At 43.9% G+C, this 138693-nt stretch overlaps 13 protein-coding genes across 26 annotated transcripts; 7 read left to right on the forward strand and 6 right to left on the reverse strand.

The window, feature by feature from the left end:
* On the forward strand, window positions 513-2305 carry LOC8068029. Its single transcript, XM_021455643.1, has 2 exons — window positions 513-1005; window positions 1111-2305. The coding sequence occupies exons 1-2, from the start codon at window positions 528-530 to the stop codon at window positions 1974-1976; spliced, it is 1344 nt and encodes a 447-aa protein (XP_021311318.1). The 5' UTR covers window positions 513-527; the 3' UTR covers window positions 1977-2305.
* LOC8068030 (DNA ligase 6) lies at window positions 11301-26664 on the reverse strand. Of its 6 annotated transcripts, none has more exons than XR_002451285.1 (21): window positions 24281-26664; window positions 24084-24201; window positions 23874-23955; window positions 21800-21902; window positions 21486-21582; window positions 20460-20562; window positions 19913-20053; window positions 17183-17230; window positions 16443-16540; window positions 16308-16373; window positions 15995-16154; window positions 15807-15914; window positions 15120-15169; window positions 13840-13874; window positions 13658-13716; window positions 12995-13156; window positions 12808-12896; window positions 12618-12717; window positions 12325-12510; window positions 11999-12116; window positions 11763-11786 (listed from the first exon to the last, which is right to left on the reverse strand). XR_002451285.1 is itself a non-coding variant. In XM_021456809.1 (20 exons), the coding sequence occupies exons 1-20, from the start codon at window positions 26562-26564 to the stop codon at window positions 11590-11592; spliced, it is 4212 nt and encodes a 1403-aa protein (XP_021312484.1). In that variant the 5' UTR covers window positions 26565-26663; the 3' UTR covers window positions 11301-11589. The 6 variants fall into 6 exon arrangements, 3 of the variants coding, with proteins under 3 accessions (XP_021312484.1, XP_021312485.1, XP_021312483.1); XR_002451287.1 differs by having other exon boundaries at window positions 12325-12407; window positions 24281-26663; XM_021456809.1 differs by lacking the exon at window positions 12325-12510 and having other exon boundaries at window positions 11301-11786; window positions 12005-12116; window positions 24281-26663.
* LOC8068032 (ATP synthase subunit beta, mitochondrial) lies at window positions 35180-39694 on the forward strand. Its single transcript, XM_021456956.1, has 9 exons — window positions 35180-35745; window positions 36615-36690; window positions 36790-36878; window positions 36976-37093; window positions 37179-37282; window positions 37361-37519; window positions 37681-37905; window positions 37992-38303; window positions 39245-39694. The coding sequence occupies exons 1-9, from the start codon at window positions 35278-35280 to the stop codon at window positions 39356-39358; spliced, it is 1665 nt and encodes a 554-aa protein (XP_021312631.1). The 5' UTR covers window positions 35180-35277; the 3' UTR covers window positions 39359-39694.
* On the forward strand, window positions 42382-46801 carry LOC8063074 (65-kDa microtubule-associated protein 3). 2 transcript variants are annotated; one of them, XM_021455439.1, is made up of 13 exons: window positions 42382-42586; window positions 42814-42914; window positions 43028-43234; window positions 43655-43903; window positions 44019-44228; window positions 44404-44559; window positions 44659-44818; window positions 44928-45079; window positions 45168-45255; window positions 45365-45438; window positions 45534-45608; window positions 45755-45989; window positions 46085-46801. In XM_021455439.1, the coding sequence occupies exons 2-13, from the start codon at window positions 42843-42845 to the stop codon at window positions 46477-46479; spliced, it is 2073 nt and encodes a 690-aa protein (XP_021311114.1). In that variant the 5' UTR covers window positions 42382-42586; window positions 42814-42842; the 3' UTR covers window positions 46480-46801. The 2 variants fall into 2 exon arrangements, with proteins under 2 accessions (XP_021311114.1, XP_002456163.1); XM_002456118.2 differs by having other exon boundaries at window positions 42383-42586; window positions 46094-46801.
* Window positions 49455-50664, forward strand: LOC8063075. Its single transcript, XM_021455635.1, has one exon. It carries the CDS (start codon window positions 49746-49748, stop codon window positions 50391-50393), a length of 648 nt encoding a protein of 215 aa, XP_021311310.1. The 5' UTR covers window positions 49455-49745; the 3' UTR covers window positions 50394-50664.
* Window positions 57122-63098, forward strand: LOC8063076 (EEF1A lysine methyltransferase 2). The gene is made up of 7 exons (XM_002456120.2): window positions 57122-57523; window positions 58337-58465; window positions 58993-59181; window positions 59957-60053; window positions 61576-61679; window positions 62358-62409; window positions 62541-63098. Exons 1-7 carry the CDS (start codon window positions 57249-57251, stop codon window positions 62751-62753), a joined length of 1059 nt encoding a protein of 352 aa, XP_002456165.1. The 5' UTR covers window positions 57122-57248; the 3' UTR covers window positions 62754-63098.
* Window positions 66825-69464, reverse strand: LOC8063077. 3 transcript variants are annotated; one of them, XM_021457695.1, is made up of 8 exons: window positions 69237-69464; window positions 68604-68991; window positions 68209-68280; window positions 67886-67947; window positions 67653-67773; window positions 67469-67549; window positions 67259-67366; window positions 66825-67122 (listed from the first exon to the last, which is right to left on the reverse strand). In XM_021457695.1, exons 2-8 carry the CDS (start codon window positions 68874-68876, stop codon window positions 67051-67053), a joined length of 789 nt encoding a protein of 262 aa, XP_021313370.1. In that variant the 5' UTR covers window positions 68877-68991; window positions 69237-69464; the 3' UTR covers window positions 66825-67050. The 3 variants fall into 3 exon arrangements, with proteins under 3 accessions (XP_021313370.1, XP_021313368.1, XP_021313369.1); XM_021457693.1 differs by having other exon boundaries at window positions 67638-67773; window positions 69237-69463; XM_021457694.1 differs by lacking the exon at window positions 69237-69464 and having other exon boundaries at window positions 67638-67773; window positions 68604-69229.
* Window positions 71460-73712, forward strand: LOC8068033 (guanine nucleotide-binding protein subunit beta-like protein A). Its single transcript, XM_002456121.2, has 2 exons — window positions 71460-72512; window positions 73340-73712. Exons 1-2 carry the CDS (start codon window positions 71622-71624, stop codon window positions 73445-73447), a joined length of 999 nt encoding a protein of 332 aa, XP_002456166.1. The 5' UTR covers window positions 71460-71621; the 3' UTR covers window positions 73448-73712.
* Window positions 87459-92353, forward strand: LOC8063078 (methionyl-tRNA formyltransferase). The gene is made up of 11 exons (XM_002456122.2): window positions 87459-87635; window positions 87729-87926; window positions 88019-88121; window positions 88741-88811; window positions 88890-88994; window positions 89547-89580; window positions 89840-89940; window positions 91422-91481; window positions 91538-91735; window positions 91820-91961; window positions 92093-92353. Exons 1-10 carry the CDS (start codon window positions 87516-87518, stop codon window positions 91910-91912), a joined length of 1083 nt encoding a protein of 360 aa, XP_002456167.1. The 5' UTR covers window positions 87459-87515; the 3' UTR covers window positions 91913-91961; window positions 92093-92353.
* Window positions 93812-97145, reverse strand: LOC8063079 (serine/arginine repetitive matrix protein 2). Its single transcript, XM_002458288.2, has 6 exons — window positions 96503-97145; window positions 96340-96391; window positions 95799-95897; window positions 94531-94595; window positions 94255-94428; window positions 93812-94174 (listed from the first exon to the last, which is right to left on the reverse strand). The coding sequence occupies exons 1-6, from the start codon at window positions 97103-97105 to the stop codon at window positions 94106-94108; spliced, it is 1062 nt and encodes a 353-aa protein (XP_002458333.1). The 5' UTR covers window positions 97106-97145; the 3' UTR covers window positions 93812-94105.
* LOC110434093 (IST1-like protein) lies at window positions 99400-103402 on the reverse strand. Of its 2 annotated transcripts, none has more exons than XM_021457788.1 (7): window positions 103086-103402; window positions 102869-102978; window positions 102096-102228; window positions 101310-101413; window positions 101028-101199; window positions 100704-100844; window positions 99400-100023 (listed from the first exon to the last, which is right to left on the reverse strand). In XM_021457788.1, exons 2-7 carry the CDS (start codon window positions 102916-102918, stop codon window positions 99658-99660), a joined length of 966 nt encoding a protein of 321 aa, XP_021313463.1. In that variant the 5' UTR covers window positions 102919-102978; window positions 103086-103402; the 3' UTR covers window positions 99400-99657. The 2 variants fall into 2 exon arrangements, with proteins under 2 accessions (XP_021313463.1, XP_021313464.1); XM_021457789.1 differs by having other exon boundaries at window positions 102869-103010.
* On the reverse strand, window positions 106328-109681 carry LOC110434113 (caffeoylshikimate esterase-like). Its single transcript, XM_021457836.1, has 8 exons — window positions 109253-109681; window positions 108741-108770; window positions 108424-108553; window positions 108184-108330; window positions 107967-108097; window positions 107321-107458; window positions 106925-107023; window positions 106328-106737 (listed from the first exon to the last, which is right to left on the reverse strand). The coding sequence occupies exons 1-8, from the start codon at window positions 109511-109513 to the stop codon at window positions 106528-106530; spliced, it is 1146 nt and encodes a 381-aa protein (XP_021313511.1). The 5' UTR covers window positions 109514-109681; the 3' UTR covers window positions 106328-106527.
* Window positions 115762-131377, reverse strand: LOC8063080 (prostaglandin reductase-3). Of its 5 annotated transcripts, none has more exons than XM_021457105.1 (7): window positions 131089-131365; window positions 130436-130533; window positions 130208-130330; window positions 129884-129980; window positions 128851-128979; window positions 128222-128308; window positions 115762-116363 (listed from the first exon to the last, which is right to left on the reverse strand). In XM_021457105.1, the coding sequence occupies exons 3-7, from the start codon at window positions 130327-130329 to the stop codon at window positions 116313-116315; spliced, it is 486 nt and encodes a 161-aa protein (XP_021312780.1). In that variant the 5' UTR covers window position 130330; window positions 130436-130533; window positions 131089-131365; the 3' UTR covers window positions 115762-116312. The 5 variants fall into 5 exon arrangements, with proteins under 5 accessions (XP_021312780.1, XP_021312778.1, XP_021312781.1 ...); XM_021457103.1 differs by having other exon boundaries at window positions 115765-116278; window positions 131089-131377; XM_021457106.1 differs by lacking the exon at window positions 115762-116363 and adding an exon at window positions 117773-118184 and having other exon boundaries at window positions 131089-131363.

The following is a 138693-nucleotide window of genomic DNA, read 5'->3' on the forward strand; positions in this document are numbered from 1 at the left end:
TGATCAAGTTCGTTCGATCCGGTCTCTGAAACTGAGCCCAATCGGTGTAAAGGAAAAGGTGAAGGAAGTTTATATATGCAGTAGTAGCCACACGGTTTCAAAGGATCCTACGTAAGTACAACCGGGAAACAAAACGCATTTGGCACGAAACGCACGTCCGGGACCGGAGACGAGCTGCCTGCACCGCACCTTCCCAGACCATTTTTTTTTTCTAGTCTATCTACTAGTGCGGGGGAAAACACATAAAATTGACGCTCGTCACCGCGTGCCTGCAGACTGAAGAGGGGGTAGTACAAAACTAAGCGCAACTTGTACACCTGTGCCCAAGTACAACCAGACGGATTGACTAAAAACTCACGAGTAGTAAAACATACAGTGCTGGTCAACACAGGAGTATTATAGAAGCAAAAAAAAAACATATGTTTTTTTTTTCAAAACAAACGGCCACGGCGCCATACGTACGCGCGACAGGGACGAACAACAATAATACGGTCGGACGGGGCCCGGGACGGCTCCCGCAGCGCAAAATGGTCGCACCTGGCCCACGCCCACTATCCCCCCCAGGCCCCAGGCCCCGAACGCACCTGGACCTGGTGGTGCTGGTGGCCTTCAAGGTCAAGGCTGCCGCTATAAAACGCGCTGCGCTCCCCGCAGCTGCAGCCTCGATCGCTTGCTGGCCTTGTTGCGATCGAGTAATTGCCTGCCCATCTTCTTCTGCCAGAAGAAACACACGCCCGGCCGCCCCCACGGTCCGGCCGGCCGGCTGCTGCCGCACAGAAACTCACACCGCCGCCGCCTGCCACCACCCAGTTCGACCGGAGTCAGAGCGGGAACATACACAGACTGAGAATTCTGTTGGATCGAGCAGCATGGGTCGGGCGCCGTGCTGCGACAAGACGAGTGTGAAGCGGGGGCCGTGGTCGCCAGAGGAGGACGAGCTGCTGCGGAGCTACGTCCACAACCACGGCACCGGCGGCAACTGGATCGCGCTACCGCACAAAGCAGGTGCGTATTATATATACATCATCGGCAACTGGATCGATATGCTTGTTGTGTGCATGATGGTTTTCTCACGGTGTAATTCTGATGGATGTGCATGTGCTCGCGCAGGGCTGAACCGGTGCGGCAAGAGCTGCCGGCTGCGGTGGCTCAACTACCTGCGCCCGGACATCAAGCACGGCGGCTACACGGAGCAGGAGGACAGGATCATCTGCTCCCTCTACAACTCCATCGGGAGCAGGTGGTCCATCATCGCGTCCAAGCTGCCGGGCCGGACGGACAACGACGTCAAGAACTACTGGAACACCAAGCTCAAGAAGAAGGCAATCGCCAATATGCAGCAGCAGCAGGAGGAGTACTACCACCACCACCAGCAGCACAGCTCAGGCGGCGGGCGCGGCCGCCGCGGCGGTGCCGCCGCCGCCGTCACGCCGCGCGCCGCTCCGCGGAGCCAGCAATGCGCATCATCCATGCAGCCGTCTCCCGCGTCCGCCTCGTCCGCGGTCACCACCGCGAGCGCCAGCGACGCGTGCAGCTTCGGCGCCATGTACCCTTCCCCGTCGACGACGACGCTGCAGGCTGCTGCTCCGGTGCTCGCGCGCTACGACGGCACGGCGCCAGCGCCGCCACTGCCGCCGCCGCCGCCGCAGCAGCAGCAGCAGCAGCAAGCGTCTGCGCTCGCCGAGTTCTCCCCCGCGCCGGCACCGGCCACCGCCATCAGCGGCACCTGGGCCGCCGGGCTGCCCCTCGACGACATGTTCCTGCCCGAGCTCCTCGGGGACAGCGAGTTCCCGCCCGGCGGCGACTTCTTCGGCACCGGGTTCGCCCCGCTGCTGCTGCAAGACAGGGCGGCGTCGGCGTCCCTGCAGGAGCTCTCCGCGTGCTACTTTCCCAACGCGCAGGCCGAGATGTGGGCGGCCGCGGATCATCACGTTCATGTCAAGCCGCCGGCCGGCCTCTGCCACAGCCTGACATGACCGCGAGGAGACTACACTAAACGAAGCTTCGATCGGCAATGACTACTCATGCAGGGCTAGCGTGTCTCTTAATTGCTAGTGGTTCTTGGCGCTCTCTCCCCTGTCCATGGATATGCATGATCTCTCTCTATGACTATGAGCGAGGTCATCACATGTACATTATTATCTCTCTCTCCATATGGTCTGTGACTAGCCAGCACCATATCATAGAGAAATTATTAGAGATAGATGTGGATCGCCATTGCTTTGTTTGGCTTCGATCTCTTCTGCGTACCAACCAACCAGTCAGTCAGTCAGTCACGCTGTTCAAAACTATTCTTCAGTTGCCATTGTTTCTCACTGTGATAATGACATGGTAGGGCGCTCTCTCCCTCTTCTCTCTTCCTAGCTAGCTGCCTGCCCCTATCTAGTAGCTAAGAGTTCAGTAGCTAATTGCAATTTGGAGAGATGAAGTCGTAGCTTCCGAGCAAACAAGTCGCCCCAAGTCTAACCACCTAATTAATTCACGTAGAATTATAGTACTATAGTACTACTGATAGTAGCAGCAGCAGCAGCAGCCGCCTCGACCTGTCACTTGGGAGACTGTCAAATCGATGTCGCCACCTGGGTATAATAATATCTGGCGCGCCGCCTCGCCTAGCTAGCTTGCTTGCTTCAATCTGTGACCTGATCGAGGACGACGAGAGCACTTGTGTTCTCGGTGCGCTGTGCTTGCGTCCGATCCGCGCGCGCGTTTCGTCGTCATGATCATGATGCTGACGACGACGCGGCCGGCGAGCTGAGGCGGCGACGGGCCGACGGACGAAGCCGGCCGGCCGGGGCCGCGCGTGGGGTTGGTGCGGTGCCGTGTGCGCTCGCGGCATCCATGGGCGCGCGGCATGGACCAGCTGCGCATGAGGCTCGCGTACGGGGCAAATTAAGGGTAACAGTAGTGCCCCGCGCGCGCGGACTCGGTCCTCGATCGCTCGCTCGCCGACCCCGCGTTCATGCCGATCCGTTCCATGCGATGACGAAACGCCGCGATCGAGATGCATGGGCGGGCGGCGCCAATCACCGGTCGATCGCTGCGCGGCGCGGCGCGGCCAGGAAAAAAAACGTAAAACGAGGCGTGTGCACGGAAGCAAACTCTCTATTGAGTTGAGATTGAGAAGAACGGATGATTGGGGTGGACTGGATTCTCTTGCTCTGATGAGGAGAGTACACCAAACAACCATGCATATGTTATTGGGCATTTGATTAAATAATGGTACTTTTCCATCTGGTTCCAGTGTTTGATCTTTGTCATGTCTCGGTGCATGTGTCAGCTCTTGGGAGCACATGGCCGTTGGGATTAGCGTGCGTTGGATAAACTAGCTAGCTACTAGCTAGCTGGGGTAGCCACATTTAGGCATGCCCCTCCGGCCCATTGTTTTATCACAGGAGTGTTTTGACACTTGTGGTGCGAGAGAAAGGTGGCACCGTCTAGTATAGCTAATTAAGGTCTGTCTACTTTTCTACTAGTACTATATAGCACGCACCTAGATGACCCATGTGTTATGTTAACTATAATCAGCTTCGAAGAAGCTTCTTTGCCATGAACGTATATATCCATTCACGCTACCCCCCTTTGAGCGCCAACAATTGCAGGCGCAATAATTCTCACTCGATCTCGTCGTCAAAAAGATCGATTCAATACCGTGCATTAGCCTTTTTCGTAATCGACACCGAGTCACCGAGTACGAAGAAGGAGCCTTTTCTTCATCCATCTCTTTTGTCATGGATCGGTCACAAGAAACCGGCATACACACACCTTTCACGCCAACACGTACAGTGACGACGACGGCACGCGTATAGAGTATGCATGCTAATCTCGATCGCAATAGAAAAACACTATCGGATGGAGCACCGAGCACTACTTGTATGACATCCTTGGTGACACACGCACAAACACATGCATGACACCACCAATCATCGTCCCATTATTATAATAAATACTGCATGCGCCCCCCATATCTTTTACTGCATCGGGACTCGGAATAATAAGGCCAGACGAGATGTTGCATGGCATGGATGGAGTCGGATGGATATGGGCCGCTCCAATATTTTTCTCTCCCGGATCGTGTCAAAGTGCACCTGTCACCGGTCGGTCAGCGGCGCGCCGCAGAGGTCTGCTGACGACGCTGCACCGTACCGCGCGCGCGGCCGGGGAGGGGCCCTCGATCGGCCCTCTGGCTGAACAAGGCTGAAGGGAAGGTTCGAGAACTGGTCTGGCCGTGGCCAGCCTCTTGCCCGGTCTCCGCCCGTTCGTCCGTGCCGCCCATGACGCACGACGCACCAGGCACCAGCACCATGCCAGTGGCCAGTGCAGTGGCCATGGTTACAGCCATCTATCTCATCGATCAGTCACACACAGTGTCACACACCGCGCCCACGCACGGTCCAGACGTCCGCCAGTTGCAATGTGCCGCCCTCTGATGTATCATGGATGAGGTGTGGGATGCATTGGCGCCCGTCGGAGCGTCACGTCGCACGTCACGGGCAACGGACATGGGCCAAAAAAGCACGTACTAAAGCTAGCTAGGACGAATGTACTATATACTAGTAAATCAGCTATCCATCCTTATCTGCTCCATCATCGATCGGGAGATGTTTAATTAAAGAAAGGTGCAGGCATTGAGGCCTAACTTGTGTGCGGAACTTGTGCCGGTTGGGTTCTTCTATCTATCTACTAGTAGTATGTGCTACTATTATTCTTCAATCAACAGTTAGCTTATTAATTCCTGTCCCCACATGGTCAAAACAACGGATAGAGACTGTAGTAACACGCCAATTCTCGCAGGAAGACGAAGTGGTAACGAAGTTGCCGGCACCGCACTGCCAACAACTAGTCCAGTAACATGACTGTCTCTCGATCGTACGTTTTCGCACCTGTTAGCTCAGATCAACGTTGTTTGTAACGTTGCGCTGTAGCTTTCCTTCAGGCTCTGCCTCATCGATCAGTTGATCCTCGAACAACTTTCACACACACACAAGAGAGCAACTGCAAGAGACAGACAGGCGATCGAGGAAATCTGGGCAAACGACTCGATCGCTACACGTGTGTCGTCGATCCACTGCTTGGTTACTTGGCAAAGCCACATGCGTGCATGCCGGCGGTTCCAAGTAAAGTGCATGCACGAGCTGATGAGCACACCGTGTGCCTGCTGCGTGACCGTACGTGGTGGTGGGTGCCTCCACGGCGTACCGCTGCCGCTGCTACCTCTAGGGTCTAGGCTCACTGAGAGTGCAAATCATCCGTGCAGTGCAGTGTCTCTCCTAGCTACATGATGTGCGTCGCTTTCCCTACCAACCTAAAAGGGATAAAAAGGAACAAAAGGCTAACATCTTAGCTGCAACCCCAAGTGTTTATGAAGCTGTCTGAAAAGGACTTGCACTTTCTCAAAACGCATGGGCGCAACGCGCAGGCGCAGCAACCACACACCGGCCTCCTGCAAACTGCACATCACACCGGGCTCAGGTGTGCCTAGCAAGATTATAGGCACATTAATTATTTTTTGTTTCGCTCTTTTTTTTAGATCAGTAAGGTGTTTCTAGCAAACCGAAATGCATTTTATATGTTCCTTAAAAAAAACATGCATGTTATGCATGACATTACCGGTATTTGACAGTGGTAAGTATTCTAAATTACTCCCATCCTAAAAAGAAAGTGTTAGGTCGACCTCCTTCGACGCTTGATACAAGCACATTGTTTGTTTGTCTAAACTATTCTACTTAATTATACGCAAAGTTTTTGCTATTAGGGGGGAGGGGCATCCAAAAAGAATGCAATTATAGGCACACCAGGGCTCAGGTATATGTCTAGCAAGATATTATAGGCACTTTTAATTTTCTTTCTTTCACTACAGTATTCGCAGCAAAATTAAAGGCATTCTATACAAGACATTACTGGTATTTGGCACCGGTAAGTATTCAGAACTAGCAAACTATAGCGTGTGGGTAGCTAGTTTTTTCATTTGAACATTTTTCTATTTTTAGTTATCAATAAATATTGTGAACCGATTTCGTTTGTTAGTTTAATCGTAATTGTTGTCCTCTCCTCCATGCATCTTTACTGAATCGATCGGTACAAACAACACATATAGCTATTGTTGACCATATCCTTGACTTAGACCTATTGCCATCTTCCCCTCATCTTCCTTTTATTTCCACCCTCCTATTCTGTGGCTCTACAATCTCTATCGAGGCCACCAAATCAACATGTAGTTTTTTATTGGTGAGCTTCATTACTCGGTAAAACCATTGTCCAAGTCTCTCATATACCGTTCCATTTCTTGATCATCTTGTAAAATTTTTTTGGATCATCTTTGTATCTTTTCTTGTGATCCTATAGTCCCTTTTTGCCCTAAATATTGCTAGGTCATCACAATGTTGACCATTTATTTTTCTTCTCCAGCGTCTTTTTATAGGGTCAATGTGGTAGTTTTAAACCCTTGTGAGTGGCAGAGATGACATTTTAAATTTCCATTGCAACCATGGGAGGTGGCACGATTGTGCAAGGAGAATATAGATCAATTCCAGTTGGCCAATAGACCAAACGTGGAAGCTCAACATTAGTTTCTGCGAGCCTCTGTGCTTTTTTTGTTTGTTTGAGTGGTTGGCTCTGGTAGTTTTGAGCCTTAAGTGGGAGTTGTAAAAATTATGTATTTCTTTTTTTTTGCCGCCTTTCGAAAAAATATAGTAACATACTAAATTTTTCTCTAGTTGTTTTCAAAATATATGGAAATCAAACTTATTTTTTGTTTTGTAATTTTCAATTTAGCTATTTGATACTTATAAATTGTATATGCTATTTATTAGTTAGGTTTCTTTGCTTCCAAATTTTTGCCTTCACTAATTGTACATGTGTTTTACATGACTCTTTATTTATTTATTTATTTATTTATTTTTGTTTCCAACCCATGTGGAAATCAAATTGGTATTATTCCATTATTTATTATTCTAAATTAATTATGTTAGACATCATGTCTTCGATCTAGTTGAGACCATAAAATTATCTTATATTTCTGAGTTCTCTTGGTGAATGTGGCTTATTCTTCTAACACTATTGTAGTAAGATAATAGTTAGATAGATTTTCAATTGAATTTTATAGATGGTACTCCCTCTGCTCCATTTGAATTTATCTATTGTACTATATATTTAAAACATATTATTATATCTAGATACATAATAAAATGGATATACCAAACAAAAAATCAAATCAATTTATAATTTATAACCGAGGAGTAGGTTTCTTTATCCTTCATAAATAAATAAATAAATAAATAAATAAATAAATAAATAAATAAATAAAACACTGTAAAACGATTCTTGATGATAACGAAAGAAAATGAAAGCTGCTTGAGCAAGCGAATGAGCTGTGGTTCGAGGCTGGACTGGATCTGACTTAGGCTTGAAACTAGCCAAAATTTGTTCGCGGAAACGTGTAAACAGCGGAGACGAGAAAGTGAAAGTGGTGGTGGCCTCGCTTGCTGCGATCATCATCCTGTCTGCTGCGGCGTCGCTCTCGGATCGCCGGGCGTCAACCCGGCTGATCTCCCCTTCGCCCGCCGAGCACCGAAAATAATAATCCCCCCCGCGCTCGCGCCGCTTGCCGTTGTCGCCTAGCAGGCCGTGAATATTCCCGCGCCGCTTTGGAGCATCTGACCCTCCTGACGAGAAAGAAAAGCAAAGAGGATGATGGACGGAGGAGGCCCAGGGCAGCCCTCCCTCCTCTCTTATCCTGAAGGAAAACTACTGGCTCGCGACAGCGTCACCGTCAGGCCGACTACTGTACAGTACTTGTCACTACTGTCACTGGAAGGAACTCATCTGATGCAGCCAGTACTAGGTAATGATCCGCCTGCGTTTTGGAGCCTGCTAGCCGGCTTTGGCATGCATATATGGAGTACCCTATCACCCTATGTCCCTGCTATGACGAGTGATGAGTCGTTTCTTGGTCTTCGGGGAGATGGATGGTACGTAGTATAACTCCGTAATTAAGCAGCAATGCAGCAGTGATATCTTCCCGATCATCTCGCTCTAGGAGTAGTAGAGTACAACATCGATCTCTCTCGCCCGGCAGGCCGCTAGCGTTTGTCAGTACGTGTGCGGCTGCATGCCATGTAGTAGCGCATGCATGCATATTCTATTCCCCGCCGGGTGGTGTTTGATGATGTGCTAACCATCGGCCTCACCTAACGTACTAGGCCGGACCTCCAAAGGGCAAGGTCAACCCTTCTTCTGTTCTGCTCGCACATCATCGATCGACCCATCGACTGGTCTGGTATTCATCAGCCGTGTCTTTCTGGGACGGCACACGGCAAGGCGCCAAGGCATGGCCCTGCCCCTGATCCAGCAGATTCTCCCCCTCTGGCGTCGTCTGGTCCTCTGGGCTTCTGCTGTAAAATCACGCACGTCGTACTTGCTATTCACGCGTGCGTCTGATGATCTGATCTGGTCTCACTCGTCTGATGGTACTCTCGTCTCGTGTCCAGAGGCCAGAGCATATATTCCAAATAATCCTGCAGCGTGTGCCAGAGGACAGTTACAAGACGGCAAACTAGGAGCCTGAAAACTTTTCACGGACGACGCAAAGCAAAGGCCAGTCGACGAAACAGATCTTCTATCCGGCGCCTGCGGCAATCCGTCCCCAGCCATACCTTACCCGGTGACTGAGAGGACGTATAGGAAAGACCGATCTTGTGGCTGAAGCAGCTCGCCACTGATCTCGCGACACGAACGTGCAGATTATTCGTTCTAAAGTGCATCCATGCGGTCAAAGTTTTTCTGCCAACAGCAAAGCAAGCAACTGTTTTTCCAAAGGTTTTCTTCGGGAACCAATGCATAAACCAACAGCTACCTGTCCTTGTTGCAAAGCTCACCTAGCCTAGGCTATCGCTATGGCTATGGCTATGGCAAAAGGCTAGTCCAATACCATTACCACCTCGCGCTTCCTCTTCGCCAGCCGTAGTACGTACGCCTTCTCCGTACCACTACCGGTACGTGCAACACCGACGTATCCATCCATCCACGGGACTACACGGCCCGTACGCCGTCGATCGACGCATCGTCGACTATGGTTCACAGCATCGTGCAGCAGCCACTGCCAGCAGGGGGCAGAATGGAGATGGAACGGGAACTGAATAGACCGGCCGCGACTGACCACTCATCGTTCATCACTACTCACTCACGCTCGCCCGACGCAAGGAAGAAAGGTGGCAGCGACGACGAAAGCTACCCTAGCTGTGTGGCCAGCTGCTGCTTTATTATTAGCACAAGAGGGGCACAGTACGTATTGCCGGAAAGGCAGCTCCATGATTGTCAGTTGTCACCCTGGCGGCGGGGTCCTGTAAAACAACGGGAGCGATCGACGACGACGACGAAACGAGGAGCGCGATCCATCGGCGATCGGACGGGGCACGCAGCAGCCACGCCGGCCGACGGCCGGGGTCGCGGACGACATCAGCTAGTGCCTGCGGGCGGGCTGCTGCTGAGAGAGATAGAGACCCAGTCCGGCCGGCCGATCTGGGGCTGTCAGCTTTATTATCTGCAGGCTTAAAAGCTAGGAACGGGCCGGGTTGACAATTCCCTGGCTGCGATCATGCCGCCGCCTGACTGGCTGCCTGCCCGATCGGAGCATTTCCTTTCGGCAGTTCGCAAAAATTTTCAAGATTCTCCGTCAAATCGAATCTTTGGTCGCATGCATGGAGCATGAAATAAAGATAAAAATAAAAACTAATTACACAGTTTACCTGAAATTTATGAGATGAATCTTTTGAGCCTAGTTACTCCGTGATTGGACAATGTTTGTCAAATAAAAACGAAAGTGCTACAGTAGCCAAAAAACCAAAATTTTGCGAACTAAACAAGGCCTTCCTTTGCTTTGCTTTGCTGTGCTGGAAGATGGAGGATGGAGATGGAGATGCAAGCCCGGCCGACTGATGACCTGCCTGCCTGTCGTGTCAACTTTTTTTTTCTTGTTCTTTCCAAACGATTGGTCGGAGGGGGTGGAGTGGAGGAGTGTACCAGCTTCTCTTCGTTCATTGCCCAAACTGGGGTCGTAGATCAGATCAGCGGCTAAACGGTGGGTTAGTTTTACAGCCATTGTTGGACTCTGTATAGCTAGCTAGCTATAGGTAACGTGTACCAGATGAGATTGAGAGATAGGATGGTCCTGAAGCCTGCCTTGTTGAAACAGGGAAGGAAGAAAGAGGGCGGCTAGGGGGAACTAGTATTGGCTCGTGTACCTAGTCCGTCCCTAGCTTAGCTTTGGAACTCTTGTGTATGTACCGTGTCACATTGTGGCATCATTCGCGCGTCACCAGTCGGTTTTCTTGAAAAGAGTATGGCCGACTTGTCACCTTCGGGATTGGAGTGCCTAGCGCTGAGTCAATGGTACTTTTTGTCATGACATATTGACATATCACACATTCACATATGTGTGTAGTATAATATAAGTCATGTATAGTAGTCTAAAGACCGAAGGGTGTGTGTGCATATAAAAGAAGAGCTGTTGCACATCTAAGAAGCTTGTGCTTTCACACCTCGAATTATGGCATTCGATTATGCTAAAGCCGAGTGTAAACACGCCTCACAAGGTTATGGAAGCTGGTGTGAGCTAGCTAGTCTAGTACTAGTACCATTTTGTATATGACATGCTTTGAAAAAATCAGGCACGTAAAGGAACACAGGACGGCTAAAAAAAAAACTATGGCATTTGGCATGGCACTCTTCCTCCAATTGGAGAGTCCTTGTTGCTTTGACTTGTCCTTCCTTCCTCTAAAATACCTTTTACCCTGCCCTAGACAAGTTGAACTAGTTGATGCCGCACGGTTGCTGTCTGGGCAACAGACTCTTTCCTGTGCTCGTTGACCTAGCATCGCTGATGAGAAGCTGTCAAGTCTCTTAAAACTGAGTTGGAAAACTGGCGCCCTTTTTATGCTTTCATGTGAAGCAAGCAAAGCAACCGAATCGGTCGTTGTCTGGGCCAGGCTAACCTGGAGCACGAGTATAACTGATGCTTGTGCAGGCAACAGACTCATTCTAGAACTTCTAATCATGCTCATTATTGAAATCGAGATTATTAAATACGTAAGCGCGTCATATAGCTCATAAGATATTGAAGCAGCAAGGCATGACTATTGCTATAGGCGTCATGCACAATGTCCTCGTTTTTTTTTCTAAGGCACCTACCACACGATTCCCCGGGCAATCTTTCCGGGGAGGATTTGCAGTGCTAGACAGGACCAAACAAACAAAAATTATAATCAAACCCTGACGATCGATCAGGATCGGCTGGACATCGCTACAGTACAAAGCTGCTATCTGATGTATTTATGCATTTTTTTTAGACAACGTGCAATTCATGCGCTTGCTTCCGTGTTCCAACTGCATTCAGATTCTTTATGTACAAAGAAAAACTGGAAGCCAGTTGGATCAGTGTTGACTGTCCTACCCTATTCAGTTTTCACCATTTCACCAGTGGGATCAGTGGTTCACCCTGGTTCGTTCTGTACACAAAACTGGTAAACATAAGAAAAGCTACGAAGGATGAGGCAATGGGCCGACCTGCTCAACCTCGCTTGCATTGCATCTCTACTCCTGGCCCTCGCTGCTGACATCCATCTTCCGGGTCTGAGCTTTGAACATGCTAGCAATATCGGTGGCAGTGCCGCAATCCTCTGGGCTCCGGTCTGGAACTGAACGGATGTACCTGGGCATCCTCACCGAGATGCCGCGCGATGGATGGACAAGCCCAATGGCCGCATGGTGAACAGGGGACAACGTCAGGTCTGCATGGAAAAACAAAGGCAGATAAACAAACGTGTCACCACTGAAGTTGCATCAGCATATGTGGTACAAGTATTGGAAACATGTGTCAGGCCTTGCCCGATATACTTATATCCATCTCAATCCACGCGTGTTGGATTGGAACTTTAGTTTAATTTCAACCCTATCCCTGTCCAAACAAGCCCTGGAAATGCTAATAGGAGGGTCTAGTTACCTGCACCTCGGATCTCCCAAATTTGTTCTGCGGTGAACCACAGCTCTGGTTGCTCATCTGTTTTGTAGTAAACAGGCTTCTTGGGCAGTATCCTTTCCCCGGAATAAAACTCCTTCATCTGTAGATTAAATTCTGAATATCAAAGCCATAACCATTGAAGGTGTTTCTGCAGAAGCATAGAGATCTGACACTGTTTGAAATTGCCTTGAGCTTTAAGTATAAAATGACAAACCATATGTCTCATAGAAAATATCTCAGCTACCACTGAGTAGAGAATTAGAGATCTATAATAAATAATAGGTAGGCACATAAAACTACGCACTCACTTTGTGAGGAAATTGCATCATGAAGGATCATACAATCATGCACCAATTTCCATTGTTGATCATATGAATTCTTAACCTTCAAGCTTTATGACCAATCACTCATGAATGATACACATATATATTAACCTCCACCTTTTTATAATAGCAAAACCATTCGAAAGAAAAGGAACCACTTGGACGGATCAGCTGACCACATTCAAGCATGTAAGCGAATTCTGACCATCTTCTTAAAGATATAATGCTACTAGGAACAAGCGTTCCACTGAAACATCCAGGCAGCAGTTTATTCATACCTCTTTATAAAAATCATCTGAGAAACCAGACATAACACGGCATACACTTTGGAACTCTTCAGTTTCAGGGTTGTAGCATGCCATGAGAAAAGGGCTGTACCTGTACAGATAATTTTGGGCACACTAGGTTGGGATTGTTTCGTAAAATAATAAAAAAATCGAAACTAGAGCTGATTGGGACTAAACCTACCACCCAGCTTTACGTCCATTTCCATACCATGCACCAATTGGAACTAAGTCAAGGCTATCACCTAAGCCTTCCACATAGTCACGCTTGACCTGAAAATAATGATAAAGGCATTCGACTTCAGGAGCTTTGGAGCTTCAGGAAATACAAAAACATCAAGCACCTCTTCGGTACAGAAATATGCTTGCACCTTTAACCATGAATCACAGCGTTTGGAAGCAGAGTATCCAGCATCGACATCCAAAGTCTTTAACATTATACCCTCACAAGAAGACTGGCATGCATTTTTGAAAAATGTGTTCATCCTAGCCAAAGTGCTAGAATTGTCTGGTGAAGCTTCACAGGCTTCTACCTACATGGTCGAAATTGATTGATTCATGCGAAACTACATCCATGAACAAATCTTATCATAAACAAAACAAATAACGAAGGTTCTGAACTTGTGCAAGTTCATGGCAATGACAATTAGAAGGTGCAAGTCATTCTAAATCACATATACTTTAAACTTCAGGTTGGAGATGTGAATGCTCATGCAGTCATATTAAAGGTTTTAACAATGTACTGTAGCATTTGATTTCTAGGATATGATCCCTAATTCACAAAGCCGTATTGTTTTTAGGCTGCACAGCATAGATGTTAATTTAGAGTAGTGCAAACAACAGGAAAAAATAAACAAAAGAAAAGGAGAGGTCAGGTACCTAGCATCGACAATGTCTCAATGAATGGAAAAGAAGGAAGTGCCACATTAAGATTTAGAAGAAGGTGACTCCATAGTGTTGCAGTACCAAAATAATGTTGAAAATAACAACGCGTGCATGAAAAGGGAAGTGCTTCATTCTGGGATAAAACTTACAGTTAGTTGCTGAGCTAACTCAAAATATCCTGGCTTTTCCTGGAACAAGTCATGAATGTCTGAAATGAAAGAAAATTCACAGGAAGAAGTTTAATGGGCACCCAATGAGACGTGTACTCAACAAAGCAGTAAATTCTCCTGATAGAACTTTGCAAGTGCTTCTAGATAATACTGAAACATACACTTTCTTCTTTGCCGAAGAGGGCAATCCAGTAGCCTGCAGGAGCGGAAAAATGTAAAACCCCTGATGTTTTGAATAAGACCATAAAGTTATATACAGAAAGGAAATAATATCCAGCTGTTTTTATAGCATTTAATGGATATTGCCATGGTAGTGTACCAGGTGCAATTACGAAGTTACCTTCCATTCTAAACACCGAATCAATATAAGTATTCTAAAGGAAGTTGAGGGTCTAGACCATAAACTATTGAGTATTGTAACCACCATTAAAGTTTCAACCTCATACTTCAATATCTAAGAATAAACAAAAACAATAAGATTGCTCCGAGTGGTAGCATTTGTCTTTAAATTCCTTAATAAAAAATGATAAGTTTGTGTTCCTGTTAACACGATCAATTTCAGTTTTAATACTTAATAGTAAGTAAAGTAAGAAATAGTCTGGAAGTGTTTGCCATGATTTGGTGTCATGTGTGGCATCCCCTACACCAGAAGGCAGCGCGCCCGCGATGTGCGCAAGGCAGCCGAGCAAGCCGAGGCCAGGGCCCATCTGGCGCAGGAGGAGGATGCCCAACCGACTAGTGGCTAAATTGTTATGGCCGACGTATGATTAATGGGCTGATAGTCCGGCCCAGTTATCTTTATAAGTTTAGTTATCTTTGTATTTGCAATTTATATTAGTCCTAGATAGGTTATTTAGCAAAATAGGTGAAGTAGAAGGGACATAAATATCTATAGACTCTGTTGATATAATCAAGCAACAACGATTATCTAAACTCTATCTCTCTCTCTCCTTCAACTGAAGCCCAGGCGGCTGTGAGGGGCAAAACCTCCGCGAATGGAAGACATGGCAGGAGACTACGAGCTCCGTAGTCGAGGGCCGCCTACCCTAGATCACCACGCCCCTGACATTTGGTGCCCAACCAAAGGTGACGGCAGCCTCAGTAGAGAGACGGAGATTGCACTTCATATCTCCCCGATTTCCATTAGGCACCTCATGCGACATGAATTTGAATCATTCATATTCTATGAACTGGAAATAGAATAAGCTACTGTACATCACCATCAAACTAAATATGTCAGAACTTAGTAATTGAAATGTGATACAGTTAAATGAAATCCAGCTAACAACAGTACCTCCATAGAGTAAAGCGAATGAGCAATGGATGCTCTCTACTTAGTTTTTTCTAAGAGAAGGTTTGCTTCTTACAATTATAAATAAGTCCTTTCCGAGATTTCCCCGAAATCAAGGACTCAAAACTCAAAAGTGTACAATATTCTTACCTCTCTCCACCGTGGAACATGATGTCAAAAACAAACACACAAATGTCAACCTGCAGAGTGGACGGCACATTACCAGGTGGATAATAAGATTGTGTTAGAATATGAGTAATGCAGGCCCATGAGGCCCATGTATGGCAACGATATGCCACCATGTTTAGGGTTGGCCCAAAATCAATGAAACCCTAATTCTAACAGATTGAATAAGGGGAAAAGCATGGACTCAGTTTTCAGTTAAAAATATATGAAAAATGAGTGCCCATACTCAGGAAAATGCTCCATATGCTTACTAGGCACTCATTTGTTACGTGCAATGCATTTGGTTTGAACACAAGAACTATTATAAGTTCTGTGCTAAGGACAATTGAGATACATTATCTATATCTACCATAAAGGTGGATGAGTTATTGAGCTCTGGCAATATCTACTGTTGAAATGCATAATCTGCTGCATGTATATTTGATGATTGGTAGTGACAAATAACCATTACTGAAGGTCACTAGGGACTTGGGATGGGACTAAGTTGTTCAGTTAAAGCTGTGAACTATAATGAATCAATTAGAGAAATGAATGAACAACTACAATAATTCCTCAAAGTTCTAAAACTCATTGGCATTAGTCACATAAAAGTACAACCCAAAACAACACTTATAGTCCAAAGTGGTAATGCTTAGTAAATCGCATACTCACCTTTATGTTCTCTATTGAAATTGAGGAATGCTTGTTCCCTCTTTCTCTTGAAGATAGCTCTTGGAACGACATCAACTTGTTTCCTTTCTTCCTGTCAATTCCCACCACCTAGATTTGCAAAACCATAACAAAAATAGTTTGAGGGCAAACAAGTGTAGAGATGGCAAATCCTTCAGAATTAAACTGACCTCAGCATCCAGTATAAAGCTGGACACTTCAGGCTTGCACAGCTCCTTAATCATGTTCACAAGATCAGGAAATCTGGAAGTTGATTCTTTCATTTGCCTTGAAAATATTCGCACAGATCCATCAGGTAGTTTGTGAATCTGGGCTCGCTGACCATCATACCTAGAAGTGACATTAATGAGAAAATTTCAGTGTTTTCGTATCTGGAGAGTTTCTAATAAACTGGGGATCCAAGCATGGGCCACTTGGTGAATGGTTATTTAAGTAGCCCTAGTCAGAAAAATAACTTAGAGAGGCAGTGAGCAATGGACATACTTGTACTCACAAGTAAATGATCTGCCATGGAAAGCTTTCAGCGACTGAGTCAACCCATTAGTAATTCTGAAAAACAATAAAAAAATTATAATAGAAACAGCATCACATTTTGCTCAGTTCAGGCATGTACAATACCTAGCAAGCATAGGTGGAATAGGTGTGCCAGGCACCATTGCCAAGGATGAAGCTGAAAATGCAGTGCCTTCTCTCAAAAGAGAAGGAATGAGCAGATCCTGACAAATATTGTATTATTGTCAGCACAAGTAACCTCTCTTGAAGCATCCTATTTCAATTTTGAGCTAAGTATAACTGACACTATTTTGCCAGTTGCACTTACACAAAGTTAATAATTTAATATTTATATCACCTTCAAAGCATCATAGCTACCATCTGTACTTATATCATACAAATAGACTAATGGTCATCCTTACTGTTGGCTAGAGCAAACTATTCTCTATTGTCAAGGGACACAATGCCTTTTGATATATATATAAAATGCCATGCATTTACCTTTTAAAAAGGTGAATGTACAATGATAGTGTAGAGTTGAGGCTTGAGTAATTACTCCAAATTAAAGATACAGTTTGCCTTCAACCTTATGGAGTAGAGAATTAGAGATAGTAGTGCATCTACTCAGTCCAGAAAAGTTCACATAATTTAGCCTATTAGTCTTTAGTTACTACAAATTTTGCTTTTAAAATGAAAAGTTAACCAATTACAAGAGACACAGCACAGCCTTTGGACGGATCCTAGATCCGCCCCTGATGCAGTTTGCAGGCTTACAGCTTGGGTAAATGCACAAATTTCATGTAAGCAAAGATTGGAAATTGTGTAGCATGATAAATGTACACAAGTGATAGGTTTCAGTCACTTACTAGATTAGGAATGACATTGTATGCCTCGGCAACTTCAGTTGAAAGACTCTGCGCAAAAAAGGAAGATCAAAAGATAAAAAAAATTGGTTCAGAACAATCTGTGTACTTTGGAAGTCAAATATAGGGGGATCTAATTTGGTGGTCCAAATCCTCTTTCTATCTAGAAAGAAATTTTCTAGTAAGGGAGATATCAAGACAACTTCCCAAAGAATTATCAACAAGAGAATGGTACAGGAAGTGTTGGATAACAGGTGTCGGGTGAACGATACTAAAGGACCTCTCTGAGCAGTGCCCTAGCGGAATATCTCCACTAGACCAAACTAGCCAAGTACAGCGACCTTACAAACAAACACGACTACCGCCTGCCCCTCACCTCGTGTGCCAGTGCCACCACAATGTTGTGATGGCTAATGAAAAGCTTGAAAAGCAGGTGTTCTGTTTGAAGGTAAGTAAGGGTGTGTTTGGATTGAACCCTGATAGAAAGTGTCTCGCCTGTAGCCTGCTGGAGAGCTGCCTGCACCTTATTCGGTTGCAGCCCTGGTGACCTGCCTGTCCGAGGCTTCTCAGGCACAGGCCTCCAACCAAACGGATGTCTTGCATTGCATTGCCTGACCAGGCAAAAATCATAAACTTTTCAGGCAAGTCCCAGGCTTCCAACCAAACAGGCCCTAAATGTGCTATTCTCTTGCTGCTTGAATTGCCAGTTTAAACTGTTAGAGTAAATAGCACATTGTGTACCCACATGAGGTCTATGTACCCTATATAATCAGCCCATGAGGCCCCATGCAATATATCCAATATTCCACCAATTATATTCTCCTTCATAAACAATTCACCACATTGTCTTGCCGCTCAAATTGCAAATTTAAACTATGTACCAATATGCCATTATAATCTGGTCTATACTCAGTCTGCTTTGATCATGATTCATGATATGTTAATTAAATTAAAGTGCAAGATAGTGATTCGGTAAAAATAGCGGTGAATTAAATTGTCAACTGTCATCAGAAGTCCATTCTATTTTGTGACAACAACTGTTAGATATGTGTCGAATGTGTGTACAGTTTGGTTACGTACGACTTGAGTTGTATTAGGGGCTAAGGTAAGAGTTGGAGTTGAACTCTGTATCCTAGGGAACCACAAATACGAGGCAACTGTTGTAACCATGAGTTGACTTGGCAGTTGGTCTGGGCAGTGGCGAGGCCGCGGGAGCACCTAAATGCCAGTGTAGCTACTAGTTTATGGGGAGGAGCACCTGTAGTCATGCCCCGAGGATATAGGCACATCACGGAACCTCATTAAAAAATATTGTGCCTCGGTGCCGTTCTCGCTTGCGTATTTTCTTCTATGGTAGTTATGCTTCCACGTTCTTCGGTAAGTAGATCCGTTTGGGTCTAGATCTAACCGTGCACTCTAACAGCAACTTGCCCAGCAAAGGTTAGTCATGCCACATGCCACACTTTCTTAGAACCCTGTCCCTCCCGTCAGAGTCATTTTCGTGCCAAACTTTGCCACAAGTGTAGCTTCGATTTTGCTTGCCACATTTTCTGTGGCAACCAAAGTTTGCCAAAGGTTAGGACGTTAGGTGTGGCAAACTATGGCACACAGAGTGAGACCACGAATCCTTCACACACTTGACCGGTGGCGCCGATAAGGTCTCAAGTTCAGGAGCCTCCTCAAATTGAATGACAATCTTGCGCACCTGCACCAGCGACACCAATGGACAAGAGACAGCGGTGATAGCAACGAAAGTCTGTGAAAAGATATCCCCTACACTCCTCCATCTCCCTCGATTGTGGAATGACAATTTACACCTCGCGCAATTGACCAGAAGTCTCAGTCATGGGTGGACAGAGATGAAGATGCAGCTCCAACTGAACTGAAGATGGAGGGGAAGACACTGACTGCATCCCCACCATCAGGGTGGAACAACTGCTGGCACAACTGAGCACTCATCCGCGGACCTCCAAGGGGCCAGGGCTGCTTGCACTGGACAGCTTTATGACCTTCCTGCTTACAACAGAAGCAGCGAGATGCGGTCCCACAGTTTGCCACAATGTGCTCAAAAGAAAAACAGTTGAAGCACTGAGCCACCAACCAATCAAATTATTAGGCACTTGGCGTGCACCATGACAGGAGAAGCATGTTGTAGTGGCGACTCATGAGAAAAGGCTGACTGGGAGTAGGAGAGCAGCAGTGCAGAACTAGAGCGAGATGGTTGTTTCACGACCCCAATCCATGAGGTTCCCACCTCGCCTTCCCATATGCCCTTTCCCTGAACATTCCCTTCAACTGGATGTTCAGGATCAGCATATTTAGAGGCTTTCTAGCTGTAGAACCTACACTCGCAAATCTGCCTACAATGCATTTTTGTTGGGATTATGTGTGTGTGGATGGTGGTAGTGGTGGACTGGTGAGGTTGGGGGAGGGTTGTGCATTATACGCAGGTCTCTTGCATTTGTTCGAGAAAAGAATAAGAGAAGAGACCGCGTCCTTCAGCAATCTAGTAAACAAGAGATGGAGCCTTCATGTTAGGCCTATGGGAGGAACTGCTTGTAAAGATAGATAATAAAGGCAAAAGGCTACCCAATTGACTGGTACGAGTGATTTTTTAAGAAAAAAACTTTCTGCCTCTCTCTGCTAAATCCAAGCTCTCGCCTTATGGATTCACCAGGCTCATGAACAAACTCAAGGCTTCCCAACATATAATTTGCACAAAAGAAAACTCACGTTCATACAAACCTGTAGTTGTGATTTTATGCCTTCCAAGGACACAACAGGATCTGCTGCACAGTTTCTATCAAAAACAACAGCATGTGCAAGCGCAGGTAATATCGTCTTCATCATAGCCCCAATACGCAAGTTACGAACCTGAAATTAAACAAAGCCACACACAAAACAGAGACGTGGTGGGGCTTATTAGAAGTTACACAGTAAAAGGCAACATGAATAAGCTATTATATACACTAAATTGTAGCTTAATTTAACAGACATAGAAACATGGCAGGAGTAACAAGAAAAGTGAGATGCACCATAAAGTTGATACCAACACAGAAGAGCAACACGTACAAGAATTTCATTTCTTTTTTTGTGAATGCAAGGAAGTTTTGTATTAATAAACCAATACTTGAAAACTTCAAATTGAGAGAGATAAATATAAGCAATTGAATCAAGACAAAAAAAACAAGGAACCAAAGTACAATCAGCAATGATTACATGCAATGTCGCCTCAAATAGAAATTGCAAAGTACACAGCAGAAAGGAATGGATGGCTCACCAGTGTTCTGACAAGAAATTTCATTTCTGTTTCTCTACAAGACCGAATAAGATGCAAGACAAGAATTTTTCTCCTCCCAGCACTTCCACTACCTGATATTGCACTGATATGAAAAAAATGATGATGTAAAGAGGAATCAGAGATAATCCTTTGTTAGAGAAATAAACATCATCATGCAAATATGACTTATTATTATCATCGAAGCAAAGGGTTGAGTTTACCTCATCAACCAAGAAAACATAATACCTTAAGGATAAATTTTCTTAGTATGAAGTGTCATGTAAGGATTCCACTACAACCAGCAAAAAACAGAAGGAGAAGAAGCCGAGGCAGGAAAAGAGTCCCTAGCTATCAAGCATTAGTTTGTTAGCAAATCAAGTTCAGTTGGTTTAGATTTTGGTGGCTGGGCTCATGCATATAAGCAGAGACCGAGCCGAGTGTTAGGCAGGCATTAGATTGATTCATTGTGTATCCCACCGTGCCCTGCCTTGCTGGGGCGACATCAAGCTGCCATTACAGCTCCATCACGCCAACAAAGTTACTTTATTCAAGTATAATCCAAGCCGCAATCCTCTCTATTATCTCTCTACTTCCCCTACGCATAACATCTAGCACAAGAAAAAAATGTTAAAAAAGTATTATGTCAAACCTAAGCAGATTCTACTGGCGAGATGTGTTTTTTGTCATATCCGCTCTCTACTAACATATCAGAAGATGGTTTTCCCTGTGATCATATGAGATTCCACATCATGTTACAAAATTGGGAGTACAAAATAATCAGAAATTATTGTTGCATTAAATGATAACAAAATGAGAAGTACAAAATAATCAGAAATTATTGTTGCAGTACATGCTATCTGGGCTAGTTAGTAATTATCACATAACAAGATTGGATATAATTCAATGTAGCCACAATTGAAATTTAGCCATTCATATAAAAAAGCAATCTTCACTGCATGAAATGCTGGGCAAGATTCATGGATTCCATTACAAAGGGGGGCAATAGTTTTTCTTTGTAAGTAATACCTTAGTTTCCGAAGTGTGGAATATACATCACGAATCGAGAGAGGACGGGGAGGAGCAAGCAGTGTTTGGTTCTGACGACATTCTTGGGCAACCGTACCTACAAATTACAATTCATCCATTGTCAATACTTGTTACTACAAATGGCAACTCAATCAGGAACAACCAATGAATGAAACTACACAATGATGTTGGATCTTGCCATAAGCCTAGCAAATGAATCCATGTCTTCACTTTTGCAAAGAAAACAGCGAAAGATTACACTAGAAGCCTTTTTCTTCTATACTACCAATATGAGATAACAAGTTGGTACTTACCAAGATCACCATAAGTTTTGTACATTTCATGTATTTTAGATCTGCTGGTTCCTAATGATTCCTCCAGAGTAGTTACAACTAGACTCCCACCAATGTTCAGTTCCTAGCTTCAATAACAAACATGGGGTTAATGTATTCGCATGTCCTATGACAAGGCATAGCAAAACTATATTAAAAGAGAAAAGATGAACAAGGAAAGAATGTATGACACTATGACTTAGAGCATCATACTGTAAACTACTCCTGCCAGTCCGGTTTATAAGAAGCACACACACATGATGTATGTTTTCTGTTTTGCGGGCGCGATTATAATCTCTAAGTGTGGGGTTTGTGTTTGGTGTGTGTTGTAGGGCTCTAGCCCCTTTATTTCTTCTTAATATAATGAAGCGCAGCTCTCCTGCGTTTTCGAGAAAAAAATTGATGTATGTTTTCATTAACACTGATCAAAAGGAAAAATAGAATCAATTTTTCCTTTACTGAAATGCAGATTGCTCATAATAAAATTAAATTGTGATCTGGAACATACTCCCTCCAGCCAAAAATATGTGATGTTTTGGACATCATGGGGTCTCAGAAACATAACTTTGACTAGTACCTTTCACTGCAACATATATATTTATAAGGCGTAAAATATAGCAAATGTATACTTTTATGGAAATTACATTTTGAGACAAATCTACTAGTATCATTTTTAAGTATCCCAACTCAATACTATAAGGTACTCCCTCCATTCTAAGGGGCTGTTTGGGACTGCTCCATTCCAGGTTTTCCGGCTCTGCTCCCAAGTTGTCTAGCCAAACAGGTCCAGCTCCAAGATAAAGGTGGAGTTGGAGGTCAACTCCACGTTTTTTGTGGAACACCTCAAGGGGTACTCCAGAACCTGTACTTACTTCCTCATGGAGTTGGGGTGGGAAATTACCCACACTGCCACCCATTACACAAATACCTATTTGTTTCTTTCTCCTTTCTCCATGTGACTGCTTCTGTGCACCTGGCCCTTCCAAGACGTTTCTCTCGCGCGGCTCCAGAAACCATAGCGCCACCGCCCACTATTCCGGCCACCACAGCCAGCACTCCTGCGAGGTGATCGATGGAACGGATAGATCCAACCATGCTCTACTGGATGACCTCGTTTTTGGCCCCCAAATCTTCTCCGGCGCCGGTCGTCCAAGCATGCCCAGGGTTGGGCTGGGCTGCCCCAGCCCCCTCAGCCGCCGCTGGCAGAAGCCTCCTCTGCAGGGCTGCTCCCAGCTTGGCCATCAGGGGTGTGCCGCATGCGGCCAGCAGCCAGGCCCTAAATAGTTTTGCCCTAAGTCAAATCTCTCTAACTTTGACCAAGTTTATATAAAAATGCACTGGCACAACCTCAAATCTCTCTAACTTTGACCAAGTTTATATAAAAATGCACTGGCACAACCAAGTTTCATTAATCCACCATGAAATATGTCTTGACAGTGCATTTATTTGGTATTAGATGTTAATATTTTTTCCTAAAAGCTTGCTCAGTCGGTTAGAGAACCTCAGTAGCCCCCCCCCCCCCCCCCTTCCTGAGTTCGACTCCCCATGGGAGCGAATTTTCAGGCTGGGGGCAGAAAAAAAATCCCCTCGTTCATTCCCAAAACCAAAGCGCAGGTCTAAGGCCCAGCCTGGTTCTCACAGGGTAACAGTTCCACTGTGTATGGGTGGGGGCTGAGGTTCGGGGGGTTTCTCGGCCTGTGTGAGAAGGTCTTTTTAACAAAATTACCCGGGGGCTGTCATAACTCATAACCCCCTGCAGGTCGAGTTTTTTTTCTAAAAGCTTGATCAAAGTTAAATAAGTTTAACTTAGGACAGAACTAGAATGCCTATAATTCAGAATGGAGGGAATAATTGGCAATCAAAGTTTCAAATTGACTGCACTTGACCCCAAAAGTCACCTGTCTGTGACTGGGGTGTAGTTATACAGCATTCCCACATGAATTTCTTAGTGATGGTGGATTCCTATCCTCCAAAATTGCTACCAGATTTCCACATTCCAAAGAGAGCCTTGAAAAGAAGTGGGTAAACGGAGAGTAACTGTAGGTTAAGTACTTACCATATTTTCATGGTCAGGAGAAATTTTATTAGTACACAGATAAACAGCAGGTAGAACATCATCAGGGGATAAAGCAAGCAAACTGCATTCCAGAAGATCAGATGTTAAGCATTTCCCCCAGTAATGAACATATTGGGTGGACGATCAACATGTATAGAACCCTAAACCCTGAACATGTTGCAAAATTCAAAGAGGCAAACATTCAGAAACCTCCTGAACATGTTGCAAAATATTGCGGTAGTTTTGATCTTTCCTTTTTCCTTTTCAACCAAATCAAATGTGCGAGCCAAATGCAAGTATGGTGCAGGCTGTCCTGCTGTCCAGCAAGCTGCAGAAATGCAGATACATATGGCATGACTGACTATTACAAATAAGATGCTAAAGAATATCAGGAATAAGCAGCTAACCATGTTCAATAGGTAGATACTTTTCAATTGGCAGTGATGTATTGGCAGAATCTCCATGTGCTAAAGAAGTTCCATGTAAGTTTGTCATCTTTGGAGTAGCCTGAGAAAAATCACTAGCCATGTCTGTTTTACTACATTTATCTACAGTTTCACTTTGTGCATTCTGCAGCACAATGTTCTTATCAACGTCAATTACATTGTTACTCTCACTTGAACTGTAAAATATGTCAACTGCTACAGCCACATCTCCATTTGCCTTCTCAAGCAAAGAAACTGCATATTCTCTAGACATGCTACCATCTACAATCTGGAGAAGCTGGTCTACACTCTGATCTTGTGTTTTTGCAGTATAAGCTAACTGATCACCATTTTCCACATTATTTTGATGTGCCTCCTCAGTTACTTTTTCAGTCCTACCCCTTTTAAAAGCAGCTTCTGTGGTTTCTGTAGCTCTAATGAAATAATTTGTAATTGTGGACTGCTTGCGCCCACCAGATTCTGTCGAGGAAGTTAATCGTCCTTTCTTTTTTGGCTTGTTTGTAGTGCTGGAACCCCTCTTTTTTACCTTTTTGGGAGTATTTAGTTTCATTATCATAGGAGACAAATTTACCAGTTTTGCAGAGTATTCCACTGGCTTCTGCGAAAATAAAGGAGATTCTTGCTGACTACTTACATCAGCAGAAGACGCACAATCAGAAGAATGCTTTTTCTCTGACTTGGGTGTGTCATTACAAGAAACATTTGCTTCTTCAAAGAAATCTCTTTCCCGCTCAAAAAATTCAGATGCTGCTTTAACAACATCACCACCTGAACTCATCAGCAGGTCTGTGATCTGTTCCTGGCTGACCCACGATGGTAGGAAATCTGATAGTTCTTTAATCATTTCCTGCGTAATATTCTCCCTCAGAGTCAGAGTATCCTGTTGTTCAGAAGCAGAAGTGATTGCTGGTAACAAAGCAGCATCCTCCCCGTCATGCTGGCTCGAGCACTTAGCAACCACATCTTTGCAGCTATGAGTAGCATCTATCAACCTACGATGGAATGCCATCAAGAACTCCTGTTTGTTTGCTGTCTCATCCACCAACCCAGCAAAATGCTTCTGCAGAGCAACTGCCTCCTTACTATCGAGCCTCCCAGCATCCACTCCAACAGTAGGGATCACCTTCTTTGGGTGCAAAAACTTAATATAGTCACGCAACTCATTGTAGCTTGAGTGCTCACTGTAAGGAACAAGATGGATTTCGAGTGAATCTTTCACCCTAACAGCAAAACCTTCCTTCTTGGTTTCATACATCCACCCAGTTGGTACAAACCCGACAGCCTTCGCATACCCTCTCTCAATCATGATCTCCTTCATCTTCACAAAATTCGGCTGGAAGTAGGGCCAAGTCTCCCCTAAGATATTCCACCCAATAACATGCACATCCGTCCCTGTTGCATCCTCAGTAAAAACGCCATTCTCCCCACCGAACCCCAACACTGTCAAAATTTTCATCTTCCTACTGTCCACATGGATTGAACACCCGCAGCGCCGTGCAACCTCCAGCAAAATCCTCTCTTTGCCGACCGCATAGGTCGTGATCAGACACAGCACACGCTCTCCTGATACTGAACTCTCCTCTTTCACACGTTTGATTGCATTCACTACGTAATCCACAGAATCCTCTTGCGAAGGGAATGTAAACTTGGGGTTACAGTATGTGGTGTCCAGAAACACCGCATCAGCACGGACGAACTCCAGCAGGTTAGGATCGCGCGTCATAGACTCTGTGTAACGGAAGTCACCGGTGTGTACATACCTCTCGGCGCTCGGCCCAGGGGAGGCGAATAGGAACTGGACGGCACCGGGGCAGTGATTGGCGTCCACCGCGGTGACGCTCCACCCATCAACGGTGATACGGACACCGACATCGAGGGAGACGACAAGCTGCGGCGGGACAGAGAGCACGGATGAGACGAGGCGTGCGGTTGGCGCGGAGCAGAAGACAAGGCCGCGGCGCCAGGAAGGGCCGAGGCCACTGTAGTGGTCGGAGTGGAAGTGCGAGAGAAAGTAGGCGACAGAGAAGTCCCCAGCATGGCGGAAGGCATCGACGAGGAAGCGGGAGCCCGGGATGAGCGCGGTGGGAGGCACAGAGGCCGGGACGGGCGGGAGAGGCGTGGAGGCGGAGGTGGGGATGGAGAAGGCGTGGGGAGAGGGGAGCGAGGCGATGGTGGAAAGGAAAAGCGATGATGTGGTGACGGACAGCGATTTGGAATCTTCGGGGGAGGAGAGGAGGGACGCCATTGATTGCGTTGGCGGGTTTAGGGTTTGGAGGCGCCGGCGGCGGTGGCGGTAAACGGCATGGCGCGGTGGTGGTGGCGCGCGCCGAGAGGCAATGGACAGGGAAAGGGTAATGACCTCGTTTAGTTAAAAAAAAAATTTGCAAAATTTTTTCAGATTCTCCGCCAAATCAAATATGTAGACATATATATGAAATATTAAATATAGATAAAGATAAAAATTAATTGTACAGTAAGACAAATCTTTTAAGCCTAGTTAAATTATAATTGAACAATATTTGTTAAATACAAACAAAGTATCGACTTCTCAAAATTTTTTGGAACTAAACAAGGCTGTATGTAGTGCCAAATTCGGCAGAGCAGAGCTCTTCCTACTTCGGATTTTGTCTATAAAAAAATTGATTCTCGAAGTGATTTCTCACTATTCTCCAAGATAAACTCAGTGCATACTGTGGATTCTACGGGTAAAGTGAATCAGAATAAACTATTTTTTGTTTAGCTCCTAGCCACGGAAATTGCTGTGTTGTAGAAGAGCTATTATGAGTTATGTGTTGTTAGAAAAGGTTGTACCCAATCTAGAAATTATTATAGTTTCTATAAATATTAATTGTAGTGACATCTAAGTATTTTGCTGATGTGAGTGAAACTCCAATAATTTTGTATTTTTTGTTTGGCAAAACATGGAGTTTGTCAATTCACAAAATAAAAATGGTAAAGTAAAAAAGAGTTCATCTCCACCGTTTCTCATATTTTTTGTAAAAAATAGAATTATGGACCCACTCGTTGCCCGTGCTTTTTTTCCTCGCACGCCGCTGCCAGTTCACGCGGTTTTTGTTTTCCTTCACTAGTTCGCCTAGTCACCGGCGATTGCATCCAGCCGACCAGCAAATTCCTCCCAGGAAGGCACGTCTAGGCTAGCTAGTAGTCATGACACCGATAGATTCCAAGTCGCTGAAGACTCCACCAAGTCGGCAACTGAAACTCCGATGAAAGATGGCGACATCACGGAGCAATCGCGCGGGGACTCCGACAGCGATGCGCGTGAGAAGGAGTAGGCATGTGGGATAATGATACGCGCGTGGGAGGAGTCTCCCTGTCATGCAAAAACACTAATGCCAAGCCTCGCGGACTTTTGCATATATGCACAGTTTGACCATCCATTTGTCAAGTTGCCAAATTTGCCAAAGCCAATTGTCAAACCGTTGGAGAGTGACTTTTGGCTTTTCTCAAAAAAAAAAAAAAAGAATGCCTAACTCGATTGCAAACCCGTTAGAGTTGCTCTGACAAGGTAATTATTGAAGAGAGAAACCCGGTCTAAGTTAGAAACCACGAGATTCAATATATGAAGTGATGTGGTTGGTTGAGAATAAAGAGAATGAATGTGATTGGATAATGTATAAACTATTCATTGAAATCATAGTTTCTATATATAATATCTATTATATAAACTATATTGAGACTGCCCTTAGCTAATTGCTTCAAACAACTATAAAAGCTATCTCCTTCCCCTATAGTGCTATTTCTCATGCAACAATTGCGACCGCGACACATGTCTCTATTTCCGTCCATTTAGAGAAAATACAAATGTGAAAGCAGCTGTTTAAAAAAACAACTTTAGGGTCAACCTATTTGGCTGACGTTCTACTTTTTGACAGTAGAAGCGTCTTTCAAAAGTTGAACCAAACATATTCTTAAAGCTTTTTAGTAGAGTTTCACTTTTCTAAAAAAAACAGTAAAGTTACAACAAGCCATGTTTTGGTGGCTTCTTCCTCTTCTTGATAAAACGGCTTTAGCTCCATCGTTCTTATATTGGTTTGATTTCATAAGCCGATATTGCGTCTGCTTATTTTTTAGAGCTTTTAATTGAGCCATTTGAAAAGACACAACAAGAATCATGCTTAAGGTCAGTCTCAATGCATGTTTCATGAGAGTGTCATGCACATTAAATAGGGTGCCACGTAAGTAAAATTGCTGACTTGGCAGAGTCATTAAATGAAGAGGTTTCATCAGATGAGAGAGGAGTTTCATCCCATAAAACTCCTGTGGCTCGGTTACCTACTTTATAGTCTTGGTAACTGTGTCATGAAACTATGCATTGAGACTGGCCTAAGAGAACCTTAACCACGGGAGCTAAAATTCATCATGAGAGTTCAATATTATTTGAGAATATCTGTAAACCAATTTAAAAATCGAGGTTTCATGTCTATGTATAGCTATATGGCCTTACATTCAATATTTACTTTAAAGATAGCACATGAGAAGATATGTTTGGATCCTCGACCAAACCTCGCCTCGCCTTGCATGGTGAGAAGCTATAGAAGAGTTGATCGCTTGGTTGACAAGTAAGCTTCCCAGCAAGCAAAATCCTTGCCAGAATTGAGACACAATTTGGTTTGATTAGAGGGTGTTTGGTTTGGATGTTAAAGTTTAATAGGTATTATAGCAGTTTCATCTTATTTGACAATTATTATCCAATCATGGACATAATTAGACTTAAAAGATCCGTCTCTCAAATTACTCTTGAGGTGTATTTTTAATTTCATAAATACTCCATATTTAGTACTCTATACATTGTCAAAACATTCGATGTGACGAATAATAAACTTTAACAGAAAACCAAACGAGCCTATATATACTAATGAGTTTCTTTGGAATCCGTGCTGGTGAGGCAGCAAAGTATGCCTAGGACACCTCCGACGATCCAATGATTAGGCTAGCAAACCACTCCCTCCGTCCCAAAATAAATGTCGTTTTCGCTTCCCGAGAAATAACTTTAACTAAATATATAATAAAAAAATATTAGTATTTATAGTACATAATTAGTATCATTGGAAAGATCTTTAAGTCTAGTTTTTTAACAAATTTATTTAGAGATATAAATATTACATATATTTTTGTACAAATTAAGTCAAACTTGTGGCACAAAAACCTAAAACGACACTCTTTTTGGGACGGAGGGAGTAGCTCATATTTCATCACATCACTTAAAAGGACATTACACTGGATGATCTATCTAAATCTAACTCCAAACATTTCACCATGGGGTTCATGTCACTTTCTTTCCCTTACATTACATCTTATTGCATAGTGGCCGCTAATAACATCATCGTAGTTTCTTTAATCCTAACAGGTGCTCTTTCTATCTACAAAAGAAGTAATTATCACTTTTCAGAGGAGTCAAACATTAGCGTGTTTGGGTTAGGGAATAATTCTGCGCGGTTGATCAGGCATGACACCACTACTAGTAGGGCAATTATTTGCGGAATGAGTTTATCTGACGGTTTTGGGGAGTGACTCAGGGGGTGTTTAGTTTCCCATTTAGTTTCCCATAAAACCCAAAATGCAAAATGTCTACTCGATCGACATGTTTAGTTTTATCTAAAATGCATAATTTATTGCCATCTTGGGCCTTGTTTAGTTCCAAAAAAATTTTGTAAAATTTTTCAGATTCCCCGTCACATCGAATCTTTAGACGCATGCATAGAGTATTAAATATAGATGAAAATAAAAACTAATTGCACAGTTTGGTCGAAATTGACGAGACGAATCTTTTGAGCCTAGATAGTCCATGGTTGGATAATTTTTGTCAAATACAAACGAAAGTGCTACATTGTCGATTTTGCAAAATATTTTGGAACTAAACAAGGCCTTGAGGCCAAAATCCAAAATAAAAAATAACTACTACTTTTATCAATTATTTGTATAATGTTTAGTTTTATTTTACAAAATGATGGACTACAACTCAAAAAAATTGAAGAAAAAGGAAACTAAACACCCCCTCGGATAACTTGACAATGGACGGGCTGCACATGTGATGGGAACCAAAGGCCGCAAGGCTCAGATCAGCTTCCACGTCGATGCATTTCGTGAACCAAACACGTCGGTTTGATCAGAATCTCTACTATAATTGAAATCTTCTCTAGGCAAATTCCATCTGCAAGATCAACGACTCACAACACATGTCTTACAGATTTAACGGCCCAGATTAGAAGTATGATCACGACCTTACACACCCTCAGCCCCGCGTCAAATCAAACCTCCGTCACCTCCCTCGCTTCACCCCGACCCTTTCTCCCGGCTTCCCTCGTAGCGCGTCCGAGACAAAGAAAAAAAACCGACTCCGCCCATCTCCGTCTCCAGTGCGGCCATCGTCGCCTCCGCACCAGGTGCTCCCCTCCATCCTCCCCCACCGCCGCCGCCCCTGGAGTATCTCCCATTCTCCCCTCCCCTCCCCTCCCACGACCCCTCCAACGATGCCTCCTATGCAGGACGCCGGATTCGCCCGCGCGGCACCGCCCCGCGGCGGGTCACGGCCCGTCAGTGTTTCCCTTCGGCCGGTCAATCCCTCCTCCAGGCCCCGCCGTGATCCCACCCGGCGGCTAGCGCGCGTCTCCTTGCCAAACCCTAGATCGGTGGAAGGAGGAGATGATGATGGAGCCGAGGATCCCACGGCTGGCAGCGCCAAAAAACTGTACAGGCGGACTTTGGTGGGGCAGTCTCACTCGGCTTAACCAGGCAGCAGCACGGTCAAGGTGTAGGAGGCACGAGCCGTCACTCTAGCTAGCCACCAGCAAGGTGGAGGCGGCGCCGGCCCGGCACGGCTGTGGCTCCTATCCTAGCGCATAGGTCACGGGGTAGCCTCCCTGGATCAGAAGGATTGTGGGCGGCGTGTTCTGCGATCTGGATGAGGATTGAGTTTTCTTGCACTACTTATTTCTGATATTTGCCATGCTTTTTTGTGGTGACCCAGTTCAATTGGCTACATTATCCAAAAGCTTGGGAAGACAAGAGTGCCCCCACCGACTTCCACTTTACTGCTCAGCTGCTCAGGTATGAAGATGGTAGTGTTGTTCGGTGATTGAGGGATAGATATGAGTACTTGTATAATTCAGATGTTCAATTGTGGAGAACACTAGATGATTGGTTGTGACACCAGATCAATTGTGTTCAACTAAGCTATTTGATATTTTTATTTATCTTAACTGTAGATCTGGACCATGATTGTTGCAAAGTTATTATATAGTTTGAATATATTACTTTATTTTCTCTTCACATAGTATACAAATAAAAGAAAGAAATAAGTTGAGTTGGATGACACATTTATTGTTTGAGAATTTTGGTTTTAATAAAAATGGTAGTTGAAGATAGCTCTTTCTGACCTGCCTTTGCATTATGAACCTAATAAGAATGATAGTATTGTTTTAGACTCAGTTTGCACTTGCAGCAGGTGTTAAGCGGCCTTGTTTAGTTCAAATTGTTTTTTTACAAAATCGACATTATAGCACTTTCATTTGTATTTGACAAATATTATCCAATCATAGACTAACTAGGCGCAAAAGGTTCGTCTAGCAAATTATAGACAAACTGTGCAATTAGTTATTATTTTTATCTATATTTAATGCTCCATACATACGCCGCAAGATTTGATGTGATGGAAAATATACATTTTTTTAAAGATTTTTAGAAACTAAACTTGGCCGAGACACACTTCTTTTTTCTTGCTGCAGTCGAAGCTACTCTTGCCGCTTTTGATGATAGAATAGGAGCCACTCGGTCATAAATGTTCTTATGCAATTTGGTGCACTTTTTTTTGATTGAATTTGATATACTTGAGCTCCCTGTGAGATTGGATCCTTAGACAAACCTGATGGAACGAAAGTATCAAGAACAAGGCTCTTAGGACGCCTTTTGTAGAGGTCAGTCGTCTTTGTGCTACCACAGAACAGTAGTTATTAATGTCCATAACAATACAATCAAGTGATAGCTCTACTCTGATAATTGAGATAGATGATCCTGCAATTCAAGCTACTAAGTTTCTGATGGCCATTCCCTTGTCAGTGTGCTGCAACAACAATTTTTTGGTATGCTTTTACGGTATGTGAATTCATAGGCATTTCTGGTGTTAGGAGTTTGGAACTCTATTACTTTGGTTTGGTTGCTAAGTACTCCCTCTGTCCCAAAATAAGTGATGTTTTAGGTTTATGCTAAATCAAACTATTTCAAGTTTGACGCCTAAGATGCTATAATGACTTTGTGAGAAGAGTGAGAACTACAATGCCAAAAGAAAAGATGTATTTTTCTTGCAATTATATCTTTGCTATCATCGTTTGGTCATGCCTAAGTGTCTTTGATAGAATGCGAGAGTATCTTTCTATTCAGAATGTAGAAGTCATTCAGACACCTTTTCATAGATAAATTGTAAATATATGTGCCTTATGTCAGTTGTGCTCATGCCAAAGTTTTTGTGGCTTCAGTTAGTTGTCAAACAACATTTTAAAAATCAACCGTTGTGACTTCATGGTTGATGCTCCATTTCTGACTTATATATCAGGTTTCTTTTGCCTCTTTACTGAGCATGACTAGGGCAACAGGTGGTAGTGACTTTGACTTTTTTTTTTTGCTTACAACAGGAATTGAACTATCTTAAAGGCTTCATCAGCTAGCATAAAACTTGAAAATGGTGTCACGCTTCAAGGGCGACACGATGAGGACGAGCTTAGTGAAGGTTGCCCGACTGTCACACAAGCGGGCACATAGGCGGCCAATGTGGATCCCTGGAGTTCCACGACACAGGCTCCATGTCGGTGGGGTTGGAATGGATCGGTTTTTAAGGGTGATAGAGACTATGCACATCCCCTTTCAGTTTCTACTTGTTATTTTGGTTATGTATGGTCAAAGAATTATTTTTTTCTTCTAACGTTGGTCTTTTACCCCTTTACTTGGCTTAAAGGATGCATGTGGATTTTTATTTTTAGCAAAAAATATTGCCGTTTGGTATTTTTATGTGCGTCCCTGAATAAAACCGTGGCGTTAGCACAGGCACTATACTAGTTATAAAAAAACATTAACATTTGTGATACAAGATAAATACCACTAAATTAATTATGAAATATATTTTTAGAATATAAAATTAATTGGAGACATAAATATCAATATTAACTATATTAAATTGAATGAAAATCAACGATTTGCACAAACTTTTACTACTTTTATTCTAAATTATAAGACATTTATTTTTTTTAGATACATTATTTTTTATGCAATTAGTCGGTTTGACAAAAATATTTAAAGAATCATGTTGGAGCTGCCCTTGGAAGGCCCCGTTTGGTTACATAGCCTAAAGTTTAGTCTCTATGATATCGAATGTTTAGACATATACATGAAGTATTAAATATAGATTATTTACGAAACTAAAAACACATATCAAAATTAATTTACGAGATGAATTTTTTAAGTCTAATTAGTTCATATTCAATGATAGATTAATCCATGATTGCTACAATAAATTATGTTAATGATGGATTAACTAGGCTTAATAATTTCATCTCATAGATTACTGACAGAGTATATAATTTATTTTTTACTAGGAGGGTTCCCCGCGTATTGCCGCGGGTATGAAGAAGAAATATAAATAGGTTAGAATGTGAATTTGTCTAATTGGACAACTTGTATGTTCAGAAAAATATGTGACTTGTTGACGTGGATATTACAGTTACATGAACTAATAGGTTTTAATTGTATGTATTAGTGATAGTGAATTGACTAGTTGGATAGTTTCCATGTTGCGAGAAATAAGTAGTGGGATGTGTAGTGGATTGCTTAGTTGAATAACTTACATTTTGAAAGAAATAGATAGTGCGGTTTTGCGGAGCTTGGGCGCTCTGGACAGGACACAATGGGCGACGCCATGGAAGGAAAATTTGGGAACCAGGTGGAGCTGCGCGATATGTTTCTAGCCTGCTGGAGGAACTAGCTTCTTTGCAGCCGGTGCAGGAACCCAAGCGACCACTGGCAGGGCGGGTGCGCTGGGAGAAGCCGAAGTCGGGCTGGAGTAAGGTCAATACCGATGCAGGGTTTGATTACCAGGCCTTCTCAGGACGTACTGGTGTGGTCATTCGTGATCATACTGAGGTGGTGTCTGGTGCAGCCGCACGTTAGTTTGACGACGTGGAGTCAGCCCTCTCCGCGGAGGCGTTGGCTGCTCGAGAAGGTCTGGAACTGGAGATCGAGCTCGGCCTCGACAAGGTGATTCTGGAGGTGGACTGCCAAGGCCTAGCACGCTTTCTCCAGCTCCAGGATCCGAATTCGGTCTACTTCACCATTGGCAGTTTATGTCTTGATATCATAGAGCTAGGGAAATGTTTTTCTGATTTTCGGGTGCGTTGGGTGAGCAGAGATGCAAACTCGGTTACTCATATGTGTGCATCCACGATCTCTGCCACCGAACGTCCTCTTTTTTGCTTGATGTAATACCGGATTGGCTAGCTGATCTAGCAATCGCGGACTCTACTCCCTCTGATATTGAATGAAAAGCTCTATGGTTCCCTTAAAAAAAACTTACATTTTGAAAGAAATAGATGGTGCGGTTTTGCTTTATAAAAAATATAAGAATAAAAATATAAGATTAATATTTGAACACCATATAAATCGCCCATACCACATCCAACATGACACTGTTAAACTTTAGACAACACCCCCCTGAACCAAACTCGCCCTTAAAACTGACAGATCAGCAAGCACGCTCCACTCTTATCGGTCCACTGAGGACCAGGTCCAGCCGCGAATCCCTCCCCTCCCCACCCTTCTGGCCTTCTCCATATTCCCCACCCCCAACCCCGATCCCCAAACCCCTACCACCCTTCCCCGCAGAGTGGAGCCGCCACTGCCACCCGCACCATTCTGAGGAAAACCTAGATCCGGACCCCTCGCCGCCGGCCATGGCCACGCGCCGGGCCCTCTCATCTATCCTCCGCTCCGCCTCTCGCCTCCGCTCCGCCTCACCGTCCCCGTGCCCGCGCGCGCCGCTCCACCACCGCCCGTCCCCCGCGGGCTTCATACTCAACCGCGCAGCCGCCTACGCATCCTCCGCCGCGGCCCAGGCCGCGCCCGCTCCGCCGCCTCCTTCCACCGGCAAGAAAACCGGTGGCGGCAAGATCACCGATGAGTTCACCGGCGCCGGTGCCATCGGCCAGGTGTGCCAGGTCATCGGCGCTGTCGTGGACGTGCGCTTCGACGAGGGGCTGCCCCCGATCCTGACGGCGCTCGAGGTGCTCGACAACAACATTCGCCTCGTGCTCGAGGTGGCGCAACATCTCGGTGAGAACATGGTCCGTACCATCGCCATGGACGGGACAGAGGGGCTCGTCCGCGGCCAGCGTGTTCTCAACACCGGCTCTCCCATCACTGTAAGCCCATTTCCTCATTTCCCGTTCATTTTTTGTGTTTTGAGCTGATATATGCGGATGTCTACCTGACGATTCGGCGGACCTGGCGGGTTTTAGGTTTGATCTAGACGTACGGGTCCATCTGTTGTTCAGTCAGTGCTTTCTAGATCTACGACTGTTTTTATTGATTGTATGCGTACTGATTTGTTTGATAATCCACACGCCTGTAGCATTATCATCATGGTTTAGTGAAATTCAAAAATGCTGATCTATTCCATACACGTTTTTATATCAACTGGGCCTGTTTGGTTCCCCTTGCTAAATTTTAGTCAGCTAAACTTTAGTCACTTTAGTAGCTAAACTTCCAAACACACTGACTAAAAAGGAGCTAAAATAGTTTAGTTCCACTAGTCATCTATGAGTAGCTAAAATAATTTTAGCTGGCTAAAATTTAGCAAGGGTAACCAAACAGGGCTTGTCTCATCACGAGTCAAGATTATTTACCATTCGTTAGTTTGATAAAGTTACTAAGGAAACTTCATATATCCATAATAAAGTATAAACATTTGGAAATCTTTGAAAGTTTTCCCCATCTCTCTTTGTCATCTACTCAGTGTATCATGGTCACATGCAACTTTGGTGACTTGCTTATTATGTGTTCTATGATTTAGCTACTAAACTCATACTAAGTCGTTGATACACACAAAATGACTTGTTAGTTGTTACACCTGCCGTATATAAGCTTTCTACCTATATATTGGGTATGTAGGCTCTAGATGCTTACAGTATCTGAACCTAGTTGTTGCTACTCGTAATTACCGTGCTACACCATCTTCCAAACCATGTCTCAGTTGTGCTTTTGCATTTGTGACTTGTATATCTGTTTCTAGGTCCCTGTTGGTAGGGCAACGCTTGGACGCATTATCAATGTTATCGGTGAGCCTATTGATGAGAGGGGAGATATAAGTAAGTCTTCGTGACATTGATTTACTTTTAACATTTACATATACACTACTAAAAAGTCACGCTTATATTCTTGTTTTGTTGATTGTTCCTTGCTTTTAGCAACAAATCACTTCCTTCCTATCCATCGTGAAGCCCCAGCCTTTGTCGAGCAAGCTACAGAGCAGCAAATTCTTGTTACTGGAATCAAGGTGCATCTCTTTGGAAGTGTGTGCCTGTCTAGTTTGCTAGGTTCTTTTCATCAGGCTTATTGTCCATAGTTTAATACAATGCTTCTATTTCTACCAGGTCGTGGATCTTCTTGCACCTTACCAAAGAGGTGGTAAAATTGGTCTCTTTGGTGGTGCAGGGGTGGGGAAAACTGTCCTTATCATGGAGCTGATTAACAATGTTGCCAAGGCCCATGGTTTGTTTTTCTACAGAGATGGATGGGCATGCAGCGAAATTGTCATGTGTTTATGTTGGCTTATTTATTTCATTTCTTCATCTAGGTGGTTTCTCTGTCTTTGCTGGTGTTGGAGAACGTACTCGCGAGGGTAATGACTTGTACAGAGAAATGATTGAGAGTGGTGTCATTAAGCTTGGTGATAAGCAGGTAATATCAGGATTTTGAATGTGTTGTTGGGTCTCATATCTGTTAGGTGAGTTTTCCTTACATTGTACTTTGCGGCAGAGTGAGAGCAAGTGCGCTCTTGTCTACGGTCAAATGAATGAGCCTCCTGGTGCTCGTGCTCGAGTTGGGCTGACTGGTTTGACTGTTGCTGAGCATTTCCGTGATGCTGAAGGACAGGATGTGCTTCTCTTCATCGATAACATTTTCCGTTTCACCCAGGTAGATTCATGTCCTGTTATATGTCCAGAAAGTACCTGCAATGGTATGCTTGTTATTGGATATGCAGATGACATTAGTCAATCAGTCTCATGTATTTTCTGCCTTGATTCAGCATACATTAAAGCTGAAAACTTGTACATTTGGTATCTACTATCTGTCAGGCGAACTCTGAGGTGTCTGCTCTGCTTGGGCGTATTCCATCTGCTGTGGGATACCAACCCACCCTTGCTACTGATCTTGGAGGACTGCAGGAGCGGATTACCACCACAAAGAAGGGTTCTATTACATCTGTTCAAGCTATTTATGTGCCTGCTGATGACTTGACAGATCCTGCTCCTGCAACCACCTTTGCCCATCTTGATGCTACTACTGTGTTGTCACGTCAGGTATTCCTGCCTCATGTCTAGTTAGAATTTCTGCGGATTGATGCTGTTGCTATTATGAGTATGATGTTAGCGTTGTCTCTTTGCAGATTTCTGAGCTTGGTATTTACCCTGCCGTCGATCCTCTCGACTCCACATCCAGAATGTTGTCCCCCCATGTTCTGGGTGAGGATCACTACAACACTGCTCGTGGTGTTCAGAAGGTTCTTCAGAATTACAAGAATCTCCAAGATATTATTGCCATTCTGGGAATGGATGAGCTCAGTGAAGATGACAAGTTGACGGTCGCTCGTGCTAGGAAGATTCAGCGGTTCCTTAGCCAGCCATTCCATGTTGCTGAAGTTTTCACGGGTGCACCTGGAAAGTATGTTGAGCTGAAGGAGAGTGTCAAAAGTTTCCAGGTATATGTCATGACTGTAACCTATCTCCTGGCCCATTGTGAACTGTACTATTGCAACAGTTTCTCCCCCTCCAATTATCATTGTTTGGCTAAACAATCCAGTTGGTGTTCTTTGCCTTGCTGCTTGGTGCTCAATGCATGATTAAATTGTGTCAAATTTAATGATTTATTTGATGTGTTCATTAGGTACTAGAGTCTATGGAAATGTGTCTTTTGACAAAAGTATAGTTTTTTTTTTGATAATGGTAGTTTTTTCTTGATTTTACTTCTAACATGAACCACAGGTTGGCTAATGGACATTTGGCTTGTCATATGATGTTTTTCATTGTTGTGTTTTATCAGAGTTTTCAACAACATATTGTTGCAGGAGTTATTAAAAGTTACCTCTTGTAGACTGTCCCATGTCCAAAGTGATGTATACACATGAGTACTTTGTTCTGAACAAATGGGGGCAAAAAAAAAAAAGTGTACATTTTGTCATTTTCTCGTGCAATGATAGTTATGATTTTTTTATGAAGGTAAACCCTGAGTACTTTGTTCTGAACAAATGGGGGCAAAAAAAAAGTGTACATTTTGTCATTTTCTTATGCAATGATAGTTATGATTTTTTTATGAAGGTAAACCCTGAGTACTTTGTTCTGAACAAATGGGGGCAAAAAAAAAAGTGTACATTTTGTCATTTTCTTATGCAATGATAGTTATGATTTTTTATGAAGGTAAACCCTGCTTATATAGAAAGCAAACACAAGTTTCACATGATGGTTTGTTATGATATGATATGATATGGTTATTATGTACGCACTTAAAAAGTGCCTTGCAAATTCTATTAGCTGCTTTAAGAGGTCATCTTAGGATTTTTATCGTGTTTATGTATGAGTATTTTTGTCTCATTACTTTTCCGTTTAGTGTTAACTATTTGAACCTTATCTTTGTATCGAATAGGGTGTTTTGGATGGCAAGTATGATGACCTTCCAGAACAGTCATTCTACATGGTTGGAGGAATAGAGGAGGTCATCGCCAAGGCAGAGAAGATTGCCAAGGAAAATGCATCATAAACAGTCTCCACAGGCAATGCAAATTTAACTTTGGAGGTCAACATGTTGTGCCTTTTATTCTGCGTTATCAAGAACATGTATTTACGTGAGCAGGAGGCCCTGCCCTGCCAATGGATGTGTTTTCCCTCCGTTTCCCCCCATAATAAGGATTCACTATGACATTTTCATTTGGCTTACTGCCCTTTGAGGAAGAATTATCCTTTTTGATGACGGCGAAACTATGAACTTGTTAATTCTCAAAGAAATACTGTAGTCTCACATGTTCATAGCTGTTTTGAGGTTACCTGTTCAATTTTTTTCTGAACCGATTCCACAGTTTGTTAACTGTGCAGTCTATTTTTTGTGATCTGTTTCCAACTCCAGTGTTTGGTTCATGGGACGATAAGGGATGAGATGTGTTTGATTCATTAGACGAAGGGGTGGAATGTGTTTGGTTCATGGGATGATAATGGGATGGGTCGATTGCAATTTTGATGTCTTTGTTTAAGGGACAAGGAATATGGAGATCTTGTCGCTAGGGAGGCCTTGTTTAGTTTCTTCCCCTAGAGTATACCTTTTATCCCATTGGATGTTTAGACACATGCTTATAGAGTATTAAATATAGACTAAAAAAATAACTAATTGTACAGATTGTATCTATTTTATGAGATGAATCTTTTAAGCCTAATTAGTCTATGATTGAACAATATGGTGCTACAATAAACATGTGCTAATGATGGATTAATTAGGCTTAATAAATTTGTCTTCTGTACTTTGTTTTATTATTTCTATCTGAATATTTTTCATGTGACACTCGTCACTCTAAAATTGTATATTTTGAATTTAAACAACTCCCGAGATGGATTGATTGCATTTTTTATGTGTTTGGTAAAGGGACAGGGAGTATATGGAGCTTGTTGCTTCCAAACGACCGTATGGGACCTTTTCGCTTGGAAACGACTGTATGGCCTATCTCACTTTGTGACACGTGGGTAGAGAAGAGTCTGTGCACTCTAAGCAGTCCTTAAGCCCATCAAGCTAACCAATTACTTATATCAAGGTAAATAAACGAACATCTAAGTTTATCAAGAGCTTCACACAATATTTGCAGTGGCGGAGCCTGATGTAAAATGAAAAGGGGGCTAAACATAAGCTATGTGATTGATTATGGATGAGTTCATGTTTAAGGTCTTATGCTAAAGAAACTGATTATATCAAACTTGAGAAATTTATTTAGAGTAGGGGGGGCAGCAGCCCAGCTTCGCCTCCAAGAGGCTCCGCCAATCACTGGCGGAGCCACCCTAGGGGCGGGGTGGGGCGGCCGCCCCAGCTTCCGGCGAGCTCGCCCTAGACTCCGGAACCCTTCTTCCCTAGCACCGGCAGTGAGGTGAGCACGAGCAGGATGCAGCGACTTGTGGCGCTCGAGCGTGGAAAAAGAAAAGCAGAGGTGAAGAGAAGAAACGAGCACGGGATGGGCCTTTTCTTCACTTTGTTGAGGACGACAGAGGTGAGACCGTGAGGGGGGCCTTGAAAGCCCACCATTGCACACAGGCACGCTCCTTCCCCAACCAGTGGATTCGTTCCCAAATTCCTAATCCCCATCGCAGCTTGCGAGGTCCCGCTCGCCGCCTAGGTGCCCACCGGCCACCGCGGCTCGGCCTCTGCGCTGAGTGCCGAGTGCCGACCGTCGCGCAGTCACCAGATCGCCTGACGCCGTGCGTCGCTCGACATTGGCTGTTGGCGTCCCCGCATCAACCGTCGCTGGCTCGCCCCCGGGCCAACCTCTGTGGTCCCCGCATGGCCTCAGCCTCGCCCGCCTCCCACGGGTCGGCCAAGACTATAGGATGCAGGAGCTGCTCAACTGCTACTGCTTTGGTAGCTCTGTTGCGAGCCTGTGCTTGCCAGTCTGCGATGGAGGGAGGAAAGGAACAGGTTCACTAGGAAACCCTGCTTTCGGTAAGCGTGATTGGTTGTGTGATACTAATTTTGTGTTTAGCATGTAGTTTGTGCATAGAGTTCGCCCCAGGTAAAAAAAAATTCTGGCTCCGTCATTGCCGCCAATGAATGTTTAATCATCCTACAAGATAAATAACTAGTGGGACTGTGCCCTCTTAGGTGAGTTTGTGGGGGCTTCAACTTTTGCACCGTAGCACTATAGGTGCAGCGCAAGGCAGTGAACCGTGTGTATTTAATTTCAAATTATTTCACTTCTAAAATCTATTTGAATAAGTCATCGTTTTCCTTTCTCTTGATTTATTACTTACTCTCTCTGTCCTTTTAAGAGTGTCGTTTTTGACTTTTTAGTATCGTATTTGACCATCCATTTTATTTAATTTTTTTTATAAATTATAAAATAAATTATGATTAAACTATTTCTAATGATAAAATAAGTTATCACAAATTATATAATATTTATATAAAAAATTTGAATAAGACGAACAACAAATAAGATGACACAAAGTCCAAAATGTCATTTTCAATGGGACGGAGGGAGTACAAGGTTTGCACCGTGTGTTTGATTGCCGTGACAATTTGAAGTCAATCATGCTATGTAAAGTGGATTTGATTTTTTTTTTTAGCAATTTGTAAAATTCCATTTTTCATCTCAATGATCTTTTACCTTTAGTATGTTATTTTTTTTATCCTTTTTGTGCTTGCATCACACAATCGGATCTCAACGTTACCCAAATCCACAAAAGTAATCATAAACCTCTTCAGAATGCTATGCATCAGTGTTCTTTTACCTCGAAAGTTTTCATAAAGAATTTTCGAAAAAAAGGAAAGTTATCATAAAGAAAGTTCGCTTGCTCCGCTTCTGACACGCAGGCACCGACATGCTGACCCCACCCGTCAGCACCAGGTTGATGCATCCACTTGGCCGCGTGCCCTCAAACGAGTCAATGTGCCATCCGGGCCGTTTAATTCAAAACGGAGGGCTCAGGATGGGATCCGGCGCTAACGGCTCTCTGCCGCTGTCCCCGTCCTGAACCAACCAAACGGATTTCCAAACCCCAAATCTTCTCCGCCATTCTTGCCTCTCCCGACTCCCCCCTAGCCTATTTCAAAACATTTCAAACCACTGTACGCCTCCTTCCTCTCCTCTCCTCTCCCCCAGTCCCCCCTCCACTCTCTCGTGGTCTCGCTCCTGAAGCGTCTGATCGCATCACCTCGTCCCGGCGACAGTCCGCCGCCCGTCCCCGCCCCGCCCAGCCCCGCCCGCTCGACGAGGCCGCGCCGGGTGGTGAAGAGGTGAGTATCCTACTTGCGATTCGCCCGGGGATTTTGGATCCGGTCGCCCGCGGCGCAGCGTGCATCCTCCGCTGAGGGGGAAACCCTAGGCTGGGGTGGGGTTCTGCCTCATCCTCCTGCTCAGCGCGGTGGAACTGTTTTGCTCTGGGGTTCGTGGTGCGCGCGCTGGGGTATGTGTGTGTGTGTTGCGGCGAAGTTGCGTTTGATCTGTGGAATCGCGTCTGCAGGGTGCTGCTGCGGTGTCCCCCCTCTCGCTATGAGTAGCGCCGTGAAGGACCAGCTGCAGCAGATGTCGACGACGTGCGATTCACTCCTGTTGGAGCTCAACGTAAGCCCTCCTCTCTAATTTCACAGTTTTTCCCCGGCTTTTTTTTGTTGGTTCCGCCGTTCGGCGCGCCCGGTCCGCGAGGAATTCAGGTTTTTTTTCCTGGGTTGTGTCAGGTGATTTGGGATGAGGTCGGTGAGCCAGACATGGCGAGGGACCGGATGCTGCTGGAGCTCGAGCAGGAGTGCCTCGACGTCTACAGGAGGAAGGTCGACCAGGCCAATCGGTGCAGGGCCCAGTTGCGGCAGGCCATTGCGGAGGCAGAGGCTGAACTCGCTGGCATCTGCTCGGCCATGGGCGAGCCACCGATACATGTTAGACAGGTTAGTTTCTGTGCTTTGAAGTACCATATACCATGAAAGAAACAAATAACATCTAAGTAGGCTTCAAAATAAAAAAAACATCTGAGTACTACTGCTGTACTGCAGAAGGATATTCTACAGAATTTTCTCTCATGGTCTCTTTTACTGCCATTGCAACTTTAGGGCTGTGATAGTGTGATAGCAATTGGCTAGATGTGCAGGTCACTCGTACTCTGCTATACAAAAATAACTCTAGTGGCTCTATTGGTAATTCTTACCTTTTTTGATGAAAATGTTAGTAGAATAAGATCTTGAATGGTTTAAGGGAGTAGCAGAACTATATTGTCCCATATTGAAGTCAGAAACTGCATGCATTCTGCTATGAAAACTGAATGTTTCAGTAGTGATCCCATCAATAATTTGTTTTCTTTTAAATGACAGTCAAATAAGAAGTTACATGGTTTACGAGAGGAATTGAATGCGATTGTCCCATACTTGGAGGAGATGAGAAAGAAGAAAGTTGAAAGATGGGACCAATTTCTTGATGTCATAGAGCAAATTAAGAAGGTTGCATCTGAAATCAGGCCTGCAGATTTTGTACCCTTTAGAATTCCTGTGGATCAGTCTGATCTGTCATTAAGAAAGCTGGAGGAGCTAACGAAAGAGCTACAATCCCTTCAGAAGGAGAAGGTCTGTGGATCAGTCTGCTTTATTTGTCCAATGAGCATTACTCCCCATGTCTATTATTTTCCTTCACTGCTCATGCAAGTCTATAAATCTCATTGTTTGTGCCTGTTTTTCACAGAGTGATCGGCTGAAACAAGTGATGGAACATCTTAACACTTTGCATTCGTTATGCGAGGTGCTTGGTGTAGACTTCAAACAAACAGTATATGAGGTGCACCCTAGCCTGGGTGAGACTGATGGATCAAAGAACCTAAGCAACAGTACAATTGAGAGTCTTGCATCTGCTGTAAACAGATTGCGTGAATTGAAAGTCCAGAGGATGCAAAAGGTTAGCACTCTTCACACCACTTCAGAAATTTCAATCATTCAGCACAGTGAACTGTTTTTTTTATTCAGCACATTCACTAGTGTCAAATTTTGATCGTTCAGCACAGACCACCCTCAACAATTTTCAATTATTCAGTGCCTTTAACATTGTTAATTTCAAATTCTGAATGTCACAGCTTCAAGATTTGGCATCTAGCATGCTTGAACTTTGGAATCTCATGGATACACCACTTGAAGAGCAGCAGATGTTCCAGAATGTAACATGCAATATTGCTGCTTCAGAACATGAAATAACTGAGCCTAACACCCTCTCTACCGACTTCCTCAGCTATGTGAGTTTATTGTTCTTTAGATAGTGCACATGCTTGCTATGTTTTTTTCTTTGTTTGAGCTAGCAATGATCTGAGATTATATCATGATCTAAAATGTAGGTGGAATCTGAAGTTTTAAGGCTTGAACAACTTAAAGCGAGCAAGATGAAAGACCTTGTTCTGAAAAAGAAGACAGAACTGGAAGAGCATAGGAGACGTGCTCATTTGATTGGCGAGGAGGGTTATGCAGCCGAATTTAGTGATGAGGCTATTGAGGCAGGTAAAGATCATATCCTGGGTTGTTAACTTGTGTCCATCGAAATGTATTGCAGACCTGAAAAATATGGGAACATGAGAACGATCTTATCCACCTTTGCCTTTTCCTACAGGAGCTGTTGATCCTGCGCTGGTGCTGGAACAAATTGAGGCTCACATTGCCACAGTGAAAGAGGAAGCTTTTAGCCGGAAGGATATCCTCGAGAAGGTTGAAAGGTGGCTGAATGCATGTGAGGAGGAAGCTTGGCTGGAAGATTACAACAAAGTAGCAATGCTGGTCAACTTTATGTGCAAATCTCTGTTCTGTTTTTGTTTACTGGATAGTAATAGTTCGCTGAACATGACATGTATAGGATGACAATCGTTATAATGCTGGGAGAGGGGCCCACTTGACACTCAAAAGGGCTGAGAAAGCTCGTATTTTGGTTAACAAGATCCCAGGTAATATTGCTGTGCTAATTTCATTAGAGCTTTCACTGATTATGTTCTGTTCATAGAATGTTATTCTATCATAGTTGCAACAAATTTACCATTACCATGCCTGAAACAGGACTGGTAGATGTTTTGACCACAAAAATTGTAGCTTGGGAGACAGAAAGAGGAAAAGAGTTCACATATGATGGTGTAAGTTTTCTTATTCCTGTATTTTTTTTCTTGGATGTTTAAATCCTTTGGGTATTTAATATTTTGCTAAAATGTATTTCATGCATATTTTTCAGGTCCGCCTTCTGTCAATGCTTGAAGAGTACATGATTGTTCGCCAGGAGAAAGAGCTAGAGAAGAAGAGGCAGAGGGTAATATTTCCGTGCAAAATATTTCTACATTGCCTAGCATGTTCGCTTGTCTAAAAAGGCATGACTGAAAGTACTGTTCGCTGATTTGTTGTGACAAAAAAAACACAAACAAGAATTTTAACTGGGTTTAATATGTTGATTTGCAGGACCAGAAGAAGATCCAGGATCAACTCAAAGCTGAGCAGGAAGCGCTGTATGGATCAAAACCAAGTCCATCTAAGCCACAAAGCACGAAGAAGGCACCTAGGCACTCCATGGGTGGTGCGAACCGAAGGCTGTCTCTTGGTGGACCCACAACGCATGCCCCCAAAACAGACATAATGCACTCCAAGACAGCTCGTGCTGCCAAGAAGGCTGAAGATTTGGGCGCTTTATCTCCTAGTAAGCTTCCTTTTCCATTCATCTACTGCAATTTCTTTTCCATTCATCTCCTAGTAAACTTCCTCTGACTTGCATACAATTCTGATCGAACCTAGCACTTTCAGGTAGTAGAGGCTTGGACATTGCCGGTCTTCCCGTTAAGAAGTTATGTTTCAACGCAAGCACTCTGCGAGAGGCAGAAACACCACGCAAGCCTTTTGCCCAGATCATGCCAGGAAACAATGTCTCATCGATTCCTGCGCGGCCTATCTCCAATGACACAGAGGAAGAGAACAAAACCCCCAAGACATTTGCAGGGCTCAATCCAAAAACACCGGCGACAGTGACGGCTCCTATGCAGATGGCGGCGACACCAGCTGTGGCTAACAAGGTCGTAGCCACTCCTGAAACCCTTTTCCAGAAGGCAGAGTTACCAGCACTGCCAGCAGACATCGAGTACTCGTTCGAAGAGAGGCGGCTCGCCCTTTACGTGGCCAGGCAAGTGGCTTAACTCGGTCATTCACCTTCGCTCAGGTGTCCTAAGACCCAGTTATTACGTAGTTAACAGCTGAACTGACCCATTTCTCGTCAGAGGCCAATGTTACCTGTTGGTCGATACTCGATAGTAGTCGGCCTCGTTCGTATTTTGCAGTACTATTCTGATTCAAAGCCATATTTGCTACAGCTAGTAAAGGGAGTATTTAGACTTGAGCTTGTGCTCCGTATCCTAAGTTGTATAGCTTCATCTGGTCGCATTGCATCGGCGATGACCTGTTATTGTTATTATTGTTTATTACTGTTATCCAAATATCTCGTCGCATGTTATGTTGTGATCTCAAATCTTTGGGATAATCTGGTTTCATCACCAGGAATCGTCATCCTGGAATCTGTCGTAGTGTGTGAGTGTGCTCAATCTTTCAGAGTTGCAGTGTGTGTTGTGTGCCCCATATCAATCACCATCCCAGCACCTTTTGTATAAGGTTAATGCCAGTGGCCAGAACAGCACAGAAGTACAAATCATAATGTGGGTTGTCAGTGTGGTCCAAGTCGGGTTTAAAAAGCTAAAAGATAATGGCATTGACCTATGCTTCCGTATAAACAGCTACCCATGCACGAATGAGCTCGGTGTCAAACTACTTGCCACAGATTAGTACAGTAGTTGTGATTTTGACGGTTGGCACACAGCACCTTGTGGAACTACCAAACCATGACACCCACCCCCTGAGCTCACTGGATCACTGGTCGTGGTCGTTACCGGGTGCGGTGGCCACCAAGGACTTGCTAGCCATTGTTGTCTCCTGATTTGCCCGGCCCAAATATTGTCCACCGCCGTGTCATAACGCAATTACGCAACAGATGGGCGATGGTTACACCCATTGTCTGTTGACTCCCCCACCTCGAAACACTAGCAGTGGTGAGTAGTGAGCAGAGATGAAGATGACAGACCAGTGACCAGTCATTAGTGCGCTGTATCTTTCGGTAACATCCCAACGTCGACGGGCCGATGCATCTCTTGTGCAAGTCGCTTCGGGTCAAGGCAAGGGAAGCCAGCCGAGCCAACAGCCTCAAGTCGGAACTCGGAAGGTGTCCTGCTGACGAGCGACGACGGTGCCGGCTGGGGCCGGCGGTTGCCGGAGCGAACCGCACGCACCGACCGACCGCCGTGCACACCGCGCGCGGTGCGCACCCCATGAGAGGCACAACTCAGCCACGCCGGGGCTCCGGCGTCCCTCCCCCCGTGGAGTCCACACGCGCATAGGTGCATATAATTCAGACGCGCGCAGTTACGCCCGCTCATGTGCTCGGCCCGGTTTATTCATCAATTATTCGCTAGCTCGCAACTTGCCGCCCCCGGCACTGACGCACAGAGAGGTGCGAGCCCGCGCGCGCAGCTTCGCGGCAGCTTCGCCTGCGACATTCTCGTTACATTGCGGTTGGATCACGTCACGTCATGTTCAGATGCTCCGATACGCAGGGGGCAGGAGCCGAGTCAAGATGCGGTTCACGAGTCGAGTCATGCGACCTGCATAGCTCGCAGCTGGTTCCACACTTGACTGTCACTGTCCGTGTGCCCTTTCTATTTACAGTACGACGTGCAAGCTAGCTCTGCTTGGAATGTGAAGGGAAACATTTGAGTCCTCGCACGTACCACCGCTGTGCTGGAGACGAGATGAATGGCCAGCTCGTGCGTGCTGCTTACTCAAAGATGACTGACTCAACCGTGGAAGGGACTCCGGGTCCACCGTCCGTCCGTTCGCCCAAATCTAGCGCGTAAGGCGAGTTTCCATGAGGAGATTAGATATTTCAGTTGGAAATAAACACCCGATCTGATCGCGAAATGAAACAATGCTAGGGATATAATATAACTTATATAAGGAATTGCTATCTCTACACCTACAAATCCTGTTTAGTATAACTTAGAAATTGTCTTTGCCCACAATAAGCTAAAAAGAAGAGCAAACGATATAATTTTTTTAGTTTTCTTGTAGCCACGCTTCTCTCGACAGCACCAATTTGCAGTAAAACATAGAAGCTAGGTCACACCAGGGGTAGATCTTAAAATTATTAATAGGAGCCAAATGGTAGAGAAACAGATCAGTATTTTTCTCTACATAATTATATAGCAAAAAAATAATGTAGGTAAGATAGCCGGGGGCTCCTCCGCTCCCTCTTTCCGCCCTTGAGCTATACCAACTTATTTTAATCTTGCTTTTTTTTATTTGTGTAGCTTCTCAGGGAAGTGTCTTTTTCTAACTGCTCTACTAAACAAAATCTATAATATTGTTCTCCATCATGTGATATTCTAATCCAATAGTGGCTAGTTATCTTTTTAGCCAGATAGCACATCCAAACAACAAGCTCACCCTCGTAACATCCCACCAGCGTGTGGAGAGCGGCGCTTGAGATCGATTTCAGCAGCAATATGCAACGATTGTGAATTGTGACGAAGCCATCTGTCTCTAGTCTAGCCTATGGTGAAGTGGGCCGATGGGCCGATACAAACGCCCATAGCTGTCCATCTAATCTTTGCGTTTTCCTCAAAAAAAAAAAAAATCTAACGTTTGCGTGGCTACAGAGTATAGACAGGTAGTAGGTAGGTTCCATCCAGGCTTTGAGCTTTCAGGTGCCCGGACCCGGCTGGTGGACACGAGAAAGGAAAAGGAACAATTCTGAACACACCTCGTCCTCCGGAAGTCCACCCACGCTGCGTCGTCGCGCCACCGGCGGCGGAAGCAGCCATGCCCATTGGATTTCTACTAGTGCCAACCCCAAAGCGACTAGCCCAACCTGACCCGGACCGGACCGGACCCCCGGCGGCACCCGGCACCCTTGGTCGGTCGGTCCCACACTCCCACGCGCAATTCCACCTCGACGGCGACCTGAACCCACCCGACCTGGCCACCACCACCGGCACCCCCTTTCCCCTCGACTCCACTCCAACCTTTTTTGGTTGCCCGTCCCGGTCCCTCTCGCAAGTCGCACGCAGGGCACCAACACAATCACCACCGCCGTCACCGTCCCCCCCGCACACTTCCATCGCACGCGTTCCCGCAAGCAAAGCCCAGGCAGGCAGGCAGGCAGGCGAGAGCACCATCCGCCATCCGCTCGCAACCGCCCTCTCCCTCGTTGGCCCCCCCGACGACACACACACTCCACCTATATAAAAAATCGCCCACCGTAACGCAGCCAAACCCAAACGCACGCAATCTCGCAGCAAACCGCCGGGGGCACCCCCGTCTCCCTCACACACACACACTCCCCTCGTCCTCGAGCTCCATGGGCAACTTCGCGTCGTGCACCATGGCGGGGGCGGCCGGGGCCGGCGGGAGGGCCAGCAGCGGCGCGAGGGTCGTGCTCCCGGACGGGCGGGTGCGGCAGGTGACACTCCCGGCCACGGCGGCCGAGCTGATGCTGGACGCGCCGGGCCACTTCCTGGCGGACGCGCGGGCGCTGCGGGCGGGGCGGAGGATCGAGGCGCTCGGGGCGGACGAGGCGCTCGTCCGCGGCGCGCTCTACGCCGCGCTCCCCATGAAGCGCCTGGGCGCCCCCGTGGCGACCGCCGACGTGGCGCGCCTGGCCGCCGCGGTGGTCGCCAGCGGGGAGAAGCAGGCGCGGGCGGGGAGGAGCCGGAGGAGGATGATGAGGACCGCGTCGTGTCCCGCCGCCACCGCCAAGGTCGCCGCCGTCGTCGCGCCGCCCGAGCTGCTCGAGGCCGCCGCCGCCGGGTCCCTTGGGCTCCAGGAGATGGACGCGGCGGCGCCCAAGCCGAGGGCGCCGAAGCTGGAGGAGATGGCCGTCGACGACGCGGCGGCCGCGGCGGAGATCGAGGAGCTCAAGCAGCGGATCAGCGGCGGCGGGCGGCGGTCCAGGCGGCCCACGCTGGAGACCATCCAGGAGGAGAGCTACGTGCCAGCGAGATGCTGACGGTGCCAGTCAATAATGGCCAAGGCCAGCCAAACAGAGAGATGGCAAAGGCTGTTTCTCTCATAGCCTCATAGTTTCGTAGGTGTTTTTTTTTCCTCGTTCTCTATAACTCTATTCATGACCTTGTGTAAAATAGCAGTACTCCCTTTTTTTTGGTGCTGTCTCTTTTTCCATTTATTTTGGAGAGAGGAAATGGGTTGGATGATGGATCAATAGAATTTTGAGAAGCGATATATAAATAGAAACGAAGGGAATTTCACAGTTTCAGTTACCATGACCAATGCATTTGCGATCCATTTGGTGTTTCAGCAACTGTGTTTCCAAAAACACATACTCGAGATTGCTGTTTTCATGCATAGAGAATCGGTGAAGACTACAAACTTGGCATCCAGTACAACAAGCAGCCTAGAACATGTACAGTAACTTTTTTTTTTTGGTTTTAAAAAAATCATCGTGTTTATCTTTGGGAAATTCTTTGACTACAACTCAAGTACAGCTATATATTTATCTAACCTTCAGTACACATTTGAGTTTTCCATCCATGTGATCTTAACCATCGCATTTAAACAATACTCTACTTGAGCAGTGCAAGTTGTCCTCAAATAGTTGTATTTGTAGCAATGTTCCTTAATTAGCATCCATTTTTTCGTCCTTAAAAGCAATGGTATTTAGTGACTCTTTTGAAAGGTGGTATTGACCAATCGCCAACCCACGACTTCACATGAATACATTGCAAAACGAAGGAACACAAAACCTGTGGGGATAATGTTGACAACAAAATATTAACGGGGGAGTCAAAGATGGACCAGAAGATCAAGTGCAATTGAAAATGATCAAAATTTGGTCAAGTTTGCAAAAGTTAGGAAAACCTGACCTGGCCCGATTTAGGGCTTCCCGGCGAAACAACAACATTTTTGTATAGATTTGCGGGGCAATGTTGAAACCAGTCTTGGTTGTTTTTTGGCAATTCGAGGGAGTTTTAAGTTTTTTTTTTTGAAAACTCGTCCATCTCTCATGGAAAACTTATAAATTGTGGGTGGAATAGGTTTTCTATTGCTACCGCGATAATACCACTCTTTTTTATATGAGAGGACCACGGTTGATTGAAAGATACATCTATCCAATTGATCAAAACTAATCTACTACACTTTTTTACCCTTCAACCTCAAGTTCTTTGAACCCTTGCTTTCCAGCTCATCTCTCTCTGAGATTTGCCAATGTTCTAGGTGCCCTTGTCAATCTAGGACATCTTTTTTGTGTGCCTCTCCCCACTGGGTCTTTCTAGGAGGCATTAGTGGATATTTCGTGTGAAAAATGAGTGTTGTGTGCTTTGTGTGCTATCTTGCACTTGCTGATACATGACTAATTTTTGAGGTCAACAAATTACTATTTACATTGAGAGCAGAAAACTACAACATCGGCTAGAGATAAATGCACAAAGAAATGTTTCCACGAAACCAAAGCTCAGCATCTTATATAACTATACAAGTTCATTTAAATTTCCTATTAACTTTAGGCATTCATAAACATTCAAACTCCAAAACAGCAAGAATTATAAACATTAAATATAAGTATGAAAGTTTTTTATAACATTCAAATCATGCTCTCTCTCAATTAACACAGTAAGACATACCCTACAGATAAGACGAGGACTCCATCTTCGCTCTCGCTGTATGGGAGTTGTGGAAGGAAAGGATCACGAGATGTTTCCGAGGCGCTGCCATCCATGTACCGGCACTTCTAGCGCTCATCAACTAGAGTAATAGGCTAGCAAGCTAGTGTTGAGGGAGGGTCAGATCTTAATTCCTAGTCTAATGGCTCTCGCCTAAGACGCCAAATGGCACACTGTAATCAAACCGCTTCTCTCTAATACAAAACATGCAAGTGTTTTGCGTGTTTGAGAAAAAATATACTCTCTTCATCCTAAAAAATACAATTTCAGTCATAGAGCATAGTCAACTCATGTTCTTAAGAAAACACAATTCCGGTTGTAGAGCATAGTCAACCTATCTTCGGTTTGACTATTTTTATATAAAATACTAATATTTGATATTAGATCTATTATACTTTCTCCATCCCAAATTGTATGTCATTCCAAGAATGTTGAAGAGTCAAAACATCTTAACTTTGACCAAAATTATAGAGAGAATTAAAAAGATTTATAACATCAAATAGGTATAATATGAAAATATAATTAATGAACAATGTAATGATACTAAGTTGACACCATAAATATTATTATTTTATTATATAAATTTGTTCAATTTTGAGATAGTTTGACTCTCCAAGATTCCTGGAATGACTTATAATTTGGGATGGAGGGAGTAGAATATTTTTTCTTAATATACTTATTTGAAATCATAACTAATAATACTATTTTCTAAATATTTAATTAAATTAAAATAAGTTCACATAGGGTCTATTTGGTTCCACCAACCAATCTTTATTAGTCAGTTAAATTTAGCTGCTAGGGATCTAAATGGCTCAGATAAAGGACTAGCTAAAATTTAGGTGAGTTTAACTACTTCAATCTAGTGAAACTTAGCTAAAGTTTGGCTAAGTATATTAGCCGGAGGATCCAAACACTTAAAAAAACTTTTAGCTGGTTTACATTTAGGTTTAAAATTTTAGCTAGCTTAATTTTAGTCGGATGAATTCGAACATGGCCTTATATTAGATCTAGAATTGCATTCTTTTTAGAATTAAGGTTAGTAAAATAAATATGTAAAGAACCAAGCATATTCCGTTGAGAAGTGATTGCTCGTTCTAGCGATTGAACATTTGGTGCGGTAAATTGCCATGAAGTGTCATATACGCGTTAGACTTTTCATCATGACATATATGGACCAAGATGGAGCTGAAATATATGTATCAGATGAAAGACGCTTTTTTGGGGCACCCATCAAGGATTGTCAAGTGGGCCTTGTTTACTTCCCAGAAAATTTTGCAAAATTTTTCAGATTTACCGTCACATCGAATCTTTAGACGCATGCATGAAATATTAAATATAGACGAAAACAAAAACTAATTACACAGTTTGGTCGAAATTGACGAGACGAATCTTTTGACCCTAGTTAGTCCATGATTAGACAATATTTGTCAAATACAAACAAAAGTGTCACTATTCATATTTTACAAAAAATTTTGGAAGTAAACAAGGCCAAGTGTTCTCCTTTTGTACAAAATATATAATGGCTGCCGCTCTCAGGGAAAATTGTACGAAAAACTAGTGTCGTTGCGTGGCCTACTGACCTCCGGTGGCGTTCTCGTCTTTTAACCGACAGTACGTCGAAAAGGCGTACATCATGAGAGAAAAAAAGAAGAAGAAGAAGAAGAATTAGCAACAGTGCAAAAGTTAAGTGTAACAAAGAAACGTCAAGCGCGTCATATTCTGGTCAGAAGGCATTGCTTCTAAGTTTTCCCGATCAGTGACAGCAAAGGCAAGTACGACATCAACACAAAAGCTAACAAAACACTAAATGGCTGTACTAATTCACTCATTACTATATATATGTCTTTTAATTAAAGCATCAATACTTTTTTTTACAAATGGGGAAGAACTAATAGGATGTTGTTTTTTTCCTTTTTTTTAAAAAAATACGTTGTCTTCCAATTTATTTTTGTATAGAATTTATCGCGCGACAGCTTTTTTACTTCCACGTCTTCAGAAGAAAGCAAAGCGTCAGCAGCACGTATGAAAGAACAAATTTAAAGGTGCAGACTGATGAGCAGACATCAGCCCTGGAGTACTCTTCAAATCAAAAAAAAGATAAACACACAGCAGGCAACATGGATCAAAGCTACGGAAAAGATGCTTGGGAATATCATGGAGCATCCCACTAGTGTGTTCCTGTGTCTGTGTGCTGTAGACTAGTACCAGCGAGGCCACAATGGCCCCCCACTATCTTTATGCAACGCAACCGCAAGCGAGTGAGACCGGTAAACGCATCGAATCATGCACACAAATGATGGCATGTGACACCGATTAGTCTTATCTGCGACTGAATCATGTTATCTTTTTTCCCCCCTCTCGACTTGCAGTCTGTGGAATTTAGAATGTCGTGTCCAAGTCAGAAGTCTCTGCTGGGCGTCGATCAATGGAGCTTGCTTGATGATGGCACTAATTTCAAGAGATCTGCATCCTTGTGAGAGCTACTCTGCAATTCCATATGTTTTTTTTATTTGCATTCCTGTGTATGTTAGAAGCGCGTCAACTTGAGGATTAAGGCTTTGTTTAGTCCCAAAAATTTTCAACCGTCACATTAAATCTTGCGACACATGCATGAAGCATTGAATATAGATAAAAAAGATAATAATTGCACAACTTACATTTAATTTGTGAGATGAATCTTTTAAATTTAATTAGTATATAATTAAAAAATAATTATTAAATAAAAATAAAAATATTATAATAGCGAAATCTAAAATTTTTCGCGAACTAAACAAGGCCTAAGCCAGGGTTACTGGACTCAGACAAGGACAAAGCCAGAAATGGTCGTGTGGGCTACTGGGCTTGTGTTCCTCATCACAATCAGAACATCGGGAGGTCAGGCCCGCGTGCCGCATAGGTTTTGGGCTGTGAGCATCAAAGCCTACCGCGCCGCCGCACAGAAATCTACGGCCTTTGGCCCAGCAACGTGGCCTTTTTGCTGCACGACGAATTTTTTTCGTTTCTTTCATAAATAAAAATGCTTGCATAAATTTGTTTGCAAATCTAACCTTGTGCAGCCAATCGGAAAGACGAGTTTTAAATATCGTCAGATCACATGGAGCATATATCTAACATTAAAGAGCCAGAATTTCTTCTCTCTCTTTTTTCTAGCCCCTGTAACTACTCGAAATCACTCACAATAGTCATCAGATTCAAATTGAATCGTTCTCTAGTTAATTTCCAACGGAGAAGACATATAGACGAAATAAGTCTTAGAATTAAATTAAAGCATGTTGGGCAGAGCCCAAACTAATATCTCACGTCGCAATTCGTTTCAACGTCCATACATTTATTCCGTCTTCATGTCTTCTCCGTCGGAGTCCTTTTCCGTGGTTGCGCTCCGCTGTGGGCTTTGTCTTTTCTTTTTTTTTTCAAAATGTTTTCGCATGTTGGTTCTATTTTTTTTCTTTTCCACCCATCTGTTTTTTTCTTTCTTGCCTCCATTTTTTCATGGGCGCCCTTTCCAACTATTCTTTTTTCTGTTTTTTTAGTATTTCTTGTTTTTTCTTGTATTTTTACAATAAGTTTATTTCTAAAAGAAAAGGCTTAGTCAAACTTAAGACATTTTACCGCACACACCATATGCGGCTTTCTTTTTAGGATCTAGGAAGTAGCATGCATGCTAAGGCCTTGTTTAGTTCACCCCAAAATCCAAAAAGTTTTCAAGATTTCCTGTCATATCGAATCTTGCATCACATGCATGAAACATTAAATATAGATAAAAACAAAAACTAATCACACAGTTTGCAAACTGTAAATCACGAGACGAATCTTTTGACCCTAGTTAGTTTATGATTGGACAATATTTACCACAAACAAATGAAAGTGCTACAATAGTGAAATCCAAAAAAAATTTCACATCTAAACAAGGCCTAACAACTACCATCCAAGTGAATTTGTGGTGTTAGGTCTCTCAACTTTCAAAATACCAAATTCTAGATCCACAAACTTAGCTTTGGGTGTCATCCAGGTCCAAACGGGTCTTAACCCGCCCTAGATGCTGACATGGCGCACTGGCGTGGCTCCTGCATGTGGGGTCCATATGTCAGCTCGTTATATTTTTGCTGAGTTTTACTTTTTTCTGATGTTGCACGGTGGGGTTTTCAAAAAATAATTCATAACTTTTTCATATGAGCTGGGATGAAGGGAAACTTTATATTAAAATTTTAGCCCTCGACAGGATCTATACTTTTGTAGTTGAAAAGTTTTTGCATTCAAATTGTTTAGGGCCCCAAAATACTGTTTTAAGTTTATAAATTTTAATTATAAAAAACTTGGACATTGACATGGTCTATGTGAAAGCTATAGCTCTTAGTATAATCTACAACTTTATAGTTGAAATGAACTTGTTTAGTATTCTAAATATGTTTTCTAAGTTTCTTTTTAAAAATTTGTAAACTTAGAACACATACTTGGGACACTAAAGGAGTTTAAATAAAAAAAATTCAACTACAAAGTTCTAGATTATACTAAGAATTATAACTCTCGTATATATTATGTCAACATCAACTTTTGATAATTTTAAAATTTAAAATTTAAAATCTATAAACTTAAAATAGTATTTTGGGACTCTACGCAGTTTCAATTCAAAAACTTTTCACTTACACAGTTATAGATCCCAGTAAAATAACGCCACGTCAACATCTAGGACAGTTTTGAAGCCATTTGGACCTAGATGGCACTTGAAGCCAGTTTATGGACCCAGAAATGATAATCTAGACGACACCCCCTTACCAATTTGAAGGACCGCCACTAAATTTTTATCTTTTTTTATTCTATGTACCTGGTACATAATGAACCTAGTAGAATGCAAAATTCAATTGCACTACATAGAAAAAATCTACTGAAAATATAACCTCATTCTGTATTAAAACGGGAAATCTAAATATAATTTATGTATGTTTTTATAAGCGGTTTTTAGTTTGGTTTTAAACAATATCTCTTTCCATATCTCTTTCCACATAGATGTGAGCTCCAGCTAGTTGAAATCCAACACGTGTGATGAGAATGCTGACAGCACCAGCACGCGTCTGGCCGGTAAACAAGCAAACAGGCCCCGGTCCCGGCCTCAAGAGGCCCTCTCCCAGCATCAGCCGCCGCGCGCTGCCCTCGTCCCGATCTCCGACCCAAATACCCGATCCGCCATGGCCGGAATAAGGCTTACGCCCGAGGAGCCCGAGATGCCCGTTGGCACGCCACCCCGCCCCCAGCTCCCACCCTCCGTCGCCGGGGCAGGCGGTGGCAGCGGAGGGCTGGAAATGGCGTCGGACGACGAGCGGTCCATTGCGGCGGACTCATGGTCAGTGCGGAGCGAGTACGGGAGCACGCTCGACGACGACCAGCGCTACGCCGACGCCGCCGAGGTGCTCGCCGCTTCCGCGGCCTCCGCCAACTTCCCCTCCGCCGCCTCCGATTACTGGTACGAGACCATTTTCTGCCGAATGGCCTCATTCGTGCGCGAACTGGATGCTATTGACCTCGAGATATAGATCTAGCGAATTGCGGGGGACCCGGTAATGCTTGATTTCGCAGAGAGATTGTTCCTTTAGCTACTGTACGGGTTGTGGTCTCTTGTGGCTGCTGTCAGCACCTTTTGCTTTGTGCACAATGTTTTGTTATGTTTAGTATTGAATCTGTGCAAAAAGGAGGGAATATGATGGATGCCTTTTGGCAACTTGCGGATTAGTATCATCCAAGACAGATGCATGCCCGATATACTGTTGCTCTTAATGTTCCGTGTTTATCAAGTAGAGTTGATTAGTACAGAATTATAAAAGATGGATGATGTCAACTAACAAATGAAAAAATATTAAGCATATCTTTCCTTCAACTAACAGATAACCCCCCAGGAAAAAAATTTAAAATAGAGTCCCTTGAATACAGATGACAACTTGACAGCTAGTATTATCACAAGGGGGACTGAGGCAGTGAGGCTGAGGTGTACCACTCCATGACACTTAATCTAAGTGGCATATGTCTGGTCTCTTTAATAGACACACCAAATTTCTAGAGTACAGATAATGGATAGGTACAATCTCTTGTTAGAGATCAGATGAACCTCCTAGATCTGGCATACTCTGAATTTGTGATTGTGTGCAGATGGCACGAATGGAAAACCTGGTCTTTTGCCTGCTTATTTATATCCTTCAATGTCTTTGACATGTATATTTAAATAGTTAAACACATATTTTCCTTTTTTAGTGTGTTCTAAAATGCCTTTCTATTGAGGCAGCTCTGATAAGGATGATGAAGATCCTGGTGATGTTGAAGGATCAATGCTGGGTCTCCAAAGTTATTGGGATGCTTCTTATTTGGAAGATCTTGCAAATTTTCAGGAACATGGGCATACTGGAGAAATATGGTAACCACATCATATCCTTGTTGATATCAACTGTCAAAATATTCACTTTAAGAAAAAATGTGGCATATTATTGTTCATTGCTGCAATGAAGCCCAAGTTGTTTATGCTAACTAGTTTCTTGCTATTACTAGGGACATTACTTGAACTTTGAGCTGTCCAAGTATGGAATGGTCAGCTTAAAATTTTTGGAGATGATGTATCATTATTCTTGTTCATTATGTTTACTATTAGCTACTATTTTGTTAAGTTTGTTCAATCAATTTCTTTTGGTGCAATGTGCCCATGTATATGCTCAAGAAAATGCAACTGAGTCACTGGGCATGGTACTTGCATTCCCATTTTTGGCACACTGAACACAGAATTCACATGACAAAATATTATATCCTCCACTTATTAAGGCGGACTCTTTGTTTCTAAGCAATTATGATATACCACATTTTTCTTTACCTGTTGGCATTTTCCCTAGAATACTGAGAGTGCAAGGGGATTTTCTATTTTAGGTTGTTGACAGAACCTCCTGTTTGTAGGTTTGGTGCAGATGTAATGGACACAGTTGCTGTTTGGACGAAAAGTTTGTGTAGTATTATTGAAGGCAGGATTCCATCTGGTCAAGACAGCATCGAAAGTGAAGTAGATGAAAATTTATTCTCCAACTACCCTGTTCTTGATGTTGGAACTGGAAATGGCCTTCTTTTGCAAGCACTTGCTAAGCAGGGGTACTACCCAAATTTTCTCAATGATGTTTAATTAGCTTCCTGTTGGAATGTGGATTACTGAGCAGGTAGTAGCTGAATGAGGTGGGAGGCTGGGGTTTTGGTTCCCGGCCATGGCGAGGCTGGGACGCCATGCTGTTGCCCGGCATCTCTAGGGCTGGCTTGCGCGAGTAACAGAGAGAGCAGGAGAGATCTAATCAGTCTCCAGCTTAACCTTACTCAAAGAGTGCAGGCTTTGTACCCAAATCCTAACAACTTGTGACTAATCAAAAGAAATCCACTAACTGAAATCCTAAAGACTAGGATGACCGATGTAGGTGGGTGCGGTGACCGCGCGACTCTCGGGCCAGCATTCACTCATCCACAGCTGCACTTCCTGTGCTGGTATACCTGGCCCACCGTAACACTTGCCTATAAATAATGTATTGTGGTCAAGTAATCCACAAAATAGTGGGCTTCTGAAGATTGATTTCTTCAGCTGATTGTGCCAATTGATCTGGAACCTTGTCTATATAAGGGTTTTTTTTTGTGTTAAAGACATTTCTGTGACTGTCCTTTACTCTTAAAATGGTTCTGACAGAAATCCTTAATGTTAAGGGACCATCATACCTTAACCACCTATGTGATACTTCCATTAGGCACTTTTAGTTTAAAAGTTGTACGAAGAGGAAATGTTAGAGATTTTGATTATACACCTCTGATCAGAGCATCTTTTTATTGAAAAAAACTCCCTTCAGTTGCAGAAGACACCATTTAATGGCATTGGCTGGTTTTCCAGGTTTACAGACTTAACCGGAACAGATTACAGTAAAGGAGCTGTTGAACTTGCAAGAAACCTAGCTGCTCGTGATGGCTTCTCTTCAATAAACTTTTTGGTTAGCACACATGCTCATATCAAACTCTTTCTCTCCATGCATGCTACAAATATGTGAACTGAACTTGTCTGACTGTGTTTTTTACTTGAAATCTTGTGCTTTGTTGTTAGTGGTATCATATGTGACTTACAATTATCTACTGCCCAATAACACCAAGGGGCAAGCTTATCTGAGAACAATATAGCTATTTTTAACAGTCTGATTCTTTCTTTCTTTGTTTTAAAAGTGATTTTGCATCTCTGTTTAAAACTATGTTAATGAACATCTATATAATTGTGTTATACAAATTGGATTTATTATTTATTTTTGCTAACGTGTCTATAAGAAAAGAAGGTAGATAACTAAGGATTATTTTGCTGCATTTAGGATATTGAATATTAGTGATTGTCAAATTCAAACTTGGACCTTCCATTGTTTGTGGAAGAAAAATATCAAACCAAAACAGCAGATTCCCAAGAAAAAAAAGGTACTTTAGCCTAGAGACCATTATTTAAGTGTTAAGCAAGAGCAGACGCGTTGATGGCGCAGTGGTTGAGCACCCAAGGTGTGGAGCTCCTCACCAAGGTTTGATCCTGGTGCTGCATGGTTGTGTGCCCACCTCCCTGGTTGAGACAGCGGCACAGCGCAGATGCCAGATGGTTCTGTGGTCGCCAAAGAAGTGTGCACGCGTGAGGTTCCTGCCTGTTCCTCGGTTTGGTGGGTCCCTTCTTTAGGACCAAAGTCAAGGGGACATCTCTCCCCTTGATCAAGTCCTTTAAGTGTTAAGCAAGCGTAATTATCAGGAATGAGTCGATGTCTGTAGAAGTCAACAATGTAGAATACTTACTTACATGTCTTTTTTTTTTTGAAATAGTACAGCAGGGGAAGTCCCCACTGTAAGAATTTATTTTAAAAAGCATAGAAGCTGCACAAGGCCCACAAAGCTGTACAAGCAAACAACAAAAAGCAAAAACTAGAAGCCTGAGAGAGGCAAGGAAACTAGGCTAGGGAATCTATACAGAATAAGAAAGCAGGACGCTTAGCATGACGGATCCTATGGGCCTGAAGTCGAGCTTCCTCACAAAAGTTGAACTTCCAAGAATCTAGGAAGGGCGCCCCCTATCAAAGATGAAGTTATTTCTTTGTTTCCAAATCTGCCAAGCAGCAATGATGAAGATCTCCATAAAGTAGGGATCCGGAAATTGTTGCTTGGCTTGTATCACACTTACATGCTATTGAAGCATTACCTTGTACATTTGTAATGATATCTAACTTTGCATTTGTCAAATTATACATTACAAATTCTCAGCTCAGTATACTTTCCGTTAATTTAAAATAGCTATCATTTCGATAGTTTCAAAGAACTAGACTTGCACAACCAGTTAAAATCAACTGAGTACTATTAATGCTTTAGGACAGCTGTTGTTTCAATAATATATATTTCTTTTACCTCACATACATTGTGGTTCATCTCTGTCTTTAGTATTTTGATAATGGGGCGCTTTCATCTCTGTAATCCCTTGTATTTTTCTGTTTTTGTCAGGTTGATGATATACTTGAGACAAAGTTAGATAGGAAATTCAAAATTATTACAGACAAAGGGACATTGGATGCCATTGGATTGCATCCAGATGGTCGTGCGAAAAGGTACAACTGTGACCTGGATACTCAAAAGAGAGTTTTTAGTACATTTAGTTGTCAGTGTTGCTAGTACTGGAATAACTAGACGCTTTAGCAATCCGACAGTATGTGAAATGTTACAACTGTGACCTGGTAACCCAATAGAGAACTTTTAGCACATTTACTTGTCAACCACACACACACACACACACACACACACACACACACACACACACACAAAAGAGGGAGCAAACTCAAATTCCATTACCTAGACGCAACAAAATCACAGCATCAGCATTCCACCAGTTTAAGAGTTCACCACAACAGCAACCACCATACCAAACTCTGCAACAACCACAAAAGCACCCAGGGGTTTGTGATAAGCTTTGAAACATCGCATGGGCTTGAAACGAATGTTACACCCAGTAACAAATAGGCTTAACCGCTTAAGCAACCAAAAGCAGTTGCACAAAGCTTCTTTTTCTAAGCTATCTTAACAAGCAAGGTTATGTGGTCATTTTTTACTTTCAGTTGGCATTGTAGTTCCTGATTTACTGAAATACAGAACTACATAGCACATAGATAGATGAGGCTTTGCATGTTGGATCTTTTACTTATATTCGGAAGCAATTTTACATTTGAACAGGCAGTTCAGTAATATATGCTGTTGGTTTAACATTTTTCCTGTACACCTACTTTATTCAGAATAATATATTGGGAATCTGTATCGAACTTGGTTGAACCTGGTGGCATTGTGGTCAGTACTTTCTCCTATAGGCTTTTTAAATTATATCAAGATTCCTTCATCAGTGATTGAAGTTTATCTTTATGCTTGTATCCTCATCATCTGTAAATTGGCATGAAACTTTCCATCGCATCTCTCTTCAGGTCATAACATCATGTAATCACACAAAGGATGAGCTCCTGCAAGAAGTAGAAGATTTCACCAAGAGAAAATTTGGCAAGGAGAACGTGGATGAAGGTGCAGGAGATGTGTCTGAGATCTTCCGGTACATAGACCATGTCCGAACATATCCTACCATAATGTTTGGAGGAATTGAGGGCTCTCAAGTCTGCACTGTGGCCTTTCAGCGGGTGTGAGTGAAAACTGAGGCACACATAGTTCTTGGCCAAATGTGTCGCGTTGGATCCAGAAGAAGTGGATAAAAATTTTGTGCTTCACCTGTGGGACTGTTCCTACTGTATTGAGAAACAGTTCAAACTGGGTCTTCTGTCGTTAGGTCATCTATCCAGGACGGTCGTGTAATTTTAGACGGACCAGACGATGAGACGAGTCAGTCCTGTATTGTCACCGTGGACGTTTCCTCGTATTGCCATTCCTCTTATACATACGCTAGTCAATTTATTATTACTCTTTCTTGTAAGGAAGAAGTTTCAACTTGTTAACAGTGGATTATTTTAAGTGATCGTCGTCTATTTATGCAATTGGGCTCAGTACCCTCACAGGTTTTGTTTCCGATAAAGTGTGGTATCATGAACAATGGAGCGCAGACTAGTAGCGCTATGTATCATGAACTATCTATGTATCCATGTAGAGACTTTCATATTGGCTAGAGCAGAAGGACCGGACGAGTTCTGTTGTCTCGGATCCCAGGACTGCGGTGCTGGGCGGCCGTCAGCCCTGGCTCCGTTGCCACTTGCCTCATTCCCTCTCCCTCCTCTCTCTTCCCTTAGAAGAGTGTCTCCAAGAGTCTTTCTTAATAAGCTGAGTCATCTCCAAGAGTCTTTCTTAATAAGTTGATGGCTCATGATCGGATTTGCTCAATAGAGCACATGTGACCTGTGTTTGAGCCCTGCTCGATGCTGGTTCTCATGGTTCTTTTTCATTTCCTTTGCAGCCTCAAGCGCGGATATTTCATAATGGTCAAGGTGATGTATCCGTTGCGGTTGGAGTTTGATGATCTTCAAGTATAGCCGTGTTTGTGTCTTCAGGTATATATATGTATAGGTCTAACTTGAGCATAGTGTGTATGTGGCGTGAATTTGCGTGTAAGTTTAGATACTACAACTTATACTTGAATATTGAGGCATAAAAAACTCTTCAAATTCTCATCTGTAGAGCTTTTTTTTAATAAAAATAGTTTTTCCATCCTCAAACAACTTCTATATATTCATATGCATTTTAGAGAGCTAACTCAGCCCTTCATCTTTAGCTAGCAAAAACCAAGAATAGAATGTACCAATATTTGGAGATCTAACTGAATAAGCTGTGCAGAGCTTTTTTTTCAACTATATAAAATATCTATTCACATCAATACCTATCAATGTGAAAAAAATATAAAGAGTCTCTTGGAGTTGCTGTAATTGGCACCCACGCATCAGCACTATTGCAAGATGCTCGGTTTGTTTACAAAGTGAAAGCAATTTAAAAAGAGGTTTGTTACCGTGCTTGAGAGGAACTAACAGTTCCTCCCTGCATGATACTAAGGGTATTTTAGTACTTTGATTTCTATCATTAACTCTAACGAAACAGTTGTTTTCATCTCATCAAACAAACGATCTGCGGTTCGTGCTTTTGCTCCGATCACCGGTCACTGCTTGACTACCTGCTGCCGGACATGTGCTCAGATCTCTGTTGCCCAGCTGCAGCGACGAAGCCAGCAGTGGGGGGCTCCAGCCCCCCACCCCCTACCGCTGCTGGTCCAGTGGAACTTTTAGTGCTCTCCTTCTAATTTTAGACATAAATTTATAAAATAGGATGAGCTGAGAACTTTATTTTTTAGATATATTTTTCTGAATTTCATCATTAATCTATATTTACGAGGGGTAATAGTAGAGCTAAGTTGATGTAGAATTGTTATTCAACCCTACCTAAATTTTTTCATGGCTTCGTCCCTGCCCAGCTGCAAGGTCTTGTCTTCCCCATGCTTGGCAACATGGGCTCGATCGGTGCCACTGTGAGGAGCAACGCGGTTTCATTTGGTCACGGGCACCTGGAGCTAAAGTTGCTTTAGGTAGTCAATGGCATCATCAAGCTTGGAGGCTTTGTTCGTCTGCACATGCGAAACCATTCGCCAAAAGCAGCATAACATCAAAGTTAGCTTCCAAATTCCAATAGAACGCAGAACTAGCTCACACATGGAACCAAGCAAGATGACACAAATGGAGAGTCCCTGTAGCTGACCATGCTCTATTTGGGTGTGGGAGTCTCTGCAGTCTCATCGATTTTAGAATCGTACGTTCTTATCAATACCAAATAGGCCAACCATGGAAAGAGCGCCGATAGACAAATAGGCCTCCTCTTGTCGTGCGGGGTGCACCGGCCGAACATGAGACAACGATAGATCATCATTCGCTGGCGTCTAATCGTCTCAGCCACCACCGCTGCTGCCTAATGGAAGGCATGGATTCTGAAATGTCGACATCGGTGTATGCATTTGTGGTTGTGGGATTGAATAGACCGAGATAAGCAGGAAGAAAACTCTCACAAGTGAAAGTATTATTCTACCCTTAAAAATTAATTAAGAGCTAGTTCCTGGCCCACTAAATTTTAGTTCCGGTCCGCAACTTAAGTTCTTCTCAATTGGTTTCTCCTAATTTTTAACCATTCGATCTAGCCAAACGAAGGGTTCTCATTAATTCCAAGCACTGTAAAATTTCTCATTTAAAAAAGCTTCAACATCCTGGCATGCTTACAATATAAATTAGTGAGCATAACTGATGTCAACACAATCTTTTTAGGAGAGGTTTGAGAGAACTTCACTCTATGAAATATAGCTCCACTCCACCAACTCCAAGCCAAATGTCTTAGCTCTACAAAAAGAATGAGGATTCTGGGATTAAATCTAGGGGTTTTGTAGAGCTCTTTAAGGGGTGCTTCATAAAACTATGGTTTTAGCATGAAGTTGGTGAATTACCCACCATGCCACTAGTCACACACTCTAATCCCTCACCCCTATCTCACACCACCCTGTTTGCTCCTGAAAGAAGATGCCACCAGACCGCCGCACAGTTGTCTCTATCTGTCTCCCCTTTCAATCGCGGGAACCTCCCAAGCACGAGGACAACTTTGGATCGAGGTTGTCTCGATGCATAGGCGATTCAAATATTATGCTGCCACCGCTGGGACCAAGAAACAAAATTCTTGTTTTTACAACATCAAAATTCTTGACTTCTAAACCAAAGTTGATTAGTTGCGGCTCGTCTAAGATTGCTACTCAGATTAGTTGCCAATACTCTCATCGATTAGTTGTTGTCTACTACAATAATGTGCAAAACCAAAAAAGATGCAGTTTGGATCACCATGCAAGGGCCGAGAAAATTCTATAAATGTTCTTGTGGACATGGTTAGTTATCTATTCCATGCATTGCCAAAAATATGTTGCCATGATTATATTTTGTTATGTCAATGTTGGATGCACACGAGCACTTAATTTTGGCATGAAAAATGTACAAACATTGCAATTGAAGTTTTCATTTCAATGATAATCCAAAACGGTTAATTATGAAATTATTTTAAACTAATATCAACCACTCACCTATGCTAGATATGTCAAATGTCAAAACATCTATAGTGCAACCTTCTATAGTGTATCAACTCTAAGGTGTAGAGGCAGATCTAGCCTAGGATTCTAGAAGGGGCTTCCTTCTTTTTCTTTCTTCTTCCTTCCTCCTTCGCTTCTTCCTTCTTCTTCCACAAAATGAAGGACAGGCTCCAGAGAGGCTCCATTGTGCTGGTGACAGTAGGGGGCTCGAGCCCCTCTAGCCATACTGTTGGATCCACTTCTGCCACGGCGGGAGGCTAACTCCAGAGTTAAACTGCTCCATATAAGAGCTGGTGCTGTGAGGTTATTTTTGCAGAGTTGGAGCTCCCCCGAACATGCGCTACTGATGTCATTGTCGAAGAATGCAATTCAAACCTAGGCCGATTTACCTAGTTTTTCTGTTAACGTTATAAATTTCAAGATTTATGTATTAGCTTGATGTAGTAGTCTAGAACATCAATAAAGTTTTTCCAAAAAATTATTATGTCACTCGACAAAATTTGAACTAAAAAATCATCATCAGGGGATGAAAAAAATTCATAGGGGTTGACAAGTTTGAATGAGTTGGAATTTGTGTGGGGTATAGCAAATAGTTTGGTGTGTGGGAGGGGGCGTACTATTTTTTCCTATAATCTTTGACATGACCCCCTAAAGAAAAGAATGCATGTACAACATTAACTCAATTTTCCTTAGTGACACCAATCCAACTTCGTCTTCATCACTTGTGAAGTTGATTGGCTGTATTTTCAGAATTTCTTTTGTACATAGAAACTACTATGAAACACTAAACAATCTCACAATGATTCTATATCCCCATTTTGACAAGCCTGGAGCTCAAACATTTTTTCAGATATTTACAGAGCCTGCCTCACCAGGAATCACCGTGCAGCTTCCTACCAGATGTTTATGATATGCTGCAAACCCCCTGCTCCACGAAGTTCTGAAGCCGGCATCTCGTGCACAGCCTGCATTCTCATGAAAGTTCACATTGTGATTATTTGTAAATGAAGCTAGAATTGGAATTCTTCTTCTTTATCAATATAGTCGGCAGCTCTCATGCGCGATTCGTTTAAAGAAGCTGGAATGGAATGCAAAATGGACCTGGATTCTAAAGATCTGTCGTTGATTGCACGAATGAAGCAATGCCGTAATTGATATCAAGATGATGTAGATTGGTATGACAATTCCAGCCGTTCTGAACATCAGCAGCTGCATAGGCAGAGTAATTTGCACAGTTCAGGTGTTCAGTTTGGATATAAATAGGGATTAGTAAGACAATAAATTAATAATGTATCAGATTTACTGCCTTACAGTGATTAGCTCTACTGAGCACACTTCATGGTTGTGGAGTATAAGCAAGATTGCGTCACGGAGCACCAACAAAACCATCAACTGCAAGTGTGTTAACAAAAAAAAAAACAGATGACTGCAGAATGAACACTCATGATAAAGTAGGAAATTTGCCCTTTGTAACGCTTACAGCAATGGCAATTACTCGGCAATATATGACGCCTTTCAGGTTGGGACTTTGAGAATCAACGCTTGATGTGCCATCAGCTTGATCCGAGGTGTGACCATAACTAGCACCGAGGTTTTCTCGTATTTCTCCAGCTGCCCTATAATGGGATTAACTTTAATTACCAGGTGACCCATGAACGATCAGCTTTCAGACCTTTGCAATGTCCATTTTTTAGAGAGATAGTAGAGGCATAAAGCACCGACCGGTACCTTAAATTTATTAGGTTCCTTCCATGCCGAAACAAAGGAGCAGTGTAGTTTGGTTTCAATTGCTGTGGCATCAAAGAGCAGAAAAAAGAAGTCAGACAACAGTAGTGTCCTGTCAATCAGCACCGTAGACTCAATAGTGGTTTTTTCTCATCCTTTTTATGACTACATAGTAAATCTGAAGTGGACATTTTCAGCTTAAGGGAAAACAAAACCTAAATTGCTATTAAGGAAAGAAAAGTGCTAAAACATATAGCTGCTTCTTGTCGTGTAGTAGTTCTGTTGAGAATGATTGGTTATGATAAGGAAGTTTGGGAAAGCATTACCTGCAAGCATATCTCACATATGGTGTCTCCCTTCTCGTTACACCACCGCTGGACGCATCTGTGGTGAGCGTACTGCAACCAGCAACAAACTGATTCAAGTAAAACTATCTGTTGCAACAAACTGAATTTCAAACAGGTTTGGCTGGTTATTCTGTTCAGCAGCATCAGTCGATCAAGGCTAGTTTCTTTGTGTGTTCTTATTAGCGATCGTTTTTTCTTTCAAGCACCTATTTGCGATCGTTTCAGCAACCCCTTTACTCACAGTAAATATTTTTTTTTCAAAAAAAAAAACAAGAGTCTGTAACCGTATTCCGATGCAAGTTAGCTTCAATTCATAGGGTAGCCAAACACCAAACTGGAACACCGAAAAGAGAAGCAGGGGAAAGTAAGCTGGCCTTCAAGCTGCCCTTGCAGGAGCAGGGGGTCTCCATGTAAGCCTCGTCACCTTCCTCTTGGCAGATTCTGCACTCCACCATGACGCCACTCTTGGCCTTGCCCTTGCCCAGCTGAACATCTTCTTCAGGAAGAACGACGGAGGGATCGGTCTGGTCGTAGCTGCCGGCGGCTGTGGAAGCTACGGCGGCATCGGCAAAGGCCTCGTGGACAGCGGACTGGAGCGTCGACTCCGTGAGCAGCCGGCCCGTCATCAGCGCGAAGTGGTCCGCCATTCTCGAGCTGCTGCTGCTGCTGCTAGCTTCCGGAGACGCAGACGCGCGCTGGAGATGGAATCAGCACAAACCTGCTGTGGTGGTCGGCATGCGCGCGGCGGCGATCACTGGAACGCTGAAACAAAAGTTTCTTCAGAGTTCAGAATAACGAACGACGCCGCCAAACTCGTACTTGAATTTTGAACCACGATCTCCGATACGAAAACGCTGTGCTATCTAGGAACACGGGAGCACGAGCATGGCACGATCGAGGCCGCTGAAAAGAGTGTCGTTTTGACCATCTTTTTCTGCTGAGCTCGCTCAGGGTCAGGGTAGAAAGGGAAAAGAAAGAGGCATGGAGGTGGTGAAAAAGGAGGCTACCTGGGTCCTGGGCAAAGAGAACGGAGGCCAGCCGACTAGCTGAGACAGAAAGAAAAGGCGGGAGGTGGTTTTCACGGCACGGGACGTGTTATAGCACACGCGCATCAAGTTTGTCTCTGGCCGCCGCAAAGATCCTGGTCCTGCTTGGCTTTCTCCACGTCCACGAACAGAGAGAGGAAGGAAGAAACGCAAGGATGCGATGCGATGCGATGCAAAGGCCGCGGAGAAGGCAAAGGAGCAGGAGCAGGGCAAGTAAGGAAGAGCAGAGGCAAATTAAGGCGACGAGACAAGGAGGAGAGACTTGCGAAGCGGGACTAGGATAACTGAATGAATTCCTAGAGACCCTGGATGGTATGAAGAACATAAGATTCGGGTTAACAGTTGGCCGCATCCTACACTGGTCCCTCTCGGCATTTGGCCTTTCTTGCTCCGGAGAACAATCTGATTCCGACCCTGCCTCACGATTCGTGCGATAGAATCACGGTGGTCCCGTTACTGTTTTAGAGCAAGTATAATAACATGTTGGAAATAGACTGAATGCTAGGGAATGCTAGGGTGGAGGAGACAGAGAGAAAAAAGCTTATATCCGACTTAGACATGAGACAAAAAAAACTTTGTGAGAGACAAATGACCTATGTATTAGTAGCGAAGAGTTCACTACTATATAGGTAAGCTGAGATATGGGTTATAAAGATCCTTACAACCTACGATTGATTATGTTATTAGCCTTGCTCTTATACTGATGATGATAATAATAATAAGTGATTGATTGATTCATCAGGATAACGACATCTGATTTTTTTTTCCCGAATGATGGACTTTGTTAGAAGAAAAAAGTTGATACAAGTTGTATGGGTAAAAAAAGTTACCACAAAATCACTGAAATGGTGCATTATGGACTCCGATTTATTTCTAGGGCGAATCTAGCAGGGGGTACTTTTAACAAAGGACAACCTCATTAAGAAGAATTAGAAAGACAATTAGAAGTGTTGTTTCTATAATTTTAACGAAACCATTGAACATCTTTTATTCGATGGTCATCATGCCAAAACAATATGGAGGACAATTTATATAGCAATTGGGTTAATCCCTCGCAGCTCTGTATCCCAAATGTTAGGGAGTTGATTATCAAATTTTGATTTAAAAGAGAGGAAATATTCTGTTTAGGGGTACGTAGCTGCTTTATGTTAGCGTGATGAGTTGATGACGAAACAAATGAGGGCCTGTTTGGTACAGCTCACAACAGCTTCATGAGCTGTTGTGAGCTGTTTTTTTTTTTGCCAAACACTTATTTTCAAAACAGCTTCATGGGTGAAGCTGTTTTTCTACTCCTCTCACAAAGACATAAGTTGGATAAGCTGGAAAAAAGTAGCTTATTGCAGCTTCTCCCTCATTTCTCTCTCTCAACTATGCATGAAGTAGTTGATGAAGCTATTTTTTTTGCCAAACATTTTCTCCAAAACAGCTCAGCTTCATATAGAAAGTCACTCATGAAGCTATTTTCTAAAAAAACAGCTTTACTAGTGAAGTTGAGCTGTGCTAAACAAGCCCTGAGTCTTTCTAGGGACCACTGCGCTAGAGTAGAAAGACATGCATATTTTGTATTTCTTGTTTTCCTGATTCATCAGCAATATCGCTGAAACTATGTAATAATGTAAACACTGTATGCGGTGGCAGAAGCGGGAAGTCACTTCTATTTTCTAAAAAAGTGGGCCTAGCACATGTTTCTCGTTGCCAACTAGCAAAAGTTCAAGAATATATAGCACTAATAACAGGTTTGGTCTATCATAGATTTTCCAGTTGAATTGAATCTTTTTGTTTGAAAGGAAAGGATTATTTTGAATTTAATCAAACAAGAAAGGATGAAGTTGATTTTTTTCAAACAATATTGTTTTTGATTTACTCGAACATGCAGGATTTTCACTTGTTTTTTCGCAACTTAGGATTTTCTGTTTGTGCATTACTTTTTTCTTGACAACATTTCTTTTTGATGAAAATTTCTGAGAGAGAAGAATTGCCTGGCGGTGGATGTAGCTATAGCCACTTTTATGTTTAGGGTTTTTCTGGAATTTAGGCCCATGTCTTGTGAACCCTGCAACTCCCGTTACATGCCTGCTGAAATGGGCCAAGGCCATTCTTCTCTCGCAAAACGAAGCCCATTATAATGGTACCCAATCCAGTATCCAGGAATAAAAAATATACGTTCCTCTCATTCAACGGCTGCGATCGATCCCCTGAATCAAACTCCACGGTGCTGCTACTGCTAAACCCTAGTGCCCCTGCCCGCGCCGCCTACGTATAAAACACCACGCCTCCTTCTCCGGCCGTGTTCCTTCCCTTCTCACTCAGCGCCGCCGCGGCTCTACCCTAACCCTCCCCACCACCATGGCCGGCGCACAGGAGACCCTGGTGCTCGCCGGCGTGATGCGCGGCCACAACGGCGTGGTGACGGCGATCGCCACCCCCATCGACAACTCCGATCTCATCGTCTCCTCCTCCCGCGACAAGTCGCTGCTGGTCTGGGACCTCAGGAACCCCGTCCAGGCCGCCGGGGACGGCACCACCACCGCCGACTACGGCGTCCCACTCCGCCGCCTTACAGGCCACTCCCACTTCGTCCAGGACGTCGTCCTCAGCTCCGACGGCCAGTTCGCGCTCTCGGGGTCCTGGGACGGCGATCTCCGTCTCTGGAATCTCACCACGGGCGAAACTACCTGCCGCTTCGTCGGCCACGAGAAGGACGTCCTCTCCGTCGCCTTCTCCGCCGACAACCGCCAGATCGTGTCCGCGTCCCGTGATCGCACCATCAAGCTGTGGAACACCCTCGGCGAATGCAAGTACACAATTGGCGGCGACCTTGGCGGCGCCGAGGGCCACAATGGCTGGGTTTCGTGCGTCCGCTTCTCGCCTAATACCTACCAACCGACGATCGTCTCCGGCTCCTGGGACCGCAGTGTCAAGGTGTGGAACCTCACCAATTGCAAGCTTCGCTGCACTCTCCAAGGTCACGGCGGTTACGTCAACGCCGTCGCTGTGAGCCCTGACGGCTCGCTGTGCGCCTCCGGAGGGAAAGACCATGTTACCCTGCTGTGGGACCTGACCGAGGGCAAGAGGCTGTACGCGCTCGACGCGGGTGACATCATCCACTCGCTCTGCTTCTCGCCCAACCGCTACTGGCTCTGCGCAGCGACACAGGAATCCATAAAGATCTGGGATCTTGAATCAAAGCACGTTGTCCAGGATCTCAAGCCTGAGGTATCGTCTACCAAAGATCAGGTTAGTCTTCCGACCATCATTTCACTTTTTTTTATGTTGCTATTGATAATTGTAATTGTAATCATGTAGAGATGTTCATGTGTCATTGATTGATTTCTGATTGTTGCCACTATATGGTATATGTTCATATTTTATTGGTCATAACTCAGTCTTATAGGTCTTAGCTATAATGATGTTGCCTGCATTACAGCATTAGGATGATGAATATGTGTAGTTTTATATGAACTGAATATATTGTATCATGCTGGTTTACCAACTGCAGTTTTGATGTTTTATCTAGTTGTGCTGTACTGGCAGTACATTGAACTGAATTGCAATTTAAAGGATTGTTTGTTTTATGAGATTTGTGTATGCTCTGAATTATTGTCTGGTTGAGCTGCTACTCAATAGTTCAGTTATATATAAGAACATATAGTATCTATATGTATATATGCAGCTTAAATTGTAAATGCAGGTCGCTCCTTGTGTGGACTTTATGCTGTGAAGCCACATAACTGTTATCCATCCATTACATTAAGCAAGATACATTAAACTTGTTATTAGATTGCTTGCGGTATCTGTATTAGAAGAAAGATTGTGTTCCCTGCCCTTGTTGACACTTTGTGTTCAATCTCAACCGTCTCAATTTATTTGTCATGTTTGAAGAAGGTGTTAAAAAACCCCAACCATTTTATATTATTGGGTGAAAACTTGCTGTTATTCTTAAGACTTGTTATAAGCATGTTACTACATTGTTATTTTCTATCTCATGATTTATGGTATTATAAAAGCCACTTTGGTGAAGTTGTACTTTTGAAACTTACATACTATTTGGTGTAACAATGCAGATGCTCTACTGCACATGCTTGAGCTGGAGTGCTGATGGAAGCACGCTCTATGCTGGTTACACTGATGGAAGCATCCGGATCTATAAGATTTCTGCATATGGCTACTAGGTCTAAATAATGAATTCGTTTTGATAGTCTTGTCATGGGAAATGGCTCTGTTATTTTAGTTTTTTTTTACTGTTTGAAGGCACAATATTTGCCAAGTACTTCTGCTTAATTCACTTTATATCAGTAGCTTCAGTCATGAGATATGGATACTGTGGAAATAGGATCTGTTTTCGGTTTTTTTGGACTCCTTTTATCCTACATCGTGCAATCGATGGTGCCACATTCAATCCCGTGATGCTGGTATAATCAATATTTCTTATGGCCACATTTTTTCTTGGAAATTTTAAATAACAAAATATGGTATCATCAAATGCTTTTAGGATTTAATTGCTGATATGACAATATGTTGGCTCAGGACACGCTAGACGCTACAACCCTCTTATCTCCAACTTTCCGCAAACTCAAGAGGGTCGCTTCGCTTATTGGTTTGTTTATTTGTACGAACTTTTTAATGTACTTATAACTAGATGTATCAATGAGACCAATCCAAGGGATTCTATATTCTTTCTGAATGCTAGGAATAGAGATTGTGATGAAAAATTACTATTCAACAGCTTCTCTAAATGGTCATCCAAATATAGTCATTGTCTATTTTGTATTTTTTGCTAGCCAAATATAGAAGACAAGAATGACTCTGTAGAGTGCGCATGAGATTTAATAAAACTGTTGGATAGTGAAAAGATATAGGGGGTGTTTGGGACTGCTCTCTGCTCCATGTTTTTTTAGCTCCGCTCCATGTTTTTTAGCCAAACGGTTTCAGCTCCACGCACTCAGTTCGAGAAAAAATGGTGGAGTTGTGAGAGCACCTAAAGAGATACTCCACAAACTTTAGTTTTTTGTGGAGCTGCTCCACAGTGGAGTTTGTGGAGCAGTCCCAAACACCCGCATAGAAAGCGATTTTTATGCAAATGACTTTCCAAATGATAATTTAGAGAGTAAGATTTAGAAAAAGCTCTTGGAGATGCTCTTAATTAAAATATTTCCTCAGAACCTCATACCTATAATGTAACAAAATAATCATGTGAAATACTTTAAGTCATGTATGTACATGACTTAAACAAATAGTGTATGTACATGACTTAAAGTATTTCACATGACTTAAAGCAATGTACAAACCTGAGACCGTGTGAACTTCAGAAAAAGGGCCCTTCGGTAGTGTGGAAGGCACAGGAGTTGTGACAATTGAGAAAGTATGCCTCTTTCTTCTGTGCATTAGCTCTCGCCTGTCAGGAGATATCTGCAGTTAAAAGAATTGCTACACTAATTGTCGACGAAAGCTGGTCGGCAGTCTACCTTGGGGTATACCCACGGTAGTAGTTTATCGGTAGACGGTGCGCAAACTACGAACTTGATGGTGACGCAAGACACGGACAAGCTTTTTATCCAGGTTCGGCCGCCGAGTTGGCGTAATACCTACGTCCTGCGTCTGGTTGTATTGATTTGTGCTGAGAGAATATGATGTCCCAGGGGGGGTCCCTTGCCCCTCCTTATATAGTCTGGAGGGCAGGGTTACAGATCTAGAAACTAATCCTAGTCGGTTACAATTACCATAGATAATTCGATATTAATTTCTACTCTAACCGACTAGAATCCTGCTTGATCTCCACGTCTTGTTTCCTTGCACGAAACACGGGCTGTCGGATCAAGCCTTGAACTCGTCTCGTAGTGGGCCAAGCTTCCTAGCTGAAGTCTAGCCGTAAGGGTATAGGGGTTTATACCCCCACAGCTAGTCCCCGAGCGCCATGTATTGTGATGCAACACGCCGTCTTGAGCTTCTTCGATCAGCGAGGCTTGTCGTCTTTAATAAGCGGGAAAATCGCCCAAACAGTCGCAACGGTTCCTTGACCAACTCGAAGGACAGTTGATCAACGTTGACATCGAAGAAGCAGGTTGTTCGAAGAATGCATGGTGCTCTAAAAAAAATTTCTTTCTTGGTGAAGTGTGCCCACTTTGCCTTTCTGAAAGGTAGAAGCATCAAAAAAGCAAGCAAATTCACCGCTAGGTGAAGTGTGCCCACTTAGTCCCCGAGCCTGGTAGTAGGTGGCGTAGGCACGTGGTGCCAGGGTCAAAAGAAAATTCTCCAAAGTAGTTTTGAGACTGAGATGCATCGCTAGATGCATCGTACCGATGTAGTCCCCGAGCTTGCTGGAAGGCGAAGTATGAGCCTTGTAGCAAGGTCTGAAAAATTGAATTTACCAGTCCCCGAGCATGTCATGCTCGTCTGCAATCGAAAATGCCAATCGACCAGTCCCCAGGCACTTAATGTGCTGCGTGGAATTACATGTTACTATACTTGTATGATCAGTCCCCGAGCATCGAGTGCTCAATGGTCGGTGCGTGCCTTAAAGCTTTGAGCTGATAGACTGAGCGACCAGTCCCCGAGCGTCGAGTACGCGGTGGTCGGTGCAGTCCTTGAAGTTCCGAGCTGACAGACTGAGCGACCAGTCCCCGAGCGTCGAGTACGCGGTGGTCGGTGCAGTCCTTGAAGTTCCGAGCTGACAGACTGGGCGACCAGTCCCCGAGCGTCGAGTGCTCGGTGGTCGGTGCAGTCCTTGAAGTTCCGAGCTGATAGACTGGGCGACCAGTCCCCGAGCGTCGAGTGCTCGGTGGTCGGTGCAGTCCTTGAAGTTCCGAGCTGATAGACTGGGCGACCAGTCCCCGAGCGTCGAGTGCTCGGTGGTCGGTGCAGTCCCCGGATTGCTGACTCACTGGCGTATGTGTCTTCTTACTTTTGAAAAAATCTTTCCCATTAAAGTTGACATGACGGGGTCTCCTGACGATATGTCAGACGGATGCATGAAAAGCCGCGCCTGGCAACTGTACAACCGCTCTTTGCATGGTTTGAGAAAAGGAAACCATCAATTGGTACGAAAACTCCGCCGCATTAATTGCCTATAATCATTGTAAACCGAAACGCCGCGTCCGCCGCATGGCCTGCCCACTTCCCGAGAATACAGGAAGTGGGAGAGGTGGGGTCGCGGGTTTATAAGGGCCTAATAGGACCGCCTGTACCGCTTCTCCTGCCATTGCCGTCAAATCTTCCGCTCTCATCTTCTCCAATCTCCTGCATCTTCCTAGCTCCAGCTCACATTCGCACCTCTAATGGCGAAGAGCGATTCCAGGAAGAGGGCCGAGCTGATGGCCAAGGAGTGGAAAAAGTCTCGCAGCACCACAAAGTCTCTTGGTGACCTCGTCGACATGGGGCTTCTGCACGGCGCAGAGCTCGGCGGCTGGAGGGCGCCGGAAGGGGAGAGCTACCCCGACCCTCGCGCCGGTGAGATCGTCGTTTTTGAAGATTTCATCAAGAGAGGCTTTGGTGTTCCTGTTCATCCCTTTCTTCAAGGTCTTCTTTTGTACTATGAGATCGGGATTTGCAATCTGCACCCGAACTCAATTCTCCTTATTTCCACCTTCATCCATCTGTGCGAGGCCTATGTTGGCATAGAGCCGCACTTTGATCTTTTCCGGTACCTTTTCTGTCTGAGGAAGAAGGGAGCAGTTGGAGGCTCCAAGGTTGCAGGTGGAGTATACCTCAACCTTCGTGATGGGATGAAGAACCGCTACCTGCACTGCCCATGGAACACCTCCTTGACCGAATGGTACAGGAGGTGGTTCTACGTCAGGGAGGAACCGGGCAGCTCCACGTTCTGCGACGTGGGGTACGTTCCCGAGAAGAGGGCGAGCTGGACCGACCGCCCAGAGTACGACGGTCAAGTGGCGGATCTGATGAAGCTGATCGACTGGTCGCGCCTGGATGGGCTTAGCGTGGTCGGCAACTTCATTTGCCGCCGGGTGATGCCCTGCCAGAAGAGGGTGCACTCGGCGTATGAGTATGCCGGAAGCGCAGACCCGACCAGGATGCGGTCGGAGGTCCTGGAGAAGGCGGAGGTACAACAGCTGCTGAACGAGCTGTTTAACTTCGCGGATGGGGGCTTCACCCGTAGCAGTGATCGGGTGCAAGCCTTCAAGTTAGGACGACCAGCACCAAAGGTATGTAGCATACTCCGTTTGATCATTCGTATGTCGTCTGCAGTTGGCTCACCTCTGTTGCTTTTGCAGGTCGGTGATGTCGACCGGTGCGTAGTGTACGTATCACTGGCACCGGGGATGGAAGATCCTGTGGGAGAGGTCCCGTCAGAGGAAGACCGAGCCCGCCCCGTCCCGACCCCCGAGGAGAGGGTAGCGGGGAAAAGGCCATTGCCGGCGGATCCCTTGCCGACACCGGAGCTGCCGGCAGACCTACCGGCGGAGAGCAGTCAAGCGCCGAAGCGTCGTCGGCTCGTGCGGATCGTCGTCGACGACGACGACGACGAGGAGGCTGCGCCGTCGTTGGTCCGACGGTCTCGGGGCCGCCCAGACGCTGCGCCGGTCGCCACTGATCGAGTGGCCAGCGGCGCAGCTGCCCCGCAAGTTGCCGAGGTGGGGGCACAGGCGCCGACCGGCCGGGCGAGGAGGAGGTTCACCGCGACCCATCGCCGGTCAGACCTGTAAGTGTTCAACTTACGTATTTTGGACCCCTCTTTTTTTCTTTTTTTTTTTAACTTTTGTTCCTGTAGTGCGGCATCGGATGTCGACCCTGGCCAAACTGCTGGCCAGGGAACGGGCGAGCCTGCCCGCGGTTCTGGGGATGCGGCCCCCCAGACCACAGAGCAGCCGACAGCTGCAGTCGCGCCTGGGAGCACCGAGGGGCTCCCGAGCGCGGCGCCGACTACAACAAGCAGCCCGACCAGGGCTGGGGAGGCTCCCCCAACTGACTCCTCGGAGAAGGGAAAGTCTCCGACCGCTCCTCCTGCCGGGGGGAGTGAAGTCCCCCCGCCGCCCCGAGCAGGAGCCTCTCCGGCTGCGGGCTCCCCAGGTCTGGTCCAAGGGACGGTGGCGCCTGGGACCACCACCGGGGGTGACGCAGCCCAGGAGGAGGAAACCAGGGCGGCCTCCGACGGCGAGGTAGAAGAGATCGGGGGTCGTCCCCGTGATGGCCGCCAACACGTGTATGTGTGGCGCCAACGCGGGGATCACTTTATCGGTCATGAGGAGCTCGCCGAGTCCGAAGAGGCCGCCAGGGTGGAGCGCGCGGCCAAGCGCCTTGTCGACGAGGTCAAGGTAAGCGGCGTTTTGAGCTGCCGCGCGTTCTTTTGCCTTGTCTTCTGCGCATTCTTATATGCTTGCTTTGTAGGACGTTATGAAAACGGCGAAGTACCGGAAACGGTGCTTTGACCAGATAGAAGGCGTCATGGCCGAGAACAAGGCCCTTGCCGCGGAGGTAGACCGGCTGCGGGCGGAGGTCGGAGAGAAGGTGGTCGAGATGAGCGCCGAAAAGGAGCGTCGTCTCGACCTCGCTCGTCGCCTGGCCGACCAGTACCGGCTGCAGGAAGGTTAGTCACACGCTCCGAGCAGTTTCGCATACTTGTATAGTTTGCTTTGCTGACCAGTTTAGGATTCACGCAGACTTGGAGGAGGAGGTGGCGAGCCTCCAACAAGAGAAGGAGCAGCTCGGCCAACAGCTCACCAGTGCACAGGAGTCCGGGCGGCGAGCGGAGGAGGAGTTGGGTCGAAAAGACCGGGAGTTAGCTGGTAATGGGTGCCGCCTTGTTGATTGCTGCCTGCCCTGTGCTTGTCTGGTATACCGAAAGTAACGTTTCATTTCGTTTGCAGTGCTCAAGGTGAACACCAAGAAGCACCTGGATGACCTGATCAAGGACCGGGACTCCTGGAAGGCCAACTGTTGCAGGATCTGGAAGGGAGTGTCCCCGGTCCTGGACCTGATCAGTCCCGAGCTCCCGGAGAGCCAGCCCCGCGCGCCGCAGTTGACCCCAGTCGAGAAGGCGCAACGGGCGTGGGACTGGCTCCAGTAGTTTGTGAAGGACGCCGGGGAGTTTGCCGGCGCGCACGTCCTCAGCATGGTGCGCGCCCACTACCCCCTGGTTGACTTGAGCAGGCTGGAGAAGGGGTACCCAAAGGAAGTCGGCCCACAGGAAGCGGACGAACTTCGGGGTAGTCTGCTGGATTTGTCGTCGACGGTGATCGGCGACATCAACCTGTGCGGAACGGCCACTCCTCCAGACCAGCCGAGCTCAGATAGGTCGGCCAGGGAGTTGTCGGGCGCGTCCGTTGCTGGAGATGGGCGGTCGACGCCTGCGGTCTCGACCAGCCAGGCGCCGGTGGCCCCGACCCCTTCGTCCGGGCAGCAAGGCCAGGCGGGTGATCAGCCCGAGCAGCTAGGCCAATAAAGTAGTCTGTAGGAATAGACTAGTATCTGCCCGTCAGGGTGTTTATTGTAAACTTTGTATGTAAAGTTTGTAATAAAGTTTTCTTTTTTGTCATGACTGTTGTTTTGAGCGCTGTAAGAATATCTGAGTGACGTGTCACCGTATTTGTCTTGGTTGTCGCCAAGAGCATCCATTGCAGGAGTTTTGCCGGGTGCTGCGTACGACAAAGTATAGGCGAGAAATATAGAATCTTATTATCAAAAACTATAAGATACTTACAAAAGAAAGTCATTAAAACTTTATGGATAGAATCGTCGCAGTTTGTCGATGTGCCAAGAGTTAGGCACTCGTGTTCCGTCTGGGTATGCCAATCTGTAGGACGTAGGTCGTGTGACATCGGTCACCACGAAGGGTCCTTCCCAGGGAGTGGATAACTTGTGCATTCCCTCCTGGTTCGTTTTCCATCGAAGCACCAGATCGCCGACCACAAAGGAACGGTCCTTGACGTTCCTGTTGTAGTATCGCCTGACTGCCGCGAGATATTTTGCTGTTCGGAGACATGAAACTAAACGATTTTCCTCCATGCAATTGACTTCGAGTTCTCTGGCGTTGTCGGCAGTCGCCTCGTCGTAGTGCTCGATTCTAGGAGATCCGAAGTGTATGTCGGCCGGCAGGACCGCCTCTGCACCGTATACCATGAAGTAGGGAGACACCCCTGTGTTTCGACTGGTCTGGGTTCGGAGGCCCCAGACTACTGCCGGCAATTCTCTCATCCATCGACCGGGTGCTCTGTCGTTTTCGGTGTACAGCCTCTTCTTTAGGGCATCAACGATCATTCCATTAGCACGTTCGACTTGACCGTTAGCACGTGGATGTGCTACTGACACATATTTTATGACTATGCCTCTGTCATCGCAGAAATCCCAAAAAGTGGTGCCAGTAAACTGAGTGCCCAGGTCGGTGATTATGCTGTTCGGGATGCCGAATCTGTGTATGATTTGATTGAGAAACTCCACGGCCTTCTCGGAGGTTGCCTTGACCAAGGGCATGTATTCGATCCACTTGGAGAACTTGTCGATTAGCACGAAGACAAACTTGAAATTGCCCGGGGCTGGTTTAAATGGTCCGATCATGTCAAGCCCCCAGCAAGCAAAGGGCCAAGACGACGGGATAGTCTGAATTTCATGGGCAGGTACGTGGGTCCTCTTAGCGAAAAACTGACATCCTTCGCAATGCCGAACCAGTTTTTCTGCGTCGCCGACCGCGGTTGGCCAATAAAAACCTGCTCGGAAAGCCTTTCCGACCAGCGTTCTAGATGCGGCGTGGTTGCCGCAGGATCCAGCGTGTATGTCTTCCAAGAGTTTGATACCATCATCTTGGGGTATGCACTTGAGCAGTACTTCGGAGCTTGCGTTTTTCCGCATGAGTTTTCCGTCGACCAGGATGTAGTTCTTTGATCGTCGGATGAGGCGCTCGTTCTCTGTTTTGTCCTGATAGCCTGTTCCGTCTGATATGTATTTGATGAACGGGGTGCGCCAGTCACGCCCACCGGTTGCCGGAGTGGCGTCATCTATGAGCATTGCCTCGGTGGGTTGCTTGTCGACCAGGGGAGGGCTTACGCTTGGCTCATGGATGTCCTGGACAAAAATACCCCGCGGGATCTGGGCCCGAGATGAGCCTAACTTTGACAACGCATCTGCTGCTTGGTTCTTGTCCCGGACCACGTGGATGTACTCTATGCCATAGAAGTTAGTTTCCCATTTGCGAATTTCTTTGCAGTAGAGATCCATCTTCTCGTGGGTTGCGTCCCACTCCTTGTTGAGCTGGTTGATGACCAAGGCAGAGTCGCCGTAGACATAGAGGCGCTTGACCCCCAGTTCAGCGGCTAGTCGTATGCCGTGTAAGCATGCTTCGTATTCGGCGACGTTATTTGACGCCGGGAAAAGGATCCTAAGGACGTAGCGGAGTTTGTCCTTGTTGGGTGATACGAACAGTATCCCAGCGCCTGCACCGTTGATGTTCAAGGACCCATCGAAGAACATAGACCAGTGGTCTGAGACATCGGGAATGGAAGGTTCGTTGAGATCCGTCCATTCGGCAATGAAATCGACCAGGGCTTGGGACTTGACAGTGGTGCGACTCTGGAACTCCAGGGAAAATGGACATAATTCCATTACCCATTTCACGATTCTGCCATTGGCGTCTTTATTGCGCAGGATGTCACCGAGAGGAAAGCTGGTTGTCACCAGGACTCGATGGCCGTCGAAGTAGTGCTTCAGTTTTCTTGACGTTATCAGGATGGCGTATATAAGCTTCTGTATTTGTGGGTACCTGGCCTTGGATTCGTTTAAAACTTCGCTTATGAAGTAAACGGGTCTCTGGACCTTGAAGACGTGACCTGGTTCATCTCGCTCGACCACTATTGCCGTGGAAACAACCCTGTCGGTTGCAGCAATGTAAAGGAGCAGGTCTTCATTAGGCTGAGGCGCTGTGAGGACAGGCGGTGAAGTGAGGAAGATCTTAAGCTGAGTGAACGCAGCGTTGGCTTCTTCGGTCCAGGAGAATTTTTCTGACGCTTTCAATAGTTTGAAGAAAGGGAGGCCTTTTTCTCCCAGCCTTGAGATGAAACGACTGAGGGCGGCCATGCATCCGGTTAGCTTCTGAATGTCCTTGACGTTCTTCGGTGGTCGCATGTCGAGTACGGCTTTGACTTTTGAAGGGTTTGGTCGTATGCCGTCGCGACTGACGACGTTGCCGAGCAGTAGACCGGAAGGAACGCCGAAAATGCATTTCTTGGGGTTGAGCTTCCACTTGTACCTATTGAGTGCCTTGAAGGTTCGGTCTAAGTTGTCGATCAGGGTGCTCGCGTCCCTTGTTTTCACGACCACGTCGTCCACGTAGGCCTCGACGAGGTCATCGCGAATCTCGTCGTGGAGGCATTGCTGGATGGCCCTTTGATAAGTGGCCCCGGCGTTTTTAAGTCCGAAAGACATGGTAGTGTAACAGTATGCGCCGAAGGGTGTGATGAAGGATGTTTTGATCTGATCTTCTTCCTTTAACGAGATCTGGTGATAACCAGAGTAGCAATCTAGAAAGGAGAGGAGTTCGCATCCGGCCGTTGAGTCGACCACCTCGTCGATGCGAGGAAGACCAAAAGGATCTTTAGGACAGTGCTTGTTGAGATCGGTGTAATCAACGCACATTCTCCATTCATTATTCTTTTTGCGTACAAGAACCGGATTGGCGAGCCAATCGGGATGATACACCTCTTTTATGAATCCGGCTGCTAGAAGCCGTGTTATCTCTGTCCTAATAGCCTCCTTTTTGTCACGAGCGAACCGTCGCAGTTTTTGCTTGATTGGTCTTGCGGTCTTCGAGACGTTTAAGGAGTGCTCGATCAGGTTTCGTGGGACACCGGGCATGTCTGCGGGTTTCCATGCGAAAACGCTCACGTTGTCCCTTAGAAACCTGACGAGCGCGTCTTCCTATTTTGGATCCAGGTTAGCCCCGATGAGGGCTGTCTTCTCGGGGTTACCTTCGACCAGCTGCACTTCTTTGTACTCCTTGGATTTCGAATTCTTTCTGGCTGTCTCTTGTTCGGGTAATCGGAGCTGGTCGGGGGGCAGCTGTGCGGCTTGGGTTGCTGTTTCCGCCATGCGGATTGAGAGGTCAATTGCCTCGGTGATCTTGAAACTTTCTTCTTCGCAGGTGTACGCAGTATAGACGTTGCCTCTGACGGTCAGGACGCCCTTCTCCGTGGGCATCTTAAGCACCAGGTATGAGTAGTGCGGGACTGCCATGAACTTTGTCAGTGATGGGCGGCCCAGTATGGCGTGGTAGGTCCCGTCGAAGTCCGCGACTACGAAGTTGATGAACTCCGTCCGGAAGTGATCGGGTGTGCCGAATTGGACAGGCAATGTTATCTGTCCGAGGGGCACCGAACTTTGACCTGGCAAAACCCCCCAGAATTGGGCGTCGTAAGGTTTTAGTTGCGCCGGTGATATCTTGAGGGCGGGCAGGCTGTTGCGGAAGAGGATGTCGATGGAGCTTCCCCCGTCCACGAGCACGCGCTCGAATCTGATGCTATTGATGCAGGGATCAAGAATCAGTGGGAAACGACCCGGCTCTGGGATAGCGGCCCACTGGTCCTTCCTGCTGAACGCGATCTCCCTGTGGGACCAGGCGGGAAATTTCGGATCTGCGATCAGCCCGTCCGTGCTGTCTATGTTGAGGCAGGCTCTCTTTAACAGTTTTCTTTCTCGCTTGGACTCAGTGGAGACCTTGCCCCCGAAAATGGAATGAACCACGTCGGTAGGGCTGACATATTGGTGTCGGGGGTCCCTGTCTTGGTCCTCATCCTCATCTTCGTGGTCGTGCCCGTCGCGTTTGCTACTTTTCTTGGCGGTGTCTTCTTGGGCGGCCCGCCGTGTATAGATACTTTTGAGGACGCGGCACTCTTCCATGGTATGGTTAGACTTCGGGTGTAGCTGGCACGGTCCCTTCAACGTTTTGTTGTAGTCGTCTTGGTAGTCCCGTCGTCCATTGGGACGTTTGACCGTGTTTACTTCGTGGTCGTATTCTCGAGGGCGCTTTCCTCTGAAGTCGTCGCGGCTGTCGCGCCGCCGATCCCAACCCTCTCGGTGATCGCGGTTGTCGGAGCGGCGATGATTTCTGTTGTCGTAGCGACCACGACCGTCGTCTCGCCGGGAGGGCTGGTCGGTGCCTCTCGCATCGTCTCGGATTAGTTTTTCTGCGTCATCAGCATCGGCGTAATTTTTAGCCGTGGCGAGGAGCTCTGCTACCGTTGATGGGCGCTTACGCAATAGCTTGTTCCTCAGCGCTTCATGGAAACGCAAACCCTTGATAAAGGCTGATATGGCCTCGTCATGAGAAATCTTCGGGATTTTGAGACGCATATCCGAGAATCGTCGGATGTAATCGCGCAGAGGTTCATTCTTCCTGTCTCTTATCCTTTCAAGGTCATACTTGTTTCCGGGCTGCTCGCATGTGGCGATGAAGTTGTCGATGAAAGCCTGACGTAGCTCTTCCCAAGAGTCGAAGGAGTCCTCGGGCAAGCCGAGAAGCCACTGATGACCAGCCTGGTCGAGGACTACGGGGAAGTAATTAGCCATGACGTGCTCATCTCCTGCCGCTGATCGGACGGCGATTTCATAGAGAGTGATCCAGTTCTCTGGATTTTCCTTGCCGTCGTATTTTTTAAGTTTTTCGAGCTTGAAATTGCGGGGCCACACGACTTGGCGGAGGTGTGAAGAGAACTGCCTTAGGCCCGGAGGACCGTGGGTCGCGTCGTACTCGATGCGGCGCAGGTTTTCATGGACTGCTCTTTCTGCGGCGCGCCTGTTGATGCGGTCCCGGGCATCTTTGGGAGGGATGTTGTGGCGGAGATCCCTGTGTTGATCTTCTTCTTCTTGGCCGCGTACGCGGTCCTGCTGGCGGCGGCCATCGGCGTCCCGACCACCATCATCGCGCCGTGAGTCCCCTCGACGGTTGTCGGGGGAGCGGCTGCGGCGACGCCTGCTGGGTGAGGCCCGGCTGCGATGAGTCTGGTCGGAGGCGGCTTCCGTATAAGAGGCGTCCTGGACTCTCTTGAGCAGAGTGGCTGTCTGTCCCATTGCGGCGATCAGGTGTGCTCGGATACTGGTTCGGACTCCCTGGCATTCGGGGGTGTCAGGAAACCGATCCAGATTGGCCATGGCGACAGCCACGTTGGCGCTTGGCGTTTTGTAGATCGGCTGGTCCCCGACCATGTCGAAGGCATCGTTGAGGTTGCCTGGCGGCGTCTGTTGTTGCTCGTCTGCACGCCGTCGGGCGCGCTCGGCGTTACGCTGTTCGCGGAGTTGCCTCTGGTCGTCTGTTTCTCCGTCAACGGCTGGTTCGTCGGCGCTGACATTGAATACAATATCCCCTCGCCGGGGGGGGAATATCGGGAATCGGTCGAAACCCGGGGGGTGTGAAGGAAAATCCAGGTCATAGTCCTCGTCTTCGGTGTTCACAACCTCGGTGGGGACGGAGCCGGTGCTTGAGTTGGTGCTGGAAACCTGGCCGTCCCGTAGCTCTCGGATGGTCACCATGTTGACATGGTGACGATTGTTCCTTGTCGGCGACCAGCCCGCTTTGCTGAAAACGGATTGGACATGCTGTGAATAAACAGAGGCCGAGTTGTTCAGGCCGCAAGGATAGTCTTCCTTTTTGAGCTCGACGGATCGTCCTGAGGGGGTTGAGGTTATCGTCAGGGACGTTCCCAGCCGTTCGTGTGTGGTGACACGAGTTGGCCGGCGGAATTTCGAAGAATCCGCTCGAGCAGCTTGGTCGGGCCGGCGCAGAACTCCATCTATTAGTTGGGAGACTTCGAATAGCTTGGAGTCAGCGCGATCGAGCGCTTGGAGGAGGTCCGAGCAGTCGATCTCCCTTCCCTTGTAGAGCGGGAACGGTGGTCGGGAGCTTGGTGTCGTCACGCATGTGGTCGGAGACGACGTGATCTCAGATTGGATCTGGATCTCTTTCGGAACCGTGGTCGCGAAACCGCCGCTGCGCGTCGTCCACGTGATTTGGCCGACGGTGAACGTGAGGCCTTCGGGCACGGTCGCGGAAGCTGGGATCGTGACCATCTTGTTCGCCGGAAAAGTTGCACGCACACCCCCTACCTGGCGCGCCACTGTCGACGAAAGCTGGTCGGCAGTCTACCTTGGGGTATACCCACGGTAGTAGTTTATCGGTAGACGGTGCGCAAACTACGAACTTGATGGTGACGCAAGACACGGACAAGCTTTTTATCCAGGTTCGGCCGCCGAGTTGGCGTAATACCTACGTCCTGCGTCTGGTTGTATTGATTTGTGCTGAGAGAATATGATGTCCCAGGGGGGGTCCCTTGCCCCTCCTTATATAGTCTGGAGGGCAGGGTTACAGATCTAGAAACTAATCCTAGTCGGTTACAATTACCATAGATAATTCGATATCAATTCCTACTCTAACCGACTAGAATCCTGCTTGATCTCCACGTCTTGTTTCCTTGCACGAAACACGGGCTGTCGGATCAAGCCTTGAACTCGTCTCGTAGTGGGCCAAGCTTCCTAGCTGAAGTCTAGCCGTAAGGGTATAGGGGTTTATACCCCCACACTAATATAACTGTGATTACCATGAGAGAGAATACGTGTTTTTTTTTGTTTTTTTACCAAGCAGTTGTGTTTCCTGCTCAATTGCCTACCTATTCTTCGTCCTAAATTTTTGCCTCTTTTAGTTCTATATAACGGCTCACCAATATGTGTCATTGAATTTATGTTGAGTTTCTTATGTTTAACATGAAACACAAGATTGTAATATTAATGGATATAAGACAAGCATGCCTTTATCCTTTTCCTTAAAAGATGTTGAACAGCGCCAGTGTAACTTGGTAGTATCTGTAATGCGTTTTTTGTTCTATAATTCAACTGTATTCAGCGCTAGAAATGGGCAGGCTGTCTCGTACGTCGTCTCATACAGTGTCATATAAAATTGTTGCTAATATGAAGAAAAGAGAGAGCGGAGAAAGAAAGAGATTATGATTTCACGAAACAACCATCTCATGAGTTAAAATTTAGGATTATAAAAGAACTATTTATTTACTCAGCGCAACCTGAGTAAGATGATGAGTGATTGGAGGTGGTGGGCCGTGTGAAGCAAAATCAACTAGTCTGTTACTGCTTTTTGGGCTTCAGAAAATGCTGCCACGCCACGCCAGATCGGGCCCGTCAGTAATACCCAGAAAATATCGGCCCGAAGTCCACCTACGGACCTACTACCACTCTTTGCCTTCCAGCCTCAAATCCCGTTTCCCCATCCCAACAATCCCCGCGAGGAGAACCATGGCGCGGTACTCTCCACCGTCGCTGCGCCGCTTCTTCCGCTGCGCCGCCAGCTCCGCCTCTCGAGCCGGAGGCAGCGGCACTGGGAAGAAGAACCTTGTATTCTTGGGCTCGCCGCAGGTACTACCACCGCGCCTGCAGAATCCCAGCTTCTCGGTTCGTACTCAGGTTTTGGTGGTCATATTACTGAACTCGGACCGTACCGCACCTCAGGTGGCCGCCTCGGTCCTGGACAAGCTGCTGGGCGCGTCTGGCTCCCCGGAATCCGCATTTAAGGTGGCTGCCGTCGTGACGCAGCCGCCGGCCGCCAAGAACAGGGGGAGGAAGCTGTTGCCGTCGGCCGTCGCGCAGTTGGCGCTCGACCGCGGGTTCCCAGAGGAACTCATCTTCACGCCAGAACGAGCCCGGGAGGTACCTTCCTGACGACCATTCTCGAGTCTTTCTTGGTGCTCCTGTAAGGCTATGGAGGATTTGGGTTCTTAGTGATTTCTGGAGCAATGCAGGAGTCGTTCCTGTCGGCCCTGAAGGAAGTGGAACCGGATGTTTGCGTAACTGCTGCTTACGGGAACATTCTGCCCCAGAAATTTCTTGATATCCCATCGTGCGGTACGACTGGTTGTCCAGCACCTGTTTTGCCTTTTTTGTTCCCCTAGTTTTTGCTGTTGTTGCACAATGCACAAGAATTGCCTCATGTTCAAGCATAAATAGTCAACTAGGAGTCCACTGTAATTGACTAGGAAGTAGGAACTGCTCTTCACGTTTTTCGGAGGAAAAAATGAATTTAGCAACTACTGCATATGTACCGCGGTAACACCTCCCAAATCAATGAGGTAAATCATGAAAATATATCTTGTAATGTATCTAGTAAGGCTCATTTGATATCGCAAATATCATTGTTCTTTTCTATAAGTTTGGTCAATTAGGACAAACTCAGAATCCATTTCGTTCCAAGATGAAGGTAGTTATCTAAAATATAAGGTTTAGGGCCAGGCTTGAGGCATACATTATGATTCAGAATTCAGGCCATATTATCGGATTTTGTTCTGATTACCACCGAGCAACTATACTACTGCATAACTTCAAGTCAGTTCATAGTCAGGCTAATTTAGAAGAATTGGCATTTAAAACCCTAGTTTGGTAAAATTTGGGCATGTTGTGTTTTGGGTATTCAAATGCCTCTCGGAGCCCTAAGTCCTGATCATCTGTCATGTATCCTTTTATTTAGGCACAGTTAATATACACCCAAGTTTGTTGCCTCTATATCGTGGTGCAGCTCCTGTGCAGAGGGCACTGCAGGTTTTAATGCTCCCCATTTACAATACAGTGACACTGGAGTATGTGATACTTTTTTTTATATATCCTTTATTTCTGTAGGATGGTGTTGCAGAAACAGGTGTTTCCCTTGCATATACTGTTCGTGCATTGGATTCAGGTCCAGTGATTGCGTGTGAAAGGTTTTCTGTTGATGAATGCATTAAGGTAGGTAGTATTCAGTGTCTTCCTAGTTTGATGTTTCGTCTTGACGATTCAAAGTTATATAATAGAAATTCTGCAGCTCTCTTTTTTTAACATGGCACGGATATATGATTAAAAATAAATAAATGTTACCAAATGGGCATTTTGGCCTCTCCCTGTTCTTGTTCGATCATATAATATTAAGTGGATAAATTGGTTGGTGAGTCCCCGGGCCCCATTAGGGATAACTTGATTCACAAAATTGTGCCTTGGCTGCTCATTATAAAACTGGATGTCTGGATGTCACATGTTGAAGAATTTAATGCATTGTAGATTATGAATTATCACTGCATTTGTAATTTATGTGAGGTGCATTTCTGGAACTAAAACCTTCCACTGCTCAACTAACATGAAATGCTTTTCGTTCAACAATCTACTGAAACACATTTCTTGGCAGAATTTGGTTAGTTATTAGCGTTAAAAAAGGTGAAGCGTCAGAATATTGCTAGATGTTTGGTTATCAGCATGTTACTATCCTCAATTGATCATATTGTATGTCACTTTGTTTGTTTGCAGGCACCAGAGCTACTTTCTATCCTGTTTGATTTAGGTAAAGACCACAGACTAATCATAATCTATGAAAGGTCATTATTCTATGTGGTCATTGTCATGAAATCGGTCCTTTTATACCTTCTAGAAGCTTACCCGCCCTAATGGCAAGTTTGCTGCTTTACTTTCTCCTCACTCTTAGCTGGGTATTCAAATTAGTTGAATAGTTGATTGAGTTTTGTAAATAAATAAACATGATGGATGACTTTAGCACTTTGTTTTCTATTCAGACCTGGTAATATTGATAGTTGTATTGCCAGGATCCAAGCTATTGATTAATGAACTGCCATCGATTCTTGATGGTTCGGCTAAAGAAAAGGCACAACCACAGGATGACTCCAAAGCTACACTAGCACCAAAGGTAAGCCGTAAGCATTGGCAGAAGTAGGCCTAAATGTGTGCTGTAATATGTTACAACTTGATTTAGAGCAACTCCAACCATTATGCAAATGGACTTGGCATTTACCAAAATGCATAAAACTCCAAAAAAAACCTCTCCAATCGTTATGCATTTGGACTTTGCATTTTACATAGCTATGCATTTGGAGGGGGAAACTTGACATATATGCCAAAGGAGTCCGGCTATGCAAATAGAGATCACGGGATTCTCGGTTCCACCTTGCGGGCTTTTTTCTTCCCTTCGCGCGGTTTCCCTTCGCGCCGCCACCACTTCGCGCGCGCGTTTGGACGAAGCAGCGCACAATAGGACGACGCAGCGCGCGATAGGACGAATCTACGACACCTTCCTCATCAACGCCGGCCAGGAACGCCTTCTTCATCAATGCGATCGGTACTGCTAACGGGAACGACGAACTGCGCAGCTCACGATGGCGGGCTGTTTGGCGCGGGATCGATTGGCCGCGCGGGAAGGAGTGCCGCGAAACAAAATTTCCGGGAAAAAAAAGATGATGGACTTGGCATTTTGCATAACGGTTGGAGATCACCCGATTTTAGCCTTGCCATTTTCATTTGGGGGTTTGCAATTTGCCTAAAATACATAACTTCAAATGCATAATGGTTGGAGATGCTCTTAGGCCCTGTTTAGATGCCTTCAAAATTTCAAAAGTTTACAAGATTCCCCATCACATCAAATCTTGCGGCACATGCATGGAGCATTAGATACAAATAAAAAAAATAACTAATTGCACAGTTTGCCTGTAATTTGCGAGACAAATCTTTTGAGCCTAGTTAAGCCATGGTTGGACAATATTTACCAAATACAATCGAAAGTGCTACAGTGTCCAAATCCAAAAAAATGTTGGATCTAAACAGGCCCTTAGTCTTCTCATATGAAACCAAAAATATAATCATTAGCTCCATCCAATGACAGGAAAAAACACCATTATCTTGATATCATGCTCAGTGCTATAAAGTTAGACATCATTCAACAAAGAAAACTCTCAAGTCACATGAGCTTTTGTCAAACTTTCTGCCTGCTGTTTAGCCCATGGCCTACTCTAGATGATCCCTTTACTTCTGGTATACTATTCATAAATTATTTGTTTCTTCGGGGTACCTCTGAACTGATAATGGAGGGACTGGAATTTGAAAGAACTTATTTTACACCAAACTGTTTCATGCCTCGTGGGTTCAGATTTCTACAATTATACAAATTCAACACTGTTATTTTGTTGAAATTTAGCCTGCAGTAGTCATACTTGCTTTTCAATGGATAAGATGTACTCACTTAATCTTCTGTGCCTACTACTGAGAGTTGAAATTCAGTCTACAAGCACTTCAAAAATAATGCATTCAAATGTTTCTCCACGTTTTGATAAATCCTGACTAAACTATCATGAAGAACTGTTTTAATACCTTATCACAATGACATATGTTTTCCAGTTAAATTCTGAGGAGTCATGGCTATCATTTGACCAAGAAGCTAAAGTGCTCCATAACAAGGTGAGTTTCTAATTCTTAATGTGTTCAACAAAGCTATTGCCAACCAACTCTGGTAGGTGCGGGCATTTGCAGGATGGCCTGGGACACGTGCAAAGCTGCAACTCGTAAACCAAAACAGTGTGCCTGATGTGCTAGAGATTAAGGTTATCAGCACAAAGGTTTCAACATCATGTGTCAAAGCTGGAGATGAAAATGAGATACTATTCTCCGGGAGCTCGTTGCTGATTCCTTGCAGTGGTTCAACCTGGCTTGAGGCATGTATTGAGATTTGCTGACCGATGACAGTTACTTGATTTCCTTATGACTTTCTTCAGTGCATCTAATGCTGCATATGGTAGGTTTTGGAGCTTCAACTCCCTGGAAAGAAAGTAACAAAGGCACAAGATTTTTGGAATGGTTTGCGTGGTCAGAAGCTGATGAAATTGCCATAGGGAGATATCTGCATTTGCAGCACAGCAATGTGCCTATATGCACAGCAAGGTGAGTACATCTGCTTGGTTAACCTCTAGTAAATGGTAGTGCTACCATGTAGAACAGATAGATGAGTGTGGCTATATGCACAGCAAGGTGAGTACATCTGCTTAAATTGCCTATATGCACATTTTTTGCAGGGACGTCAGTCATCCCGCGAACATATGCAGGGGAGCGCTAGAAGCCTATATGATGAGACCTCAGTTTTACTATCTTTTCCTTCTTCTGGTAAACTATGTATTGCTTCCTCAGTTTCAGAAGACAAACGATTGGTTAATTGTTTGCTGTAACCATTTCAGTTGAAACATTTTTTTCACTACTGTCATTGCTAACTGAGCTACAAGCATTTGAGAATTAATACAGTTGTCGGTGAGTAATAAGGCAATAATTTGTCCTACCTTCTTGAGGACGTCGTGGCTCTTTCTGCACAGCTGCATCTGAACGTTCTACGAAATGTCTTGCTTCTAAGTTCTCTCTCTTGGTCTGGTCCATTGGAGCAAACTGAAGTGTCTCCATGCCTGCCAGTAACTTATAGAAGTGAAATGTTCATTATATTTTTCATTCAAAAGATGGACACGGAGTTACGGTGTATTTTTATATTGAACAAAAATGACCAGGATGAAAATTTGTAGGTATGGGACACTGTTATAGGTGATGACCCAAGGGCCAGCCCACCTACCCTACCCCTCACGGCAAAGGGATAAGGATTAGGAAAGATATTACTAGTAGATTTGATCAGGTTAGTTCCTTAATTCTAGAGATTATTAGATTCTTATGGGTCAAGTCTTCTTACGTCCTTTGAGTCAAGCAGTGAAGAGAATTGAACTATTCCTCCCTATACTTCTGTGATTCTGTCAAGCGTAGACTACGGCAATGACCTCTCCGGCTCTCCCGTCTATCATCGATCGAGTCGCGGCGAGATTGTAAGCCAGTCCGTGCCTCCAAAATCCAAATGCAGCCAAGCTCCAACCTACGAGAACGTGAGCTGTGCACTGCTGGTTAGCCAACTCGACGCAGCTGAGCAACAATGGTCCGCCGTGAGCGGCAGCGCCGCCGCACTGTCAAGCCGTGCCAGATTGCAAGCTGACTCTGAGTTTTCATCTCCATTCTCATCCTCAGATCCATGGTGCTGTTATCAGGGGCGGATTTAGTATGTATGTGGTCACTAAGGGGCTGTTTGGTTGCTAGCCACACTTTGCCACACTTTACCTTAGGCAAGTTTGACCAAGTTGGCAAGTATTTGGTTGATAACTAAGTTTAGGCATGATTCTTTTGGGCTTCACATGTCATAGAGTTAAAAAGTGTGGCAAGATTCCTTTAGGCATTGCAAAGTGTGGCAACCAATTTGTTAGCCACACTTTTTGTGGCTTGCCACACTTGCCTAAAGTTAGTTGTGGTAAACTATAGCTAGCAACCAAACGTCCCCTAAGTGAACACCTAGAAAAAAAAAAGCAAGTAGCCCTTACAAGTAAGGGAAACTACGGTGCTGTTTTTGCAAGGAAAGTAGCATTTCTCTCACTTGCAAAAATCGACAGAGAAATACAAATTACTGTTTTAACATCATTCGACGTCCCCCACGGTTTGGTAAAAGAGGCATGGTAAAATTCATGGAAGCTCGTATTATTATTTGAGAACTAAAAATCGGAACAAAGTGATGTTGTGAAGACTGGAAGCTAGTTTGAATAGCCATATCATGTATATACTTTCTGTCAAAAGATTTATTTCTATTCGACTTCATTTCCTGTAGCAAAAGTTTATCTTCATATGTACTGATGTATCCAAGTTCCATAAAAAAAATATCAATGTGAAATAATTTACTCTGTATGTTCGAAGAAACAAACACAAAGTGGTGCACAGAGTTTAGCAAGAGGTGATAACAGATTGATTAATTTCATGCAAGGATTAAATGGTGTAGAATCCCATATAGACAGCGTAACGTAGATTTTGTTTATACAATTGTTTGTAGATGACAAGAAAGAGTGTTACAAACAACCACCGTCTAGTTCAGCTTACATTATCCATCTACTACTATACTTTTCTAAGGGGTGGGTGGGGTTAAGTTCAAATTCAGGCTCCATTCTTCACAAGATGCCAGATCTGTCACATGCTGGCAAATTCAAACTTGAGCAGGGTCGCAGGGACGAGGACAAACTTCATGTATTCGAATCCTGCCGCAACTTCTGAGCCCGATCTCTCCAGGAACCTTTTTGCATGGCCAGAACCTAAGGGCATTGTTTCATGAGTGGCTTTGACACACACAGAAATAAACAAAATGACAGGAAAACAAACTTGATAGTATTACTTTGTCGCTGATGAGGGAGCTGCTAGGTTCATCAGCTTCTATATCTTCAACTTTCCCATCTTCATGATTGGTTTTAAGCTCGTCCCCACCAGTTTCAGTATCAACAAATGAAATTGTAGGTACACCAAATATAGCCTCATCATGTGCATCTCTGATTTTATCTTCATGCTTTGACTAGGATAGGTGAAGAACAAGGAATAGGAGAGAGAAAAGCAATAATGGTAAGAATAATGTAAAAAGTGCAGAATATATAACTCATTGCTTTTCACTGTATACCTCCACAGCAGAAAGCCGGAAGCTCTTTCCAATATTCTTCACCAGTGAAGCATCATCATTAGCAACTACAGATACAAAATAAAGATAAATTATAGGATCTGGGTTGCCAAGCAGAACGCATAAATGGCCACATTGTACATATTACTGCACTAAAACCTCACTAAATGTTAAAGCCACCAAGCCATCACAGAAATAGGGCAATCATGTATATCCCATTTTCAACAGTTTGAAGCAGCTCAAGCAGTTGAATTATTCTCCTGATAAAAAGCAGAGGTTCCAGCAGATTGGTTTATCACCAATAAAGAGCAGAGACGCCAAAATAAATTATTCTCCTGCCCAGTAAGCCTGAAAGATACAGTGCTGGCATAAACACTGAACTGCTGAACATGAGGACGGATCTGTTTCCATAAGCCACCCCTATCTGTGCCTATATATACAGGTCTCACGTACTCCTATAGTCAATCTAGTAACTCAGCATATCAATCCTACTTACACAATCAACATCGCCTCATATCTTGTATTAGTTCTCCAGATGATTCTTCAGAGAATGTAATCATATCTAGGAAAGTATTTCATGCTCAGTAGGCTGTTCTGTCACTGTACAGTCAAGGGACAGTCCCTGCATCAATCTAGACCTCTGTGCTATCACTCTAGCAACCAAGAGCTCAAGCTCCCCAAATCCAAACAAAAAGGAAGTTCCTTTTTTCTGCATTGATCGTGAGCCTAAGCTACTCATAAGTCTAGAATGATTGAACTAATGCAGTCAGTGGACATACAAAAACTGAGCATTCTAGATTCACACAAATATATACAAAATGTAGGGGTAGTGCTATTTTGTTGAGCATAAAAACTGAAAAATAAGAGGGCAACTACCAAAACAACAATAACCTCTCTAAGGTTAATATATCTTAGCTTTATTGAGGGAATCTGATAACTTGAATACAGAATGTATTTTAGCAAGAAACATCATGAGATGGTGAAAAGAAAATGACATTGGGCATGTAAAATCAATTGTGTAGCCTTTACTAGTGCTAAAAAGCACTCTACAGCCTAGAAATAAAATCACAAATTATAATTCTAGGGCCTACAAAACCAATCATAGGCAGATGTCTAAAATGATAATACACCAAGTTGAACAATGACTAGATGAATAACCATGTCATGCAAAGCATCATAAGGAACAATCAAGGCTGACATGATGAACAACCAAACAAATGAAAAGCCATATGAAGCAATAATTAAGACAATGCAGCCATGTCAACACTAACCTTCAACGTCATCATTATCTTCATCAAGTGGAGCATCCTTATTAAACTGAAATCTTTCCCACCCCACAGTTGCAGTTCCAAGATTGGAATCTTTTGCAGCTGCCAAACATTGAAAAGGAAAGCAATACAATCTTTTAGAACAATGAAAATATCACCAAGAACCATAAAGATTGTAAACCTATCATGGAGCATGATCAACAGAAGAAATTGCAGCCGCATGCGCATTTCAATGGCATTATGCTAGTGTACCCAAGAGTCAATTTTGAATTTTGGAGCTACATAATATAAGGATAGCTACATATCCAAACAAAAAAAATGCATATAAGCACTGCAGTGCCTAGATTTATGTATAACCATTTTTCACTGAACAAGCTAGCATAGCGAATGCATTGACTTATCTACAATCAGTTTCCAACATTTCTCTACAGTGCAGAATCACATATTCAGTAGAGACATGCTACATTCAAACTAGTAGCCTTTAGTCGATCGAGAAAGGCACCACCCTAGCAGCCTAGCTCATAATAACTGAAAGAGTGATCACCTGTCTCTGCAAGCTGAAGCTTCATCTTTGCTTTAACTCTCTCAGCTGGAGTCTGCAAGAGAATCAACAGTTCATCATTCCAAAAAAACGGGAAGCTAACAAAACAATCGTACAGCAGACATGAATCGAGGAAGCAATATGAGAAGGGCGCGACGCGACCAACCATTTTATCATATCCTTCTATGAGCCGCGAGTAGTCCATTTTGCCTCCATCCCTATCACCGCGACCCTTAGAGCTCTGATGGCCGTCGTCGTGCCGCCACCGCCGATCCCCATGCCGTTCCCACCGACCTTCCGAGTGCGAGCTCCTGCCGCTCCGGCGAGAAGGCGATCTCGAGCCCCGCGACCTAGAGCGCCTACGGGATGCCCTGCGGTCCCTCTCCCTAGACCTGGAGCGGCGCCTGCGCTCCCTCGACCGGGACCTCGACCTCGATCGGCGCCGGCTGGAACGAGACGGGGACCGGGACCTGGACCTGGAGCGGATCCTGGGACGCGACGGAGGCGGTGAACTGGAGCGACGGCGCGGACTGGATGGGGGCCTGGAATGCGGCGGCGGCTGTTTGGAGAGATTAGGGAGTTGGGCGGCGGCAGGGGCTGCGCCAGCGCGAACGAAGCCGGATAGGAAGGAGGAGGCGGTGGGCTTGGAAGGGAAGGCGGCGGCGTCGGATGAGGTGGAGGAGAAGCCAAGCCCCTGCTTGAAGCGGCGGGCACCCTCGCCCTTGCGGTTGAGCTCGTCGTAGTACGCCGCCGCTTTCGCTTCCTCCATTGCCCCGGCGTAGGGGCGTTTTCGGAATATCGTTATTATAAACCCAGTCCAGTGTTATTATTGATTAATTTATGTCCTGAAATTTACGATTATCGCTACACTGCTGGTCACTTTTTATTTGAAGACAGTGTTGAGGTCTACATAATTAACCCTTCGCTCGAAATTATAAGTTATTTCAAAAATTTTAAAAAGTTAAAAGATCTTAAGTTTGATCAAATTTTTATTACAATAATAATAATAATAATAATAATAATAATAATAATAATAATAATAATAAAGTATTATTTTTATTAATTATATTTTTATACTATGTATATTTGATATCATAAATCTTTCTAATTTTATCGATAATTTTGGTTTTAGAATGGCTTATAATTTAGAATAGAGAGAGTAGTCAGGAGTAGCTACTAAATTAGCCCTAATATATAACTAAACAATTCTATAATAATGAAACTAATATCTTAAAAAAATAAGACATGTTGATATTCTTTTAGATAATTATTTTTACTACACAACTAGGTATAGTGTGTCTCTAACTACTCTCTCTGTGTTCCGAAAAGAGTGACGTTTTTTACTTTTGGACATATATTTGATCGTTCGTGTTATTCAATGTTTTTTGTAAATTATAAAATAAATAAATTATTAGTAGAGTATCTCTAATGATAAAATAGATCTTAACAAAATATATAATATTTATATAAAAAATAAATAAGACGAATGATCAAACAAGATGTCTAAAATTCTAAAATGACTCTTTTTTGAGACGGATGGAGTATATAGTAAAATCTATATCTAATTTTGAACAAAGGGAGTAGCTAATAGAAAGTTATTAGCCATCTCGCTCAAAGGACGTAGCTAACTACGTATTACACTTGATTAAAAAACTATATACTCCCTCCATTTCACAAAGAATCTGACTAAAATTATAGAGAAAATTATAAAACTTTATAATATCAAATAAGTATCATATGAAAAATATTGTTAGTGAAGAATTTAATAATACTTAGTTGACATCATAAATGTTATTATTTATCATATAAATTTGGTTAAACTTGAGATAGATTTTTAGAATGTCTTGTAATTTAGGATTGAGGGAGTATTACACTTGGGGCGCCATGGATTTGCGGATAGACACTTGGTTAGCATAAGCATGCTTAGAGCAAGTTTAATAATACATCTCACTTGCTAGCTATAAGGTTTTTGCAGTCTTCTCCCAGCCCGCCCACATAATAATTAGTTATTCACTATTAATACATGGTCCACTTATCTCTCACATTTCTTGGTTTCTTGCCTAAGCTAGCTATAAGCTTACAGTCTGCTTCTTATTTCTCTTCTCTCTTCTCTCCCCACCTCAACATTTAGCCGGCTTACAGTCCACTATAATACTTGCTCTTACAGGCTTGCTTGAGAGGAGCGGGCCTTTTTGCACGCCCAGAGCCTAGCCAAGGAGATTTTTTTATTTTTAGCCTAAATTTGAAACAAATTCCAAATTTAGGCCGGTTTGGAAAAAAAAAATTATAAGTAACCCGTTTGGACCCGCCACCATGCATGGCGGGGCAAATCCACTGCACCCCGCCATGCATGGCGGCGGCGTAGGGCCGCCACATGGCGTTTGACGCCAGACGACTGCTGCCGTGGCTGACCCTAACCCGCCACGTGGCGGCTCTACCCCGCCGTCATGCATGGTGGCGGGTCCAAACGGGTTACTTATAAAATTTTTTTCCAAACCGGTCTAAATTTAGAATTTGTTTCAAATTTGGGCTAAAAATTAAAAAAAATCGCCAAGGAGATGGACTAGGAAGTTCTTAAAAAAAAGAGATGAATTTTCTTCACCTAAAAACTTTTCATCCATCACATCGAATCTTTGAACACATGCATTAAGTATTAAATGTAAAACGAAAACAAAAATCAATTGCACATTTTGTCTCTAAATCTCGAGGCAAATTTTTAAGTCTTAATTAATTTATAATTAGACACTAATTACCAAATAAAACGAAAATACTACGGTAACCAAATTTAAAAAACTTTTGAGAACTAAGCAAGACCTAGAAAACCAAAGGCGCAGAGCCTGCATCTGGCAAAACATACTTAAAGTTTGACTTTACATATTAAAGCTAAATTGAGGTTTTATATGTTAATGGTGCATTTTTGTTTAAACATACTTAAAGTTTGACTTATACAAAACAAAACTAATCTGTAATTTGTTGGGAGTATCCCCTACCCTAGCATTTTGCACAGTGCTGTGTCCGTTCTAACAACAGATATAGTTGCATATGCATGATAATAAAGGCAAATGAACAGTAAATGTGACATTCTTGCTTTCCAAACAGGCAAACCACGAACATTTTCTTTGATTAAATTCAAAGGAGGACGGGAAGCCACGCTCCTCATATGATGTGATAAGTGCTCACAAATGGAATACACAGTAACAAGTTATTCATCAATGAAATATATTTCAGTCTGTCCTGGTGCTGCGTTGCCAGATTCGTAAATCGTGAATTTCCTGACTCGCCTTGATGGATCTGTGACTCGCCTTGATGGAACTGAAGGCGTCACTGACTTGTAATTTTCACTTTTGCAAGTTCAGCTGCCGCACGAGCAGCAGCAGATGCACGGGTGGCAGCTGCTATAGCAGCTCGGGCTTTCTCCAGTGCGTCTGATGAACTTGGGCTGGTGGAGGGCATTTCCTCAGCGGGGGAGTGATGCTCCATGGTTGCCACATTGCCCTTAGTGGCAACACAAGCTCTTGTACCTCCAGCTAGTGAAGTCGGAGACTCGCGAATTTGATGTTTTTCGGCATCAATGACAGGTGAATTCAATGCTGCCAGCTTATCTCTTGAAGCAGAAGCAACTGGTGAGCTCACTGAGCCCTCAATGATAGGTGGCTGGACCTGGTGGACTGAAGATCCTGAGCCGTCCTGCATACCAGCACATAATAAATGAGGTGATCTCTAGATTACTCACATTTCAAACTTAGCTGAACATATTTAGTTCTCGATGGAGTTATGGATGCATATATTTTCTTCTAAACTGCTTCATCAACTGAAACATGTTTACAAAATCATTAGGCCCTGATTCACAGTAAACAGCCAACAAACCTTCTACATTACCAGTAGGCATTGTTTTTGCAGTTCTCATTGTGTTGTGCAGCAACCAAAATTAATCCTCAGACATGGAAATTGTGGTAAGGACGTAAGATTAGACCAAATCCACAAGTCCAAAAAGGGGGAGAACGGACTAGAAATATGGGACACATAACCCTAATGTGACAACGCATGTGGAATATGCAGCCGACAGTCCAAGATTCCTAGCTGAATATTTGATAGAGAAAACAGCGTCTTGTGAGCTAATGGTTTCTCAGGATGAGAGTAAAGGTACACTGAATTCCTTCAACTGGAACACCAAATGGCCTATGTCAAGCCCAACAATGGAAATATCAAACGTGCAGTTCCTCAATTATTATTATTATTATTATAGTTTTTATTCACTATAGAAAGCAGTAATGCAAGCACCTGCTTTGAAGATGTCACATGAAACACCTTTCATATGCATTCATGTCTAATAATCAGGGAATAAGTAATGAGTTAGCAAATGCTACCAGTAGATCTTCATATTTCTTGTTGAATTCTGCTTCAGTATTAGATGAATCCCATTCAATATTGTACTCTTGGGCAATAGCTTTCAAGACTTTTAGCTTTGATTCACCTGATGGAGCCTTCACCGAGAGCTTTTCAATTATCTGTATAAAAGATGCACAATATTTTTGCAAGTGTAAGAGATCCTCATTTTTGTGATCAATCAATTCTTAATTCTGAAATAGAAAAGGCACAATATTTTTGCAAGTGTAAGAGATCCTCATTTTTGTGATCAATCAATTATTAATTCTGAAATAGAAAAGGCACGTGCTAGAGCTTCTACTTACTGTGCGGTTAACACTGCTGTCAGGGCGCAATTCCATAGCGCCAGCGACAAACTCCTTTCCATACTTGGTGGTAAACAAATTACGGAGATGCATTAGCTCAGGCAAGTCTGAACATCTTCCTGATGCAAAGATTATACTGCCAATTGCTTCACGCAGTTCTAAGGGGCATTCCCTGCTCCATCATAAAACTAATAGTTGTTAATCATATTCTGTGACAAAAAAGAATCTTGAGTCATGGCTTAGAAATTGTAATTCGATCGCAATTCATAAAGCAGAACCTACTTTTGGACCTCCACAATAGGGACTCTTGCCAGAACAAATTCACAGAAAAGCTCTATGATCTCGTAGGCAGCCAATATATTTTGCTCCCGAATAATGTGCTCCACCTATGATTAATAATGATATTATTAGAAAATGTTAAGAATAAAAAATGAAAAGTCCAAATTACCCCACCCACACATGCGCGCGAGAGCACACATCTGGTACTGTGTGGCCTTTTTATTTATCAATCTCCACGCTTCGTGTCACAATAAAGTATACAAATCACTTTCAGATGTAACTGAGGGTAAAGAGAGGAGGTTAATCTGCCCCTTAATAAGATTTGTCTTCTTGTTTCTCCTCATACAAGTTGAGTTTTAAGTTCAAATTCTATAAGTGAAAACAAGCATCATAACTTATCTTACACAAATACACTGATTTTTTCGTCATTATTATTAGATAGGTTTTGTATCTATAGGGTTAATTTATTATTAGATGTACTAACCTATCAAAAGTAGTAACGAGATATTTATAATGTGTTTTTCTAATATAAGTTATGTTGCTCTCTACACTTGAACATTTGAACTAAAAACTCAACTTGTAAGAGAAGAGAACCAAAAAAAAGACAAAAGTTATTAAGGGGTAGATTTGACCAATTGAAATGGTTGGGGAGAGGGGGTGTAGATTGAACACAAAAATGGTTCAGGAGGTTATCTAGACAATGTTCATATGTGGAGCGAGTAATTTAGTATTTTTCCAAGAATAAAATAGTGTGAATTATGACAAGGAAACAGCTAAACTCCAACTTACTCGAATCCTTGCAATAGATTCCTGGCCAGTCTGAAGATATTGAACCATTTCTTTGCGCATATTTATTAGTTGTAAGTCCCTCCTGTTGCGCAGCAGCTTGATCCTCGAAATGACGAGATTCAAACATGTTTTACTACATAAACCACAGAAAATAAGTTAATAATAGATCTAAACCACATGAAATTTTGTTTCCTTCGAATCACACCATGCGTGTGAATGGATAACATTGTGAGCACTAGCACGAAGCATCAACTGATACGGAGCACGAACATAGCAATATACAAATTCCTCGTAACCAATGAGAACTTCCATAACTGAAATAAAGTCAGTCATCAAATGCCATTGGCTGTTGTTGAAGCAGTGGATCCATGGCCCCAGGGGTACTTACTAATCTAGTTTTTCCAGCTCAATACTAGTGAATTTTCGTTGGTTCATGGTGGATTCAGATATCTTTACTGAAGCAGCCATCCTTACTACTAAAAATGAAGCTGCCAATCAATATTCCATTACCGTTTCGAATTAAGAGCATATAACATCTTCAACAACATATGGAAGTCCTGAAGCAAGATGTCTTTCATCCTAATTCGCATTTTAGGCATACATTGAATTGCCCCACAACATCTAACATAGGGCATTAAAGTGGCAATTCGCTTTTCTATGAGGGGAAGGGGCAAAGAAAGACTCATATCCTTCGGATATCTCATAAGAAAGCACACTAAAATTGGCGATCTTAGAAAGTTTAAATCCACCCTTTAATCGAAACGGGAAATTACCATTTTGTGCCGAAGGTGGATCGGTTGAAGAGCGAGTTGAGAGACGACATCGCCGGCAGCTTCGCACAAGGCTGACCGCAGATGCACCCGCAGATGTTAACAGCCGACGTCTGTAGCGTGCGAAACAAGGGGGTCGTAAGACCTTTAAAGGTCGACCTCAGAATTAACCCCACTGAGACCTTAAGCTCAAGAAATCTAAGGTTGGTCTCGAGCTTACGGGCCGAACTAAGGTCGCTGAAACCACTGCAGCGCTAGACCACGCTCGCTTGCCGGCGGCGGAGGTGAGAGATCCAGCCCAGCTAGCGCGCACGGGTATGATGGTCGCCGGCTTCGGGTGGAATCTAGCGCAGTCGGGACTCGGGCGTGGTGGGCGACTGCCCGTGCTAAAGCGGTGAGGCAGAGATGTAGGAGGTGCCGCACCGAGGACAATAGCGAGAGGGGCGGCGCCGGGGACGGCGGCGATTGGAGATGTCACTGGAGGAGTCGACGAGTTTTTTTTTTTTTCCCTCGAGTCGACGAGGATGAGGAAAGATGGATGGTTTTTCTTTTATAGCCTTGTTTAGTTAAAAAAAATTAAGTTGGTCAAATCGAATCTTACGTATGGAGTATTAAATATAGATAAAAACAAAGACTAATTACACAGTTATCTGTAATTTGCGAGATAAATCTTTTGAACCTAGTTAGTTTATGATTGGACAATAATTACCAAATACAAACGAAAGTGCTACAATACCCAAAATCCAAAAAGCAGGTGAGGTCTCAAAAACTCTCTTGTTCTCGCTTGCTTCGTCAAATCTCAAAATGACAATTTTGTTCTTCAATCCTTCGATGATCAAAATCATTCTTTGTTCGAGAGAAATAATTAATGAGTCAACAGATTCATTCCAAATAGCAAAAATTAGAATTCTTGATCCCTCCTAATCTCCTCTTTCAATTTGAGGATCAACAAAGGTATTTTTATTGTCATCTTCAGATATTTACCATTTCAAAATATTTTTGATTTAGTTCTCTACTAATACATCTTTCTATATAAAATTAGTTATTTATGCGACTATCTATATTAAGCACCCATGGTTGAATGGTTAAAGTGCTCAAGTCATCATTGGTAAATTTGCGTGCTCAATTCCTAGACATTTCATAAGTGTATCTATGAATTGTGTTCATCATCCATACATAACGAATTGGTATAGTATATTTAACAAGTCAAATTTGTGTCGATAGTGAAACTCAAAACATAGAAGAGAATGTTGATTTGTGGATGGAATCAAATATGCATTACTTACATAAAAGAGTCCTCATTATTGAGAAAGAGTAAATATATTTTTAGTGTCGAATCAAAACGAGATTCACTAACATATAAATAAAGCGTTGGGTCGAAATCTTCTTTTATGTTAAGGTACTAGTTGTGAATAGCAATCGATTACCTAGAAAGGGTAGAAGAATGAGAACTAATGAGACTCAAGGATAAAAGAATAACACCTATTGTGGGACATACTATGCACTAAAGACATATGATCGTTATTCTTTGACCAGGTCATTCAATTTCACTTCTAGATAGAAAAATGAACCAAAGGAGAAATGTTTTCGGATAGTTTTGGGGCCAAAGCAATCGACACCACTTGTCATGCATCAAATAGATTCTATTGCCATAGAAGAAGACACCTTGTGATTGCTCATTAGAAGAAAGCTAAACATCTCATGTTTTTGGATGTTTGGTCTCAAATGCTACGTTGATAAAGGGAACCTGATTATCCATTTGAAAGAATGTATGATGAAGGATTTCTTCTTGATATCCATCAAATAGCAAAGCTTATGTATGAAAAAAGACTCATGATAGTGTTGAACAGGTGCATGATATTGTTGAAGAAACAAGTGGCTCACAAATTGAATAAGAAAATCTTGATGATGTGAGAAGCATCAAGTTGAGGAAAGCCATTTAAAGTTGAAGACCATGTCAATTTGTGATGTCAAGCCAAAAAGTGAAAGATGATTCAATAAGAGATATTCCATCAAGCTCAATCATAATATTTATCTTTAAGCTAGTTCAATTGGTAGTTAGAGTTAGTCAAGCTAAGTTCAGAGTTATAAAATAAAATAAAATAGTCTTTAAAAATATGATAGTTTTTTTGTAAGACGATAAGTTATCAATATATTATCTTCTCTATTTTACTTGAGTACTTTATTGTTGTAGTAGTTCTGAAATTATTTAGACCTTAGTTGTATAACTATGGTTATTGACTTTTCTTTAACATAAGTTTCCTCGTTCGTATCAAATATGCTCTAATTTATTCTATAGCGGGAGACTAGAGTAGTATCTTTATAGTGTAAACATGGTGTTTATATATATATATATATATATATATATATATATATATATATATATATGGTTTGCTCCATGACTGTGTGGTAGCCAGCAGGTGGTGACAGTCTTATCTAGCCTATGTAATCCACCACATTTAGGTTGATTCTTAAAATTTAAGGCTCTTTATGCAATAACTTAGCATCATTCTCATCCCCTTTTTCATTGCTCTTTTGGGTCGTACCTCGAAGTGGTATAGAAGTTTGGTTGTACTATAATTTTATAATCTTGGTTGTATTTTTTAATTTTTAAACCCTAAACCCTAGATAAGAGATAAGAGCTTAAAAACCTTAGTACTCACTTGTTATCTTCCCAACTAGCTATGCCGTTCTTTATTTAGTTTGTATTTTTTTTCTATCATCGCATTACTTTATATCATCCTTTACCCACTAGACTTTGGTAGCAGGTGAGTGTGATACAGTCAAGGAAACTATATTTATCAATATATGCTTAGCCACAGTTTCCTCTAAGGATACAAATATGACACTTTGGAATATTCTCGAATAAATTGTTATAACGATATTCATTGTGCTTGTGAAATTACCTAGTTGAATAGTAGCTAGTCCCTCCATCTCAAAATACTGTGCATCTCGCTTCTCGAGAAGTCAATCTTTTTAAATTTAACTAGTAACAAATAAAATTACATCAACATTTATGTATCTAAATAAGTTTATTATAAGAATATATTCTATAATTAATCTAATAATACTTATTACACAGAATAATTATTAACAATTTTTATATATTTTGTTAAACCTAAACAGATTTAACTCAGTAAATGAGATGGCCTAGACAGATGGAGTATGTCACTGCCTACGTCACTGGAATAGTCAAGCTGAGTAGGTTCTCTATGGCAGCTCATGCCATATATTATGCTTTGACATAGGACATATGTATGGGTACGACCTTAGATTTTTCATTCGACTAGAGTATTTCCAGATAAATACTATGCTATAAACAGCTATTCTACCAATAGAACTGGTATTGTCCTTGAGGGGGAAAACCCCGAATGGGTACCAATCTTCTTGGCAGATTACATTAGATCTTGGTTTGAGGATTGGACCATGGTTGCAAAAAAAAAAAAGAAAGAAAGAAAGAAAGAAATTATACAGTGCGGTGTCCGCAATTACGGCAAAAACACTTAACAACGTCAAGATAGCAAACACAAAATTAATTAAATTCGAGAGATACTTATTCTGTGCACACCATGGCAAAATTAAACTATAGTCCCGTAGTACCCTAAGAAACTATAAATCCAAAACAATGGATGAGGACATGAGAGGCTATAGACACAAGTTATTTAACAGTGTGAATCTAGCCATGAAATGATGTCGCTAATGGCAGTTGAAATCCGTTCATCTGGCTCTCCCTCTAAGATTGAGTGGTAGCTGCCTTCATAGAGCTTGAGGGTCTTGTCCTTCGCGCTGGCTTTCTCATAAAGGAATTTGCTGACTTGAGGATCGGTTACCATGTCTGCGGCTCCATGAAGAATCAGCAATGGGGAGGAGATCTATATAAGAAATTAGGAATATCATAAAAGTGTTTTTGTGTTAGGTACTTCAACGAGAAGGCATGTGTACATATAAAAAACAACGAGAACAAATGCAGAGGTCTCATGACTTGCATCCAGATCATGTTAAAACAATATAAAACAGAGAGATCCAGATCCATGAGAAAAAAGTGCAAGCGATAGTGACCTTCTCCAACTGTGATTCAATGTCCTTCGTGGCTTTTAAAAGTTCGACTGCTGTTCTTAATCTCATTTGGTCAGAATATGAGATGGCATTGTACTCAGCCTGAAAATGAAAATGCCAAAGTAAATAACTTCAATAAATATTTCAATCAGCAGTGATGTATTGTTTCATTTTCTAAACTATTACTGGAAGGTCATGGCAAACAAGGCAGATTGCACGAGACTTACTATTGCACAAACTAACCCATGCAAGGTACATATTATTAAAATACTGCAGAGAAGAGATGCAAACCACAAAATGCACATGGATAATAGGATATACGCTAGACGTTACATTACATTCGTGCAAATCAAGTTGAAGATAATAACTTCGCCTCAGGAAACTATGCAAGTAACTTACTACTTTCCTTTTCCTTGGATCTCTAAATGCCAAATCCCCTATATCTTTCTGCGGAAATAACTTCGCCTCAGGAAGAAGACATGACAATATGCTCAGTGCCTTCAATACAGGTGCAGGTGGTGTTACATCTTCTGAAATCTTGCCAAAGAGAAGCCAATCTTATAAAATCACTGAACAACAGAATGAGGAGACAAAAATAAATCAAGTACGCATATCCTTGGGCTTTAAAAACATGCAAAAGGACCTCAAAGAGAGATTCCAACACCAGTTTCTAGCTATCTTGAAAGATAAGTGAAGAAAATCTAGATAATTTCTTCATGCATTCTTCAGATTCTGGAAATATGCTATGGTTGCAAGAAAAATTGAATTTGGCATTGATTTAGTAGTTATTAGTAACTATGAAATAAATTGTTTTGCAAACGTATCAATAAGAAGTCACTTCTTGACCAGCAGCTCCCAAATTTCACCTAGCACTATATTTCCACCTACGGCCAACTGTGAACTACAATCCACTATTGCGAGCTAGCACAAGTCATGATTGGATAGTTAGTGGACAGTGAAAAATATGCACCTTATACTAACACAAACAAAAGGATGCGATTGTGTGATGACCTAATCTGATGATAATTGGGACTTTGAGAAATACCTTGCACATAGGTGCGACAAGAAGCACACCGTCCCATTCTTTTTGTTGCTTTAAGTGTACTTTCAGGGCAACTGCACCTCCCATTGACTGTCCTAAGAGAAAGTGTGGCAGCTCACACACTTCCTTCATGCCTGAACATTAATGGTCATTATACCATGATGCAAAGACTATATAATTACGAATCTACTCTTATATACAGAAGATAAGCCCAAAAAACCTCTTATTCGTGCATACTGTTCAATGACATGGTCCACCATTCCATCAAAGCTTGCAATATAGCCATGGAGACCATATGACATGCCAAAACCAGGATAATCCATAGCATAAACTGCATAACCAGCAGCAGCTATCCTCTTAGCAATCCCTGTAATCTCAAGCTTGTTAATAATAATTAATAAACATGCAGGCAAAGGAATGAAAAATGCAAATCAATACATAACAGAACAAGTAATGTCACCTTCAAAAAAGAAAGTGCAGGTATCCCCATATCCATGGCAGAAGAAAAGTGCAGCCTTAATTGCAGTGCCCTCTCTTGGCAGCCAGCTCTTCCAGAATATTTCAACGCCCTTTGAATTGGTCTGGTAATTCTACAGTAACAAGCAGTATCTATCAATACCCAAAGCAAGGAAAGAAGCTCTTGAATCATTTAATGGGCATGGTAAAGCTAGATTGTGCAACAGAAAGCATGTATGTGCCATTTCATTTCAGTGAGGGAACTACTTCTACTTGAACGTTGAGTGCAAGTTCAATTCAGAAATCCCATCATGCCCGTACCTCTTCCATCTGGATTTCCTTGGGAGCCATCTGCAAAATGAAAAGTAGGACACAGAAAGTGAGAAAAATGGGCCAATTGATATCATATGAACCAGTATTACAAGGATACGAAATTAGCAATTGGAACTCAATAGCCGATGCAGATGGTTCATCATGTTCTCAGAAGAGAACTTGGAATTGTATAAACCTGATTAAGACAAGAGATAGGCGAGACAATATGACGAGTTGACAACTCCGGTTATACTGTGAAGAGTCCATCCGACTCGGACTGCATAAGGGTACTGCAAATTGCACACTGAAGAATAGTGCTGCTCATTTCTGGAACTCAATTTGTTGGGCATGCAGCGGATCCTACCAGTTGAGAAAATTCTGCTCTCACCTAAATGAGGTGGCAAGCTCCGCAGTACTGGAAGCGTTCGACCATTTTCCAACAAGTAATTCCGACAACTGAACCTCCGCGACAGCGTACGAGATCAAATCAAAGCTAGGAGCGACCGGCTCGCACATCGAACCTTGAAGAGGCAGTGGTCGAGCGTGGGGAGCACGGGCGCGAAGGCGGCCCGCACCCGGCGCCGCGCGGGAGCCCAGTCCAGGCTCTGCGCCGCGGCGGCCCTCAGGTCGTCGCTCGCGCCCTCCAGCGTCCGCTCCCGATGTGCGCCCTTCGCCGCAGCTCCCACGACCACGGCCCGCGGGCGAGGCGGCGCAGCAACGGCGACGCGCGGGCCCGACCCTGCTGCGATCCGGTGCGAGATCGCCGCCATGTGAGGAGGCATGCGCGCGTGCGGTGTGCCTGCTCGGCCGGCCGGCTTGTCGATCGGGGCTGTGGCCTGCGCGCACGTGCTGCTGCGCTCTGCTTGAGACGGAATTTCTCGCGTGGCGTTGCCGGCTTTGCCGTGGGCAAGTGGGTGCTTGTTTTTTTTTTTTTTTAACCCTTGGCCATGTCTGGGAGCTGGCCACTCCGCTCATCGGGAGTCGCCTTGCAGTTGCAGAGGCTTGTTTGACTTTGACCCTCCGCGTTTCTGAGCACGGTCGCACAGAGCAGCAAGGGCGTCGTGTTGGGCTGAGAAATGGGCCGAAGAAGCACGGGCTTCCCTAGGATAATCACAGGAGGATGCAAGGCCTGCGCGGAGGACAGCTTACGGCCTGCGCGGAGGACAGCTTACGGCCTGCGCGGCGCGCGCACAAGCTGACTCCGTGGACCTAGGTCCTAGCCTAGCAGAAACTTGCGCAAATGTTCATAGCTCAAGTATATTTTACCAGGTACATTCTTCAAGCTTTCAAAATTAATATAAAGCAAAAATTATGAACGGTTTCGAACGAAAAAGATAATCTTTCAAATATAAAAAACGAATACTACCTTGAACATGAGTTTTAAGTTAAAACTATAAATCTAAACATTTGTGCACTATGTACTTAAGCCTCGTTTGGCACAACTCGCTTTTAAAGTGGTTTTTTTTGTTAGCTCAATGAGCAGATGCACTGGTGAAGATGAGTTGATTGATTTCCTTTTGGTGGAATCTGCTTATCCGGGTCTCCTTTGCTGACTTCATAAATCTTAAGTCTCCTTTGTTGACTTTATGAATCTCGAGATCGTATGACTTAGTTCTTCGGGAGTGCTAATAAGAGTAGAGTTTATACATGCGCGGAGGCAGCTATGTGGCAAGGATTGGTTGTTGACTTACCTAAAATTTGTACAAAAAACTATATGTTATGTATATATACACGTGAAATACACCAATACATGGCTGTTGTATGGCTGAATCTAGTGGTTGGGCTGGTGCCTAGTGGGCCTGATGGAGTGATAAATTGGTGATCAATCATCTACGTAATCTTTATTTAGTAAGGTATTTTAAGTGCCAATGCTTTATTTTTGGATTTCCATTTTATTTGCTGATCACAAAGAAATGTATATGTATACATTTATATAGTGTTCTAATGAGCTCATACATAGTTACATTATTCATATTTAACCAATTGATCTTCATGATTTTGCCACATCTAAAATTATTCCTGCCTCCGCCACTAGGTTTATGTACGTATATTCATAGGAATGAGTGCATGTGCGTGTTGTGGACGTCTACATTGTGTATTTTTTAAAAAAAAGTTAGAGCATCTTGAAATGTTTTCTATAATTTACTTGCCAAATCAATAATTTTTTTATGAAACTAAACCAATAACTTTAGAAAGTTAACAAAACAGGTAGGGACTTTAAATTTTCTTCCTCTCCAATAATTTCCTATATAAACTTCCTAAAACAAAAAAGGCCAGTTTTGTGCTGCAATTCTAGGTAGCCAGCAGACGTCGCTGTCTCTCCATATAAATACAATGAAACCTATTTACATACGCGAGAATAAATATAGTTAGTACAACTATCAGTGCAAAAGATAAAAGTTATAAAAGAATAACATAACAATGACCTTATCTTGAATAATACGTTTACTTTTATTCTTAAGCACAATTTAGTTGTAGCATCCACAGAACTTGTTTACTTCTACTAAAATAGTCAACCATCTATGCATGAAAGAACACTCAGTGTGATCTAATAGACATTGAAATTCTCTTTCAAAAGTTACCACGAGTTGGTTCCGCATTTCCACTCACTTGATCTTGCGCCAAAATAAAAAAAAAAGAGTAAAGTCTACCATCGATCCTAAATTTGTACTGTCGTGTCATCTCGATCCTTAAACTTACAAATTGAGCGTTTAGGTTCTTGAACTTGTTCGTCTGTTTCATCTCGGTCCCTAAACTTGTCCAACTGAGTCATCCCAGTTCCTAAACTTAGAAATCACCCATTGAAGTCCTCAAATTTATTTTGTTGTGTTATCTTGGTCCCTAAACTTGTTTTTGAGGACGTCTAGGTCAAAACAAAGCGATCTAAAAACTCTATATCAAAAATAATTTATAACTTTTTCATATGAACTCGAATAAAGACAAAATTTATATCAAAGTTGTAGCTCTCAACGGGATCTACAACTTTTTAGTTGAAATGTTTTTTATTTGAAGTCATTTAGTGTCACAAAATTTGATTTTAAATTTTAAATTTTAAAATATATAAACTTACAAAAATTATTTTGGGATCCTAAATGATTTTAGTTTAAAAACTTTTTAACTATAAAGTTATAGATCACATTGCTAGGTATAATTTGATGCAAAATTTATCTTCATTTGAGTTCATATAGAGTTTTTAGATTTGTTCTGTGTTTGGCTCAGATGAGACTTAAAAATAAGTTTAGGGACTGAGATGACACAACTGAATAAGTTTGAGGACTTATATGGGAGATTTCCAGGTTTGGGGACCAGGATGACATAAACGAACAAATTTAGGTACATAAACGATCATTTTGCGAGTTTAGAAACCGAGATAACACACCCGAACAAGTTTAGGGACCGGTGAGAGTGTGTTTTATACTTTTCTCTCAAAACTTTTTTTAGATAATAAAAAATTATGGCTTCAATCCTCCTCGAGAAGAGGCATCAGCCCAACGATAAAATTTAGAACACTTGCAATAGTTTTATATTATCAATTATCGGTAAACAGAAAATAAATGGCGATACCTGTTGACAGGTTCCGGTCTCCATGAACTCAGCTTGGGCCTTGTTTAGTTTACTCTAAAAACCAAAAAAACTTCAAAATTTTCTGTCACACCGAATCTTAGGACACATGCATGAAATATTAGATACAGAGAAAAACAAAAACTAATTGCACAGTTTACCTTGTTGAGAAATGCTCTCCGGCACTCCCTAGCAGCACGATGCTCGAAGTGTCTCCTCACGCGCTGCAGTGAGTAGCCTGGATATTGCAGAGAACGGGCTCGGTGCCCTAGAACGATAGTTGGGGACAATAGGTGGGAATAGTAAATGATCTTTTTCTCTCGCCTTCTCAAGAGCAGTTACATTCCCCTTATAAAGGACACGGATACCGTTCTAGGACTATTACAAAATGCCCCGACGGTAGGGTAATATTCTGGCATATTCTCTCATTACAGCCTCCTGTCTACGAGTTACTTGAGTAAATTCACACCGCGAGCTCCACATGCACCTCCCGCTTGGGACTCCAGCTTGTCGGGACTCGATCCTCCGGTTGGCAGCCGAACCCTCGGCACAGAGGCGCCGAAGGTTCCTCAGCTCAGGGGCGCCAAAGGTTCCTTGTTGTCCTCGCCGCATCCTCAGATATGCTTCCGCTTATCCTTCGACACGGGGGAAATCCGAAGGTCCCCTCTTTCATTCCTCGCGGCCTCCGCCACCGGTTGGGTTCCTGTTATTCACAAAACATCATACACGACGCGTTACTGTTAGCTCCGCCTAAGATCTTCGTACCATAACGTCCGAAGGATCACGGGATGGAGGTTTATGATGAAGGCAATCCTCCGAAGCGACCAGGCAGGGGAAGGCAAGGTTGAGCCCCAAATAGTTCCCCCCTTTTGAGCTTATTGGCACTCCTGCGGGCCACATGCTCAAAAACTTGCTATGCGGCGGAGGTTCTGAGCATGGCTGGTGCCTTCCCCCTGGTGCGCATGATGTGTCCATTGGGCGCTGTTGCAATCGATTGTTGTAGACATTCTCCGCTGGTTGCATCCTCCGCTGATTGTAGTTTACAGTTGCAGCAAGTAGCCATTGGGAAATTTTCCTCCGTTGATAGCGCGGCGTAGTTTGCGCAAAGAGCCGTTGGGGGATTTTCCTCCGCTGATAGCGCGGCGTAGTTTGCGTAAAGAGCCGTTGGATTCTCCTTTTCCTTTGCTGATAGTCGTTGCGTCCTCGGCATCGCAACCGTCGCGGAGCCGCAGACCTCCCCCTATAAAAGGGGGCGTGGGGGTGGCGTGTTTTCTCACTCTTGCCTCTTAGCGCCTGCCTCAAGTCCTTCGTAGCCCTTGCCTTAGCTTCCTAAGCGCTTGAGAGAATCCTTCGTAGCCTCTGCCTTAGCTTCCTGAGCGCTTGAGAGTGTTTCTGCACTACCTTGGGGTATACCCACGGTAGTAGTTTATCGGTAGACGGTGCGCAAACTACGAACTCGATGGTGACGCAAGACTCGGACAAGCTTTTTATCCAGGTTCGGCCGCCGAGTTGGCGTAATACCTACGTCCTGCGTCTGGTTGTATTGATTTGTGTTGAGAGAATCGTATGTGATGTGTCCTCTAGGGGACCCCTGCCCCTCCTTATATATCCTGAAGGGACAGAGTTACAAGCAAAGTATCCTATTTGGTACAAAATCTTGTAGCCTTGCGGTGCACGCCGACCAGTCGTGCGCCGCACGTCTTCATCTTGTGGGCCGAGCCACCTCTGATGGTGCGGCCCATATAGGCCCATGAGGGTATAGGGGTTTATACCCCCACAGCTAGTCCCCGAGCACCATGTATTATGATGTAACACGCCGTCTTGAGCTTCTTCGATCAGTGAGGCTTGACGTCTTCAATAAGCAGGAAAGTCGCCCAAACAGTTGCAACGGTATTTTGACCAACTCAAAAGACAGTTGATCAACATTGACATCGAAGAAGCAGGTTGTTCGAAGAATGCATGGTGCTCTAAAAAAGATTTCTTTCCTGGTGAAGTGTGCTCACTTTACTTTTCTAAAAAGTATAGACCTCAAAAAAGCAAGCATATTCACCGCAAGGTGAAGTGTGCCCACTTAGTCCCCGAGCCTGGTAGTAGGTGACGTAGGCACGTGGTGCCAGGGTCAAAAGAAAAGTCCTCAAAGAAATTTTGAGACTGAGATGCATCGCTAGATGCATCGTACCGATGTAGTCCCCGAGCTTGCTGGAAGGCGAAGTATGAGCTTTGTAGCAAGGTCTAAAAAATTGAATTTACCAGTCCCCGAGCATATCATGCTCGTCTGCAATTGAATAGACTAATCGACCAGTCTCCGAGCATATAACGCTCGATGGTCGGTACAGTCCCCGAATTCTTAAATTGGTGGGCTGGTCGACCAGTCCCCGAGCGTATAATGCTCGGTGGTCGGTGCAGTCCCCAAGTTCTTAAATTGGTGAGCTGGTCGACCAGTCCCCGAGCGTATAGTGCTCGGTGGTCGGCACAGTCCCTGAGCACGTCGTAGGGACCGGTGGCGTAGGGAATAGTCGACGAGTCCCCGAGCGTAGCTCGTCGACTGGGCCAAACCCCTGAAAAATAAATATAAAGAATAGGTAGTACATGATGTATAAATAAACTTTAGATAAAAATCAGTACTGAGATAAGTTTTAGATTTTTTGTTATAAAATTAGCACAAGTAGTTAATTCATCCTAGAGCTTGTACCAGCTCTGGTCTAGCCAACAATCAGCATGAGGTGCGGAACCTAGACACGCGTGGGATTGCCAGCCTCGCCAGAGAGCTACTGCCGACCACCCGGAACGCAGAGGGCGGATCTCGTGCACGTGTAGGGAGGAGTCGGAGACAGTACCGGCTCTGGAAAGCTCGTGTAGGAGAAAAAACTAGTCGGCTAAAAAAGTTGTTTTGAAGAATAATAATCTTAAAAATATTATGCCAAAAATAAATAAAATATTAGAATTGTACTTATCTTTGGACGAAAGTCTGGTCGGGAGAGTTGCTTGACTTGTTGTCGTGATGGTGGTCGCGGCTATCGTAGCGCCGTTCTTCGCGGCGATTATTATTGCGACTCGTGGTCAGAGCAAGTAGGCCAAACAACTTGGTCGATAGCCTGAGCAGGTCGGTGTCGTCGATCTGCCTCCCTTTGTAGCAAAGAAGCGGGTGACGCGTTGTCGGCGTGGTCGGAGACGTTGCTGGAGTAGTTGGAGTCGTAGCCAACGTGGTTGAAGCCGCCGTCGACGTCGATGAAGAAGTGGTTGGTGCAGATCGGATCTACACCTCCTCCGTGGTCGTGGCGGTGAAGCTGTTGAAGCTGACGGTGAACGTGAAGTCGCCCGCCATGGCCACGAAGTCGGGGATGATGACCATCTCGTTCGCCCTGCCCCTCCTTATATATCCTGAAGGGACAGAGTTACAAGCAAAGTATCCTATTTGGTACAAAATCTTGTAGCCTTGCGGTGCACGCCGACCAGTCGTGCGCCGCACGTCTTCATCTTGTGGGCCGAGCCACCTCTGATGGTGCGGCCCATATAGGCCCATGAGGGTATAGGGGTTTATACCCCCACAGGCTCCCTTTCCTTCGCCCCGTCCTTCTCGAGCGAATTTCTTTGGTCCTTTGTGAAATTTGCTGAGTGTGAGATCCGATGGTTGGCTGAAGAGATTCAAAGATTGCATGATGGAGGTTGCAGCTACCCAAGACCTGGAAGAGACCCTGTCCGACGTGGAGGTCTCAATTTGTGATCTAGTTAGTGCGAAGGAATTTGACTCCATGGCTGCTATTACTTTCGAGTTTAGGGAGTCCATCATCACGCCGTAGGATATTGCAGATATGGTTGATGCTGGATTCTTTAAAGAGGGTCGTGCGATGGTTCCCCCTGCTGGCCAGACGGTACCTGCGCTCGAAGCGGAGTACGCAGTCGTTTTCATGGACTTCTTCACCTGTGGTCTGCGGATGCCGTCGTATGCCTTCCTTCGTCAAGTGATGGAGGCTTTCAACGTTGAGCTGCAACATTTCAGCCCAAATGGGGTACTTACACTCAGTAAGTTCGCTTGGGCGTGTGAATCCTACGGAGCGGTGCCCAACATACCTGTAAATCATGAGATGAATCTTTTAAATCTAGTTAATTTATAATTAAATAATATTTATCAAATAAAAACAAAAATACTATCATAGTGAAATCTAAAATCTTTTCGGAACTAAACAAGACCTTCTGTACAGCTAGCTAAGCTTCCGCCGCTAGCTAGCCCAACTCAACGTGCCCTGCAAACATCACACGCCCGGCTCCACCGGCCCCTTCGTTTTCTAGCGGTGCTTTGTTACATTAAACAAGTAGCCATTTGACAATGATCTGATGCGAATGTTGGCAAACTTGTCCTCTCCAACTCGACAAAACGGACATCAGATCGGCCGGCGTCAACCTGTATACTACTCGTACGGCCTTGTTGAGTTCCGAAAAAATTTCGGATTTCGCTACTATACTATTTTCGTTTTTATTTGATAAATATTGTACAATCATGAACTAACTAGGATCAAAAGATTCGTTTCGCGATTTACAGACAAACTGTGTAATTAGTTTTTGTTTTCGTCTATATTTAATGCTTCATACATGTGCCGCAAGATTCGATGTGACGGAAAATTTTAAAAACTTTTTGGATTTCGGGTGAACTAAACAAGGCCGTAGATGAAAAAAAAAGAGCGAATCTAACCGGGGAACCGACGTCTTCTCGATCCATGTAGTAGACAAAAACACCTGTACGACGCATGCAGCGGAAGTGGGGGCCCGGCTACAGCTCTACAGCTACGAATTGAAAGAGACACTCGACTCGATCGGCGGTGGCGCTTAAAACTAACATCATCTCTGATTACATATCCAACCGCTCACTGCCGCATGTTCACGCCACGTCCAATGCCGATAGGCCAATCGCGTTAACAGATTGCCAAAAACAACCAGCCGATCCCTATCGTCGGCACTTCTCACTTTCTCAAGTGTCAACTTCGCCAGCCGCGAACACGCCAACGCCTCGCTACATGACATGATAATAATGTTTGGTTGCATTCGAATCTATCTCAATTTATGACCTAATTTTACTAGGTTGGACGAGGGCTTGATCAGCAGCTGGTGAGATTTGGTTCCGGTAACATAATATGGAAGCTTTTGTCACGTATATATAATGTACTTTCTTCGTTCCAAATTATAAGCCGTTTTAACTTTTCTTGAAGACATATTGTTTTATCATGTATCTAGCATGCATGGAATATTAAATATAGACGAAATTAAAAACTAATTGCACAGTTTGTCTGTAATTTGCGAGACGAATCTTTTAAGCCTAGTTAATTAACAATATTTATCAAGCAGAAACAAAAATGCTACAATGTTCTGAAAAAATTTCGTTGAAGAACTAAACACGGCCCTAGTGTAGGAGCTGAAAACTGCATGCAAGCTGCTAGTTAATTTATCGTCGTCTAATATGAATATCAGCTATGAGACGACAGTAGTTTATACAGTTAATATTAGCTCAAGAGATAAATGGAATATTACATTACTTGAAAGGCCACAATTCACAGTTCAGTGTTGTACAACCTTGGCTCCTCGATATGTCTGAATGACAGTTAAAAAAAGAATGGAGGGAGTAGCCTTTTCTATTTACACTACCATAGAACCTATTTACAACAACAGCTAAACGATTTTTAGCGGTGGCTGCTCCAAACATTACTAAGCATGTGTTGCTACAAATAGAGTATTTTGTAGAGGCAGGTTCTCAAACTAGCCTCCCTAGAAATCCAAAACAACATGAGCCCGCCACTGAAAACCGAAAAAAGGAAAACAAGAAAACGCACCAACGCCGTCCTCAGGCCAGGCCACCGTGCCCTACCGATAAAACCACGTCTAAAAAAAATCAAGGCACCTCTGAAAATTGTTTTTTAGTAGAGAATAGTGTTAGATTAGTAGTATATTTAAATTGAACTTACAAGTCAAAGTGCCATGGTGGAGATCATATCGCTGTGAGTATAAACTAGATCCATGGCTTTTTAAAACGGGTAAACTAAATTCTAGTTGTTGTCGCTTTAACTTGGTTTTATTTTTCTATAAGAACAGAACATATGCCAACCCGCAATTCTAGACTTCTACTTAGGTACGCAATTACTATGTAACAAGTTCATCTCCTAGTATAGAAAACTAATCACTGATCACAAGGTGACAAGACTACACACCAAGACGATATTATTATTATTAGAAAGGATTCGAGAATAAAGACTCGCCGCCATATGACGATCAGATTCACAGTTCAGTTCCCTCGCTCGTTCTGCAGTGAGATCAATGTTAGCAAAAGAGATGAAGAGAGAGGCAATCACTATCGCTCACATACACAAAAATAAAAGGTATAGTAGTAGTCCAGGATAACAGAGTTGACGCCATCTATCAGCCATACAGGGGAGACGGAGAGAACTAGTACACGCTAATTGGTTGAACATATCACTAGAGTGAAAATAGTTACTGTATGCAGTCCCCATCTTAAATAAAGTTTATCTGAAGATAGTATATATAGCCTACTGCAGTACTGCACATCACAACTCTATCATTATGCCTAGCTGAAAGATACCAGTAGCAGTTGACTCAACATGACCTTAAACGGGTTTTCTTCTAATTTTATTGGATGATCTATCCGTCATACTTATTCATTCGTCATCGTGGAGACATGTTGATTGAGTTGATTAGGAGGCTTGTAGTCGTCACCCTAACAAATTATCTCCCTGATGCCCATTAATAATACTTGGTATTTGATCTGTACATCATGCATAATTTGGTGAATCACTGACTCGCGTCATGGATCACTGTCACAGTCACGACTGTTATTATGATTGTTAGCGCAGAGAACACATGCCCTGAACAACTACGGCGAAAGGAAACCAGGGTAAGCTCAAGCTTGGGGGAACAAGCCATAGCTTAGGTGCTCATGACCAAAATTAAGCATACCCATGAAATCTAGGAAACTAGCTTGGCCTTGTTTGGATGTCTATGTATCCACCTTAATCCAGGTGTGTTTGGTGTGGAATCTAAACAATAGTGCCTTGTTGAAGAGGTTAGCGAACTGTGAAGAAGTAGGCACATACTCCCTGGTCCATTTATCGGAGTCATCTTACCGAAAAAAAATCTCCAAGAATCAGATTCATCTACACCTTTTTCCAAGCACATACGGCTCATCTTACTAGTCTAATTAATTCAACCGTCTGCATGCAGCTCCTTTTAATGGTCGAATTAATTTCTCCTTGGTCACTGCACATGACTCTAAAATGACTCCGATAAATGGACAGAGAGAGTATATGCATGACACGAACATCACCACTAGCAACACGCTCCCGAACGAAGTCAGTCTCAATGTGCTTTGTCTATTGATGCTGAACAGGGTTCGAAGACATGTAGAAAATGTTGATATTATCACAATAGGCCAGTGTGTTGCGATGAAGGGGAGTGTGCAACTCGTAACCATGAGGCTTTAGCAACAACGCATTGGCAACAACTCTATATTCTGCTTCTGCACTGGAATATGATATTGTGTTTTGACGCTTGGAAGACCAAGAAATAAGATTATCTCTAAAAAACACTGCATAGCTTGAGGTAGACTTGCGTATGTCAGGGCAATTAGCCCAGTGGCCGAAAAACCAGCCCAAGATGCACAGTTCCTCAAATGTATTGAAGAATCCACTTTAGAGATGTTAAATATGGTTCACGAGGGTCATGCATACGAAGACTCAAACTTGCTGAGTATGCTATCACATAATTTGCTAATCCATATTTCCTAAGTGAAGGAGAAGGGTGAGGAAGAGATGAGGTAGCTCTTCCTGATAATTAAGGCCCTGTTTAGATTGGAGATGAAAATTTTTTGGGTGTCACATCGGATGTGTCGGAAGGATATCGGGAAGGGTGTAACACCCAAAATTGAATTTTCAAATAATAGGATTTAATTTGATTTATTTAAGAATTTTTGTGAGCATTTAATCTAGAAAATAAGCAATTTTTGGTGGAAAATAAAATTTATCATAAGTTTAGAAACTTGAATTTTGCATTCATGCTGAGAATAGCATTTATTTTTGTGTGTTGTTTCTGTTTTTATTTTATTTATTTTGCACACAAAACTCTATTTGGAAAATGTTTTTGGAAAATAAAATAGAAAAGAAAGAAAAAAAAAAGAAGAAAAGACCCCAACCCCTGGAAACCAGGCCGAAGCTCCCCCTCTCCCCACTCGCGGCTTCGGCCCCGAAAACCAGCAGCGACAACCGCGCACCTCTCCCCTCACCCCTCGCGCGGCCCAGCTCCCTCTCCCGGCCCAACACGCGCGCCTCCTTCTCCCTCCGGCTGACGATCGGGCCCCGCCCCGTTTCTCTCACTGGCAGCACGGGCCCGCAGGCCAGCGGGCGCCTTCTCCTCCTTCCTCTCGCCGTGAGCAAGCTGGACACGGCCGAACCCAATCCCAGGAACACCGCGCGCGATTTCCTTGCCTTTTTTCGCGAATCGTGACCGTATAAAGCTCCTACGACCCCGCCGCGACCTCCCTTTACCGTTTTCCGCACCTCGGGAACCCTAGCCGTCGAGTTCATTGAAGTTTGGATCTCGCCGAGGACCGCATCCTTTCCCCGTCGCGACGCGAGCTTCTCGCTCCCTCTCGGCCCGACCAAAGACGCTAGGTGAGTTCGCGGGCTGCTCCTCTTTCTCCCCGTGCCCGCGGCTTGGCTTTTGGTGCACAGAGTTGGGAGTTTGGCAAACGCCGGCGAGCTCCCAGGCCGCAGCAATGGCGCGCCGCCGCGAGGAGGCTCAGCTCTGGCCGGCCCGCCGCCCGTTTTCCCCCAGACGCGCCCCCAGCCGTCAGATCGTGGATCAACGGTCCCAAACAGAAGATACCCCTTCGGGGTGAAATTTGTTTAAGAGCCCCTGGATAATTTAAGATTTAACCCGCAGTCCTCCTGGCGCCTTTCTCAAACCCGTTTCGTCGTTAGGAAAGCGTAAACCGAGCCAGGGTGTTTCAAAATACGTTTTCCAGTATTTACAGTTTTACCATTGAGTTTGTTTTGCTTATAAAATATTCTTTTTAACTCCGTTTTCGCCCATTCAAATTCCGTTAGATTCGTATTTACGATCTCTACATGTTAGAAGTATTAGTTTACTGTTTTAAAACTTTTTAATTCTGCAGTAGCATTTAATTAATTATTTCTCTATAGGAAATCTTGGAAAATGCATAACTTCTCCGTTTTAATTCCGATTTTCGTGAACTTTACGTTTGTGTGATCGTAGCGCTGTGTAGATTATTTTCATAAACTTTTATATTTGTTTTACCACTGTTTGGTGTATTGTTCTAATTATATCTTGTTTGCTTCGTGTATGATTGTCTACATTGGATTGTGTGTTGTTGATTGATGATTGGGATTAGACGGTGAGCCGTACGTTGGTGATCAAGACCAAGCCTTTGAGGACCAGCAGGCTCAGGAGAGCTTTGAGCAAGGCAAGTATAACTTGGGATCATCCTTGTTACCTATTCACTTATAATTACACATATATATCATATGCATGCTATCACCTTGTCGACCTTAGCAAAATCATAGATGATTGTTACCTGTATTCCTTGCTACCTACTTGATATGCATTTGGTGTAGATGTGCTAGTGGTTGATATAATCCATGATCTTGTAAGATGATTAATAGCTACGCAATGAACATAAAAGAATGACAAATAACTGTATGAGATCTTGTCTGTACGTGATCACCCGGGATAACAGTGCAACCATGAGGGCTATAATAGATCTGGCTTTAGCTCAGTATGAAGACCTTTTCTAGCTTGTTAGAGGTTACCCGAAAGGACGGAGGGGCTGAACCGTTTTGGGTATAGTGCGAGCCCCTGTCCTTATGTGTATAGGTTGCGCGTCATTGTGCCATTCGGAAGGGGGTATCTATATCTGCGCGCAAAGGAAACCTTGCGGCCCTAACATGTTAGACGAACTTTTGAAAGGCTTCATAGTGATCCCTGCCGACCTCCCTAGGAAGGGGGTTAAGAGATTAGCTACCTCGGGCGAAAGGGTAAATCATGACTCATGGGTAAAGATGTACAACCTTTGCAGAGTGTAAAACTGGTATACTAGCCGAGCTCACGGTCAGGAGCGGCCTTGGGGACATCTACATTAAGATGATGAGCTTATTATGTTATTATGATCATTTGATTATCGTTTATGCTATAAGTTAATTATGCTTACACTTGATCATGTGATTAATAGATTATTTATGCTACCTTGACAATTGCTATTTAATTATGAACATGCTATCCACCATTAAAAGCTAAATGCAGTCAAACCCGTGTCAGCTATTTGAGCCTCATGAACCCCTGGTTATACTTGTTGAGTACGATATATGCTCACTCTTGCAATTTCCCAACACCTCAGGTTATGATAATGAAGATGACTGGAATGAGGATTATCGTTATGAGTACTAGGTTTGGAGTCAACCAGTCAACAGTGTCCCTGTGTGGAGCTTCCGTCGAGAGCGTTGTTTACTTTATGCTATCATATTTGTATGAGACTATGTGATATTTTATATTCCGCTATGTAATAAACACTGCGATGGTACATTTGAGATTTGTCTACTTATGTGTGCGACTGTTTCTAGGGCACATATGAATCTTTTATGCATCCTATTTTGTTCTTAAAATATGGGTGTGACAAAGGGTTTTTAGAAACTAATAAAAAACAAATTACATAGCTCATCTGGAAACTGCAAGACAAATCTATTAAGCATAATTAATCTGTCATTAGCATATGTGGGTTTCTGTAGCACTTAAGGCTAATCGTAGACTAACTAGGCTTAAAAGATTCGTCTCACAATTTTCAACCAAACTGTGTAATTAGTTTATTTTTTATTTACATTTAATGTTTCATGTATGTGTCCAAAGATTCGGTGGGATGGATGAAATTTTTTAATGGGGAACTAAAGAGGGCCTAAGTAAATCTCTTGCACGTCTTTCAAGGTGAACACTAACATCTTCTCCAAAATATTTCTTTGATTTGAAGACCATATATATGGATAATGTATAAAAGCTATAAAAAATAACATTACTTATTATAAACCTCTTGTTAAATTAGACGTGACACGTAGATCTTAAAGCTAGTAGATAGCTAGCCGTTGGAGGCGCGTAGTACTTGCAAAGTGATCGAGGCTAGTAGTCAAGCCAGGATTGATGTGACTTGTCGTATTTATTCGTTCATTTGTTATGTAGGCTTAAAATTTTGTTATGTAGGCTTAAAAAATGCAGATGTAAGGTCGCACGATGCACCAACGCGGCGCATCATCATCTAAATGGAGGAATGAGCGATGATGGGAAATTGGGAATGTGGTGGCATGCATACGATTCGAGAGTGCGCGCGATGCACCATGTCCGGATGGTACCGCGGGCACCGCAACACATTAAAGAGGTATCGAGACTATAGTGCCTTGGATCACAACGTGCTCTCTATTGTTCTATAACATCTTTGCATGATCTGCATGTATTGTGGACCAATCAATTGTGGACAAACAAAGATCCCTCAGAAAAGATAAAGCCACTGCAAATCTTGCTTCATCTGGGGCCTTGTTTACTTCCACCCAAAAACCCAAAATTTTTTAAGATTTCTCGTCACATCGAATCTTTACATGTATGCATAGAGTATTAAATATAGACAAAAATAAAAACTAATTGCACAGTTTGGTCGGAATTGACGAGACGAATCTTTTGAACCTAGTTAGTCCATAGTTTGATAATAATTACCACAAACAAACGAAAGTACTACAGTGTCGCGAAATTTTTTCCCTTGCAACTAAACAAGGCTTGGGTTTTCTAGCGATTGCGAAAAACAGTGATAAAATCTAGATAGGTCTATTTGTTTAGGCTTTGTTTAGTTCCAAAAATTTTCAAGACTCTCCGTCACATCTAATCTTTGAACACATGCAAGGAACATTAAATATAGATGAAAATAAAAACTAATTGCACAGTTTGTGTGTAATTTACAAGATGAATCTTTTGAGCCTAGTTACTCTGTAATTGGATAATATTTGTCATATACAAATGAAAGTGCTACAGTATCAAAAACCAAAAATTTTCGCGAACTAAACAAGGCCTTAACTGGGGATAGTTTGCACACATGTCCTTATAATAAAGTAAATGATTAAGGGGCTGCTTAGCTCCTACCTTAGGCAAGTGTTACATGTAGCTAAAATTCTATAAAAAAAGTGTTACAAGCTAAAAAAATGTGTTAAGAAAAATTTAAAGTCGCACTTTGCCATATCCAAAGGATTTTTTTGTACTTTTTCTCTAAAATATGGAGTCAAAGAATCATATCTAAATTTAGCTGCCAACCAAACACAACAACCACAACTTGATCAAACTTGTCTAAAATAAAGTTTGGCAAAATATGCCTAGCAACCAAATATCCCTAAAACATATATATATATATATATATATATATATATATATATATATATATATATATATAATACGACAAAATGAAAGGGTAGTGCCACTTTTAAAAGTTTTTAGGATAGCATTCGCGCATCTCCTGAATATAAATATTCCACACGCGACGAAAAAAAAAAGATGTGAGGATCTTGGTATGAATATGAACCAAACGATGATTATAGCCGCATGGGACTGCAAACATAGGAAAAATCAATTCAGTTTTTTTGACAGAATGGAAAAAACAACCATGCAAACCTATATTACGCGGTAGTTGTTTACTAACTATAAAGGCTTAAGCTCTCAAACTACATGTTCTCATACATCCTTCTAGATAATATAACAAATAATGACACTAACATAAACTTAATAGTCCATCTAAAAAATAAATAAAAGGAGTACTTTGTCCAAAACAGGTGTTTGTCCCATATGTTCGATTTGATTAGAATGTTCTCAATGGCGCCGGTGCTTTTAATTTGTCCTGGTTTCACAGCTAGCACAGATTGATGTGCACTTTCTTTTTAGCAGATTGCGTACATGCTCATTACGTGACTGTCGCAACCACACGTAACACACTACCAGCAGAGGTCACAAAAGCCTAATGAGACGCGTTGATAAGAGATTCTATCGTAGTGGTCGGGTACTTGATACACACCAATGCATGGTACCTAAAAAGAGATGGTACTTTTTGTGCAAATGGGCTTGAACTTTTGATAGCAAAAAGGTCGCCTCAACCAATCCTGGAACTCTGCCTTCCAAACCTTCCTAACGTAGAAGCTCTTTAAATCGTGCTCTTACATGAAAATGAGGTGAAATGAAGCTGAAAATATTAACTTTTCATAACTACACCTCATATTTATGGGACTGTGTAGGATTCATATATAAGAGCATGTTTTTTTAAAAAAAAAAACCTACATGTAGAACTGTTTGTCAAACGGATTTTCAATACAGCCTAGCTTCATCCAGAAATCATAATCATATTCCTGATTCTTCCCACTTCCAATAAATCACCCCTTTTATCATGGGATGAAAGATAGAGCTCTTTATGCCTGTCTTTGTCATTCCGAATATTGAGTCCCGTTGATGCTTTCTTTGTTCCATATATGTACGTTTGGCCAAGTTTTTTTTCAGTTCTATATAGTTCATTTTATTTGCTCTCCGGTTTTCTTCTCTCTCTCTTTTGTTATTTGATTAATTGGTGCCTCCTAACTTTTCGCCAATTCCGCTCAACTGTTTTTTTTACTTATAATCAATTGGACAAGAGTGAATCGATGTATCAGTCTACACCAACCGTATACATCCAAATTAAACTTCGAAGTTTGACTGTTGCTCGTATTCAACTATTGTCCAATTTGCAAGAACAAAATAGGTAGAGTCGCAGGCCAGGTATCCCTCCTTTCTCCACTTACAATGTCTCGTTGGAAAAGCGGAAATCGTTGTTCTGAAATGCCTTCAGGTTCTCCGCATTCAGGGATTCCCTTTTTGTAAGTGCAAGTATAGGAACATTTTTGTTATCATAGCTCTTGGTTCCTTTTTGCACACGGTGATTGTGTGTTCTGTAAAAGTTTCTATACTCTCATACTAGCCAAACCGGTCATCCACAAAACCAACCATCTTTAATTTAATACCTCCCCTATTCAAAATTATAAAACGTTTTGACTTTTCTAGATATATTATTTTCAACATGTGTTTAGCCATATTGTATATCTAAGACCGTCTCCAACAGCACAACCTATACCCAAAATAGGTCCTGCAAAATGCTTTGCCTACCTAGAAATACCTTCCAATAGATGATCCAAACAGATGACCTATTTTGCCTATCGATCGAATCGACACGCAAAAAAAACGTCCTCTCTGGACGACGGCACAAATGAAACACACTTGTAGTGGTGGGCCCGGCGACAACGAGGCGCGGTTAGAGGCGGGTGGTGGCGCTCGACGGGGAGGCGGGCGAAGCTTGGCAGGGTGGGAGGCAGGCAGAGCTCGACGTCGAATTGGGAAGCCAGCGGTGGCGGATCTGAGCTACTCCCTCACATGCGGCCGCCAGATCCAGGCTGCTCCTCGCCCGCGACCGCCGGATCCGAAAGGGAGAGGAGGAAGAGATGTCGTGTTCAACGATGGAGGGGAGAGAGGGAGGGGCGGTGCCGAGGTAGAAGGGAGAGAAGGAGGGGCGGCGCTCGGCGAGGATTTGTGTTCGCTGTTGGAGTATGCTAGTTTTGGGTGTGTTGCTCATTTGTTGTGTGTGACCTAAACGTGTGAAAGGTCTCAGTTTGGGTCGGCTCTGTTGGAGATAGTCTAAGTGCATATAAAAGTTATGTATCAAAAAGTCATAACATCTTATATTTTGGAATGGAGGAGTAATAGTGTTTTTTTTTTCAAATACAATAAAGACACCAATTTTTTTTGTATGCACACATCTTATTATCCCTATAATGCTTATAGTAATATATTGCTATTTAGTATAGAGCATATACTACAAAAGTTTTTTTTGGATACTCCACATTTCCGCATACTGAAAAATTATGGGGAGCAGAAACCTTTCTAGAGCATTTGGTTTGGGGAATCAGCTTATTTTAGATGGTGTGATCCAGGTTATTTCTCAAATTTAGTAGAATAACTATATTTCTCATGAGCTCTTTTACTGTGGTTGGGGGTACCTCTTGGTACCTCTTGGTTCCTAATCAAATTATTAACTCTAATTAATTTAAAGAGTGGAAGGTTACTATAGTAATTACGCACCCCTCCCACACAACCCCTCCCCGCAAGGCCGCCCAGCACAATCGCAAAAAAAGGCCGCAACCCACCGCTGCCATCTCGCCCTCGCCGTCTCGCCCTCGCCATCTCGCGCCGCTACCACCGCCGGTCGGCCTGCGCCATCACGTAATGCCCAAACGCACACATGGAAGGACACAACTCGCCGTGACCTCGCCCTCGCCATCGCACACGCCGCCGCCGCCTCGCCCTCGCGCGGCCCCGCCGGTGGCCTGACCTCACCTGCGCTCAACGCTAAGGGCCCGTCGCTCCTACAGGCTTGCCCCCACCCGCGGCATTGTGGCAGCTGCCGAGGAGTGCTTGGCCCTCGTCGGTCACTCCGTGCCCTCCGTCGACAGCCGCTCGCCACCGTCCCCGCCGTGGACATCGCTCACGCGGTCGCCTCCGCGTATCCCTTCTGGAGTTTAGCGTCCGCCCCCGTCTCCGTGGAGAACTCTCTGAACTCAGAAGGCCAAGGTTTCCCTCCTCTGCACTTGTTCTGCGTTTGATTTAGAGGAAAACAAGTGATTTTGATTTGCTTTTTTGTTAGATCCGTATATATAACAGAGAACAATTCAACAACCAGATGTGTGTTAAATTTCTTTTTTTTTTTCTAGACGAGTATGGTTTCACAAACACAAAACCAAGAGAGAAAGGTCATGATTATGCATTAAGAAAGGAACCATTGCTCGTGGTAGCAAGAGAGGCACAAATGTGAACCATACCTTTAGCTTTCCAGAAGCATACAGGTTAAACAGTTTTTCAAGATGATCTTTCCACAGGTGCGCATATTGAATCAGAAAAAATCCAGCCTGAAATTAGAAAGATAAGATCTCACAGTTTTAGGCTACATTTATCCCTGCAGTGGCTTTACAAGCACTTCTTTTTCTAGATCTGGTTGTGGTAGTCAGCAAGAGGCATAAGAATTTGCATTATACCAGATTCAGTGTGTGATAACTATGATCTGTGTAAAAGCTTCCACTACAATGTACAGTATCCTGATAAATTATTTAGGCTACCTTCGAACACTAGCTCAGGTAACTGTAAGCATGATCTCAACAAATCAATAATCTTTCCTAGGAACAGATGGCATAAGCCCAAAGCATATTTATTAACTGCACCAGATGAAAATTGAACAATTTATAAAGCACTTGTAGTGTAGTCCCTAACAAGTAACAACTTTGTGCAGATCTGCCCCTCAACTCCTTAGTACTTTTAATATGTGAAAAATTTTCTTTGGTGAAGCACATAATAATTTTGACTTATTCTGTATTACCCACTGGAGTCACCACTCAGAGCATATAATAAATCGATGAATGCAAGGTACAGAGCCTGCCAAAATTCAAAAGTATACCTGAGAGATCATACCAATTACAATGATACGTCCATAGACTGCTAGAGCATTCAGACACACATCAAATGTTTCCCCGCCTACTGTTTCGTATATGACATCGACCCCTCTTGGAAACTCTTTATTCAGAACCTGGAATCGAACATTAGAACTATCCTTATTGAGCAGTACTCTGGCTGACTATATTCTATATGGATTTGAGTATAAATGTTATCGAGCTTAAATATTAGAAATATAAACAACAAACTCTGCATTATAAACAGGTGGCAAATAAATATGAAAGGCTGTTAACACATTAGGTAGCCTATTTATGCCCTGACATATGAATGTACAACTTCATATGTGCAGTTTTATAAAGAATTGATATTATTCTTGAAGCTGATATATTTTTATATTTTCTAATAAAATACAAGGGCAGTCCTTAAATATGTACTTATTCTACAACATTAGTCCATATGCTTGATAGGAGACATGTCTTTCTTCAATTAGTCTAATTAATTAGTTATGTGGAATTTAATTTGTTCTGTGGTAATATTGTTGATGGATATAGGAGGAAATGCCGGATCTTGAGTCATTGCTAGAGTACAATGAAATTGTTAGGAAGATGTTTGCTAATGAAGAAGAAGGATTTCAGTTCTATAACAACTACGGTTCAGAGAAAGGTTTTAGTGTGAGGAGAAGCTATTGTGAGTGGGACAATGGCCATAATGAGATGACCCTTCGGAAGTTCGTTTGCAGTCGTCAAGGTTTCCGTGAAGAGAAGCAGCTGAAGAGGGCGATTAAGAAGCGGAAGCCGCGGAATATTACCCGTGTTGGGTGTCTTGCTAAATTTGTGATTGCACGAGATCAGATCACAGGGCAGTGGTATGTGATTGCACGAGATCAGATCACCAGCCCTTATAGGCCTTTTTAGAGCTATGTGCTGTCTATTTAGTAGGCTAAATTTAATCTTTAGTTTGTCTATATTGCTACAACAACGATGTGTGTTAACACCTAAACGAGTGAAATTAGTAGCAAGTAAAGAGTTCAAACTTACATTGCGTTTGGTTGTCTGATAATTTTGATCTCCAGCAGTTGTGTGATAAAATAACATGCTACTTTCGATACCTTGAAGCTTCCCAAATCTAATGGACCTGTGGACATGAAACAATTTGGATGTCACCTATAACAGATCAAGCAGATTTTCGATGAATTGTAGTGATATTATTAAGGAAACAATCACTGAGACATTAACCAAACATGCACAATTACAGAAGAAACACATGAGCAAAATTACCAGTGGATTTATTTCCCTATGCACACTGATTAATAACAATCGAAGATTATGAAGTACCCTGTCAGCAGAAGAACATGAACATACCCTTTGGCCGTTCCGACGGCGATATTCATCCGTGTCTCCCACGTCAAGGGGCTGACAGGCCCGACGTCGCCTTGCAGCCACTGCTCCAAGTTGCCGTTTTCGACAAACTCGTAAAGGAGCATCCTGTGAAAGCAAATTTATGGCATTGCCAGTGAGTATCGATCAATCAGACTATCAGCAAACATGGCCGACAGTTATTCAGGTGAATTCACAAGTGTGGGTGCTCACCGTTTAGGGCCTTCCGCACAGTACCCGATGAGACCGACAAGGTGCTTGTGCCTCACTTTGCCGATGGCTTCTACCTCCACCTTGAATTCCTTCTCGGCCTGACCCCCAAAAACAAATCATCATCTCAATCAACAAGCATGCCGACTAGTAAAGCTATCGTCATCAGAACATAAACTTCTATCCACTGTCCATTTTATCTCTCCAGATTACCCTAAATGTCGTAGCATGGTATGGTTGAGGTAAGAAACAGCAATAACTGTTGCTTCTATGGCAATCTATCAGGAACCCACGTGCATGCATTTGATTCCCTTCCCTTGAAAGCTAATGCTTCTTCAATGTTCATTGCCCTGACTATTTTAGTTTGATATATATATGCCTACGAAGTTGAATTGAAAGGAAAAGATGGTCGTCGCTTTGCCTTTCCCCTGCTTTATCTTTTCTGAACATAGTTGTACCATGAACTAGGCCGGTTAATTTAATTTACACACATCGATTTAGGAATTAGTTAGATGCTCAAGTAATGAGGAATTTTTTAATCTCAAAGGGGACGCCTGAGTTCCATGCTTTAACCATATAATCTTCTGCTTCTGGGATAGAAAAGAAAGATACCAGCAGTACAATGGAAAAGGGACAGTGAAGAACAGGACACTCACTTCTGATCAAACAAGTCCTTGACCGCGACGACCTCGCCGTGATGATCCTCCTACTAATCATCCTTGTTGCTACCATCACAGCCGCCGTGGAAGCCGCTCCTTCGCCACCAGTGCCTCAGCAATCGTCCCCAGAAGCTGACAAGAAGATCAACGAGGTGAATCTGACACTGAAGAAGGTCTTCGACGATGTCATCGCCACCGCCCCGCCGGCCAAGAAGCAGGAAGCCATAGACGCGACCACCAAGCAGCTCCAAGTCGCCGAGCGCGCCCTCGCCAAGGCCAAGGCAGGAGGCGACGAGAAGGTCGCGAAGCTCGCCATGTCCTACGAGCTAAGCGCCAGGATCGTCACGGAGACACTGACGGCTATGAAGCTGGAGCGCGGATGGGCAAGGATGCCGTGGTACACCGTGCCATAGCCTCCCTCCCCAACCACGTTCTCGTGGCAGAACCGGCCCGTGGCGACCTCCACCTCCGTGAGGTCGTACCACCTCCCCCACCCCATCTCCATCTCGACTCCCGCCGCGGGTGCCCCCCCGCCGCCGCCGACGGCCCTGAGCGCCGGATCCGCCTTCCTCTTCACCGGCGACTCGAGCGAGCTCGCGGCCGCGGAGGAGCTGGCCACGCCAGTGGAGGTGGCGGTGGCACCCGCCCCGCCGGCGCCCTGGTCCGCGCCGACGACCTTCTCCTTGCGCGCGGACGACGCCGCGCGGGAGGAGCCGGAGGCGGAGGCTGAGGACGGCGCGTGCTCGACGCGCGACAGCGAGGGCGGCCTGGCGCCCCGCCTGCGCGCGAAGAAGAGGGCAGCGGCCACCGCGGAGAGGACGAGCAGGGCGACGAGTGCGGCGGCGGCGCCCACCGCGACGAGAACCGGCATGCCGAAGAGGGTGGTCTTGGAGTTGGAGCCGCCGTCGGCCGGGGCTGCGCCCGCCCCGCCAGCGCTTCCTCTGACCTCATCCTCCTGCTTCCTTCATGGCCGACGCGGCAGCAGCCAAACGAAGGCGAGGTCGGCGGTGGCGGTACAGCTGGCCCGGCTCTGGTGGATCTATGCGGGACCGGATCTCGCCTCCTCCGCCTCAGACAGCCACGCCCGTGAACGCACCTTGCTGCCCGCACTCTTCGGCAGCGGGGACTGCAGAGGATGGATCCCGCGCCCTGGATGCCGCAGCCCTGCCCTTGCGCTTGCCCTTGCCCTCGCAGCCGGCGCCGCCGCAGTGAGTGAGAATGGAGAAGAGAGACGAGAGAGTGGCCAGATCGAAGAGGTAGAGAAAACATGTGATAATATATTACTTCAATTCAATCAATCATTTCTATACTAGTTAGATATTATTTTTCTAATATATATTTACCATTCTACCCTTAATTACATAAATAAATCTCAAAAATAGAATTATCCTAGTGGGTTTCTTCCACCAATTTTAGTATGCACTTAGTGCATATGACCCCACCATTTAGTATGCACTTGGTGCCTCTTCCATTGGTTCCTCTTGGTTCCTTTGCCTTTTTAGCCGTCGGATCGGCTCTCGTGGACCGTCTATTTTTCGACAACCATTGTAAAACTGATCTCCAGTGCAATCGGCCAATTGTGTAATTCGCCAAACCAAATGCTCTAGAAATGACCTCGTGGTGTGATCCACTCCTTTGGCCGTTTACATGGAGATCTCGAGCAGCGAATGGCAAAACCGCCGCTGCGCATGCGCCGCCGTGGAGCTCCGAGTGCATACACTGGCACACTGCGACCGGGCCTGAGGCCTTGGTTAGTTTGTGAAAATTTTTTGGAGTATTTTGTTTATATTTAATAATTATTGTTTAACTATAGACTATTTAGATTTAAAAATTTTATTTTATAAATTATAGATAAATTGTATAATTAGTTATTTTTATCTATATTTTATTTATACATGTGTCTTAAGTGTGATGGAGAATCTTAAAAAAATTTAGAACTAAACAGTGCCTAAGAGCATCTCCAACATTTATGCGATTGGAATTTGCCATTTGTTGGAGTTTGCTAAGTCCAAGTGTTTGTCATCTCCAACGTTTTGCCAAAGAAAAAATAAGTTCATCTCCAAGTATTTGTCATTTTTGACTTGGCATTTCCCAAAATAGTGGACCCAACTATTTTTGTCTGGAAATCTTTCATCTTCGCAGAAAATTCTCTCACGCGGGTGCTTTCTTTTTCGCGCGCAATTCCTTCGCCCGTCGCGCGCAATTCCTTCGCCAGTCGCCGCCAATTCTCTCGCGCGTCGCGCGGCCGTGTTCATCCCGCAAGTCCACGTCGCCACTTGGTCCAAGTCGTCGAGATCCGATCGAGGCAACAGTCCCAGGGTGCACCGCGGCATCCAGGTCCCAAGGCTTTCGCAAGGAGGGCTTCGAGGTCGCCAAAAGAGGTCGCTGATTGATCCAGGCCTCGCGTCGCTGTAAGAAAAGGAGACGGCGATGGATCTCCTTCGTCGCCGCGCGAAGAAAGGAGGCGGCGCGCGGGGAAAGAAAAGAGTCGCGCGCGGGGAGGAGTCGTCTCGCGGCAAACTACCGCGACGTGGGGAGTACGGGCACGACAAGGAGTCCAAGATTCTCGGGATATCAAAATTGCCAAGCCATTGTGCCTATGCAAAAATGTCAAGTTTGGTCCATCGAATGCCAAGTTTGCCAAAATGCATAAGTCAAATGCAAAACTGTTGGAGAGTAATTTTTAAGGTTTTGGCAAATTTCAAGAATGCAAAGTCCAATTGCATAACTGTTGGAGATGCTCTAATCAATACCAAGAAAGCCCCACTCCATCAATAGGCGGGTAAGGGTACCCGCCCCCCATCATGGCGGGGTACGTCCAGGGCCACTTAAACGGCCAGGGTCTTCTTTTCTCTGTCTTTGCTTCATTCCATACTCCGTCCTATCCCCGCGCTTGTCGCCGTCCTCCAACTCCGCCACACGGTAGTCCCAGAACTTCGCTGCCGACTGTCCTCCCCCCCCCATCGCCCCTCCCCAGCGGCGGCCACCCATGTGGAAAGGTAAATTTTCTTATCTCCTTTCTGTTTCTATAGTTTAGTCATGTTAGTTTGGTTAGTTATATTATGTTTGGTTAAATTAGTTAGTAAACTTATATTAGTTTTAATCGTATTGATATTGTGGATTATTTTTGAATTGCAAGAACTATAAGTGATATGTGATTTGTGTTGAAACTTTTTTGCGTTTTTAGATGGAGGACTTGTATCGTGAGTCGATTTGGTGGAAAAACGGTCGTCCTAGAGAAATGTACCCCGACATGTCTTGCAAGGATGCCCCCGTGCCTCCCGAGGGACCTTTCCCTAACTGTGACTGTGGTCATCCAGCGCACATGGGCCAATCGAGACATCCAGATACTCCAAGGGAAGGGCACCGTGCAGGGTGGCCTCTAAGCCGTGGAAGGGCGCGGGCCGCGCGGCCTCCAAGACCGCTGAGGGAGGGGGTGCTGCCCCCCTGCAGAAGGCGGCCACAGCCGCCCCGGCCACGCACGAGCGCCAGCACACGCTCGGGGCAGGGGGCGAGGGCGGGGCGGGGGCGGGGATGCGGGCGCGACGCGGCGAGAGCAGGAAGCAATAGGAAGAGAAGGGAAGGGGCAGCCGTTTTGGTGGGCCGGGTACACCCCACCATGATGCGCGGCGGGGCACTCTAACCCGCCATGATTGGTGGCCGGATTTCTTTGCCACGTGTGTAGGTGCACTCCACCGCCATGCATGGCGGGGTGTAGTTCATTTGTCCTGCCATACATGGTGGCAGGGCTAAATGGTCTAGTTTTGAAAAATATTTAGAATTTCGGGTTAGATTTAAAATATGTTTCAAATTTGAGCTAAAAAAATTCGCTGCAGGTGACTGGAGCTGTGGGCCTGAACCATACGCTGGTTTGGTTTCATTTTGCATGCGGATTGGTTTGGTTTAGTCTAGAGGTGAAATGGCAGAGGTGGTTTGGAAATTGGAATAGTCTGATCCTGATAGGAAGAATGGCGTGGCTTGAGTTTGGTTTGGATTTTGAGACCATTACCATCAGGCGGTCGTTCGCCAGGAGAATGAAAATTCTCCTTTTTCTCTAGGCCTTGTTTAGTTCCAAAATTTTTTACAAAATAGGAATAGTACCACTTTCGTTTGTATTTGACAAATATTATCTAATTATGTACTAACTAGACTCAAAAGATTCGTCTCGTCAATTCCGACCAAACTGTGCAATTAGTTTTTATTTTCATCTATATTTAATACTTCATGCATGCGTCTAAAGATTTGATGTGATGGGGAATCTGAAGAATTTTGCAAATTTTTTTAACTAAACAAGGCCTTGTGTTCTGTTCTGCCTCAGCTGCCCTGTACGTACGATTGTACAAAAGCAGAACTGAACTCTGGACTGTTTGCACGGCTAGCTCTTCAGAAATCAGAAGTCCATGCTAACAAGGCCTTGTTTAGGTCTTGTTTAGTTCGCAAAAGTTTTGGTTTTTGGCTACTGTAGTATTTTTGTTTTTATTTGACAAACATTATCTAATCATGGAGTAACTATGCTCAAAAGATTCATCTCATAAATTACAAGTAAACTGTGCAATTAGTTTTTATTTTCGTCTATATTTAATGCTCTATGCATGCGACCAAATATTCGATGTGACGGGAAATCTTAAATTTTTTTGCAAACTAAACAAGGCCAGTTCACCCCAAAAACCAAAAAGTTTTCAAGATTTTCCGTCACATCTAATCTTTCGGCACATGCATGAAGCATTAAATATAAACAAAAATAAAAATTAATTGCACAGTTTACATGTAAATCACAAGATGAATCTTTTGATCCTAGTTAGTCCATAATTAGACAATATTTACCATAAACAAACGAAATTGCTACAGTAGCGAAATCCAAAAACTATTCACACCTAAACAGCCCAAATCACAAATTCAAATCCAAAATCTTTTCGCACCTATAAACACCCAAATCACAGATTCTCGTGTGCATGGACAGTAGGGATGAAAACGGTACGGATATTTTTCGACCGTATTCGAGACCGAATTCGTTTAGAGAGGTTTAGATCTGTCCGTATCCGAGTCCGAATATTTAACATCCGATACCGTATCCGTATCCGAATATTTAAATCGTATATTTATGATGTCGACATCAAATTGTATCTTATCCGACATGGTTGACATTATCCGTATTCGAATCCGAATCCGACCACAAATATGAAAACAAATATGATATCGGTGATATCCGTCCGTATCCGATCCGTTTTAGAGTTTTCATCCCTAATGGACAGTGATGGGGGCAAACGAACGGTGGTACCGTCGGCCAGACACGGAAAGCAACGCCGCCGAAAGGCAGGGGACGTGAGACCATCAGGTCATGCGGCTGCAGCATTGCAGAACGTACATGCGGTGTTAAAGCCAACAATTATCTACCTAGGAGTGGTATAGTCTGCCAACCAACAAAATGTGTGATGACTGATGAAAACGGTACGGATATTTTTCGACCGTATTTGAGACTGAATTCGTTTAGAGGGGTTTAGATCTGTCCGTATTCGAGTCCGAATATTCAACATCCGATACCGTATCCGTATCCGAATACTTAAATCGTATATTTGTGATGTCGACATCCAATTATATCTTATCCGACATGGTTGATATTATCCGTATTCGAATCCGAATCCGACAAAAAATATGAAAACAAATATGATATCAGTGATATCCGTCCGTATCCGATCCGTTTTCATCCCCTAGTGATGAGTGTGTATATCTATCGCCATAATAATGGCATGTTTGGTTCATTCCTAAAGTTTACTAACCTAAATCTAGTCTCATTTAATCACTTTTCACTCAAATGCTATAACTAGTCACCAAATTGTTGCTAGATGGGACTAAACCTCATCTTTTACTCACTTTTCACCTAAACACCCTGACTAAAATGGACTAAAATAAGACCTCTTTTAATCTCTTTTAGTCACCCAAACTAAATACGGGGTGACTAAAGTTTAGTTCCAGTTTTAGGTGAGTAAGATTATGTTTGAATCCATCTGTCAAACTTTTAGTCCTGCTAGAGTGTTTAGATTCATGATAAAAGTTTAGTCATTCATTCTACAATAACCGATTTACCCTCATTTAATTAAGCCCACACGGGTGGGGGGTATCTGGCATCTAAGTGCGCCCCCAAGACATTTTAGTCTAGTTTTGCACTTCTTGAGGAACAAATAAGCAAAACTTTAATCCACCTCATTTGCTTACTTTTGCCCACGTGTTTGGATCTCCATGGTAAAAAAATATATGCTAAAAATGTAAGACTAAAGTTTTGCCGTGAGATCCTATCAAGTCTAAGCTTGTAGGTAAGTGCTCCTCGTGTTTATGTCACGTAGATAAACATTGCAGTACAACTCTACTCCACTGGACCGGACATTACTTGGCACCCCACACACTACACCTCACCTGACGATAAGCCATGGCACCCCACACACTACAACACTAAAGGCTTTGTTTGTGACAAATCTTGTATATTAGGCTCAAAAGATTCATCTCGTGATTTACAAACAAACTGTGTAATTAGTTTTTATTTTTAACTATATTTAATACTTCATACATGTGATATAAGATTCGATGTGACGAGGAATCTTAATTTTTTTTTGTTTTTGGGTAAACTACCGTGCTGTGCTGCTGTACCACCCATGAGAGGCAACAGTGTGCACGTCAAGCCCACAGGTCGCCACTGCTGGATCAGATAGACTGGACCAGACATTAACGGACAGGATTGGACCAAACTGAAAAGGAAATTACTCCGTACCAGTGTGGCTTTAAATGGAAACAAATCAGACGGTGGGGTCATTTGTAAACATGGCCTTGTTTGGTTCCAAAAAAATTTTGCAATATGGACATTCTAGTACTTTCGTTTGTATTTGACAAATATTGTCCAATCATAGACTAATTAAGCTCAAAAGATTCGTCTCGTAAATTGCAGACAAACTATATAGTTAGTTTTTTTAATCTATATTTAATGCTCCATGCATATGCCATAAGATTCGATGTGATAGGGAATCTGAAAAAATTTATAAATTTTTTTTGGGAACTAAGCAAAGAGACATCGCTCCGTCCATAAAGAACACAACTATAGAAAGCATACTGGTCAAATTAGCTTAGGTTTAACTAAATTTATAGAAAAATAATATTAACATCTATATTTTCAATTAAATTTGTTATGAAATATATTTTATAACTAATTTCATGATACTTATTTTGTTTAATAAGTGTTAGTACTTTTTATATAATTGTAGTCTAAGTTTGAATTGTTTGACTCTTCAAGATGTGAGATTTGCATTTGACTCAGGTGCAAAGCGCAGTCAACAAAAATGGCTACCGCAGGCCAAAGAGATAATATGCCAGTAGAATATCAGCTAGGGTTCGGTTAAACACAATCCCAAAAGTTGTTATAACATACCTTAAAATTATATTAAAATAGAAAAGAAGCACACCTTCAATACCACCACTGATGTACTAGAGAGAATGAGGCTCACAGCGTTTTGGCTAGAAGCTTGATAGTGAAAATGATGAGAAGCGGTCTGAGAGAGGCCATCTCAGAGATACACTTGCGTGTGGGGAAGGTCGGGGCTATCTATAGAGTTACCG

The sequence above is a fragment of the Sorghum bicolor genome, chromosome 3, assembly GCF_000003195.3.
Source record: "Sorghum bicolor cultivar BTx623 chromosome 3, Sorghum_bicolor_NCBIv3, whole genome shotgun sequence".
In the NCBI taxonomy this organism is placed as follows: Eukaryota; Viridiplantae; Streptophyta; class Magnoliopsida; order Poales; family Poaceae; genus Sorghum; species Sorghum bicolor.

Bases quoted from the DNA above. Each gene is read 5' to 3' on its own strand.
- LOC8068029 (XM_021455643.1), top strand. From the start codon at position 528: ATGGTCGCACCTGGCCCACGCCCACTATCCCCCCCAGGCCCCAGGCCC. The intron at 1,006-1,110 runs GTGCGTATTATA...GTGCTCGCGCAG, and splicing joins CGCGCTACCGCACAAAGCAG to GGCTGAACCGGTGCGGCAAG.
- LOC8068030 (XM_021456808.1), bottom strand. From the start codon at position 26,564: ATGGCGTCCCTCCTCTCCTCCCCCGAAGATTCCAAATCGCTGTCCGTC. The intron at 13,717-13,839 runs GTATGTTTCAGT...CTTTCATTTCAG, and splicing joins TCTTCGGCAAAGAAGAAAGT to ACATTCATGACTTGTTCCAG. The intron at 11,787-11,998 runs GTAACTAGACCC...TTTTCCATGCAG, and splicing joins TTGGGAGATCCGAGGTGCAG to ACCTGACGTTGTCCCCTGTT.
- LOC8068032 (XM_021456956.1), top strand. From the start codon at position 35,278: ATGGCCACGCGCCGGGCCCTCTCATCTATCCTCCGCTCCGCCTCTCGC. The intron at 36,879-36,975 runs GTGCATCTCTTT...TATTTCTACCAG, and splicing joins TTCTTGTTACTGGAATCAAG to GTCGTGGATCTTCTTGCACC. The intron at 38,304-39,244 runs GTATATGTCATG...TGTATCGAATAG, and splicing joins AGAGTGTCAAAAGTTTCCAG to GGTGTTTTGGATGGCAAGTA.
- LOC8063074 (XM_021455439.1), top strand. From the start codon at position 42,843: ATGAGTAGCGCCGTGAAGGACCAGCTGCAGCAGATGTCGACGACGTGC. The intron at 42,915-43,027 runs GTAAGCCCTCCT...GGGTTGTGTCAG, and splicing joins CACTCCTGTTGGAGCTCAAC to GTGATTTGGGATGAGGTCGG. The intron at 45,439-45,533 runs GTAAGTTTTCTT...CATATTTTTCAG, and splicing joins AAGAGTTCACATATGATGGT to GTCCGCCTTCTGTCAATGCT.
- LOC8063075 (XM_021455635.1), top strand. From the start codon at position 49,746: ATGGGCAACTTCGCGTCGTGCACCATGGCGGGGGCGGCCGGGGCCGGC.
- LOC8063076 (XM_002456120.2), top strand. From the start codon at position 57,249: ATGGCCGGAATAAGGCTTACGCCCGAGGAGCCCGAGATGCCCGTTGGC. The intron at 58,466-58,992 runs GTAACCACATCA...TCCTGTTTGTAG, and splicing joins GGGCATACTGGAGAAATATG to GTTTGGTGCAGATGTAATGG. The intron at 59,182-59,956 runs GTACTACCCAAA...CTGGTTTTCCAG, and splicing joins CAAGCACTTGCTAAGCAGGG to GTTTACAGACTTAACCGGAA.
- LOC8063077 (XM_021457693.1), bottom strand. From the start codon at position 68,876: ATGGCGGACCACTTCGCGCTGATGACGGGCCGGCTGCTCACGGAGTCG. The intron at 68,281-68,603 runs GCCAGCTTACTT...TGCTGGTTGCAG, and splicing joins CCTGCAAGGGCAGCTTGAAG to TACGCTCACCACAGATGCGT. The intron at 67,367-67,468 runs GTAAGGCAGTAA...CTGCCTATGCAG, and splicing joins GCTCAGTAGAGCTAATCACT to CTGCTGATGTTCAGAACGGC.
- LOC8068033 (XM_002456121.2), top strand. From the start codon at position 71,622: ATGGCCGGCGCACAGGAGACCCTGGTGCTCGCCGGCGTGATGCGCGGC. The intron at 72,513-73,339 runs GTTAGTCTTCCG...GTAACAATGCAG, and splicing joins TATCGTCTACCAAAGATCAG to ATGCTCTACTGCACATGCTT.
- LOC8063078 (XM_002456122.2), top strand. From the start codon at position 87,516: ATGGCGCGGTACTCTCCACCGTCGCTGCGCCGCTTCTTCCGCTGCGCC. The intron at 87,927-88,018 runs GTACCTTCCTGA...GGAGCAATGCAG, and splicing joins CGCCAGAACGAGCCCGGGAG to GAGTCGTTCCTGTCGGCCCT. The intron at 91,736-91,819 runs GCATGTATTGAG...TGCATATGGTAG, and splicing joins GTGGTTCAACCTGGCTTGAG to GTTTTGGAGCTTCAACTCCC.
- LOC8063079 (XM_002458288.2), bottom strand. From the start codon at position 97,105: ATGGAGGAAGCGAAAGCGGCGGCGTACTACGACGAGCTCAACCGCAAG. The intron at 94,429-94,530 runs GTATACAGTGAA...CACCTATCCTAG, and splicing joins TCCGGCTTTCTGCTGTGGAG to TCAAAGCATGAAGATAAAAT. The intron at 94,175-94,254 runs GTAATACTATCA...CAATGCCCTTAG, and splicing joins GCTCCCTCATCAGCGACAAA to GTTCTGGCCATGCAAAAAGG.
- LOC110434093 (XM_021457788.1), bottom strand. From the start codon at position 102,918: ATGTCGTCTCTCAACTCGCTCTTCAACCGATCCACCTTCGGCACAAAA. The intron at 101,414-102,095 runs GTAAGTTGGAGT...TATTAATCATAG, and splicing joins AATCTATTGCAAGGATTCGA to GTGGAGCACATTATTCGGGA. The intron at 100,845-101,027 runs GTAAGTAGAAGC...TCTTTTATACAG, and splicing joins ACAGCAGTGTTAACCGCACA to ATAATTGAAAAGCTCTCGGT.
- LOC110434113 (XM_021457836.1), bottom strand. From the start codon at position 109,513: ATGCCTCCTCACATGGCGGCGATCTCGCACCGGATCGCAGCAGGGTCG. The intron at 108,771-109,252 runs GTTCGATGTGCG...TTCATTTTGCAG, and splicing joins TCGACCACTGCCTCTTCAAG to ATGGCTCCCAAGGAAATCCA. The intron at 108,554-108,740 runs GTACGGGCATGA...TTGTTACTGTAG, and splicing joins AGGAAATCCAGATGGAAGAG to AATTACCAGACCAATTCAAA.
- LOC8063080 (XM_021457103.1), bottom strand. From the start codon at position 130,329: ATGCTCCTTTACGAGTTTGTCGAAAACGGCAACTTGGAGCAGTGGCTG. The intron at 128,980-129,883 runs GTAAGTTTGAAC...GTTCGATTCCAG, and splicing joins ATCAGACAACCAAACGCAAT to GTTCTGAATAAAGAGTTTCC. The intron at 116,279-128,221 runs GTATGGTTCACA...GAAATGTTGCAG, and splicing joins ATGCTTCTGGAAAGCTAAAG to CTCAACGTTGAAAGCCTCCA.